Below are 120,510 nucleotides of genomic sequence, written 5' to 3' on the forward strand. Positions count from 1 at the left end.
AGTTTTCCTGATGTTTGCTATATTTGTTGTACCTTGCATTGGGTATTTCAGACAGCATTCTTCGCAGTAAATTTTCATTCTGATTTGGCCGGAGAATCTCGTTTTCTTTGGAAGATATGTTCTGATTGGTTCAGCTTTGTTTAGACTATGGATATCTCAAAGATGGCTCCTGGAGATGCTTCATTCACAGCACCTTTTAAGCTTGTAGCTGAACGCGACGATTATATTCATGCTCTTGTTGCATATTTTGATGTTTCATTTACAAAGTGTCATAAATTAATGGGCTTCTCTACAGGTTAATTCCTAAGCTCTCTTTATTTGAGGTTTTGGTTTTGTCTATTTTAAATTTTAAGGATACAAGTAAATTTTCTCTTTCTGTAATTTAAACTGTTAATTGGCAAAACAAATTATACATTGAGTGCTTCTTTGTTATAAAGGACTAGCTTCTCAAGATAAGTAAGGGGAGATTATAATTAGAAAGGACAAACAATGAAGTTGGTTGATTGGTGTAGTAGAATTTCATGTTCTGAACTAAACTGAATAAATTGACATTTCTTTTGAAATAAGCTGGATGTGTTTCCTCCAGGAACGGTTCCTGAAATTTGTATGGAAGACTAGCAGAGTTTTTATTGTTGGTCATCATCTTCACTGTATAATAGTTTGGAAATTCTGAGTTGGTTCCACACATGTTGAGAATTTGTTAAACCAGCACTATGGAGTATGGACTCACCTTTTGAACATTTATGCAGGGCCAAGGTCACGAGCTACGCATTGGAAACAAACTGTGCTATACTTGGAAGATATCTTGACCATTTGTGAGGGAGAGACAATTGTGGGAAGCATGACTGTTGCTCCAAATAAAAAAAATCCACGGGATGTTGATATAATGCTCAAGTATTCATTGAATGGCAGGCGATGCAATGCTTCAAGGGTTCAGTACTATAAGATGCGTTGAGTTTGGTTTATTGAGTCATGCTTTCCCAATGGTCTCCAAAGTTGTGAAATTTTGATTATATTTGGTGCTTCTATTTTTCAATTTAGGCTGCATTTTAAGTGCTGTAACTTGTTTTCTATTCTATATGAATTTTTTTTTCTCATAATTGCTTAATTGTGTTCTCGATGTAATGATAAAATTTGAAATTCTCTTTTGTTTACATTTTATAGCTTTATGATGGCGGATGAAGCTTTACTTCAAATAGATTGTCGTTCTTAGGAAGTATCTGAATGAATCTGCTACACTGCCAGTGTCCTATTTACGGATACGAACAGTTCAATCTATGACAGCCAAAATAGTAACGCTGAATGAAAATTCCATTATCATATTTTTTCAAGTTTTATTGTATTATATAATATCTTCCTTCAAAAGCAAGATACTTGCTATGTATGGCCATTTATAAAATTAGCTATTGTTAAATAGAAAAAATGGGTATAACTGAATTATTGAAATTTGCTCAACATTATGAATTCCAAATGCCACGTGATTATGTCTAATTTTATCCCTTATACTTGGCGTAACCAAATGGTTTTTAAATGTATGAATGTTCTTCACTGCTGTGCTCTACTGTGTTTATGTTAGTTTGACAGTTACCACGCAATCATATCATGGCCGTTTAGATAGGTCCTTATCAAATTATGCTTCAATCTAAAAATATTAAATGAAAATGTAAAAATATTCTTTGAAGTTACAGAAGCAATTGTTTTAAACAGTTAGGTGGATTATAGGGGTAACATCAGATTATGAGTTTGATTCCAATCAATCGGTCCCTTACACTTCGAGGAGTTTACTATATTCGTACTTGGTGCTTATGTATCAACGTTATAAGAAATATTAGTTATTGTCACTTCAATGTACATTCCAACTGTGATTTCATTTTATATAATTTTTTGTAAGCTATGAAGTTGATTATTATAGAAGAAAAAGGGTTTTCAGAAAAAAAATAAATTTATTTGAACAGCGGTGATGACAGAAAGGATTGAAATTCCGACGCAGAGAATACAATAAATTACCAAAACTACAAAATTGTCATTAAATCTCGAGAATAACCACTATCCACGGAAAAGGGAAGGGCGAACATTAATCAACAAATGGAGCATCATAAAATACACTATCGTTTAGCTAGTAGTATACACCCATCCTCATGCATCAAATGGCTCACGTCCAGGACTGAAAAGGGGATCATTCCAAGTGGTGATTGTGAAGCTCTCATTTGATTGCTTTCAAATATTCCAATTTGTTGTCTATCTTGGGTGTAGTACCTATAACCAAATATCGTGTTAATGTCAAACAGTTCTTCAACAACCGGAGCTACAGCACAGTATGTGGGGCTCTAAAGTTCTGTCTTCCCTGCTTTAGGACCCTTCTTTGAAGTGGTTGTCTTTCCCCTCCACCACTGTCGTATATGATTAGAAACCTTGTTTGCATGTTTCTTCAGTGTCATGCTTGTGTCCTCAATCCCTTTCTTTATCATCTGTTTCCAGTCCTTTTTTCCACTTTCTTCTGCTCTCAAAACTTTTCCCTACAAGATACATTTTACTCCATCAGTTTCAAACAATGTTTTCCCTCAAAGACAATTCAATCAATATGAATGAAAGGGACAGTTAATACCAATTTTGAGGGGAAGCTGGCCTCATCATCATCATCCTCCTCATCTTCATCATCAGCATCTTCATCGCCAAAATTCTTCATGTTCATTAAATCATCCCTTGAGTACATTTTCATGCCGGGTGCTCCTGGCATGCCCTGAAGCAGAATTTAATACAGTATGATCATAATGTTCAACCAACCACATAATCATGGCAGAAAAGTAAATATAATACGAGAGGGGGGAGGGGGGAAGGTAAAATACCTCCATAGATTTTAGTAGCTTTTCCATTTCAGCCTCCTTAGAAGACTTTGCAACAAATGGTTCACCAGGAGTCCTGTCCTGCAACACACAAATAGATCTCTTGATGAAGAAAGTAAAAGGATCTCCCAACAAGACTATAAAGTACATATTCAAACAATAATGCTAACTACATACGAAGATACCATCATTGCAGGAACAACGTTTTTGTTTCCAAACAGAAGAATCCAAGTAAGGGATAATTAATTGGTAATGTGCATATAATATGGATCATGAAGTGCAGGGTGAAGGTAAAATCACTTTATAATTTTATAAAATAAAAGTACATGGATAAAGTATCTTGCAGTCCCAGCACATTTGAGAATCCAGTTCGAAATATAAGAAATTAAAGCACCATTCTCAGCACATTTGTGCTTAAAAGTATTTCATGATTGCATTAATGCCTGTTGTGGGCTTATGGCAATTAAAAAAAATATGTTTCTAAAATAAAAATGTGGAAGAAATTTGTATACCACTTTGAAAAAATAAATTACAATCCTTTTTTTTTTTCGGTTACTTAAAATTGGCCAACAGGTAATGCCATCACGCATACTCAAGTTTTTTGTTTAGTTTTTCTTCCCGATTGACAAACTCAAGTTAAGAGAACCATGAACCATCCCATAAAAGATGGTCACAAAATGTACTCAATACTGCAGAAAAGCATGATATCATATACAGCAGACAGCAGCAGCCGCTATCACAAACTTAATACTACAGAGAAGAAGATTGAATATTTATGACAATCAATTTGGATGCATTAATCATAGTTCAAAGGAAAGCTGTATGCCAATCATAAAATATTACTCAGAAGCATCAATTGCAGATTATAGTTACCTTAGGGACAGGAGGTGGCTTGGTACTGCATGCTTTAGTAAGGTCTTTGCAGAGATAACTGAGCAATGAATCAACATCAGGCTTGGAACTATATAAATATTCAGCAACATCTGTATCAGAATATCCTATAACCTGCAAATTCCACATTCACAATTAGTAATCACAAATATCCAGGCATATAGGTTTATAGGACACCACCTTCAAATGCAGATATTTGAAATGTGCATATAAATATTCAGAAGAGAAAGTACAATTAAGACCACAAACGGTGCAACAACGTCAACAAAGTGATTGCAATTGATTCAGAATAGATATTAGTGAATTTTTTTGCTCTTTTTTCTACTCTCTCTCATAATTTTGAGATTTCAGAACCAAATGAGAAGTAGGTGTAATTTACTGGTGACCCTGAGTATGAGCAGAAAAAAGTGCCATACCTCCTGACAGGCTCGCTCAATTGTCTTGCATTCCGAATTGCATTGTCCTTCAGAGTCTTGTTCCACTAGCTGATATATATAAGAAAAGAAAGTCGAAAACATAACGTTCAGGTATTACCACAAATTCAATAAAATTAAAACCATTCACAATCCAAAAGAAAGCATACGATGCAACAAAGTTGAAAAGTTGGGTCCTCCTACCTCCAACCTATCTCCTTTTTCTACAATATCTATACGCAAAATCCAATCCGCTTCGACCTTTTTCAGATTACAAACATTCTCTGCTATCTCAATGATCTGGTACTCCGAGATCTAACACACAAAAATACACAAATTCACTACACCACAAAAAGCCTACCAGCTCAACTCTGAAAAGGACACAATGAAACAATTGACAAGAAAACAAACCACGATGACAAAAAAAGAATGAAAAAAAAAAAAACGAACCTTTTTGGGAGCGATCTCAGATTGCTTGTTCTGAACTTGTTGATACAACTCCTTAGCGAGCTTCTCACAAACTTGACACTTGATGTACGGAATATCCTCCTTTCTAGCCATCCCCACCGGTTTCTTGGAGCAGTGTGAGAGAGGCATCCATGCTGCAACCACCACTGACACAACTACAACCCAAAACACTACCTTCATCTTCCCAACAACACCACATACGCTGTTCCAAACCACCTAGGATAGGTTTTGAATGCCACAATGCCTTCAAAAGATGAAATTTAACTCCAAAATTTACGCAACAATTTGGTGGGTACGTGAGGAACACACTAATTACACCACACCAAAAAAGAAGCCACCTTCCTATTGTTATATATACTCTTAAAATAAAGCTAAATTATTGGTTTTGTTATACACATAAAAATCACATTTTTAGCGAATGTGATTGGTCCAGATAAGCAAAGAAATCGTTGGTCCCATATTTTCCACCAATAAGAAGCAATATAACACGTAGTACTTCTATAATTTAAGATTCAGATTTCAAAATTTTCCCCTGAAATTTTTTTTTTTTATCGTCCACGTAGGAGTCAATGCAAAACTAGACCTAGAAACCGGTCCGAACCGGTTCCAAATCATCTTAACTAGTAAAACCCCTCTCATAAACCCTAGAGAAAAAAATTAGGTTCTACTGGCTGTGGATTGAGCGTTGCTTTTGGTTGCCTCTGCTCTAATGGAAATCACAGGTTTAGTTCCTCTTGTGGGTGAAAACTATGCCCTCAAGCTGAAACATTCAATGCAAGACCTTTTAAATGAGATTCCCAAAGAATCCCCTGATTTTTCTCGTTTCATGAATGCGTTTTACGAATTGATGCAAGCCAAGGTTGATCCACCCTTTGAGGTGATATGGGTCTATGCTGCAATCGGCTTTCGTGGCCTCAACTCAGAAAAAGGTGATGCCTTGGATCGAATATTGGCCGCAAAAGGCTTGTTTCAGCTGTTATCTGCGTGTTCTGCTTCCGTTGGTGCTTCAAAGAGCATTGCTTTGTTGGTTCCTGTTGTTTATGTGGTGCACGAAGTGCTTGTGGAGCTGTTTGGAAGGGAATTGAGACTGAAGAGAGAGAAGAAAGCAATGAGGGAGGTGAACTCTTTGGTAGATACTGTTCTTGGGTATAGCAGTGTTTGCTGTAGTAAGATTTCTGAGGAGGAATCTGATTCCGTTGGTCTGAATTTGATTTTGCCTTTCACTGATTTGGCTTCTGTTTGGGTGGACAAAAATAGTGGGTTTGAATCTTTGTTACCTCTTGTGAGCCATGATGTTTGTGGCTGGCTTTTTAGTAGAGAATCTCATGTTGATTACTTGGCTGGTGCCGTCATCGTGGAAGCGTTTTTCTTGAAGCTTTGCTTGTGTTTCCATTTGGCAACGTCAAGGGATGTATTGGAAATGAATCTGAAGAGTTGGGCTGTTGGCTCAATGTCTGGCTTTCAGAATATATACTTTTTGGGTCAGTAATGTTTTGTTGTGTTTTGGGCTTAAATTTCAGTTTCCTGCGACTTCCCTTGTCTGTGTCAGTGTGATTTTAAGTGAGTGTTTGGATTCACGCCTTGAATCCACGTTACGATTTTACTTGAAGCCTCTGCATCGATCTACGTTTGCAGGATTTTCAACTTATTTCTAAACACACTAAATCTTCAAGTTTGCAGGGCAAAACCTTTTAGTAGCTCAAGCAATTGAGCCTAGCAATAAGTATTTTATCTATGCACTATAATTGTCCTCTCTGAAATGCATGAACTTCTATGCGTCAGTTTACTTGTATCTGTGATGATTTTTATTTTGTTTTTGACATTTTTACCAAAGGGCTTAGCTGGTTCATGGATGAATTCTAACAATTGATCATTTAATTTAACTTTTCTCTAATTGTGATTCTCAATTTTCTAGTTCCTAGTTTAATGTGGATTAATCTTTTGTGCAACCAGAGATCCTTATGAGGGCAGCATTAGAGACAACTTTGCCTCTGATCTTAATACTGGTTAGTTTTTCATTCTTATAGAGTATTTGCCATAAAGTTACATCGTCTCTTCCATATCTGCAACTAGTTACCTCGGCAGGCATTTTCCCCATTTCCCATTGCACAAAAGTCCAACACAATAATTTTATGGACGAGTGCTATCGCTTGTACAGTTAAGCACTTCGTAGAATGTTGGTATTCTAAGTACTCCTCTCTTCTATTGCTGTCCAAGCAGAAGCCTGAAGATGAAATTCTATTGAGGAAAGTTTTGTTTGATGCTGTACTATTGGTGGAGTACCCTTTCCTCTATCTAAATACCAAGCACATAAAAAGCCTTACCTTGACCAGATTGATTATTACTCAAGAAGCTGTAGAGTATTTTAGGTATGATGAATTAATTATTGTATTATGTATATAGTTCTCACATTGTCTCTACAGAGCGTGATTTCTTTTTTTGTCTTAATGTAGAGGACATGGTGATCAGAATAGAGCTGTCACTTATAGTAAGGCATTTTCTGCTTCTCGATTACCTTTGCAAATAACTAAATGGGTTACAAGCCAGAATGGTTTGGAGGAAAAAGATGGCAGAGCAAATGGATCCTCACCCAGAGCTCTTATAAGTAAGTACATTTGGTACTTATATTTAGGATTGCAAAAATTGTGTTTCAATGCATTACACCTCCTTACATATTTCATCAATTATGTTTAATCTACTCACTAGATTGGCTGCTAAGCCTTGAGAATCGAGGGATTAGAGTTTTTGAAGATGATATTTTAAAAAGCCATGCTAAATTAGGTCTTGATTTTTCCCAAGCCGAGCAACCGGCCGGTAACTTGGAGGGCAAGGTAGCAGATGATGATCTTTTTTATGTTGATAATGTTGGAGAAGAGGCAAATACAGGTGAGGATGATAAGCAAAACAAATTGATTAGTGATGCGTTTGTAGCTGCTGCCCAAACTATGAAGCTATCTGAAAATGGAAACCGAAAAAGAAAAGGAAAAAGCAGTGAAAAGAAAATTAAATTTGTCAAGTATGATCTCCATCTAAAGTCTGATCAAGTCAAAGCCAGTACTTCAGCCACAAATGATAGTTCAAGTGGTGAGAGTGAAGTTGAGGATCCTGTTTCAGATACAGATGCATAAGCTAGAACTAGAATAACAAAGTGTTATCTACGTCCAAGTCCACAATCATGCTGGATAACTAATGTTATTATGTAGTGCATATAGGAGGATCCTTTGAATGATGGGAGGCCTCAAGAGGTGGTGAGAAGTTGCATGCTGCCTCATCAGTTTTGTCTCTGTGTTTCCCTGGTTTGCTAATTTACTTCAGGCAGGCTTTTAACAAGCGTTTGGTGCGGTCACATTGCAATTGCTCCGGCACTTAAGCTGCTATGCCTTCTTTTTGTGGATTGTTACATTTGACTGTTAATGTGTAATATTCAGGTTGAAAATTCTTATCCACGGTCCACAAATTGGAAGTGAATGGGCCTTTTCCTGTTCTTCACTTCTTAGGCTCACGTTTCTTTATGCTTTTTGCCTTTTGAAAATTTAATATTGTAAATAATAACTCCAGATGGATCCGCATGCATGTTGAAGGCAGTTTCCTATTCTAAAAAAGAGGATCTTTAATGTGAATGGTCACCATTTTTTCTACTGCAGGCGTTAGGGAAGAAAAACTTCCAAAACCATGCAAATGTCGTGTGTTTTAACCATTAATCACTTTAGTGACCGACATATTATAATTCAATTTTGGTTCGTAATAAAATGATAATAATAAATATTATTATTATTATTATTTCTTATGTCATGTGTGTTTTAGCATTAAACAAACAGATTAATAGCCCAACCAACACAGGATGTGTTGAAATGTCTAGAACATATTCCAAGTTAGGGGAAGGCTGTTGAAAATCAAGGGGTCTGTGTTATTGATTGTTTGTCACCATAAATAAATATGCAGTCCATGTGGAATGTACAGACTACAGACACGGATCAGTGAGTGACTACAAATGAATGAACGAAAATGTCCCTATATTCTCACGAATTTCAACACCCTTTTCCCTTTATATCTACAACCTGCCACCACTTCACCCTCCCTAATCATTCCTCTCTTTAATAAACAATCAAAAAATTAGAAAAGTCAAAAAGAACAAGACTTCTTTACATCACATGTACGTGAATGTGTGCCCCTTGTCAAATTTGCATTGAAACACGTGTCTTTATAGGCTTTAGATTCAATCCCATGCTTTCTGGAGATAGTAGCTCAGGAGATATGCAAGATGGGCTAAGCGGGCTTCTTGGGCTGTCACTGAAATAACAAGGCCTATACAGCCCATACCCCACGAAAAAGTACTCCATTGGGATCAGCATCGCATGTGGCTGTTCCTCCGTTACCATTGATCCACAAGCCTGAACCTGCCAAATTAACCCACTCTCAAACCTGGTATTGTGACATTTATGAATGTTCTCTCTCAAATAATATACATATATATGATATCAAGCAAAACATACCGGCACAGCATATAGCATCTTTAGATTTACAAGTCTTGTAACATGAATTCAAACTCACCTAGTATATAATCATGTGTACAACACAAGGATTTACAATTTGTTTTCACAATCAAGTCTTTCATACATTCATTTACATGCTTCCACATACCTCAACCAAGGCACTATATCTCCTGTCAAGTTTTGAAGTCATGTGAAGAGCCTCCGAATGGAATGGAGAACTGTCCCCTACAAATATAAGCGTACGGCATTTTAATCTCTTCAATCCTTCCGTTATGTCAGGTCTCCTGCGAGTTGGCAAAACAAAGTTGGAGCACATGAATATGCTAACTTAGATGTGGTGAAGCAACTATGAAGCAAATCTTACTCATTGATAGCACGAAGAAACCGTAAGACGTTGATGCTCTTTCTCTCATCCAGCAGCTGGAGGAGCAACAATGCAAAAGAACCAGTGCAATGTGAGGTAAATGCAATGGAGGAATAGAAAAAGCAAGGAAATAACAATCACATTTCAGCTATAAGGGCAGTACAGGGGAAGAAACTAAATTATCTTAGAACTGACTTTTCTGCAAGCTTGAACTATCTCTGATTCTGGAAATTCCGCGTTACCACGAACTTCCTGTTAAAGTTGATCAGGAAAAGTCATAACATGTTGAATAAACGAGGATTTCCAAAAGGAATAAGATTCTCGCGTTACAATACCTTGCTGAAGTATCGCTGGAGCAAACACTCCTTTAGCAAGCCACACACACCATAGAAATATAACAAATTTGACATCACCTAAAATTAGAAGCAGTCTTAGGTAATGTTATCAAACAAGAGAGAACCTATGCATTCATAGTCTGCAGGCATTTGAAAGGAACCTTGTTAAAAAACCATTCGGTCCAAGAAGGAGCTTTGCATAAGGGAGATACAAGTATTAAACCAAGAACACGCTCCCTATATTTCATCTGCATCAAAATAGGGGAAAAAAATAGCAAATCAATAAAATTGACTACAAATTAAAACTTATTACACGTAAGTTTGTATACATATAAAACCATAAAACATTCTAAATAGGGAACATACAGCAAATAGTGAAAGGATATAAGCACCAGCCGTTACTCCCATACACATCACCGCACCAAGCCTGGACAAGGAAATAGTTGATGCAATAAGTAAAAATATCATATTACAATAGATTTTTCCCACAATATATGCACTTCCGTGTTACTCCCTTTGAATTTTAGGGTATTAATATGACAAGAACTGCAAAAATTCACATTCCACATTGGATGTGTTCTCAAATATATGGAACACTTAAAAAAATAACAAAAGGAAGCTAACATCAAAAAATTTCAAGCAGAGTAAATTATATTGTAATTACCTGAAATAGTTGAGAATCTCAAGTATTTGATCTGCTAAGTCTTCAGCAGAAGGGACTGGATCATCAGGACAAATTGCAGCAGCTCCCAACTACAAAAACTCTTGTGGAAGGTCCAGATAAACTATGTAAATAATAACATTCAGTTCTAAATGCAATAGAAATTACATTCAAATAGATCAATTTTACAAACCTCATGTCCAGGAGGACTTATATGATATATGCAAAAATTGTGAAGTAGCAAAGAAGCTGCCTCCGGACAGAAAAATAATCCTTGGAAACATGACATATCTGCCCCAATACATAGAAATAAAATAATACCTCAGATTTTCAGATAAAATTAAGAGGATAGAGTCAAACATACACATACACTATCATTAATGCATTCAGAAAGAACTAAGCAATACATTTCAGAACAGCAGGCAAAAATTAAGATTCTTGAAATTTTAATCAGAAGTAATTGTCCACAAGGAAAATGAATTGACTCCACTCACGATTTAGTGCTACATCTGGATATGTGATTAGAGCCGGTTTGTCATGATCTCCATAGACTATGACAGATACAGAGCCACAGCCAGTTCGAATATGATGTTCCTGGAATAAGATTCTGAAATAAGTGTAGGAAGAAACACAGCCAAAAAAAAGAAAAACAACACAGAATGTGGACCAAAGAATCAAAACAATTGAAGTAAACTTTTCGCGTGAAAAAAAGAGCATTCCGTGGAGAAAAGAATATCCTTTATTTTGTTTGTACTCCTTCTGAGTAATGGAAAACCGTGTCAAACTTCTCAAATTATTTAATTCCTAACATGGATGCACATGTGTCCTTACCCGTTTTTTGGATAACCCCAAGAAACAAGCAATAGCATATCAACATTAGTTTTATAAATGATAAATCATAATGAAATAAGTAATTCCAGATTCCAATCATTGTATGTTCAATAAACAAAACAAAGTGAAGCCAGTGAAACCAAAGACAGTGTCTTAAAATGTTTTTTAAAAAAGGACTTTACCTGATCTAACAAATAACTACTACGTATATAAATTATAAAGGAACAGCTAGAATTATTCCAAGTACAATAATAAGTTAAAGGACAAGAAAGGTATAGCTATGATTCTTATAGACTGTAATGCACTTAGAAAGAACCAAGTAGACGAAAAAGCCAAGGCACAAAGGATCCAATTCCTTCAAAGCGATGAACATCATCATCATCATCATCATATATATATATATATATATATATAAGGAAAAAAACAGGAAAAAAAAAAGAGAAAGAGAAAGAACACGGACCCCACCAAAAAAACCAAAAAGAAGAATAAAAGGAAAAGGGAAAGGAAAACAACAAAGTATAAGACTGAAAATAATAATAATAATAATAATAAAATTCTCTACATCATCTAAATCGCATCAAACACAGCAAATGCAAAGGTAAAAAAAAAAATACATTCCTTGCAAAAATCACTGTAAGTAACCAGCTGTAAGATTAGACAATACTCAATAGTATAGGAAACTTGATAAAAGCTTAAAATAAAAACAAAAAAAATAAATAACTAAAATTCTAAAGCAAAGATCAAAAGAAAATTCTAGAGGATCAAATATGGAAATAGCTCAATGTAAGAAGGATGGAAGGACAAAAAACTAGTAGGACATATAAGGAATGCGAAGATCTTCAGAATCCCAATGGATTGGAATGGTAAAACATAAACATTCAAAAGAGCACCATGAAATAAAAACAGAGAAGAAAAAGCCATGCCCATGATTTGATCAACTAAAAAAAAAAAAAATCTTCAGCAAGAGAAAATGGAGAGGGAAGAACCCATTTGTAGAAAGTTGAAAACTTGAAAGAGAAAACAGAAAATAAATGGATAAAAGGGAACCTTTCCGCCAAGAAAGATCCTCTCCATGTCAACTGAAATGGATTCAGCCATGGATGTAGGCTGTAGCTCTTCTCGGAGGCCTCTTCCACCACTTTTCTCTCTTCTTTTGCTATGTCATCAACGGGTGGTGTTGTGGACATATATAGAAAGAGAGAGAACAATGAAACAAAGCGGTTGTTTCTTTCTCTCTCCTGATTATGCCTCTCTGTGTTGGAACATAACATTTAACCTGCGGTTAACCACCACCGACGCTTGTCTCTGTGACTTGGGTCAAATTTTAACCGCTAGCCAACCATGTTTTACACTCTTGAGCATATATTTATCCTTTTCAAATTACAACAATAATATTATTATTTAGTTATTAATACCCTTTGGTTCATAGATTAGTTGGTAGTAAGCTATCTTATCTTAATTAATACTTTCAAATTTTAGTTGCGTTAAAATAGGATAGGTTGGTAGAATTTTATCCCTCTTAGTTGTCTGTTCAATTTGAATTTGACTATACTGAGTCAAATAAAAAATGATTTAGTTGCAGATGTTTTTAACTAAACATATGTATTTTAGTTTTTACAATTTATTGTTGAACTTAAAAGAATGAGAAAAACTTTATAAAAGCTGAACATATAAAATCACTGGGTAAAAAATAATTGTTGATCTAATCATGACATGTTTTATCTTTTGTCGGAGCATTTTTGGCTTTATTGGGGTAAATTCTTTATTAACTGCATCCCATTCCAATTAATGTCATGCATAATCATACACTAGAGCTTAATCTTGATTCTTTAGTCACTTTTCTCTGTTGGGTGTTGGTACTGGGAGACAATTCTTTTATACGCAATACAGATTATCATTTATGAAAATGCACCCTTTAAGTTCAGTGTTTGTAAGATAAAAATAATTATATTTTATTTCTCTAAAATTGATATTTAACATTTTTTATGGCAAAGTAATCTTAGATAAATTAACAACTATGCTAAATGTTTTTATAGATAGTCATTTTTTCTTAAAAATATATTTCACCTAACCAATTATAAAATAAGACTTGATATTGACCCATTAAATTAAAATAGTTTAAGAGAAAATGAGCCACGACGAATAAAATAAATATATTTATTACTGAGTTTATTGAAGCATGGCTCATCATTCATTTCCTTCCCAACGGCACCTCATTTTTAGATTGGTTTGACTAAAAATTAATTAAACTCTCTTTAGTAGTGGGATCACACTAGCATGTTTCACCTCTCATTTCGTGCCTCATTCAAACTTCAAAGGGTCTCACATGAATTGAGTATATGAATCTCTTTCTTCGTTTGATCTATTTTTAGCTAATGTAAAACTTGAAACTCAGTTTTTTTTAACATAATATCCGTAATGCCACTTTCATAGATGAAAAATAAAAGGCTGGGTTAGTTACTACCTTCAAATATTTGACATTCAAAATTGATATTATTCGTCATGCATGATTTGAAAAGGTTAAAAAACAAATGAGAGTTATATTAATGAGTCTAATCACAAATTATAAAAATAACACCACATATACATCTAAAATCTCCAAACATTTATATTATTTTCATCTAGCCCATTCTTTATGTAAAACTAGAAACCGACTTTTTTTTTTCAATATCACATTGGGCATAAATTTTACTCACATTAAATATTCATCAATGTCAAAAGGAAGAACCTTAAAAAATATACATAAAAAGGGCTTGCTGCTTGCCTTTCATTTGACTCTTATCATACACTTCTAATCATGTCTGTTTTATAATTTGATTGATCAGTAATTTTTTTTTCACAATTTTACCAAACGATAATTATTGAATGAAAGTAAAATTAAGTCAAGTAGTAATAATAAGAAAATATTAACATTAGTACCTATTGCCATCGAAATTACAACAGGTTGTAACCCAAAAAGAAAAGGTGCCAATATAGGTCTCATAATATTTACTTCAATCAATCAGTAACAGATCTTCCATTTAGTCTAAACTTAAAATGGATTTAAGATATGTTCAGTTAATGAATAATATATTATTAGTGTGAATATACAAGTTATCATTCACAAAATAAAATATTGTTATTATGTGTTAAACTACAAAAACAAATTATCTTTCTTTTCAATTATCAGTTGATGGTTTTTGTCAATCAATGTGACTAATCAGCCACAAAAGGACAATCCCTTGTTTAGATGAAGATTTGGCAATGACATACTAATTATAAGTGTTTTTTATTCCACCCTTCTGTGTCCACTCTCCACACAATTTCAATTTATTATTATCATCTATTTAAGATTGAAAGTGGCCTTAAACCCACGCTAACATTGCATTAGATAGATGCATGCCATCTTCTTAATTCATCCTGAAGCTTGAAATTTCATTTAAAGATTCACAAGTGTAATATTTCTAATGTTAGACATAAGAAATAGAATGGATGACAATGTTCATGAAATTTTATTTGTTTCAGTGAAGAAAAATTACTTTTTTTTCATATTTAATTAACTGAAACGTGCATTTAAAGAAGGAGGGAAAAAAATTTGTAAAAAATAACATAAAACTGTTCTTATCACACGTATAATTGGCAAAAAAAAAAAGGTTATATTTTGATGCTGTGCGAAGCATGACATGGTTTATAATTAAAATAGTTAAGTGTTCAGATGACATACTTTTCATTTTTCTTAAAATTCTTGAGGTGGACTCTTTAAGAATAATATCTAAAATTTCTTAAGAAGTCACTTTCTTGTTTGGATACTTGTCATGACACCTTCATAAGTGTCAGTGTTATTTTACACTTTGAAGTAACATGTGGCATATTATCCCCTTCTGAATATACGATGGCGATATTTATGTTATTTCCATAATGTTTAGATTTTTGTCCCATGCTTTGTTAACGTCGGAGAAGTTCCGTGTGTATTTGTCTCTTGAAATGCATTGTATGAACCCAAAGAAGAAAAGAGAGTACTCATAAACTCACACACATGATTGACATAAAAAACACAAATACTTTGTCCATTGTTAGCCTTTTTCTACCATGTATCAAATAAATGTATAATACGTGCAATTTTATCCAATTTAATTTTAGTGAATATTATTTCAGCCTTAAGTGTGTGTCAAAATAATTTTAATGACACTAAAATAGTTATTTATCAAATTTTCTATATGTAGATTGATAGTTCCACCAAATATTGGGATTATGAAAGTGGCATATGGAAACAACAATGCATGTTGGCTGTGCTCCCTCTTTCAGAATAGACCATTATGAGGTGAAAACTAAAAAGTTACTTAGCAGTTTGTGTGAAATGTGAAATGCAAAGATAGAATATGGATCGATGCACTAAACGCTTGGTAATGGTTCTATTGAGAAAAAACAAAAACAAAAGATAAGGATGAACAGCTTCTTCTTAACGTTTAGTAAAGGTCTCTTAATATTGAATATTTTATGATTTTTAATGTAATTTTTATGAAAACAAATATGTTATAATTAGTTTGTTTACTTTTGCTGTTGGGAAGCCTACACTAGATTTAATTTGAGTATGCTAATAGATAACTAAATTGTTTTTGATTAAAATTAAAGCTTGTTGATCTAAGTGATAAACAGCTCGATATTCATTAAATAAGATATTAGATTCAAGTACTTATTTATGAGTAATAAGTTTATCTACCATGTTTTTTCAATTAATTCTATTTCAAAAGTTGCAAAAAATGAATTTCACAAATATGAATTCAAATGTACAATAAATTTTTTTCATGCTCTGTCAAGAAATTTGATTTTTTGAAATGATTTTTTGATAATTTTAATTTTAATTAACTATCTTATTTAGTGACAAGTTTCTCTTGAAAAACCTTGTTTCATGTTTTACTGATCTATTTTTTTTCTGCTTATTTCTTTCCATTTTTTTTTTGTGTATGAGATTCAATAGCAAAAGAGTTTTCTTAGTTTACTGGTGATGTCTTACGGGTTTCAATTCTTCCATGGATAATGAACAGATTTCTTCAAGATAAATAATAGGAGAAAAAATGCAAAGAAAATCGAAAAATAGAATTCGTTTTTCACCTAAAACGTGAGACCAGCTGTTTCAGTGACATATATATTAGTTAGCATAAAAATAAAAAAGAATTGACAAATAGAACTTTTAGAAATCATAGGAACAATTTTATCTTTTCAAATACTAAAATGACAAATTTTTAATTTTCTAAGAATTAAAATAATTGTTTACTTGATATCAAAATGTATAATTATATACTTGAACGGGGCTTATTTATTTTTTTAATATTTTAAAAAACATTCTTAAAATAATGTTTTTTAAAAACATATTTCCTGTTTAGGATCTTTTTTGTCACGTCAAGTGCTATTTCGCATACTGTCTCAACGAAATATTTTTTTTTAAATGTTATTTCATCTTCAGCAGAGACGAAACTATCAAATTGTGTCATGTGTCATCATCTAGTGAATTTCACCTATTGCAGAGACAAGATTCACAAAATTGCGTTATGTGTCATGATTTGGATCAATTTATAAAATTGGTTAAAAAAAAAGAAAAAAATTATATTTTAATATTTAATTAAAATTTATTAAAAATAAAAAATTATAAAATATAAGAATAAAAAAATTATATAATTTTTAATTAACTTAATTAACAACTATAAATATATTAAAAATGTATATTAAAATTATACTATGTATAGTATATAAAGCTAAAAAGAATATCTGCTAATAAAATTATAAATTTAAAAGCAATTGTTTTAAAGTGTGAGCCACATTTATTTTTCTTTTTTAAACTAGTTTGTAAGTTAGGTATGATATTTAAAAATCTTAATAATTTATATAATAAATATATGTTTTTATTACTTTTTTATAGTTATTTTTCTTAAATTAAATATGTTTATAATTATATCAATGGAGCTGATTTATTATTTTAATATTTTTTAAAAAATAAATTCTTAAAATAGTCATTTTTAAAAATATTTTTTATTTGGATTTTTTTGCCACATTATTCATCCATTATCTCGACGAAACATATTTAATTAAAATGTATTAAAAATAAAAAATTATAATATTTAATTTAAGAATAAATTATTAAAATATAGATAATTTTTAATTAAATTAATTAATAATTACAAATATATTAAAAAAATATAGTGTTAGGAAATTGTTAACCTTAGTTTAAATATCTATAAAAAAATTATAAAAATTACATATTTATTATATAAATTATTAAAATTTTTAAATATCACACCTAACTTATAAAATTAGTTTGAAAAAAGAAAAAATAAGGTTCACACTTTAAAATAATTGCTTTTAAATTTATAATTTTATTAGCAGGTATTTTTTTTAGCGTCATACAATATACATAGTATAATTTAAATATAAATTTTTAATATATTTGTAGTTGTTAATTAAGTTAATTAAAAATTATATAATTTTTTTATTCTTAAATTTTATAATTTTCTATTTTTAATAAATTTTAATATAATATTAGAATATAATTTTTTTCTTTTTTTTAACCAGTTTTGTAAATTGATCCCGAGCATAACGCATGGCACAGTGAGTTTCGTCTCTGCAGTAGGTGAAACTCACCAGCTAATAACACGTGGCGCAGTCTAATAGTTTCTAAAGACGAAATAGCATTTAAAAAAATATATATTTCATCTAAATAGTATACAGCTTTTGACATGACAAAAAAATCCCAGACAAAGAATATGTTTTTAAAAAATATTATTTTAAAAATTTATTTTTTAAAAAACATTAAAAAAATAAATAAGCCCTTGATCAGAGACTGATATATATTGCCTTTATCAGAGGATACATGTGTTTTAGTAAAAAAAATAAATTATTATAGTTATATATAAAAAATAAAAAATTATATTCATTATTTACAATATTATTAAACAAGTGACTAAACAAATAAAAACAATAAATATGGACTTAATTTTAACTTTTTATCTCTGCAATAATCCTTAAAGCAAAATAGTACATTTTTATAAACATGCACTTGAATCAAGTGTTTATTTAATAATTTTTTTATGAGAATTTATATTAAAAATTTAATCATAAAATTTATTTTGATGAATTTATCTAAAATTTTATAGGAGCAATAAATCATTTTATTAGCTCTTTCAAATATCCCTTAACTGCGTTGTGTGCCTTTAATTTACTGTCAATAAGATTGAAACAGCAATGATAAATATGATCCCAAGTATAACAATTAACAAAATAGCTTTCACTAAAATTATGATATAGTTTAGATTAATATTTGATTCCTAATTAACAAAAGAAATGCTATATAATACAAAAAATTACAGTACAAAATCAACTGCACTGTAAGATGATTTCAAAATAAACGATATGGTGATCATTTCTATTTTGTACTTATTTTATACTTGATAATTTCGTGTTTATAAATAATTTTACTCAGAAAAATAGGTTATAAATTTATAAGTAATCATGGAGAAGTTAAACTGTGAAATTATTTTTTTTTTTTAAAAAGTTTAGATGTATAAGCAAAAGTAGAGATCTTGACTTCTTACTATAGCATGAATAAGGATGGCTACGAGAGTGCTGACCAATAATTTTTATTTAGACCTAATTTTAAAAATTATTTAACTCGTTTTCACATAGTTTTGTCATTAATAATATGATTTTGAACTTCATTAATCTATTTATATTTTTTAGATTTTATTTGAATTATTAATGTTTTGTTTTAGGTTCTTTAAAGATTTAAATATAGCGGAAACGGCACAAGGATAGACAAAGAAGCTGCAAAAAAATAATAAAATATCTACCAAGGTAGTAAAAAAATGAATATGAACTCTATTTCATAACATGCAATTGTGCTACCAATTAAGGCACATAGTTATAATTGTGAATAACAACATGATTCTAGGAATTTTTATGCCATGCCATACAATATCCACTTTTGCATGTCATGGAATTAATCCACTAAGAGAAATTAAATTTCAAACTATTAGTGTGAATAATACATGTTTAATTATATCTAAACTTTTGGACATGTTAATTAAAAAAAATAAAAATATACGCGTTTACCATACATAACAAATTACGAACTCAATCTTAATGTTTTTTATTTGCATTAGAGTTCATCAAAATATAATATTTAGAGAAAATAAATAGAAGGTTAATTGATTTTAATATAGAATTTTAACCAAATTAGAGTTCTTACTAACAAATTAATATATATATATATATATATATATATATATATATATATATATATATATATAACATGCATCCCAATTTGAAGGATATTTAAAGCAATTTAAAACATACTTAAAACTAAGGTCGAAATCAAAGAAGTGAAAATGTTTTTTCAATAAGACAATTATTATGTTTAAAAGAAACAATTGACTAATACTAATTATTTTAACTAGTTAAAAGTATTCAAAATGATATGTTTAATATTTACCAAGTAATATACTTTGCACGTAATAAAAAAATTATAACTAAAATAATATTGTTGGTGGTATTTTAATTACTTTTCCCCTTTTATATAATTGACACAAGAAGAAGGAAAGGCAGTAAAATTCGATAATTTAAAACAAAGGAATAAATGTTGGCCAGTGAAAAAGAAAGGAATAAATAAAAACTTTAAATTCTATACTTTCCTTTAAATAAATAAGTATTTTATTTATCCCAGTAACTCTTAAATTTGTTATTATAAAAATTTACTTTATTTTGAGATTTAGTTATTAATGATGAATTAATTTAAATTTTACGCTTTTATAGATAAAATATCTTGTACTTTGACATTTTATTTTGATTATTTTTTTATTTTGTACTTAGTAAACAAAAAATCACTAATAATATAAAGATTAAGCAAGAGAAAATTAAAAATGAGAAATATTGAAGATAATTTGTATTTATTTGAACTTAATAGTGGTGGAAATAGGGAGGTAGCTGAGAATGGTGGACTTGGTCTGAGTTGGAGGCTAATGGTTGGATGTCCAAAACATATAAGTAAATAAATAAATAAAAAAGTTAGCAAATTCTATGCTATTCTTTTTGTTATTTCAACTCTTGTTTCTTTCTTCTTTCTTTGAATAAGGCTAATGGCAAACGATGATGATGGCAAGGCCATGGCCATGACCCCCATCAACATGATCCATCTCATGCCCCTCTTCGCCAAGGAGCTTCTCGCCGGAGGCCTTGCCGGTGGCTTTGCCAAGACTGTCGTTGCTCCTCTCGAACGTGTCAAGATTCTCTTTCAGGTCCTTTTCACTTTCCCCAAACATTCTTTCTTTACTTCATTCACTTCCCTTCCCTCCCATTCCTTTTCCCTCAATTGGGCCTCAATTGTAATACTATTCACCCCTTTTCCTCTTTCTTGCTATGATCTTGCTAATGCACTCACTACACACATACGTATCCTAATAATTTAATTAGTATTTTCTTTTTCAATGTCAAATTTTTTTATTTTTTTTTGTAACCAACGAAGCTACCTTTTTTTTGCAGACCCGAGGAGCTGAGTTTCAAAGCACAGGGCTCTCTGGATCAGTTCTCAGAATTGCCAAAACTGAAGGCCTTTTGGGTTTCTACAGGTACATTCTCATTTCACCCAAACTCATGATCTTAGGTGCTGCTTCTGTATAGTATATAATGTCTGAATTAACCTTAATCATCCGAATGGATTTATTTATAGAGGAAATGGAGCAAGTGTTGCCAGGATTATTCCTTATGCAGCTATTCATTATATGGCCTATGAGGAATACCGAAGATGGATTATGCAAACTTTTCCTAATGTTTGGAAAGGACCTACTCTTGACCTTGTGGCAGGTTCACTCTCTGGAGGGACTGCTGTTCTTTTTACTTATCCACTTGACTTGATTAGGACTAAGTTAGCTTATCAGGTAAAGTGTCTTATCACAAGTTCTTTCTAAAGGGAATTCATTTGCACCAGCTGTTTCATTGTTTCGTGAACTACTGCAGATTGTTAGTCCAACCAAATTCAATGCTTCCGGGGTGGTTAATAATGAACAACTTTACAGAGGGATCCTTGATTGTCTTGCAAAGACTTACAAAGAGGGTGGAATTAGAGGTCTCTATCGGGGAGTGGGTATGCATTTTAATCTGCTTATATCTGATGTTTGTAATTTAGTATACTACTTTCACTATTGTGTTGATAATGTACAACTCTTGTATTACTCATGGCAACAGCTCCAACACTCGTCGGAATATTCCCATATGCGGGTTTGAAATTCTACTTCTATGAGGAAATGAAGCGCCATGTTCCTGAGGAGTACAATAAAAGCATCATGGCCAAACTCACGTGTGGATCAGTAGCAGGTTTATTGGGTCAGACCTTCACATATCCTCTTGAAGTTGTTAGGAGGCAAATGCAGGTAATTCATTTCATTTGATCATCCAGATAATGATAGGTAGATATCAAATCAAATAAAAAGGTACGAAGTTGACGACCATCTTGGCTAGGTTCAAAAATTCCTGCCATCAGATAATCCTGAATTGAAGGGGACTCTGAAATCCATTGTTTTGATTGCCCAAAAGCATGGCTGGAAGCAACTGTTTTCAGGGCTGAGCATCAATTACATAAAGGTGATAAAAGTAATAGCTAATTAAAGCAACCTAAACTCTAAAATCCTTCTGTAACACTAAGTGTTGAGTTTTGTAATTCAGGTTGTTCCATCTGTGGCTATTGGGTTTACAGTTTATGATACTATGAAATCATGGCTGAGAGTTCCATCTAGAGATGAAGCTGCTGTTGAAGTAGTAACCAACAAAAGAACCGGTCATCCTCACAGTAATGATATAAAATGATTCCCTTCATATTTTAGCCCTCCTAACTCCTCAAAGGCTTCAGACTGGCCTCTTGGTCTGGTTCACTTGTACTGTTATTCATATATTGTTTTAGCTGCACATTGCATTCTTTCAAGTTGTACAGTGAGATGGAGGTTATTCCATTTCAAATAGGATAAGATCATAAGGCATGTATTTTTGTACACCTTACCAAGGAATGATCCCTTTACTCGGATCTCATTCATTTCATAAAAAGGAGGACACGGTTGTTTGTGGTTTAGATAGGACAAACTATGTACTTGTAAATAAAAAGATTAATTGCACTTTCTGAATGTGCAAGTAGAGAGAATAATTTAGAAATGTTATCTGATATCTCTTCACTACATTTGGTTTATTCTAAGCAGCTGTCAGATTTCTATTACCTTCCAATTTTCGTGAGCAATTGTTGTTCTCAATTCAATATGTAATGACAAGATAACTACAGGATTACCTAGGAGAGAAAATCGGTTGTGTACTTCAGGATTCAACATCACAATATTTTTATGTTTGTGTGGGAAGAAGGAAAGGTGTATCTTGAGAGTGTTACTATTTAAATATATAGGGATGATATACAAAATTCTCCATATTCCATCTACAGGATGTACACGCTATCAAAATTCTAGGTTATTAAAAGCGCTTTCGTAAGAACGCCTCATAGCAATATTTCAGAAGCCACTGCAAAACATTACGCAGTATAACAAATGTTGTTAGAGAGACATTTACCATACTGTCAGCCACTTAACCCTTACTAGCATAACATGCACGACAGAGAGACACTACACAGGTCAACTTAGATATGGAACAAAAATTTCTTTGATCAACCCGACTATGGATTTGAACCTTAACATTTTGGCAGCAAATAAGAAACAATCTAATAGTATAGCATCTCAAGAGTATCTACATTTGAGTACTTTTACCGAACCAAAACTACCAATAATCTCCACAGGAGCATTTTCCATCTTTGAAATGATGGAATCGCTTGTTGTCCCTTACAATAAGCTCCCTTCCAACAATCTTTGACATAATTTTGATCGCATTGTGGCAGTCCCCACAGATACGTAGATTCTTGATGATTCTAAGTGTAGTCCTTGGGGGAGTACTGATAAGACCATAAGCAATAGCTAAACGTTCACTATGATACTGCAAGGCCTTCTCCTTTTCTTCCTCATCAATGTCATGGAGAACATATCTTGTATCTGGCACATAACCTGCTTCTCGCATCTGCCCACTCAAACCTTTCATATTTTCATGAGCCTCTTCCTTATAGGGGATAGTGTTCCGGTACTCGGTCACCCTATTCTTCTCCTCTAGCATGTTAATATCAGACTGCTTCTTTCTTGGAGGTGTGGGAAGTTTATCAGCAGTGGCTTTTAAAGGATCAAGACACAACAAAAACTCCTCTGCCCGATCTTCAAGATCAAAATCTCCATGAATTCGTGCAAAATTTCGAAGAGACTCCCAAACCTCAACTCCAAGCTCAATTGGTATATTCTCAATTAACTCCTCAGCTTCATTCAACTGACCAGCATTCCCTAGAATGTTAATAACCTCCAAGTAATGCACCATGCTAGGAACAATTCCACACTCCTTCATGGACTCAAAGTGCAAGAACCCTTCTTCCACAGCTTCTGCCCGTGCACATGCAGCCAAAACCAATGCAAAAGTTACCCCATCAGGTGCTATCCCTGCTTCCTTCATCTGCTGAAAAACCAATAAGCCATCATCCCCTAAACCATTCACTGTGTATCCATTAATCATCAAGTGCCATGAACTAATGTTTCTCTCAGGCATCTGATCAAACACTCGGCGTGCATCTTTCACACTGCCACATTTACTGTATATTCCAATCAATCTATTGCTTAATTCAATGTCCCCTCTAAAGGGTGATCTTCTGAGGAATTCATGAACCCTTTTCCCTGATTCAAGTGATCTTTTATCCTCACATAAATTCAATAGCACAAGATAAACGCGATTATCGGCAACAACACCTTCACCCATGAGTTCCAAAACTTGATCGAGTTTACCCTCTTCGCACAAGGCCACCAAATCCACATTCAAGGAACTTCCGGCAAAAGGGGCGTTTTGGTTTGGATGGTCAAGCTTCAATTTTGGTTCATTGAGATGGTTAACCTTACGCAAAGGAGGAGTTTTGTGAATGGAACGACCGTTGGGTGTGCCGTTTCGGCGTGGATGAAGCCTGCTGGCATCGGGAATCGCGAAGGTGCAGAAAGGTACGGAGGAAGAGGAAGAAGGGTTGGCGAGGGGAAGAGAGGGTTGAAATGAGATTCCAGATTTCAAATGGGGCGAGACTGCGCGTGAAATGGATCCCAGAGAAGCCATTGATGTGTGAAGTTTGAGCTCCATACTTTCTGTTACTGTTACTCTATCAGAGTGCCGCCCAAAATATCTGCTTTTCTCGCGGACACACCTTTTATTGTGTAAAATTCAAAATTACTTTTTTGGACAAAATTCAAAATATAACTATTGATAAGAATTACAATTAATGGTAACTTCTAAGATGGAGAAATTACCCAACTATGATGAAATATAACCATGATGTGGTGCTTTAAATTTTTTTTTTTTTCATTTTTTTGGGTTAAGTCACTCCCTTAGGGATATTATTGAAGTGAAAGTTAATCGAAAAATGTATTAGAGAAAGCACTATTATCCAGGGAAAAGAGTAATTGCATATTTTCACTTACATTCAACAGCACCTAGACGAGATTTGGTAGAATTTTAAGCTTGTTTCATTATACATTCACTGACCACAAACCAACGTTTACCGGAAGGAAGAATTATTAATTTTCATTCGACGTGCTTGGTGGACGTATGTTTCTCATAATCTCACAATGTGTGTGTGTAAGATTGACATGTGTAGATTGGTTTAACTGATAGGAAATGTTTAACAGTGTAAGTATTGTGGCCCAAATCAAATTGATGGGTTAAATCTCAGGTTGAATGTTTGTAATCTTTGGACCTGATATAAAAAGGAATTTTTATGATCTTCTATTCGTATAGGAAAGAAAATTTGAGAAAACATCGACATTTAATTTAACAGTATGGGTATCTGAGATGCTGCTGGTCGCATAATGGGGACATGTTCTTACCAAATTAACAATCTCAAGATTCGGCACTCATGATGATGACAAACAATCATTACTTGTACTGTACAGATAAAACATACATTGGTCATTGTACAACAATCGCAAATATGCATTCAGAAAAATAAATGATGTTTATCCTCCCAACTCCCTCATTCAATTGTCATCAATCCCTTAGTGCTGCCAACATTTTTTTATTACTTAAAATTTCTTGGTTGTCTTGTGCATAGAAAGCTGTTGAGTTATGGTGTTCAGATTTTGTAATGCCATGAGCCAGCCACCCTCATCCCCTTATGCCACTCGCACCTTACCACCTAAATCCATATCGTTAGCTGGTAACAAGATTCTGTGTAAGCTTGAACTAATACATTTTGTGGTTTAACCATGGCACTTGTTTTTAGCATTAACAGATTCTAAAACTATATTATACTGAAACCTGCATTACCGATTGCCAATTATTTCTGATTTACACCAATAGATGCACGAATTCGCTTCCCTTTGTGCTCAGGGCACCTTTTTCTTCCTTTGACTGGTTGTCTTCTACAAGTGGAACCATCATTCAATATGATTCCACATATATTGGCTTTTGTGATACTCTCATCAGCAGGACTCTCAATCTCTGTTTGTGAAGGATCTTCTAAATCATGGCTGACATTTTGGTATCTGTATCCATTGGCCTTTGTTTGATGATACACACTGGGTTCTAGTACCACAGTGCTCTCTGACTTAGGTGCCCTTGCTTTGGCAGTGGACACATTTGTTCTCATTCCTTTGTGCTGAGGACACCGCACTCTTTTATCAGCTGGAGGCCTTCTACAAATTGAACCATCACCCAATGCCACTCCACAAATTTTAGCACTCTCTTGATCCTGAATGATGCCAGTGATCTCCTGAACTATCCTAGGACGTGATCTGTTAAAGCTGAATACTCGAGATAGGAAATTATAGCTGCCATTGTCTGCTGCATCTAATTTGTCATCTGCCAGAGGTAGTTTGCTTGATTTGATTCGGATACCAACTTGCTTCTGAGTGAAACTGAAAGGTAAAAGTGCTCTGGCCATATCTGAAAATGTTCTAGTGCCTGAAGCAATTTTGAGGAGCTTTTGAAGAATATCATCAGGCCGCCGGATACCATTATTGCTTGTGTTCCATGCATAATCAAATGTACTGAGCAGCTGAGCTTCAGTTCGCAGGGCATCTTCCTTATTTTGCATCTGTTCAACAAAAAAGTATTGCTTGCTCAAGTAAATCATTCAAGTTCTAAACTTGCCTTTTTTCAGATCTTATTCTGTAAGATGAAAATGTGCATTTCCTCAGTCTTCTGTGCAAAAATTTCACAAAATGCAACACTTCATGTCGAGTGTATCATTTCTTGAACATCCCCTTCATAATTCTCATCACTCATCAGAGATACTAAGCATAGACATAACTAGAAATTCTCATAACACTATCACAAATTAAGCTATGATTCAGTATTAATGTAGATAATTTAATTTTTGACTGATCTCAATAATGTCATGGTCGACCCATGGCCAAATTGGCTTCCCTGAACTTCCATTAACAAATTGTATCAGATTACACAAAACACATTTCTTTAAGTCAAACTACTATCACACACACACACACACACACAACAAACAAGGACTTCTGTGAATTGGGCATGAGATGCTGAAGCCAATAGTGATCTTCATAAATGAAAAAATGGACATGAGATGTGAGATAGTACTTACAGGAGCCCATCTATAAACAATTGAGAAACCATGTGAAAAAATCTCCTGAAACAAGGGGCGACCCTTTTGGAGAGAAGAATCATCCAAATGAGCCCCACTTCTGCCATAACGCTGGAGCCTTGCTCTCACATTGTCAGCTTGTCCAAGGTAAACTACAACTATGGAGTGAGAATCAGGGCCAAGCTTGTAAATTTCACGCCCCAAACCGCTACCTGACACACCTATTCCAAGCTCATACACTCCTGGACCCGATTTTTGTGGAAGGTTATGAATCCTGTATCTTCCGCATCCTTCCTTTCCTTTGGAATAGTCTTTCCAATCACAAGGGCCAATCAGAATCTGAAACCACTTTGTAACATTAGCAACCTAACCCAACATTTCAAGTACAACATCAAACAACATATAGCTGTCTCCTCTAAATCTAATGTGTGTGAACTTTCAAAATTGCCCCTCAGAAATTCCTTAACAGGAACAAGAATTAACCCTAGCAATCATGACCATAGTACAATAATGAAGAAACATTGTATGATTTTGTAAATTAATAAAAAAAAAAACACATATTATATCATTAAGAATAATGAACATATTAACACAAGACACGAGTCATAACACACATTACAATATTAACAACACGTAAGTTATACTATAATGTATAGAGAAATAGGATAATCTAAACCTTCCAGCGGGAGAAGTTAGAATCGTGTTTTGTGCGGTTGCATTGCTCCCTCTTCAATCTGGTGATCTCCAAAGCTACCATTATTTACTGTGAAGCGCCGTCAATATTCTGTAGATAAGATGACCGTTGATAACGCTCCTTTCCTTCTTCGTTTTGAAGCTTCCAAGGATTTTAGTTTATACTAAATCCTTTCACCAAAATGGCCATTATTAACTTTCTACTTTAATATTTCTTCATCCTTTCCAACTTTCAAGAGTCTTTTGAACAATAATTATTACCCCGAATCTGATTTATCATCCATCTGTATAGCTATTGATTATGTTATTGTTGTTGTGACAATATTCATCATTTTAAAACAAAATTTAACTAATAATAAATTTTGTGCCGTTATTGTGTATAAACAGTATTATTAGAATTTGAATAAAATTTCATAGTGCAAATAAATATTATTTAATAAATTGAATTTTTAATTGGAATAAATTTAAGTTTATGCCATCATGAAATTTCTAATCCAATATTTTAAAAGTTTTGCCTTTTTTTCATAACATCATTCTTTGTTATATGTAGAAAGAAATTAATCAGCGTTAGTTGAAAGAAATACAGCTATACGTGTTTATTAGTAATAGTTAAATTGATAAGGAACGTTATATTTTATTATTCAAATCATAAACATACTCTTAATGAAAATCCTTTTTGACAAATATTTTTTTAAATTATTGAGTAATTATCAACTGCAATTGACTAACTAATAACAGGGAAAAGTTCACTTATAAATTGAGAACAAATCCCCCATTTTAATCATGCTAGTGTATATATTAGCAATTTTAACTTTTAAAAATTCACTTTAAATTTTAACTTTTCAAAAATGTTATTCACATAAAAAATTACTAAGGCTAATTTAAATAAAATTTTTCAAATTACGATGAATGAAGAAACATAAAGTGCAACATTAGATAGAGAGAGAGAAGGAGAAAACATGACCAAACTTGAAAAAGAGAGAAAAAATATTTAAAGTATTTTAACATTTTAAAAATGAAATCTAATTATGAATCTCTGAATAAGTTTTGTATAACTTAATAACAATTGAAACATTAATTTACAGTTCCTAAGATTACTTCTTTTTAGCTGTGCTTCAAATTAATTATTCTAATTTTTTGTGTGTGATTATTTTGCTTCAATGGACAAATTGTTGGCACAAAAGTAATAATAACAACAATTATTAAATTAGTGTAAATAGAATTTAGGCAACACGAAGAAGTGATGCTGAAAAACCAAGGATGTCGCGGTTCGTGAAACTTTGTACTCGCAGCCGCCGAATCCGAAGCTTACTCTGTCAGCAACGCCCTTTCTCTTGTACGTTCGTTGTTTATTCAAACAACTCGTTGCTTCTATCAATCATCGATATTAAAAATTTCTCCTTTTTTTTTTTTGAAAAATCATTTTTAATTTCTGCGTATATGTTTTGACTCTGACATGTATCTGAACTCATAGATGTTGCAGAGGGGGAGAGGGTGGACACAAAACCAAGCTTCATCCACCCTAGTGCCATTGTTCACCCAAATGCTGTCCTTGGCGAGGTACTTCTTCTTCTTCTTCTTTTGGTTGAACCAAAGTTTGGTCCTTTTGCTCTTAATTTTCACTAGGTTTATGAAATTATATTCCATTGGAATTGGGTATTTTGCTCAGTTTTTATGTGATGCCACACATAGGTGTCCATGTTGTACCCTATTATTTGTTAGCCTTTGTGTTGCCAACACAACAAGGGTGTTTGTTCTCCACACTTAATGTGTACTTAGAATGTGTATTGCACTTTATTTGTTATTATATTATACATTCATCAATCATATTTTTACTACTTAATGTTTTGTGGTGATGAGTCTTTTGCCTTTTTTTTCTAGGGTGTTTCGATTGGACCTTTTTGTTCTGTCAGCTCCTCTGCAAAGCTGGGGAATGGTTGTCAACTATATCCTGGAAGCCATGTTTTTGGAAGTTCAGAGTTAGGGGACAATTGCATGTTGATGACGTGAGTTCAGACTTTAAGATCACTGTTTTTTCCTAAGATTCTGCTCTGCTGAACAGTCTGTTTTGAACCGTTATATGATAGTGGTGCTGTTATTGGTGATGATTATCCTGGATGTACCATCATTGGAAGCAATAACATAATAGGATACCACGCTGTGATTGGTGTCAAATGTCAAGACACGAAATACAAAGTATGCTTCACATTAACTGGTGGATGTTTTTCTATTTTTTTGAATATCATGGTTTTGGTGTTTACATTGCTAATTCTGTTGTCGACTTACGCAATTGTTCCACAGACTCTGATTAATGTAATAGGAATCATGTTGTCATTGTTTATTGTCTTGGAGATATAATTTAAGTATTAACATTTTCTTTAGTTCAGGAAGAAAATTTATTGGGGTCAGGAAAGGAGGTAAAGTTGAATGAAAATTCTTCGGAAAAATCTATAAAAAATGTTCTGCTTTAGACATTCCTTCTTGTCAATCTTCTCAAAATCCTGACAAGATCTTCTTATTAATCATTCAAATTGACTGCATTTTGTATATGTATTTTAGAAATAGTGATGCCTAAATAATGTCTTCCCTTAATTTATTTATTTTTCCTAGAACTAAAGCCTTAAGTACTGCTTGTAAGCACTATTATCTATGTTTATTTGCTTGAATTGTTTTAAAATACCTTTCTGTTGCGCCTTGCAAATTTTATCTTTGTTCTTCTCTTTCTTGAGTTGCACATTTTATCCTTGACTGGTTTCAAACTTTAAATGTCTTACTTTAGATATTGCTTTTCACAAAGATGCATGCTAGCAAAGCAAATTAGACTAAAACAAATTTCTTCCAACTTTAATGAGCAGTCCTATATAAAGATTAGCATTGGTTTCTATCATGGAAACAATAATTCTAACAGCTTAAGCTTTTTTGAGAAAGTATAGGATTTATATTTTTAACTGGACCCTTCACATGAAAATTCTGAGTTTGAAGGATGAATAAATCAGACTATCAGGATTATAATTTGGTCATTAATATCATGTTAAGGAACTAACCATACTAAAAGCCTGAGCTATCAGGATAAAGCGCACGAATGAGTTGATTTATAACACTTAACATTGTATTTTTCTGGCTTTAGTCCTCTCGTTTTTCATTTTTCTTCCTTTGTGATGTTGTGTTTACTATTTTTTGATGGACTCCATTTCTGTGTGAATGCAATTTTGTGTTAATTTTTTACATATCTATTTATTCATAATATCTTGCTATTTGCAGTACATCTTTTAACTAGTTGCGTAGGGCATCATCCATATTAACTTATACATGAATAACTTTCAATTTATGCACTCATGTTATGTGTAGCAAACTCATAGTTCACATCTGGCTTATTTTGGAAAAAAAATATAAGCTCTTAATTGTGCTTATCATGCAGCCAGAGGATGAATGTTTCCTGGAAGTTGGGCACAACAATGATATTAGGGAACACACTTCCATCCACCGATCTTCAAAATCAACTGATAGGACGGTAAGATGGTTTCAGTAATTCTTACAGAAAAAGGAAAAACCAGAAATTTCCAGACACATAAAACCATGTATACCTTTTCATGCTCTCACCATGATCATATGATCAGGTTATTGGTGATGGCAATTTTATAATGGGATCTTGTCATATTGCCCATGATTGCAAGATTGGTAACAACAATATTTTTGCTAACAATACTCTTCTAGCTGGGCATGTTGAGGTGGAAGTAAGTTGTTCTAAAACTAAAGTCCCTCTTTTTATGATAAATTCTGTTTTGTTTAATTTTTTATGTTTTAAGCATGGAATTGGAAAATTAATTAAAAATTTTCATATGTAGGACTATGTTCACACTGCAGGTGCAACTGTTGTTCACCAATTCTGTCATCTTGGCTCTTTCTCTTTTCTTGGTGGCGGTTCTGTGGTAGGTTTTTCTTTTAATCTCATGGTCTTGAATCAATCTGCTTTTAACAAGGGAAATGATTGTTATGCAATCGTGTAAGGATATTGTACAAAATCCAGCCAGCCTAGCCAAAAACCACCCCCCTCTCTCTTACCCCTCACCAGATAATCACCTCCTACATGTCCATAACCCATTTCCGCATAAATAATTTGTCTAGTTAGTAAGTTCTTCAAGCCTTTCCCCATACTGCCCTGTTTTATTCCGTCTGGTGTAAACCTTTCTGATTCCTTGGTTTGGGGTGTTAATCAGCTAGCCAACAGCCCTGCGCTAACAAAACTGGGACTGAGTGAATCTATTATTGTAAATAACAGTACTTTTGTGAAAGTGGATTTGTTCTCAACTTTGATATTCGTTAATTAATATACCATTATTTTCATTGAGATGATTTCAACAATAGTTTGTTTAGAATGGAGTCTAGAGCGTAGGGGCTGCTGGCTGCTACCATCTTTGGAAGTACTTGAAATTTCCCTTAGTGAAGAACTTGTTAAAGCAAATACTTTCACCATGCCAAATGATTTACAATTACTCAGGTGTGCAACTACAATGTCATGTTCTTACATAAATTAAGGTTTCACAAGATGTCCCAAAGTACATGATGGTAGCTGGAGAAAGAGCCGAGCTTCGTGGTCTGAATTTAGTGGGCCTTACACGACGTGGATTCAGCATTTCAGAGGTTTATGCTCACAAAATGTTCAAATTTTGTTGTCTTCAATTATATGTCACCATAACTAAACAATATTCTTGGGTAATGCTTCAGATCAGGAGCCTGAGAACAGCTTACCGAAAAATATTCATGTGTGCTGATGCAAATGCTAGGTCTTTTGAAGAAAGGCTCGCCGAAGTGGTATTTTTTGTGCTTGTCTATTTCTTTAAGGAAGTTGGTGATTTATCTGGAGGCTTCCATCTTATGGTGAACTCATTCTGCAGGAGCAGCATAAAGAATTGATTCATGTTCCTGCCGTGCATGCTATGTTACAATCTATTCGCAACTCTTTCATTCAAGATCGTCGTGGAATATGCAAAGTTAGACAGTGGAATGTCTCTTGAAGCATTGAGGTTAGTATATAGATACTTTTGTGCTTGTAGTGCTCATTTACTTCCTATGACAGAAACTAGTTGGACAGGGACTCTTTTTAACATTTATTTGTAGTTAAGAAGCGGTAGTAAGGAAGTATTTAACTTTGGTAAATTAATTATAAAGAATTACAAATGTCAGGTAGTTTCTGCTCAACTGCGAATGCACGTTTATTACTGTATATTACGACAACTCGCCAGAAACCCTCGGAAGATTGTTTACAGTGAAGTTAGTTTACGGTGGAATAGTTCTGTTCATTTATTATAAACTGTGGAAGAATTTGTTGTATTAAGCGCTCATTATGAATTTTGTATGTGTACATAATGTATTAAGGAATGTCTACTCTCAACTCATTCCTGTGTGTTAAACAAATTTGGCGTAAATTATTATTTTTTTCTCCATCAAAGTCAATTATAAGGCCCGAAATGTATAAAAAATTTACAGTAGCTGGTCTCTCGGTAATACTGAATCCTTTCATAAACATATGTAAGCCGGAGGAGAAAAAGAGATGCAATTTCAAGGAGCTAAAAATATAAACAACGGATTGTACCCAAAAGCAGAACGCAAGGCTGAAATGTTATTCTGTACAACAAACAAAAAAAAATCATATATATTTATCTACTTCATCGGGCAGTGGGAAATGCTCTATGACTGCAGGCTGATGGATAAAATCTCACATGACCTTCCAGTAGCATTTTAAGTACATCAATACTGTGCTCTGATATTAACAGGTACCCCAACAATAGAAAGTATTCTACGATGGTACATACTGTGCTCCGTAATGAGCTATCGGTCAACCAGCTGAAAAATTGAAATGAGCAAACAAACTATTAAACGACGCAGCTTTCCAATATAACATAACGATACACATGAATGACACTTTTTTCAGTAGATGTCATAAAACTGAGGCAACTGGCAATTATAGCACATGCAATGGAAATCTTAAATGATAACAAAGAACATTCTAGGATGATTGGAAGGAAATCAGGGCATGAAAATCTCACGGAATCTGCTTATGCCCTTAATGTACATGAGCGGATGCCCAGTAATCAATAGACATTTACACGCTCATATTGGAATCCAATTGAATTTTGCAATGACAGTGATATTATGCTGTATAATACCTAACGCAGCTTTTTTACGCGTTTGGAGGGTCGTGCCGTCTCCTTTTTGGAATCCTCTGGAGGTTTTAAGTCGATAAATGGCTGAAACAAATGAGACATAGGTAAGTACAATAAATTAAATTGAAACGCTATAACCTATGCTCACTTCATATTTATATTATGGTACTTGACAAGCTTATAACTGAATAATGAGATTCGGAGAATGACATAAAGCCGTATCATCTCTATTAAGCGATCCAAATAAGACTTGGAAGGGAAAGTTGAATCCGAACCATTTGAAAGGTAAAATAAAGGCCTATTTGATACTTCTTCAGGAATGCAAATTCATGCGGGAATTCATACAAAAAATAGTACTGAAAGTAGCTGATATCTGCACAGTCATCCATGTATTACTTTTTAAGGGAGAAATCAAAGAATGAACTTGTCATTCATTAACTAAGAAGTAACAGTAAAGATTTTTGGGGGAAGTCAGGGTGGACCATCAAAATCTGCTCCTATTAGTGTCTCCAAGGTTCAGCCTGTTCTAATGAATTTTAATTTTTGGTTAATGCTAGCAACACTCTCATACTATTGGGTAAAGTTAATATTGGACTCACTACATATGGATTAAAATCAAATGGAACCCTACATCATTTAATTGGTCTCACATAAATTTAAGATTTCTCCCCAAGATATTTACATTTCCAAAATCAAGAACCTGAAAGCCCTTGTCCTCTTTTTGTCTCACAGAATCAAGGCTTCATAATTGTAAATTAAATCCCACTATATGTTTGGTCCATACTCATTACCGATGCCATACATTCATCATCTGTTATATATTTACATATTATTTATCACAATCTTAACAACTGATTTTCTAATCTGCAACACACTTTTTCTCCTAATGTACACTCCTCACCTTCAGTAAGTCAAATCCAATGTCCTCTACGTGTAGTCAGGTGAAATCTTTTTGCTAATGGGTTATATTTCAATGCTAAACAAAGTCACAACACAGTTTCCGTATGTTTCACAAATATGAAGTCATGTGACTAGTCTAGGAACATGTAATTGTGTACCAATTACATTATCCTATTTCTTATACCACTAAAATGTTAACAATTTATTACGCTCAGAAATTAATCAGAGAAATATGATAGTAGTAAAAATAGAAAGAAGATTGCGTTTGCATTTAACCTCTTCCCATTTTGTTTGAAGTTCCAAAAGCTCTTGACAGTACGTAAGGCATTCGGCATGGTATACAGCAGCTAAGTCTTTGATCAACGCTTTCCTCTTGATGATACCAACCACTTAAACAATAATTACAAAAACGATAATAGAATTAGCATCAATCAACAACAAATTATTATACGAAATCTCAGAAACATCAATCACAGGATATATCCGTGAAAACAATAATCAATGCTCACTTGGAGTTTCAAATCGAAGCCCTAAACTCACAATTTCTATGCGCGAGAATCTATAAATAGAAAAACAGAAATCAGAAAAAGAGATAACGATGAGAGAGAAAGCGAGATACTCCGACTGGGATCAAACGGCGACGCCGGACCAGAAGGTTCTGGAAGCTTCGGTTCTTCCGCCATAGCTGCTGCCGTTGCTATTGCCATCAACATGCTGCGGTGACACTTCATATAAAGTGGGCTGTCCCTTGGGCTAATAAATGGGCCTTTTACCAACTTGGCCTGTATACTATGAAACAGATTTGGGCTTCCAACTCCTTCCATTTTTTACTCTCTTACCAGTGTTTTCTCTTTTTTTAATAAAACCTAGGTCAGACCCAAAAAAAAAAACTAGTTGACAAAAAAATAATAAAACCTTTATTTTGGTCAATCACATACTATATATCTATTTTATTTTATTTTATAAATTAATCTGATTTCTTTTTTGGAGAAAAATTTAATTTATTGTTTATGATTACATGCACACACACACAAAAGATGAACTCAGTAACTCTTCCACACCCTATTAGCAGAGTTGGAGCCAAAAGATTTATTACGGAAGCGTCCGTACAGAGGGAAACACTTTTTTTTTCTTTTTCTTTTCAGCAAAAGAAAATTTCTCTATCCACAATTTTGCATGTAAGTTGTTGAAAGCGATTATTCATCATATACCCAAGTGTTACTCTCGCAGGATCACCATTTCCCATGTGTCGTCTTTCAATCTCTGTCACATGGTGTTGTCTGTTTTATCACTATTTGTAATTGTACTAAAATTGATTTTAAATCAATATACTAGGAATATGGATTTAAATTAATATTAATAATAAATTTTATACTTAAATATGTGCCATAGAAGAATACTTTGATTTCAAATGTTATCCAACCTGCAAATATTAAACATTATTTAGTATCAATAATTAATAATTGTACCCTTAAGCTATCATGATTGGATGTAATTCAAGGTGATTGAATTGAATGATAATGGCTCACTGATAATTAATAGGTGATATCAGAATTGAAACTATAGAGATGATTGGAAAAAAGTAATTAAATTTGGTAGTGTCTGACTAGCACAGGGATGGACTGTGGAATGCAACTCCTAGTTTCCTCTTCTGCGCAGTGATATTAATTATTAATTAATTTCTGTTGCTTTTGACTTGAGGATAGCGATATATAACTCAAGAATATACCTCTTAGCAAAATTAGAAGGCCAATGTGTTAATGAGGAACGAAGCATTAAAATAAAAAGTTGCAAAATTATTGCCATTTAATAAACACACGATTATCATGATCCTTCGCCTCCACCAAGTGGTGCCTTTCGATATTGAGTAAAGCTGTAAGGCTACAACAGTACTCATAATATATAATGTAGCTAGCTGTTGCAAATTTAGTGGCGTGGAATTATTTCTGGAGAAACAAAGTGCTTGTACATTGGACATTCAGTAAAAATTTCTTTCAGCTACTGGATTTTAGTGATGTAATCTAATCTTTTCAGCCTAAGTGGGCACATTATTATATTATATTGCCCCTAATACTTTCTCTGATATAATATGATTGATCATGATAAAAAGGTATATGGAAGATTAATTATTAATTATTAATGATGCGTCATTGTTTACATCTTTGATTGATCGCGACATGTGAACAAACCTAGCCCGTTCTTTAACTTTTTTTCCTACATCCTATGTGTGGAAGTGTTTCTTGTTTTTCCATGATACCCAAAGACTAATTATCAGTGTCTGCTGTGGCTTATGAGGGTATAGCTAAATTTGGTTAGGTAACATGATATGCTAACATAAGCTAATTAGTATTGTACTTTCTCAATAATTTTATATATTTTTGCACTCAGCAAGTGGCATGGATTGTAAAAAGTGCTTTTTGTTCTTCCAGAAAATCGTGAATTATATTGAAACTGATTAAATACTTCATTACGAATTATGGATGCAACCAATTCAAGTTATATGCTTATGACCATATATATACAAGTGACCTGTTATTTGCATAGATAAAGTGCAAGGACTCGAACTCTTCACATCAGTTAAATCGGTAGCTGAAGTTTTTTCTTCAACCATTTCACTCACTATTGATTCTAGTGCTGTGTGTTCCTGTAGTCGAAGTTTGAGTATACATAGAGCATCGATGCTTATTACATCTAGCATTTAGGTATGAAAATAGATAATAAAATAAGATTAGATTATACAAAACCTAAGTTCCACTTGAAGCGAATTTTTTTAACTTATTTTAACGAAGACTGAATGCATGTTTGGAAATTTAATAAAATTATGTATCAACCTAAAAGTTATAATTTGTAGTTGTAGCGTTGAAATAGATCCATAATTAAGTGGATTGATATAAAACTAAACATGCTATTGAATTTGCTTAACTAAACGTAGGTTGAATAGCTCTTTTTGTTCACTATTTAAATTTGATTTTTAAATACATTAATTTCTAAATAATTACAAACACCAATTAATAATATCTTAAAGATTATAAAATTTCTTAAAAGCAGTAGCAATCTTCATTTAAACCAAATATTGATGAATAGAGAATTTAATTATTGTAATTTGTTTAATGATAGGTTTGTTACAAGGTGTGTGCCATAGTACTTTAAAATTTTTGTACAGGTACTGTAATTAAAAAATTTAGACCAATAAAAAAAGACACGTATTAAGTTAAAAAAATTATTATATATAATTTATTTAAAGTTATATTATTTATATTATTTACTACATAGTATTATTATTATTATGTATATTTAATTTTTTATTTTATTTTATTATAAATTTTTAATTTTAAATAAAATATAATTTATATTAAATTTATTTAATAATATATTATTATATTTGTGATATTTAAATAAGTTAGGGAGTGGTTAAGTTTTTGAATAAAAATAAAATATAATCAAAATTAAATTAACTAATTTTTTTAAAAAACTAATATTATATTAATATATTTCTATATTCTTAATTCTATTATTAATAATATTTATTTATTATATTAATATATTATGTTATAATTATTTTTTATTTATAATAAATCAAAATTACTTAAATATAAATTATATACAATATATATAATAAAATTATGTAAAAAATAATATAAATAATATAACTTTAAATAAATTATATATAATAATTTTTTTTAACTTAACACGTATCTCTTTTTTATTGGTTTAAATTTTTTAAGATATGGTACCTATAATTTTTTTTAAAATACCACATATATAAGTTTAAATATCTTAAAAGTAATAAATTTTTAATTTAAAAATATTTATTACATTAAAATATAAAATTATAGCATATATATATACATACATATATTTTAAAATTATTATCATTAGTTTTTTAAAACTTAGCTTTGAAAAATGGGAGATCAACGTATTTCTTTAATAGTTTAGAGTCTACACGATCAAATTTCTCTAGAAACCATGATGATTATATATTAAGATACAGAATCCTTAAAGGTTGAGGAGAGGAGTATAACAATCGCGACCAGAAAACTAAACACTTGAAGTAGAAGGTTCTTTAACAACACTAATTATTGTGTTTAAATATGGAGATAATACTCCTCTAGGATATTGAAAGGACTGATGACTAAATTAATAAAATCGGGTAAGCAAAAATAAAATAGGACTATAGATCAGTAAACAAAGCATCATAGTAGTATCCCATCTATAGCAGTATCTTCTATAACGAGAAGATTCCTTCCCATGATAAAGCCAAATGATCAGTCTCAGAAGTTAGATGATCGAATGATGTGTTCACTGCTGCAGAATCAAGAGGAGAGTAAACAATCCTCAACTTGGCCTCCACTTCAATCAAAATTGTATTTAGACGCATGATCTTAATTGAAATTCTTAACAATAAGTTGGCCCATATATATAATAATAACATTGAAATCACTAGCTAGATAGGACAATAGCTAGGTGGGCAAGATAATTGTGTTTTGATACATAATTTAATTACGTTACCTTGTTGAACATGAATATCCTTATCCCTCCTATACTACTGAATCTCAGATTTTAATTATGGCAGGCGTACCTTTGCAAAATCATCTGCATGGTGCTTTAAAAACATGATGTGATATGTCTAATGCTTGCTACCATCTTTTTATTTTCCTATGTATATTTTTCCTTTTACGGTTTTACCACCTGGGTTCTTTAATTTCTTCTTCTATCCCTCTTTTCTTTACCAATAACAGGTTAATTAATTAAAAATACTATTTTTTAATTACCACCTGCTTTTACAAAATTTTGACTTTTTAACTGTTCAAGTCCTACTCTGAAGATAATTCGGCTGAATTGATTCGGAAGAAATAGCATTACACTGTTAATTAATTGCATGCAAATAAAAAGAATCCTTTTTATCTTGTCTTGTAAAAAGTGGCAATGATATAATTCACATTTCATTTTTCTCAAATTCCTTTATTGCATTATTTATAAAAAATTAATATTTAATTATTCTTTTTCAAAGTAAAAGTTTTTTAATCAGTAATTGTAAAATAGGTGTAAACAAAAGCTGTGAAAGAAAAAAAGAGTATGGAAATTTCAAATTTTTTTCTAAGGTAGGTGCGGTACCCTGTTAAATCAATAAATAGAACCCACGGGAAGAAGGTTTTAAACTTTACAGAAAGCAAGATTACATTTGTTTCTGACTTTGAACAGCAAATTGAAGGAATATCTATTGACTTATCACAAAAGGAATAGCTTCCACGGATTTGGTCGAAACTGATTCGCATTTGCAACGTTCAAATCTAAGTTGGGTGAGAGCATGAAATAAAATTCTCACGTCCTCTTCACGTTCCCTTTTCTTTTTTTTTATAACATAGACCTAATGTACGTTCAGTAATTTCCATCGCAACTAATTAATGTTGGTTGATCGACACAACTTTCAAAGTACTTCTTTTCTATGACATTTCTTTTTTTCTCCCTTTAAGTCATACACAGATGATAGACCTACCTCCCAAAGATTGGAATATATTGGAGCGAAATTCTTACCTAGCGTGTCTTTACACATTAACTTTTTTGATGTGTTGACAAGAGAGCTTGAAAATATAAATAAATATATATAAGGAGATATATTAAAGGAGATGATTTTTTTTTTGTTAGAGTTAGATAAATATAAGTGTTACATTTTACTTGAATGGTTAGAAAAACATAAAAGTTAAATGATTTATATATATGATCGTATAATTAAGATTCATTCATTTCACTTTGGTATAAAAATGAAATTTATTTTTTAAATTTAAGGATCATGTTTGTAAATTTTAGTGTACACTAAATTTACCATATTCTGTATACAAACACAAACATGTAAATTTCATATTTGTGTAAGAAATAATCAAATGACATGGGTATTAATGGTGCGATAAACTAAAAGCTCAGAAAGGTACATACCTGGGATAAGCATCTAACATAATTTTACTGGACAGATACGTGTACCGTGTGTAATCCAATTAAACATAAGTTCTCAAAAATAAGATAAGGCATCTATATCCTTATGATTTCTTTTGTTAATGAAAGAGGAAAAAAAAGGGTATTCAACAATAAACTATGTCCATCCAATTAATGTCTCTAGGTGTGCGTCCAATTTCACAAACCCCACAACTCACCCATCATCATATATACCACCAAACATATCTGTTATTCTGCTCTCTTTGTCTCTCTTTCTTTCTTTCTAGCTGCCTCTAAGAGACACACACAGTTTGGTGGTGTTGTGTTGGCTGAGAAGGGAAAAATGGGAAGGAAGTGCTCACATTGTGGAAACATCGGCCATAATTCAAGGACTTGTGCATCTTTCAGAGGGTCTTTTGTAGGAGTTCGCCTCTTTGGCGTTCAACTTGACATCTCCTCTTCTTCTCTTTCCTTGAAGAAAAGCTTTAGCATGGATTCCTTGCCCTCATCATCGTCCCCTTCTTCCTCCTTTTCTTCCTCAAGAATATCCATTGATGAACATTCTGACAAAGCCTCTATTGGGTATCTATCAGATTCAGATGGTCTCATAGTTCGAGCACAAGAGAGGAAGAAAGGTGTGTTTACAATGAAACTCATCCACATTTCTCTCTTTTACTTACCGATAGTTTGAATCCTTCTTGCCATAGCCCTCTATTATTGTTTTTATCTTTCTGTTTGAATGCATTTCATCATTCATTTTCTTCATAAAATTTTGTTCGTTTTGTGTGGATTTGTTTTCTGAAATTATTCATGGAAGTATGCGGCAACTTTGGTTAAATTTTGCTGGGAAAAATTTGATTCTTGTTAAAGTATTATATATTTTCTTTGTTCTCATCATCTATCTATACATCGTTTTATATTATTTACTCTTATAATACATACAACATTTTTGGTGCATCAATGTATACTAGGAGTACCATGGACAGAAGAAGAGCACCGAACTTTCCTTGTTGGTCTTGAGAAGCTGGGAAAAGGTGATTGGAGGGGTATCTCTAGAAACTATGTGACTACAAGAACCCCAACCCAAGTTGCTAGCCATGCTCAGAAGTACTTTATTCGACTGGCAAGCATGAATAAGAAGAAGAGACGTTCAAGTCTTTTTGACTTGGTATATAGATCCATCATGATGAACTCCTTAATTAACTGACTACTATTAATAAACTGAATAATATTTACTTAATTTTCTTATAATAACTTAAAGTTAATTTTCTCTTGCCATGTAATTTGATATAATGGCAGGTTGGTGGAGACAGCACAAATCCAATTAGCAGGAGCTCTAACTGCAAGTCAGGTGATTCAGTTCAAACAAAATCTAAATGTGAAGTTGAGAACGATGCTACCTTGTCATTGCTTCGGCAAGAGACCAAATCAGATGAGCAGAAAAGTACAGATAATTACTCTCAAGCTGAAGAACATGAAGCGGTACCCATGTGGGTTCATTCCCAGATTAAATCTTCAAATAATGCAGCAACGCCTGATTTGGAACTCACTCTTGCAGTTCCCAAGGAACAAAATAAATCATCTCCGGGTTCCTTCCTTCTTGGTCCAATTAGCGTTACTTAAACTAAGGGATTCACTACCCCTTTTATTTGTTAATGTCAAGTATCAACTCAGCAGAAGATCATCCTCTGATCAAAGAAACACATTTTTCTCTTTGGTGTTAATGGTAGCCATTAATCAAGCACTAATCTATGCAATAATCACATCCCTTAATGATATATCCCGGACGCCACATACAGCAGTTGATTATTTATATATATATAAATATATCAAATATCTGTTTGTATCACTGCAAACTTCAGTCTGTTCAACGGAATTTTTAATCATCTCTGCAATTTTTTATACTAATCGTTTCTTTGCTGATAAAAAAAAATTATATACTTTTTTGTTCGAAATTAGCATGTCCTCGACATCGATACCTACCTACTGAATATTTATATATATATATATATATATATACACTTAGTGTACTAAAAGCTTGTTCTCAATATATAATTAACAAGTTTACAACTTGAACAAGCTAGCTCTTTGGTAATTCCTTTTAGTGCTTTGCTATGTCAATAACTCGTTATATTGGAGACATATGATGGCAAAAAGACTACGTGATTGGATGAAGCTTAATTCGTTCATTTCCTGACTTTTGGTTCCAAAAAGTTTTTTAATTTTTATTTGTGTTTAATTTAAATCAAAGTTGGATTCTGTTGAGAAGATTTTGGACTTGATGGTACCACTAGGGTTGAAAAGGTGGCCATATGGTCTTTTAAATATAGAGAAATGCTAAGAATTGTTAAATATTATATGCACATGCTACAGTGTTACTCATATAAATATTAGCTTCTTTTTTTATTGTTTTTGTCCCACGAGTTTTATTCATTAAGGAATGGGAAGCATGCGTCGAACACGGACATGAAATTCGTTTCAGTAAGTTGAATCATTCTTATTTTAATGATAATCAATGTTGGAGTTGTTGTTAAGCAGTGTTTTTTCTCCAAACTAATAATAAAATCCATGTTATCGTCTAAAGCTGTATAAAGGATCATTGAAAACAATTGGTTGATCCATATATATATAATTCCTTTCGCACTTGGATTTTTTTAGTACTCAAACTCCCTCGTTCTCTCCTTCATAATATCATTCTTTATCCTTCACATAAAAAAGGTTGTTTATTAATGAAAGATATAATAAAATACATTTCAATATTAACAAAAATTAAACTATTAATTTCAAGATTGCTTGTGGGTCAACATATGCATAACATCCATATTGTATTATAATGATATTTGATATACTAATAATACATATTAATTATTCATAAGATTGATTTTAATTAAGTAACTAAAAATCATAATTTTTTTTATAAAAAAGAAAATATTTATCATATCAAGAATACAAATAAAATAATTTTTTAATCAAATTTATTACTTGTAAAATTTTAAAATCAACTCTAAAAATTTATACTAACAAAATTGATTAATTGTTTATACCGATAAATTTATTAGTTAACTTAATATATCATATCGTTAATATAGACTTATAATATCTATATGAATGATTTAATTTTTATTAAAAAAAATATCAATAGAAAGTAATTCAATGTCAAACCGTTAGTAGTCTTGCGTTTGGGGAGTCAAGAATTGGCCTACTATGTGCTTACCAATTATCACAATTATTATTCTTTTTTTGATCGTTGGAAAACCTCACAATAAAAATAAATAAATAAATCCTAGCCCGTTAATAGGTCTACTAGTTTAAAATTGATTTTCAGATTTTCAATGCTAAAACTACATTCTGATGTAATTTTTCTCAGGATAAATTTCTCTCGTTCATAAATCACCATTTGCAAAGTAAATCAAACAAACACAGTCGTTTCCAAAGGATTACAAGACTTTCTGTTTCCACTTTGAAGGAAATTGGTCGGCAAAGGAATATTAGTTTTGATGAAGTTACATTAAATTAAAGGTTGAAATATCTTTTATACTGCTTTATAATAAAGTTTTAGTACTTTAGCTGAAAAAAAATGACCTTTAAATTCATATGGTATCTTTTTTTTTTAATCTATGACTGATGACTATTGTTATTTTAACATATATTAAACATCTGACTAATTTAAATTGAACCGAATATCATTATGAATACAAAAGTAAAACCAAATCCTGCTATTTACTATATGCTTTCATGGTTACATATAATAATATATTGACAATATTTACAAAAAAAAACTTAATTTCAAAATATTTAATGTACATTAAATAAATTATGATTTTAAATCAATAAATACATGAATAATAATACATTAATTATATTTTTATTTAATATCTATTTAAATTTTATTTATGCTTAATTTATATTTAACAAATAGTGTACATTAATTTTTCAGTTCTTCATTAAGAATTAAACGAAGATGATTTATGTAGCTTTTATAATTATGTAACAAAATGGTTAATTTTTAATCTAACACCACGAACAAAAAAATAATAAAAATACAAGATCTTGTATAATTTTAAAGATTGAAAATTGAATAAAATATTAATTTTTTTAAAAATATCATATTTTTGAAGAGTTGAAAAAATATATATACATGAATAATAAATAATTAAGTAAACATTTATTGTTAATTAAATTTTCAACAAAACACGGTCTAATCATTATTTTTAAATAAACTCCTAATATTTAATATCCTAATGTCTTTTTTTATGTCCTAACTAAAAAAAAAGTATCTTGGAAATTTGAGCGATAATTATGTACCCAGAGACATTTCAAGAATTTTGGTTGGGCATTTTTGGATCGTTAATTTTATTCTACTGCTAAATTCAATCATTCTGAAGTGTTCTGACGGATTATAATGGAAAACTGTGTGATGAACAACGTATATATATATATATATATATATATATATAAACGTGTTTAAAAATAGAAACCAGAATGACAACAGTGTTCTGACGAATTATAATGGAAATCTGCATGAGCTTCATGCCTTGCGAAGAATTTCACTTTCTTCGGATTCAATATGACGGAGAAGATGCACAGAAAAACACTGAAACCTTCAGAAGAAATTAATTAAGCATATGCCCCCACAAAATCGACAGACATAACTATGTGTCGTGGCCTCAATAATAGATTATAGACTTTAGCTCCCTCTTACAGTCCTTCAAGTTAATTTGATGATCCTCATTGCCTACAATGAGCAAAATCTCTGCAAGTCATGATCCAGTGGCTCAAAATTTTTTAGAATTATTTTATTTATTTTTACATGCATTCTGTCTGTAATTGTAGCAAATTCTGTCACTAAGTTTGACCAGTTGCCAAATCTTAAATATATATACATCTTGTAATTCTGTCACTTGAAAAAAGAATGATACCGTGCATGTAATCATTTATATTATTTATGTGCATTTCTTACTCACATCTCTCTCACACGTAGATACATATAATGGTTTACGTTTATTTATTTTTCGTATTTTTATGTAAAATCATTTTTTTATGCATTCTTTATAAAATTGGAAATCGACTAAATAAGTAAAAAAATTGTACAAAAATAAGAATAAGAGTAAATGCATGTAAACTGTAGTTGGCAACTAGCGTAAATTAGATAAGAATCAAATTTTCTTGTACGGCCCCATACCAAATGATAAATGTACTCAATGGTAGAGGTTGGTGTAATTAAACTAAGAAAAATAATAGAAAAAATATATAAAATAATGAATGATATTGATTAATGCTATGAAAATTATGAGAAGAATTATCATTTATAAACATACAACATTTTATCAAGTATTAAAATGGTCTTTGTTACTATAGTTATTTTTTAATAAAAAGTAAATTGCTAGTATAGAGTTTGAAAGTTTATACTAACAAATTAAGTTTCATATTAACACTTAATATATTGATGGCATAAATTAATTAATATATTTACTAACAAAATTATTTATTGATATAATCTGTTGTGTGTGTGGGTGTGTTTTTTAATGTTGAGAGATTTAGTGCTCCAGCAAGTACATCGATAAACATAATTAAAAGGAGTTGATAAATTTTCAATGTTTCAAGTATACAAAATATAAAATTCAAACATTGTATCCTGATTAACAAGACAGAGTGGCATTTCCCATAAAGCAAACTTGTAAAGCACGTGGCTGTAAGTCAATTTAGTCAATTCCACATCTAGTGCTTTCGATTTTTAATTTTTTATAATTTTAATTGGTCTTTTTGTTATTGACTTAACAAAACTCGTGTATCATATGATTAATGTCATATTGAGTATACTACATAAAATTAACGTTACGGTGTGCTAACTTTTCATTTAATATTTTCAACCAGATGCTTTCTTAATTTCGAAGCTTAGGAAAGTCCACAAAACTAGGTAAAATATTTGTGTCATACATCTTTTCTTCCCATTCTACTTTAATCATACGGCAGGCAAGTTGAAACCCCACTTCCCCTTTAATATATTCGATCTGTGTCACGGAGATTCTTTCAATACTTCCTAGTTATTAGTATGCTTGATGCTTTAATTTTCAACTTTAGGGTTTTATACGCGCGTGACCATACATGCGACATGCGTAGCTGATGCTGTAGGCATTTTGACTATAAATATGAAGATAAGGATAGCATGAAAATGAAGCTTGGCCACAAGATTCTGATGATCGAGGATATGCCAAATCAAACCCATTAGGGTTCTTCTGTCAGGTAGTGCTTATCACTGCCTTCTATGTTAAGTTAAAATCCATTCATGGGCTGATGCGAAAATTGTGCACTTCATTTAATTTCCATTTTAAGCTATAAATTATATGCTTCTCTTTGTGTGTATGAGTGTTTTCTGTGAGTTTCTTAAATTGACAAATAGTAAATTTTAAGCCAATAATTTAGCAGATCCTATATCATATTTGGAGGTTGGAGCATTACTTCGCTAGAACTATGGTAAACCATTCATATATGAGTAGCAAGTTCACAATTTAATTTAATTTTAATATAATATGTTTTATTTGTCCTCTTAGAAAAGAAAAAGAAAAACGTAAATATTTTATTCTATACATGGCTCTTTCTACAGTTTTGTTTTATTTTTGGTGTGTGTAGATTAGTATGTGCCTTAATTGCGCACCAAGAAACATGAATATACCTATCATAACTGGACAAAGAAAGAAAACGAATTTGGTTTCGATCCGTCAAAGAACCTTCACGATTGTCTGAAAGAATTAACGAGGGAATATATTGGAGTGTGCATTCTGATTTTGAGAAAAACAACTTTGTAATCTCCCAACCATTTTCTTTCTGAAATTTTACGATTGCTTTTATTACTTTTGTCTTCATGCATAAGGCTGATATACATATACATATAGTTTTGTCGGATTGACTGAATATGATATGTCATATTTATGAGCGCTTTTTATATATGATGACCTCTCAACTAACAGTCCGTGTCTTCTTTACTACCTGTAACCATCTGTGAGGTGTCCAATTATTTGGATTTTTTACTCATGCAGCTTTATATATACACAATCTGTTAGTAGTGTTCACATGAAAATTATGGATGGTACGATTTTGTCTTGTTTTATGTCGTATAACTATGAGTATTATGTTATTTGGATAATACAGTCATGTACATAAATTTTACATGAAATTTAATACATAGCGGACACGTTAATCTGGTCCTATATCTTAGATACATACAATTTACGCGTCTTACATATTGCAAGCATCACCACCAACCCTCTTAACATCATCATTATCAAAGCTTCACACAATGTGTTGCTTCCTTTGGAATGGGTCCTATTTCATCATTTGGTTAATCACTGTATTTGTAGGTCTTGTTTTTCTAAATTACGTTTGATTGCTTCAACTTTAATCTGTTACCGAAAGATACCAGTGGATTATTCCATGGCATGAAAAATGTGCGCCTTCCTTTCTTCTCTAGAACAATGTACGTACTAATCACTGGACCAATCATTTTTTTGGTCGCCATCATCATTGAATTTTGTCCATTAAGTTAGCATCAGCTAATTTTGCAAATTCTGAAAAGTGGTAAGTAAAACGCATAAATATGAAACTATTCCAGTCTTCTTCTTCTTCTTTTTTGTCGCATTCATCATTTAAATTTGCCCATTAAATTAGCATCAGTTAATTCTGCAATCTCTCAAAAGCAAGTAGAAAACATAAATATATGAAACTGGACCAATCATTTTTGTCGCATCTTAATACTGTTCATCACTGAAATTACCATCTGCTAATTTTGCTATATATTCTTCAAAAATAAGTAAAACGCATAAATATGAAACTACAAAATAACGAAAGATTAAGTTTTTAATTTATCAATTTTGTCCATTCTTAGACACGAATATATTTTAATTCCTCCCATTGACTATTATTTATATAAAAACACAATAAGACATTTTTTCTGTAAGGGCTTACCAGAAGAGAGAGATTCTCGGGGGTGAAATAACTCTAGGGTTGGGACAAATTATTCTTAATGAAGGATGAACTAGTTGCCACCAGCTTAAGCATTGTCATTACTTTACAAATTTGTTATAACTTTCTTTTAGCAATATTTTTAATTGAGGTTTGTAGGTTTTAGGTGAAACATTGAAAGAAACCATTTCTCTAATTAATGAATAGACTAATCAAGCTGAGAACGAACTAGTAATGCAATGATGGCCCTAAATAAATCAAAGTAACACACTTCTGGTATCAACTTTAGCATAGACACAAATCAAGCGAAGATAGAAGAACATATTTAAGAGAGTAAATCACACAAGGACCACTACTACAATTTTCTCTGGTGGAAAAATAAATTCTGTCACATTCTTCGCAGACGCGCCTTTACCCGGTTCGTCCTTCTGTCGATGTCATTTTGAATGTGGTGTTCAAACACCCTTCTACTAGGCTTTCCTCCTTCATTATCATTATTATGTCACTCATGACATATCAATGTTTGCAATCATATTGTTTTGGATCAATTAATTAAACTTGTATATTAATATAATTGATTTCCACGCCAAGGTGCACCATATTACTTCATTGACCCCATCAGCAACAGCCATCAAGGAAAATTGTCTCCTGCACGTGTAGCTACCCATCCCTAGATCTAAACTAAAAATTAATTAAGAGGTTCATAATTGATCATTAAATTAACTTTGTTGCAGTTTACTATTTGGGTTCATCTTGGAAGAATATGAGAGACAAAAGCAAACAAAAGTGAGTGCAAAAGAGCTCATTAATGAGGGGATTTAGGTTTTGTGGGGACTGATGGGTGGTAGAAGCACACGATGGGTGGCATCCTTGGGTTCAGGAAAATTCTGGTAATTATACTGTTCAAAAGGAAAAGGGGACCATTCAAGAAGGTATTTTCAATATTCTCCTTATGCTTGATGTTGATTTTTGAATAAAACAAAAATAAGAAGTAACAGGTTGAACATTAATTGGATTTGGCAGAGATCAACGTCACCATTCATTCTATATATATGTAGATCATATCATATGAGGATCCACATGCTGCTTTTCTCCATTAATCAGTAATTTTATTATAAAGAAAAACCAGGCAAATTTTCGGTGAGATAAAACTGCATAAGATGAAAAAGAAGAGGATCCAAATGGAACTATATTAGTATGTAAACGATCATGTTCACTCAGGTATGCATTTGCATGCCAGTTAAGGGTTTGCTTAGGACTCAAACAATAAAATGACATTGAAAGTACTATATAAAACCTGTTTTTTCTTTTGCCATCCACATGAATGCAAAAAGGCAAGTCAGCTTCTAGCTCTACCTCTATGCAATTCTTTAAATATATTAAGACTAAAAAATAAATATTTTAATATATCATGCAAGGCTCCACGCCCAATTATTCATACGAAGGACGATGACGTTTAAGTAAATATATAATAGACAAGAACATATGCAGATTAATTTTAATGGTTGAGTGGTCGGAAAGTATGAAAGAAAAAGAGAAAATGATATAAAAATGCTTTCCAAAATTTACTTGATAAAATACAAGTAAATTTTGGAAATCATTTTCAAGTAGAAAGAGTGTCATCTTCAAACATTATGTTTCAAATATTAACATAATAAATTTAAGCTTTTTATTAAAAAATGCATTTTAAAAAATTATTTATCAAATTAGGCTTTCTCTAAAATTATTTATCTGATTGAGACCGTTTTGTAAGTACTGTATTTGTATGAATGATATTATATTTTTATTTTTTAATTAAGTGCCATATTTAGAGTGATAATTATTTTGACATTAATATGTGCATTCATAAGTATTAGTAAGAAAGGAAGAGAATTAATTATATATTTTTTGAAAACATAGTGTTGCATATATGAAAGCAATATTTATCACAAGTATCACATCAAGAGAGACAATATTTGTTTAAAACAGACAAGAGTAAATTTCTTTGAGATTTTATGCATCTTCATTTATTAATATTTTGAGACAATTTATCTGATAATATTTATTTTTAGAATTATTTTTTTATAAATTAAAATAACAATTTTATATGTTATGATTTCATTTTCTACACATGTTTTATCCTCTATCGCTTCAATACGACTGATATTTATTTATCATATCTCCTATGCAATTACGATATATCATGCGACAGAAGAAAAAAAAAGTTCCAAATAAAATATAGTTTTCAAGAAAACTTAATTTTAAAATTTATTTATTAAATAAAATCCATAAATCTATGAATATTTGATTTACTTTAAAACAAGAAATTCAATTATAAATACAAAACTCAATTAAGTCCAATAAAAAATTATCACAGAAGAATGTCAACGCAAGTGTGCAAAATAAGAGAATTTATTATGCATAAGAAATATTAGGGCATGATTACCCTTACTCAAATAATTAAGATTCATCTCACTTTAAAATTTTCAATTCCAATTTTTTTTTAAACAAACTCATAGAAGTAAGAAGATTTGCAAATAATGATTTAAACAAAAGGAACTTAAATTTAAAACAAAATTTCACAATTATATAAAATTTAAATTAAGAATTTTCTTTTCCTAATAACATAATTTAATACGTGAAAGAAAAAAAAAAGATTAGTTATATTTTATCTTTTACTTCATAATTTTTATTGTCACCAATTATTAATGCGCTTTGCAATTATTTGTATCCCATCGCCTAATAAAAAATGATTTTGTATAGTAGTAATCATTAACATTTGGGTAATTATTATATTTTCTTAATTTCTAATATCTTATTAACAAAATTAATGTTAAAATTAACATACCGGATCGAGTAAATAAAATTAATTTTTGACATAAAATATTAAATTTAACACAATTTATGCTTTTTTAACATTAATCTACTTTTATATTATAAATGTTAGAACTCACTCTTGAATGAATGAATTTTGATATATATTTTCTTTTTTAATATATAATTTTCTCTGTGCCTAGTATAGTAGTATGTATCTTATATCTTTCTGTACGTCTTTTTTATTTCTCTTAAATACGACCATTTAAATTTAGTTAACCCTAATTTAAAATAATAATAATTTGATATGTTTATTTTTAGTTCTCTGGTGAAGTAGCTGGGTGATTTGATTGTAATAGCCCATAACTTTGATTTCCAAACCCAGAAGACAATGACTAGCTGACCCATGATTTTCAGGACATGGTATCAAAGGGCCAACCAACACCACTTTTATTTTTGTACCATATATTCTTCTTCTTATTGTTATCCCAAAAACGACCCAGCAAATTAATTCTTATTTAATTTATTTTTTAAAAAACATTAACTTATGTGTTAAATTTATTAATAAAATATATTAAAATTTACAAGAATTATAAACTATCTATAATCTATAATTCCGCTTTAAAAAATTTAAAAGAAAAAATATTGGCTTTCACACTTCGGACGAATGCATTCCATTTGGATTCAATGAGTGCGTTTTTACTTTTTGTTGTGGCTGTTTTAAGTCTAGAAAATTTATCTTATCTAAATAATTTATTTCCTTAATTGCAGTTTTAATTTATCAATGAGTAAGTTAAAGATTATAATGTCTTTAGTTAAAATAATTATTCATGTTATTATTTGAATTATAATAGAAAAATAATAATATTAAAAAAAGGTAATAACTTTTAGATGATGAATGTAATTTTGGAGTTGATGATTAAAAGTTAAACGTTTAGTTTTATTGAATCTTTTTTATGTTATCTCTAACACTTGATTATTTTAAATACAAAATTAATTATTACAGTTTTTTTGTAACTTTACTAAAAAATTAAAAAAATAAATTATCTTAATTTTTTTAAAACTTATTAACTCGTGACTATAAAACTTACTACAATCGATTGTATTTATTAATTGACTATATTTATTTTGTTGAATCATTTTCTATTTAATCCGAATTTTTGTTTTTCTTAAGTGGTCAATGATTTGGGCCAATTAATATTTGTCAACAATTAATTCTTGTAAGATGATATTTTAGATCGACAAGTCCTTTATGTTTCTATATTACTTATTAGCAATTGTATTTATTATACAATAATTGATATGATACATCATATTATTAATTAACGTAAATTCATAATGTTTATAATAATAATTTATGTTTGGATAAATAATTGTAAATTTTTTAAAAATATGAAATAAATAATTAAAAAATGTTTAAAGTGAGAAGAGTTATGAATAATTAATATAAAAAGTTTAGTACAGTAGAAATGTTTTAAAATTATCTTTAAATAAGTCATTGGAATTTTTTTTATTTAACATAAAAATTATTTAATTAAAATTTTACAATATTTTAAAACACTTTTTCTTATTTTCCTTTGAAGTAATAAAATATGAGTAAATAAATAGTTGACCCTATTGATCAGTGATCAGGTTAGCGGTTAAGTTCATGACTTCACTACAGTTACGTGAAATGGAAAATTCGTCCGATAAGAAAAATCAACGAAAGGAAATGCGAATCTGGGTGCTTCTCTTTCACGTCTTGCATGCATGTTGCTTCAAAAATATCTGATTTATTTTCAAGAATACAAACTGTACACGTTAAGAAAAGGTAGAGAAATCAACCCAAATACACAAGTAATTAGAATGAACCACAAGTAACTGGATTATTCTATTTGTTTTGTCAATGAAAATCATGGATTTCTGCACTTATAATTTAACAAAGTCAATAACATGCTTTTTATAGATGTTGAGAAGAAAGATTTATGACTCATCTGGAATTTGTATTGAGTTTAACTTGTTTCAAATTCTATCTGTTGAAATTAATTGTGAATTAGAGTTTTATATGGAATAAGATATGAGTAAATTAAAGGTTTATAAAGAGATGAACTTATGTCCACGTTGTCTTAAAGTTTTTAAGTTGCATTGTGGTGTTTTATTGATTCCCTACCTAATTTATTTCATTTTAATTATTCTCAAATTCGAAAATCAAACAGTGCTATTTGAATATACTTTTCTAATTCAGTAACATTCATTTGATAGTAACTGTTTGAAATTGTGTTGTGAGAATTAGCTGTTCAACTATCATTCCTAATCCGAAGAAACATTATGTTGCATTCTTGTAGCTAATGGAGCATGAAAACCCGGTTTCAAGGACATTCACATACTATGTGCGGTTGGTAGAAACTAATGAATATGATCAATGATTGATGCTACAATAATGTGTCTTCTCCGGTTACAGTTATGTTGACTACAAGTAGTCAATATAATAAAGCTTACGGGCATGTGTGAAGGATTGATTCATCATGTCACAACAGCATCCAGCCAAAACCGCCCACTGGTTCATTACCTCGATCTGTATACCTTTCTGCATTTTGAATGAATGCAGCTTTTTCCTGTGCCTCTGCCCCTGGTTTTTATGTCCTACATGATTAACTCGAACGAATGTTCCATTCACATTGGCTTTTCTTCTAATGGAAAATATAAAGCTACTAGAAAATATTAGAGTTAGACATTTTAATCTTTGAGAATTTAAATAGCTCGAATATTGTATTTTATTGTTCTTTGTTAACAATAAATCACTTTGAAGACTAAATTGATGAACAGTAAATTTTGAGAATTAAAATATCTAACCCTAACAACAATCTCGTTTGACCAAAATCGGACTAGTCCAAAAGTGGTAGAGAAGTGAAAGAGGCAAGACTTGGTTTACAAGGGAAAATCTGATTGCCCATCGAAAACAAATTATAAGAAAATGTATATGATCACATGATCACAGTGGAATGAACTTGGACTTGCCAGTCTCAAGGCAGTAGGCACTCTTAACAAAAAGTCCACCCATTTTAATAGACTTCAAACTATTAAATTACCCTTAGTTTGAGCGTTAAGACAGTTTAAGATCTTTTGTAGCCCTATATATACTCATCATGTCATATATCTTCACCAAACAAATACTAAGCACAGAGATGGCAATCCCTACCATAGATTTCAGCACTCTCAATGGAGACAAAAGGGGTGAAACCATGGCACTTCTGCATGAAGCCTGTCAGAAGTGGGGGTTTTTCCTGGTAATTAAGAGAATTAGATTTGTGTTATTAATTTTCTCCCTTACATAAATTCTTTTTTGACTTTTTTATCTAACAAATTACTTGTGCAGATTGAGAACCATGAAATTGACAGGAACTTGATGGAAAAGGTTAAGAAGCTAATTAATACATATTATGAGGAAAACTTGAAGGAAAGTTTCTATCAGTCTGAGATAGCAAAAAGCTTGGAGAAAAAACAGAACAGCTCTGATATAGATTGGGAAAGTGCCTTCTTCATTTGGCATCGTCCCACTTCCAACATTAAGCAAATCCCAAACCTCTCTGAGGAGCTTTGGTTAGTCAATTCAACACACACAAACACTTAATAATTCTGAGTCTTAACATGCACATGCACATGCACATGCACGTAATCTGATACCAATTACACATGTAAATGCAGCCAAACAATGGATCAGTACATTGAACAACTCATTAAGATGGCAGAGAAGTTGTCAGAGCTTATGAGTGAAAATCTTGGTTTGGAGAAAAATTACATCAAGGAGGCATTTTCTGGAGCAAATGGACCAGCTATGGGAACAAAAGTGGCAAAGTACCCTCAATGTCCACATCCAGAACTTGTTAGAGGACTTAGAGAGCACACAGATGCTGGTGGTATCATCCTTTTGCTCCAAGATGACCAAGTGCCAGGTCTAGAATTCTTCAAAGATGGCAAGTGGGTTGAGATTCCACCCTCCAAAAACAATGCCATTTTTGTGAACACAGGTGATCAAGTTGAAGTTTTGAGCAATGGCTTATATAAAAGTGTTGTGCACAGAGTCATCCCTGATAAGAATGGAAGCAGACTCTCCATTGCCAGCTTCTATAACCCAGTTGGTGAAGCTATCATTTCACCAGCTCCTAAACTCTTATACCCAAACAATTATCGTTATGGAGACTATTTGAAGCTTTATGGCAACACCAAGTTCGGGGAAAAGGCTCCCAGATTCGAATCCATCAAGAATATGGCCAATGGCCACTAAAAATTATATCTTTATGAGTATACAAAATACCCTTCATTTCTAGTCAAATTTACAAGTCATGTTCCACACATAATAACAAAGAAAACATATGTTTTTTCTTTAATTGCAGAAGGGGAAATTTTATATACCATGCTTTTTCGATGTCCATATTTTTTCTCTGCTCAGTTTCTATTTTCTGTTTTTATTTATTTCGTGCACTGTTTTTCATGAACATGGATACATGTATTACACTAATTATCAATCAAAATTTGCCTCCTAATCTGATGCAGAAACTAGGAGTAATGAAGATAAGACAAATATTTATAAGTGTTTCCTTTTCCAAGATTCAATTATTCATTAAGAAACAGAAGTTCCGTGAAAGCTGAGTGATTTCAGACACAGATTGAAGTGATTTAGTCACTGCTCACGAGCACTACTATGATACATAACGAAAATAATTAATCTCATGAATTGATATTTCAACAGTGGAGAAAATTGTGACATGATAAAATGTTTTCAAAATTTAAAAAATTAGAAAACTTCCTGGTAAAACAATGAACTGAACAACTTAATCAATAAATTGAATCTGGTTTAAAGATTGAAATTGCGTGTATAAGGAAGCTTATGGTGCTACATCGAAATTTAAACTGTCAGTAGCTAGTGAATGTATGAACTTTATTTTCATATTTTAAGCACTTAATTTGAGGAACCCTGTCGGTTGAGATAAAATCCCAAGAATCCTAACAGTACAGTGCATAATCTGAACTTTGCACAACTTAAAAATGGATAAAATCCCAAGAATCCACACATTATTTTGTATATGTATAGATTTTATTGTTTGATTAAATTTTGATTTATCTTATTTCTTTACATGTTTATATTCTGATTATCTTTACAGAGAATAAATAAGAATATATCATCCTTTATTTGTTTGATCTACGAAAACTTAATAATAAATATATGCTTATTTACTTTAGAGTTAATTTCTCTTAAATTTTCTCAAGACTTTCTAAAAACGTGAGATTAAAGGCAACAGCACTTTATAATTTGTTAATGTGATATATAATTTTAAAATGATTTATCTCCATAAATAATCAGTAGGAGAAATGAGAAATTAAAAAAGGTGAACTTTTGAGCTGTGACGATATAAAGGCAACAGAGCTTTGTGCATCTTTATTCTTTCTCCAATTCCGTGTTAATCCGTATCCTTTTTATCCTCCTTTTATACTTTGGTTATTTTTAACATTTCAAATTCTTTTGCCAAAGAACACTGAAAAATTGTTCTCAATAAACAAATGGTTCTTCACCACATTTATCCATGGATCAGTTTAGCCACCCAATAAAACTTCAGCCAGCAAAGATACGTCTTTGCTTTAACAAATTTATAATCTATTTTTACTGCATTGCTCCAGTAATTAAAAAGGATGCACACTAAAGTGTGGTGCACCTAACGTGGCCTAATTTAATTAATTCCTATTCTGATCTACATCTCCATAAGAATGCATCATAAAGTGTGAGGTGTGGATACTCCACCAAAAGACACACATAAGGTGGGTTTAGAATTTCTTTTTCTCTTGACGAACTCGAGAACACTAGTTAATTCGAATGAAAAAATTATATATAATAATAATTTGAAAATATACAGAAATTCATGTGCATTTGAACGCCAAATAAAGTCCCCACCACCATAGCATCACCGTATATATGTTTGTGTTCCTCTACTTGACTCACTTTACTTGTGAGTTTCCAATAACACTTTATGCAAAGCATCAAATTCCAATGGGAGTAAGCAACAACATAACTTCAGTGCTGAACTTCATAGCCCTGTTGGCCTCAATACCAATAATAGGTGCTGGCGTATGGTTAGCCTCAAAGGCAGACAATGAGTGCATACACAACTTCCGTTGGCACGTTCTGATCCTTGGCATTCTCATCCTCATCGTTTCTCTTGCTGGTTTTGTGGGTGCTTACTGGAACAAACAGGGTCTCTTGGCCTTTTACCTTTGCTGCATGGCAATCCTCATCGCTCTTCTCCTTTTCCTCCTCCTCTTTGCATTCATAGTTACCCGACCCGATGGAAGCTATGATGTTCAAGGAAGAGGGTACAAAGAGTCTAGCCTTGATGGCTTCTCCCCCTGGCTCAGACACCATGTCACCACTTCTGGGAGTTGGCAGAAGATAAGGACTTGTTTGGCTGATTCTCATGTCTGCATTAAACTCACCCAGGATTACATCACTGCTCATCAATTCTTCAACTCTCCTATCTCTCCTTTACAGGTATCTCTCTCTCTCTCTCGATTACTTGGCCCACCACCCATGACATGGTTCACTATTTGCTGTTTAGATTAGAGGTTAATAAGCATCCCATCCCTGTACTGTGACATACCTCAAGATAGACTAGCATGGGTAAACTAGAATTAGAAGGAAAAAAATAGTATAAAAAATAATAAGACAAGTTTAAAATAATTTGTTTTTCTAATTTTTTATTTTTTTTTTTAAATTCTCTCATTTAACTTGATGAAACAAGTTTTATTTATTTTTTATATTTTTTTTTCTTAAAAACTTGTAGGGAGGTTTACTCAAACTAAGTTATTTTATAGCATGTTTTTATTCTCCTTGGAAAATAAAACTCTTGTTAATCAACTACCCTTATGTGACAGTCAGGATGTTGTAAACCTCCAACTGCTTGTGGGTACAATTATGTGAACCCTACACTGTGGATAAATCCAGTGAATCCAATGGCAGACCCCGATTGCTACTTGTGGAACAATGACCAGAACCAGCTCTGCTACGATTGCAATGCATGCAAAGCAGGTCTACTGGGGAACCTAAGAGAAGAATGGAGGAAAGCCAATATCATTTTGATTGTGGCTGTTGTTGTCCTCATTTGGGTTTATCTCATTGCCTGTAGTGCCTTCAAAAATGCTCAAACACAAGACCTATTCCGCCGTTACAAAAGGGGTTGGGTTTGATCATGTTTCCTCCCCACATATTCAAGGTTTTTCTTTTAAGCTTCTCTTTCTTAGTAAATATACAATTTTGTCTCTACAAAGTAACAATCTATGTTGATTAAATGCTTCAAAGTTTGTGTAGTTTCCAAACTTTATGATAAAATAGTCTTCTTAGTTCATGGACAAGTTCAGAAATTAAATTATCCATGGCTTCGTGTATGTATTTTAAATAAACGTTGGTACTAAGATGCTGGTATCACAATCTCGACATGCATGCGCGTAGGCAATGCACTTTAGTTGTATTTTAATTGCCTGATGGAGAAATACAAAAAGCAACCGACACCACCGACCGTAAAGAAACGAGTGCTTCTAAATTTTAATGCTTCAAGATCTTCCATTAACCGAAAGAGAGATCTTCCCAAACTAGCCATTTTTATGCATATGATTGTAGCATAGACGAAACATAGAACTTGGAATTCAGTTTGTGTCCAATGCTGGGGGCAACAAGTACTAACAGTTTCAAAATTTATGCTGTGTCCAATACATTATCTATTACTTCATATAATGATGTGATATTGAGTACATAGCCATGAAGGGCTTCGTGCACAACAAACATTGCTACAAAAAAATGTAATATGAACAAATTCTCCCATTAGAGTCACTGCTGATACGTAAATACAATGCTACATGTTCTCTTTCCAATATCTCTCAAGCTGTAGAGAGCTTCCTAGAGTACACTATGTACATAGGATCAGACCGTCCAGGATTAGGAGATATATCAACAGCCTACAGAAAAAGATGTAAACGGCATTGAGTTTTGAATTGAATAGCACTGCCATATTATATGAAACGTTGCAGAGACTTATCATGTCATAATTATTTCATGACTGGTAAAATTTAAAATTTTCGCTTTATAAATATTGGGAGCAAGCAGTTAAAGAAATTACCCTTCAGCATTACATGAAAGTGAAATCATACTATAATATATTAATAAACTGATCTTTGACGAGATTTTTAGTTAGGGGGGAAAAAGTGTCTTAGAAAGATGCGAAACATGGATGGATTACAAATGGCTAGTTTTGTTGCGGCCATGGTTATGGCTCAGATAAATCATAGGAAGTGTGAGTACGAATATACCACATTGGAGGAGGAAAAAGTTTGATTAAAGAAAAAAGAGTTTAAAGAGAAGCCTGTCCACATAAAATGTGTCAGCTTAAATGGGAAAAATAATTATGACCGTGCTGAGGGAGTTTCTATTGTTACTCTTACATGTCTATTGTCACTTCTATTTAAGAAATTTTTATGAAAAATACTTCTATTATTAATATAGTTATAAGAGAGAGAAAATAGTATTTTAAACAAAAATATTTAAATAAGAGTTCACAATACATGTAAGCATGGAAAGAAAATATCAATTATGGAATTACCTGAGGAGGTTCAAATCCTCCAGCATAATGGAAATAAGACCCAACAATCATGACGTGATCAGCATCCCCTGTTGATGTCCATATAGAAATGGCTTTTGTCCAGAAGCATCGGTTTGAAAAGCTAAAACATCATCGATATGGATCAGAGATACAAGATCAATAAAATATAGAACATCATCAAACAGAGAACGGGTATTGCAGTAGAGATGAGGCATTTGATTGTGTGCAATATGAAAAAGACAAGCATTTGTATACATTCTGATAATGTGGAAATTCACCGTATTAGAGCCTTAAAAAATTTGTTGACTCATAATCGGCATCTAAAAAATAACTAAAAAAGCCACCTTAATTAAGATAATTAAATATCCAAGAAAGCGGTTATATATAGGAAAATGCTTTGTGGCAAATTTTCTTTCAATTACTTTAACAAAACTGGTAATATGGAGTAATTTCAAAATAATAGATAATTGACAAGATTATCACCTCATTATGGCCAGTCCACCTGGCTTGAGTATTCTGCACATCTCCTTGAAAACATCAAGAGGCTTTGTTAGGTAATCAACACTGACCTGCAGGGCATATTCAGTTTTCAAGCTTCAAATGGCTGGCATATATACTAAACCTGGAATCTTACATTATCAAAACTCAGTCCTATTTCTAATTTAAGCAACAATTGTGATGTCCAGCACATTTCGGTGATTTGGTGCCGTTTTCTTTGACTTCCTAAACAAATAAATAATATTTTAATAAATGAATAGTAACTTCATTTGGCTATAAATAGCCGTGAGGAATGAAATCAGAATATGCATCGCAAGAGTGTTTATCAAGCATTGATAGAATTCTAGTGAGAGAAAAATAGAGTGTTGAGTAAATCTTAAGAGTGTGAGAAAAATACATTGGGGTGGGTATCATCTCTATTTTTTCTTGGTATTATAAAATTTGTAATATTTGAATAGGAAGTGGGTCTCACTGGGTACACTATATTTTACATCTCTTGTGTGATAGAGTGTTGAAAGGATATTGTAAATATCCCGAGATATAGTGGAATATTTTTCGGAGTTTGTCCCGTGGTTTTTCTTCCACATTGGAAGTTTTCCACGTTAAATATTGGTGTTCTTTATCTGCTTATTTTATTCAGTTAGAATAATTCTTAGTATGCTCTGTGGTTACAGTTTAGTCTGATCTTCCACATCAGAAAAGAATTATTTCTGTTATCCTTCCGTGGCTGATTGTTGGATTGCTGGAGAAGTGTGTATTTGTATTAGTGTTGTAACTGGAAAGGTTCTGGCTAAGGAAAGACTTGGTATTGAAGTGATCCGTTGTGATCCACCTCTCTTTCCTGGGAAGTATTCCAGTGCACACTTTACAAGTTATACCGCTGCGCTGTTAGATCTATTTATTAGGTCTGAATTATTGCTCGCCAGTTTACGTCAGAATTTTAATTTACACATCCAAATTATTCCGCATTTGAGCCCAACAACAATTGCTGTTTAAATCCCACAATTGTGTTTTCCACAGCTAAGAGTGATTTAAATCAGCTATGTGAAGAAAGAGTCAAATTATTTAAGAAGAAAAGTCCATTTTTATCAATAGTATCACCTAAAACTAGTGAATAGTTCAAAGAAACTAAAAAAAAATGAGCCATCATACATGTATGAGCAAGTACCATGCACCACTTGCAATACTTTCAAGCACCAAAGTTAGGATACGTGGAAAAGTATTTTTACCACATTAGTGATGATATCAAAAGAGTTATCCTCAAATGGGAGTTTGGGGTTCACATTTAAGTCTTGCACAACATACTCCGTGAGAACCTACAAAATCAGCAACTTCTATTAGTAGGGCCACATTTCCCTAGCAGAATAAAATTGTTGAGAATCTTAAGATATAACCAAGTCACTATTTTTAATTGAATTCAGGCTATAGGATCCTGAATTGAGAAGAAAAACAAATCTAAAAAATTCACCTTAAGAATACTAAATTCAGTTTAATTCCCAAAGTTAAAGCCCAATGGGCATCAGATAGCACAGAAAGAGTTTGGGGTTTACATTCAATACTTGCACAACACAACGCAATACTTACTGGGTTCCTCTTCAGTTCTTCTTCATTCATGCCTAATCCCACCACTCGGTCTTGCTTGTATCCTGATGGAAAATGGCTGACCTAATGCAAAGTGAAGATTTATGACAATATGCAGAAGCAATGCAACACCAGATAGAGAGAGTTAAGGTACTAAAACTCTTACCCAACTGCTACACATATCCAAGATGCTTACTCCAGGAGTGTTGCTAGGTGGGAAAACCTTGGAGTAATACTTAGTCAGAGCAGCAATTGCAGGATCATCAATGTGTGTCACAAATCGAGGTGTTTCATAGAACAAGGAATCTGATGACCTAAGGAGGAAAAGTTTCCGACTTTATACACAAAGACTAATAATAGGAAGAGGGTAAGAAATATTTGATTCTACAGTTACAAAACAGAACATGATTCATACATAACTCGCTAAAAAATCTGAATTTATGATATGGGATTCCTATTAAAATATGGAACACAGTGCAGAAATGAAAATGATCACTTAGGCATAGAAATTTACTCATCAAAGCGCTGGAAATCCTCATCCTTGAAGGGGAACTGCTCTGGCCATTCCACGTTCTTCAGTATCTGTAAGATGGGAATCAGAAAAACCAAAACAACTGAAATTGCAGCATTCAACAATTTTGCAACAACAACAACAACACCAAAACTAATCACCTCATCCACGGAGGGACCACCCGTTATCCTGGCAGAGGCAATGAAGGAGTTGTTGCCACTCATAGTCATAAACTGGGACAAGAACGAAGCTCCAAGGCCCAATACCATGCGGCGAGGACCCTTAATTCTCCATTTCCACTTCGCTCTTGCTCCAGAGGAACCAACAACACGTGTTGGACAACACCAACAAACTCCACCAGACACTGCTACCCTCGTATTCAACAACCTTAGTCCAAGGTAATTGGTCATCTTCCAAATGCAACTACCAGGTCAATCTCACCTTTCACCGTTCGATTATCCTCATTCCTCATCTCATTCAAGTGATGCACGTCCGTGTTACGTGTCTGCCTCCTAGCCTACTGCATAAAATAACTTTAAATTAAAAAAAATTTGAAAATCCTGCGGAGAAAATTAATTTTGGATTATACAATTACGACAATGTCTCATCATAATTCATCACATCCAAGACAATATTCCTGCAATTTTAATTCTTTTATCAACAATGAAGGGGTATGTGACCAATTTCAAATTGAAGAGCTAGTATATATTAATGTCTGAAGCGGTGCAATCGGAATGTAAATGTTTTTCTTTTTTTGGCATATCAGTCGAATGCAAATGATGATTATGGTGCTAATATAATATCCTTTTTCTTTTTTAATTTAAATTTACTATTATTAGTTGTTTATAGTCAGTTTTAAGTTATAGATATTGAAGCTAATATTTTTTTAAATTTTAAAATATGAAATATAATTAAATTAATTTTTAATTCCAAATTTTACGTTTATTTTTTTTTACAATGTGTGAAACAAATTAATTTGAAGTATTTTTTAAGTGTTTTAAAAATAATTTTTACACTATTTCTCCCCTCAAGTGACAAAACCAGAAGAAGGGAAACCTCTAGCCCAAAGTTGGAACTAAGAGCTAATTTGCCCAATAGGATCTCACACTGGACCACTAGTTGTGACATCTGAATGGCGATGCATGATTAATTAATATACCAATCAAAAACTATCTATCCTAACTCGGTTAGAGTAGACTTCTAGGTCCATCCTCAGAAGCTTGCATGCAATTACTACAATTTTGACTTGAACCAGCATGGCCCAGTTCATGAACTTGGACATAAAATACAAAACATTGAAAGAACAAGATTCTCTCTTGTGTATGATACAGAGAACAACGTCACAGCCAACAGCAACCAGGAAAATAAAACAGCAGCACCGCAGAAGAATTTATGGTATCTTCTAGAAATTAATGGAGAACATGAAACTTTATACAAATTTCGAATGAATTTACTGGTGACAAATTGTTGCATCATAGCTAACTATGCCAACAGGTTTTACCCAAAAAAATTTAAACACTCACAGGTTGTGGATATTTAATATTTTATGAAATCAGTAACATTTATCAATTGTGTGAGTATTATTGCTTATAAAACTTGAGAACAATTTAATAAACCGTATATAGATTTATCATAGAGTTGCTAAGAAACAACTCACTGAGCAGACATTCAATACAAGGAAGTTGATTTTTATACCTAAACGTCACTCCCTCTTATTAAAAACAAATTAGATATCAAACACAATTTTTCATTTTTATTTACTTTATAAAACAGAGAATTTGAGACCTTCAACAACTCTTGGTACGTTTCATTTTCAATGTATTAGTTTTGTCTGATCTTTTGTTTCTAATGAATAGAGTTGTCCTTTCATAGGATATCAATCCAAAACAAGCTCAAAAGTGAAATCAACTTCCAACTTTATTATACCACAAACGAAAACCAAAACAAGTTCCACCCATTTTCAACTAAAAGATAAATAGAAAAACAAGAGGGTTAAGAGAACTACCATCATATATAACTAAACTAAATGTGCTGTCTTTGTGGGTGATTAGGTAGGGGTGGCCTACCATGGACGTAACAATTCATTTTGGGAATCGTGGACCATGAAGTTGTAAATTTAATGACAATATATGTCACAAGCGACATGAAACCCGATATATAATATTGCTTGCAAGCTTGCAGCAACTATATGTGTACAAGCATAAATAAATATAAAAAAATAGAGATGTGAGTTTGAATCCAACGTATATGATTGCAAGTACATAGAATACAATATGATTTGTAAAGCCAAAAATTGAACCAAGTTCTCATTTTTGGCCTTGGATCATGTAACAGATAATGACGAACAAGCACAAAATAATGTGCTACAGCATAAACAATTTAAAACTTCATAGTATAAAGCTATTTTAATCATGATCTGTTTCTTTGCTTAATTATAACTAAGAGTGATCTAATTCAATTAAATATAAATAAATATCAGTTGTTTTTACATTACATATAGTACATCATATCATGTTAACTCAATATTAACTTTGAGATATTTAATTTTTATCATTTTATTTTTCTTCTCCAATTCTTAAATTCCTATAATTTTAACATAGTAAACATAAATTTGATGGGATGTGTACTTTGTACATTAGCCTAATGATAATAGTTCATCTAGACACAAATTGTTTTTATTTTTCTTCAATGAAACAACCCATTATTTTCTTGGAAAATGGGAGGAAATTTAATCATATGAGATGTTAAATTAAAAAAAGCAGTTGTTTGCATTAAGAACATTGTAAATATGGGTTGACGAGACCTTTTCCTTCTTTAATTCCATTCGTCTTCTACAATGTAATACGCAACCTAAGATAACCACCAAACAAAGAACTAAATATGTAATTTTCGCATTAAACAAAGTTGATAACGGCAAGCTATGTCTCTTTAATTCTTCGTATTTGGTTAAAAAAATTGACAATTGCTTTATGGACATGTTAGGGAAACTTTGCTCATATATTCCTTCTTTTCTTTTTTAACTTAATTTTCCTTTTTCTTAGGTCTGCACACAGGTCCGTTGAGTTTGATGGGATGTTCAAATTAAGCAACTAATTAATTGATTTTTGTACTTATATAAATGATATTTAGATGAGTGGCATTCAAACTGATATTTGAGGAACATAATAAGGCATTAAGCATTATGTATCTCGTACTCTCACCATAATTCCATGAGGAAGATGACTAAGACTTTTGCAAGGGTTTGATGTGGGGAAATGTCATTGGTACCCTTCCATTAGCCATTTTATATCAATTCAGAAACACATCTTTGTGATATTTTTCAATTATTGAGGTTAGGATGTGTCCCACGAAGTTTAGTTTATGCCTTCGCTCGACATATCTTTTTGTCTTGTGTAAGAAAAATACAACAATAGAATGTGACATTTTTAAATTCATAATCATAAACAATGAGAAGTAGATCTTGCTACGCCAAACACACCCAAGCTCACTCAATATACTCTTCTTTTCTATATATATATATAGTTAACAATGGTTAATTACCAGTGACTTTCGCTTTTAAAGTCCATTATTAGTATTATAAATTAATAGCTTGACTATTTATTTTATATACACATATACAATTTCACTTACAATTTAGGAAAATACAAGTGTGAACTTAATTAAAAATAAGGTATATGAAAAGAAAAAGAGAAGATTATTATTATATTAAATTAATTGTAGAAGAGGAATTATTGGTGGGAAAAAGGAAGTTGGTGGGTGTGTGTATAAATAAGAGTCACGAGGTCGAAACTCATTCCCCTTGCCTTCGCCGTTCTTACTCATTCCATCATTGTGGGAAAGACAATGGATCAGGCCAAGCCCAGATTCCTAATCGAAGCAACGGAAGCAGAGTCCATGGGCCAATCATCGGGCCTGTCACTGACCCAACTCCTCCCATCGCTGGTGTCGTGGGCGCAGTCGCTGGCCCGGGTCCCCATCTCAAAGTTCCCGGTAGCAGCCGTCGGACTTGGGGCGTCGGGTCGGATCTTTGTCGGTGTTAACGTCGAGTTCCCGGGTCTCCCTTTCCACCACACAATCCACGCCGAACAGTTCCTCGTCGCCAACCTCGCCATCAATGCCGAGACTCGCCTCGAGTCCTTCGCCGTCTCCGCCGCCCCTTGCGGCCATTGCCGGCAATTCCTCCAAGAAATCCGTGACGCCCCCGACATCCAAATCCTCATCACAGACACCGAAGCTCCTCAACTCACCCCTCTCTCTCACTTCCTCTCTCACCGTTTTGGCCCTCACGACCTTCTCCCCAAAGGCGTTCCTCTTCTCCTCGAACCTCACAACAACGCTCTTTCCCTTCCCTCTCATCTCACTCTCAACTACTCTAACCCTAAGTTACAGCTCGCCGCCTTAGACGCCGCCAATCTCTCCCACGCGCCTTACAGTGGGTCCCCCTCCGGCGTCGCTCTTCTTGATTCTCAGGGTAACCTCTACAAAGGCTCTTACATTGAATCCGCTGCTTATAACCCCAGCTTGGGTCCACTCCAGGCGGCCATCGTGGCCTTCGTCGCTGCCGGCGCCGGCGAGTACGAGGACATCGTGGCGGCGGCGTTGGTGGAGAAGGAGGGAGCGGTTATAACGCAGGAGCACACGGCATGCTTGCTTCTTCAATCCATCTCCCCTCACTGCCACTTCAAGACCTTCCTTGCCATTTGTTCTTCTTCTCATCTTTCAACTTGAATGAGTCAATTAATTCATATTTTATATTTGATTTGGAAAGCACCCTCATCTCATGTAACCATTTATTTCCTCCCCAACTTATGTTATGGTCACCCACATGCTGTATAATAAAATTAATCTCCTTATTATTATGCCTCCCTTTTTCGAATGGAATTTTAATTTGCTAAAACCATATACTAATTCTTCAAAGTTGGAACTAGCAATTGCAAGCAACCTTGAACCTTATACGCCAAACCTTTGACTGAATGGGGCATGTCCTCTCTTGCCACATTAATTTCCTAGGATCAAGGAATAGGAGCAATCCTCTCGACATATTTGCAGAACATATAAAGAAAGCATATTCGTGTGCTTAAAGGTTGCTCCTAATCAAATCAACTGATTCCTATAATTTAGATTTTCTTAAAAAAGGTTTTGATGCGATACAGTTCTATACACGACGACGTGAGTCTTTCAACTAAACTATTATTCCCATACATGTGTATGTATATATTATGGGTATGGCCCCTTTTTATTTTCATAGCATTGCATTGCACTGTTCAACATACGTCTACGTGTAACGTAAAAAAGAAAGGGTGGGGTGCCATTCTTTGGAAGCCTTTTTAACGTTACTTTTGGGAAATAGTTGATATCAGTGTCATGAGGACAACAAAAGGGGCTTTTATCCTCCGTATTGGCATCAAAATATGCAGCACTGCCACTTTTTGGACCACCTCTCTTCTGCACTCCAATTGGTACCTTCGCTTGTGGAGTATGACGTGGTCGAACTTCCACCTTAAGGCACCTTAATTAAGTTCAGATATGTGTTGCTTAAGCAGATATGTGTTGCCACGTCATCTAATATCAACTTTCTTTCTGCAATTTCTCGTGTTTATTATCAAAATCCACCACCATAGCGGAATAATTTGGAACAAGTTTTTTCTTTTGATGAGACATCATTTGGAACTAGCCAGTTTTCATATCATTAATTCCCATCAAACATGTCTTTTTCTCAATAACCATTCAAAGTGACAAGGGACTAGAGGCTACGATAAACATTTGAAAAGCAAAGTGACAAGGTTGAGTTTATCTGCCAAGTAGATTTAGTTATCCATGGGGGCACTTTCGTTAAAACACCTCCACCTTAAAAAGAACAATAAAAACAAATTTTGATCTAGATTTTAGGTTGTCATCATAGTATCATTTTTCTTATTCTAGTCGTCCAAGCAACTGGCGTTATGAAGAGCGTTGCTGGCTCATTCGACAAGATTATGTGCTTTGTATTCAATTTGAAATGGTGGGGTAGCTAGAAAGGACTTAATTATCATTTGAAACCACTTGTGCTAGTTGCAATTGGCAGATGATGCCTAACTAGCTCGAGTCTTGACAATGTATGTGCAAGCTTGCATTTCCTAAACCATCTAAATTGCCACTCTCACACTCTCTCATGTGTGGTTGTGTGCAAATTGCAATGCAAACTGGCAAGGAAGTGTTTCAACTTTCAATTAGGACGCAACTGTTATTTTTGAGCTATAGAGTATAGACAGCTAATTATCAACTTTAGAAAATTGAAAAATCCCTCGGTTCACCATCAAGACAATGAATGAATTCATGTTTTACCCGCAATAGAGGCAAATAATTTTCTCAATATTATCCACTCTCAATTCATAGAGACTACATTATGGGATTAAGATAAGCTAGCTTCAGAGAAATGACAAAAGAGTCAATCCAATTTGGATGAACAATATATTGGATAATTATGATTCAACAATCAATATATTCTAAATTGTGACAGTAGCATTTCCAGTTTAGGCAATTTGCTTCTAAGGCAAAGTAAAAGAAGAGGAACCAGCTTGTCTAAGGGGGACTTTGACAACCTCTCCAACAACTCTTAGAATCCCTACATCTTCATCCATAGTAAACAGATCCTCTGTTTCTCTCGTTATAGCATGCACCAACACAACCGCTAAAGCCACACACATACCTACTGTCACATTGTGAGTTACATTGGTCAGAACAAGCAAACCAACGGTGATCAACAACAAAGAGATAACCACCAATCGCTCATCGATCTCAAACCTTAAAATTACCAAAGGAGTGTTTCGTAGGAAATATAAGTACAACCATGCAATCATCATAACAACTAATATGATAAGTGAAATGGGGTGTCCTAATAAGCTTAGGAAAAGCACAAGCAATATGATAATGACGTAGTTTGAACGAAAATGTTTAGCATTTGTGTTGATTCTTTGGATTGAACCATAGAAGGAAGATGGAAGTTTGAGATGAGAAAGTTGGATCATTTCCTTCCATGGTCTTGTTGTGCCTAAACCCGCTTGGATCTGATCTTTGGCCTGTGAAACAAAAATCGATTTTGAATTTGTTGAAACCTCTGCATCTTCTGATATTGTTCCATATGTAGTCATTTTCCTCTGTTTATTGAGAGGAAGGTGGAGAAGGAATGAGAGTGAATGCAATTTAGTTATTAGTTCACCTTCGATACGAGATGTCAGTTGAGCATTGTTAAGAGTATGAGAATGTTTGACCGAGTATAAGATCATACATAGAATAATATGAGAATGTTTGTTGTATTCTAAATTTAATTCAACAGCTACCACACGTTATATTTATTTATGAATCTTGCTATTTGGTACGAATGATAAGTCATCAATTTTGACGAATTCAAATCTGTCTAATGAAGATTTTGTATTATACTACAATACATGGGTGGGTAATTGGCATTTAATTAATTAATTTATTTATGAAACCTCATGTTATATTATAATTGGACTGAGAGAGTACTCATTAACAACACAAGAACTTCTCATTTTCTAGAGCTCAACAATGGGCAAAGGACAAAGGAAATGATTGCTGTTTTAACCAATCAATCAGACTGTAACATAACAAACCCATATGTTGTGGATCTCTTCGCTTTTCTAGGACATGCTCTCGCGATACATGATACACTCGGAACAATGATCTTCCAAGACCAAAAAAAAGAACAATGTCTTTTTTTCCTTTTTCGCAAATGGAATTTCACTAAACAGAAACTAAGTTTACTTGGTCAGGATATCAAGGGTGCTAGAGTTGAAAATAACAATTCTCGTAAAGATTTATCACGTATTGAATAATAATTTACATATTCAAATTAACTTATTTAAAAAATGTTTTTCTAATAGAATTTAAAGAAAGTGGTATTTTTCTAGAATTAATTTTCCTAAACATGAAAGTAGCCATAATTTTTGGAAGTTAAAGAAATCATATTATCATAAATTTTTAAAATATATGATTATTCAACCCCTCATTTGACCACAAATTATATCATTGTATTTAGTAAAAAATATTTGTGGTATAGAACAAATAACATATATATACTAAGCAAGAGAGAATGAGAAAATTTATATTAATGCCGATATAGATATCCATTGAAAAGGAAGCTGTTCTTTCATCTTCCCTCCAGATATTCTGAGGATAGGGTGATGAAAGAATAGAGTCGTATTCATGCGAAACTTAATATATGGTAACATATCCATCTTTCAAAATAAAATTTAAAGCTATAATATGTGTATATTACAAAATGAATAATAAATATATTCCCATGTTTAAAATGCATCATGAGCTAGAGTCTAGTATAACATAAATATTTAAATTAATTTGAAATATCCTTTTCTTTAACATTCGTTGGCTTTGTCAGATTTAGCAAAAGAATTGAACCAAAACAAGTCGTATTCAGCCCACAGACGCAGCAAATTTGCAATCAAATTCAATTCAAAACCTAACATTTCATTTCACTAAAGTTTTCAAGTACTTGATTACAATCAGCTGACGAATGGTCAAGAATGAAACAGAACAAACAATTCTGCTTGATATCCTTGTAAAACGGGAAAAAATTAATTATAATAATAATGATAATAATTAAAGGGTAAATATACAGAGTACATATATCCTTCAAATCATGGGTTTCTCTGGACCACAGCCTACTTTGGGGTTTCCCTTTGTGAGACAGCTTATAATACAGATGTATGAATAGAAGTACTGCGCTTAAACAGATTCTGCTGGTCTGTCCTTAGGAACAGAGGAAGGTTCAACAAGCAAATCACCAATGCCCTTAGGTGGACCAATGCTGCATCGAGCTGTGTTATGTGTCTCAATGGCATCCTTTATTTTTTGAAACTGCAATTTCCAAATGAACCATTAGCTGATTAACAAATTAATACATTTGGCTCCCAGCATTCTATATAATTATGTTCTATCCACTATTATAAGCTTATATACCCATCATCATATATTTGTTTTTAGGCATCCCACTTGCCCCGCAAGTTTGTAATCAAGTCTTGTGCTTAATGAGGAAAACTGGTCAGTTAACATGTGTTTCTGTGTACTTGATTATGCCTTTTTCTGAATTCAACCGGCCAACCAAGAACTCAAACAGGTATTATTATGACCATCTTCTTGCAACCAGCTACGCTGTACAATTCATAGGGTCTTTAAGCGAATGATGCAATATGCCAAAAGAGAAAATGCCTAGGAATCAGCAATATTTAAAGGCATTATTCATTGATTTTATGGACTCTTGTCCTTTCCTCCAAGTTATGAAGTATGCAATAATGTTTGGCAAGTCAAGAGTATAAGGGTGTGTTCAGTTTGTGAAAATATTTTTTATTTTCAGTTCACATTTTCATGAATAATTATGAAAAAACCACCTTATTTTTCCATTGTTTCTTGTTTTCAAATATTTATGCAAGGAATAGTGAAATCTTTGAAAAATGGGACTTAAAACAAGTTAATGTTTTGTAATTATTAACGAAAAAAAGAAATAACATGACAATATTTTCTCAAACCAAGCAGGATTGCAGTTCAAAAATGCCTGGGTTCAGAATCGGCACCAATCAGCAACCACTGTTCATTCACTTGCAACAAAGCCAGAAATGCTATGCATACACAGAAGTAAAAAGTAAGAATCACCTTGGCTAGTGAACATGAAAATGATTCAAGCTGCCCCTCGGCCCCACGATAAAAGTGGAAGAATGGAAGTACTTTAACATTCAGACTTTTGCACATTGGCTTATTCTCATCAAAATTTACTTTTAGGAAAAGAATTTCAGGGTGATCTTCAGCTGTTCTGCAAAGCTGCCAAATCCATTTAAGAAAGATATCAAGAGTCAGGGCAGCTGGAATAAAATTTCGGCAGCATGCAAAAAAAAAAATAATAATAATAAAATAAATTTAAAATATTGCCCTAACTTAAATATGTTCTTGCTGCAAATTTTTTTTCTTTTATTCAGCTATAAATAAACCAATGCCTCCCTGCCAAATCCTGATAAGATTTATTTAATCAAGCTCTCTCTCTCCACCGTCCAGTGTCATGTGCAGTAAGCACCAAAGTGGATCCCTGAATCACCAACCAGAATTGGACAACCAGGATCCTTATATAGTAGTGTTTAATTACAAATGAGAATTGGAAAATGAAAATGGGACAGGCCCGAGACTTCCTAAGCAAATCAACCAAGGTCCATGAAAATATTTATCAGTAATTATGAGATGCAATTCAAAGGTTTCAGTTTGCCAGGTACAGAAAAAACAATATGTACTAATGTAGACTTGCTGATTAGTACCACTCCTACAACCAAACCAAGATATAAATTGTTAATCACATTTGACATACAACCCAGCCATTTACATAACTGTTATTAATCCTTTTTTGGTCAAAACATTTTTTACAAAAGGAATTTGTTCTAAGTATGCAGCAACTAGAAATATCTGATTCAAATTGAGAAATATGCTTTGAAGGTACAGTTGCAGACAGTATCTCAAACATGGCCACTTCAAAATCAGCATGAACCCCAGATCCAAATCAAATTCATGTTCGAGTAACAGGACTGGCATGGTATAGAATGGAATGCTAAGCATCCAGATCGGTGCATTCATAACAATTGAGACCAAAGTCACTTCCCACTAACTAAGACCCCGGCCAAAACTCAATATACTCTTTAGATGACCATGAATAATAGATCAGTGATGATTTTACCACTTGTTTAATTTTGAATGTGTAATCAACACAGTACAATTGAGAGCATGTACTTTTGCAACAAATAAAAAATCCCCTAGAAAGCAAAAGAAAAAGAGGATGAAATTCTGGAAGCAAGAGGACCTTGGGGTATAATGCTCGGCAAGAAGCACACCAAGTTCCATAAAATTCCACAATAACTAGTCTATCACCAGCTTGACTTAAAGCGCTCAGAAATTCCTGTGTGGAGTGAATGTCAATCATATTTGGTGCATTCTTTTCCCACCATTTTGGCTGACCAGTTTCAGCAACAGTTGCACATACCTGAAGCAAAGTGAGTTAAAGTCAACAAAAGGTGAGAGAAAAAACACATACTTTAGTAACCCATAGAATTTATTAACAAAAAATATAATAAAAACACAGTGCAGTCATTTGTTTACTATATAGCCAAGAGTTCCATCTTAATTCATTTCGCACATAAGCTCTTGATCACTAAAAATCCAAAGGAAAAAAAACAAACAATTTGCATTGATTCATAAGAATAAATGAAATATTCCAACAATTTATAGGCCATCTCAGATGGTCTAGTGAGAACATTTGAAAAGCATAGAGTGAGCATAACACAACTTGCAATGGAAACACAAAATAGCATTATCACTCTCCATCATGCTTTAAGCATGTCAAAACACAGAAAAGGTTCGGGGTAGTTAATAACACTTCATTGCTTGTGCCAGCTCAATAAAGTAGCAACAAATGCAGTTCATTTCATCTAACAATATAATTCATTGGTATTCACTATAAACTAAGAACATCACATCAGAGTGAGAGCATACATAAAAAGCATACGACAGTCCAAGGAAAGCCTTCTTTCTCAAACTGTTACTTTTCGGTACAAAAATTGAACACTACATAGCAGTGACATATTTTCCATTTTTGTGCGGATGCCTAGTTCAAAGTCGCAAATATCAAAATTCGCACACATGATTCGTATTCTTCTAACCTAGCAACAGATATCAGGGTTCTAATTGCCCCAGCTACTCCTCACATCCTATTCAAAAGGAAGACCTACAGAAAACATTTCCCATTCTCCAGTGGTAATGAAACAATGTCATTATAGTCATGCATTTTATGATCATGAATTTTAGCATCCAGCCCAAGCATATTTCAAAGAGGAGTCATATGCCAAAGTAATGGTAGTGGTATACACTTTTTAGTACAACACAAGTACTACAAATATTTAAGATGAGCAACAGAGAAAACCAAAATCTTTAAGCTTAGCCAGCCCTAGAAACTAGCAACCAAAACAATATCAATAGTATATCATAGTGGTGTGAAAATATGTTTGAAACTAAGCTGTTTGGAGTAAGCAACCTATGATTAAGTGTAATAGTAAATAACCAATTACTCTTTGAAAGATATAAAATCAGTTATATTAATCCTTGAAAGATGAAAAATACCGAGTAAATACTTGAAATGTGCACTCTACCAGTCAAATTAGTCCGTAAGTTGAAGGAGCTTAGGACTAATACGGACTAATTTGACCGATGAAACACATATTTCAGAGACGTAAGTGGTAATTTCCATCAAGTACTAAAGTGAGCAACACAAATCTTGCAGGGACTAAATAGATGGTTTATAACAATAGTAAAAAGGTTTTGTCCTACTCCTAACGTCACTTATTATGGGATAGGAAGGACAACATCCGGGAATTAACACCCAACCCAAGATTCAAATGTCAAATGGGAGCGTAATTTGAACAATTCAAAAACAAGGGGTAAGATGAAGTTACTTAATTTTTCAAGTTTCCTCTTTCCTAATTGCGAATGCATAGAATAGTGAAAAGGGGAGGGTTAAAAAAGTGACCTTGAAAGAAAGGAAGTGCCTTCTGGGGGTGAAAGCAAGAGTAGCAGGTGGCGCTGGAGAAGAAGCATAGGCGAGAGGAGAGAATAGCCTCTTAGAACTGTTGCCGGAGGGTGCGGGAGAGAGAGATATGAAGAGAGCGGAAGAGGAGAATCGAAGGGGCTGAAATTGTAATCGAATAACATCAACATGTGCCATTTACACAAGAAGGAAAGAGTGCTAGCGCTTCAAAAATGGTTGAATTGGACACATGAGATGATGAGAATGAGGACGGACACAAGAACAAGTGAATGGATTGTGTTGTGTGTTTAGAAAGGTGAAGAAAGGAGAAGCAAAGCAGATAAATAGTGCAGTCCCACGCCTTAATTGATATTTTCCTTAACCACCCCCAAACCAAATGCTTCTCCTTTTGTTATGCGTGTGTAATCTTTTCATGCCCCTCTTATCATTCATCATTACTTTTGGAAACTCTTCAGTGGAGAGTTTTTTTGCCCCCTCTTATCATTCATCATTATATTTTCCTTCCTACAACTTTAAATATTACTAAATTTAATTCTTAAAACTATACAAATATAAATTATCATCTTAAATTACTAAATATTGATCATTTTAATCTTTATTACTATAATTTTAAGATAAATATAATTATTTTAAGAACTAAATTCATTTATTTTTGTAATTTCTTACATTAATTAATTATATTATTCTTTCTCTTTTTTGTCACATTGAGAGATGTAATTGTAGATTATATTGTTTAAATATGGAAAGAAGATAGATAGAAGGCAAATCCAAAGTCTAATACCATGATCATACCTTAAGTTTTAGCAGTATCAGTCACAGAAGTGTTACGGAAGTTTACATAAAACTCACTAAATTTGCTTGTAGAAGTTTAAAGTAAAGTAAAGAAAACTTCCATCGAAATTACTGGAAGGAAATTTTCTTTGTTGTTTTTCAACATTTTTTGGCACAAGACTTCAATAGATAATTATAATTATAAAGATACATCTTATTATTATAAAACAATATTAGATTGAAATCAAAATATTAGTTGGAAGTTGGAACCAAATTATAATGAATATTTTTGTTAATTCCTAAGAGGAGAAAAATACTTGCACACAAATTATAAAATTAATGATAATTTCTCCCTTTAAAAACAAAGGACTTTCACAAATTCTTTTTTTTTTTTCTTGATTTTCTTGCACGACCATCATTAAGTAACGAAACAAATAACCTTTCATTCCCCAAGTCACGTTTTTGTTTTTATTTTTATTTTTATTTTTATTTTTTTGGGTCGATACCAAGTCACGTTTGATGACTACGATATGACAAAATGAACTTGTGGCCACGGTTTAAAAAGCTCGTCACATCAAACAATTTTGGTATTATTGGCTGCTAATTTCTGGTCAGATCACAAGTTCTCACCGTAGACCTCCCCAAGTTGAAAGGGTCATGAAATGGTAGATTATATTAAAACTTGAAAGGAAGCGTTTGGTTGAAGTTTTCTTTTAAAAAGAAAAAAATACAATTTCATTAATATTACTCTAGGGTGTACTATTTTGCCATGGAAATGTAGGACTCCCACGTCAAAGGAATGAAAGTGAGAGTATACAGAGCAAATACTATTTCAGGAAACCAAATTTACATTAAAGTATTTAACAAGGAAATCCAGCTTTCCATGTAAGCAGTTCCAAGAATGAAAAGGCATAAAATTGAACCAAACCCCCTCACCCTCCAAATCGAATTTTTGATTCAGCCATTTAGGTATCATTCACTTCCTACCTAATACCCAACACACACGTGTAATGACATAATTCCAAATTGAACTAGAACTATATGAATGATATCCCAGAAGAGGAACAATTAAGTAAAATGCCGAAGTTAACAAGGGAATCTATATATAGAAGAATCACATACAGAAAAGAGATGCTCCATCTACATCCCTATAGGTTCTCTCACCCAACAACAATGTTCCAGTAGTAAATGGTATTTGGGAAACAACAAGCCATTTGAAAAGTTAAAAGCACATTATTTGTCATTGCTTAAAAAAAGGGCAGGATCGTGTTGCAAACTCTGCCTGCAAAAGAGTGAAACGTAGGAGATGAAGGTGTTATACAACTCAACACCGGCCAAAGGCAAAATGTTGCATGTGTATCTCAGTCAACAAATAGAATAAACTTAACAAGAAACCACTCGTAGAACTAATATTAATATATGCTATTTGCATCTAGTATACTGATTTTTAACACACATAGAATTATGCTATTTGTTCGAGGCCTGCAGCTATTTAGGGTCTGCCCCACATCAGAATGTGAAAACATTAAACTTTCGAGAACAGCGTTTATTGAATTATAAACTGCATAGCGAACATAGCAGTAACCGAGTAACGTGTGGATCAAATTATGAAATAAAGAGGATCCATCAACAGATATAAAAATCAAAGTAATTCAAAGTGAAATTAGTTTAATCCTAAAAGAATCCAAGAATAAGATACACCTATTCTTTCTGCATCATCTCATCACCATGTTCATATTTCAAAGCATATTTCTTAGAAAACACACTCTCATCTCAAGCAACTCAGTTCTATTATGCACTAGGTAGAAGAACAGACTCCGGAAACGAGGCAGACCCATTATTGGACGAACCCTTAATCTTGAGGATGGAAGTAACCAAATTATAAATCTGAACATTCTCAAAGGAGGGTATCTTCCTCCCTCTCGCAAACTGAGGACCATGTCCAATGAAAATAGTCCTCATGGAAAAAAATGCACTGTCATAACCATGTGCCCCCCCACATTCCTTGTTACCAGTTCTACTCTGCTCAACCTTAAATCCTTCATCCACCAAACCAATTATGGGTGGAATCCGATTACTGGCCGCATAATGAAGGCGTTCTGGCAGATCTTCCTTGAGGTACACCCTCAACTTACCCCCATTCTCAACTTTCCCGGAATCCAACCCTTCATTGATCTTGGCAACAACATATGCAGGATCATAAGAAGGAGGTGGACGAATAGCAAGCAATGGAGTATAAGAGTGAATCCAATCAGGTTGAATCTTCAACCAAGGAGCCAAATCATCCAAAAAGATAAGCTTTTGATCACAAGTACCAACCATCCCATGATCACCCACCATAATAATAGTGACATCCTCAAAAACCCCTCTTTGTTCCAAACCCTTAATCAACCTCCCAATGATCCCATCAATTCTAGCAACAGCACGAGTAACCTCGGAATCATCAGGCCCAACCTGATGACCCTGATGATCAGGGTCCTCAAAATAAAGGGTCATAAACGAAGGGATTTCATCGCTAGGCAAATCAAAATACTCCAAAATAGCATCTACCCTATCCTCAAAGGGAACAGAACCATTATAGTGCATACAATAGCCCGAAGGGCAAGTCCAGGAACCTTTGTGTACCTCAGAACCAGGCCAGAAGTAGGTGGCTGCTTTGAGGCCGTTGTCGACGACGGTTTCCCAAAGGGGGTGGCCGAGCCACCACTTGGGGTCGTGGGTGGCCATGGTGAACTTTTCGCCGGTGAAGGGGTCGAAGAAGAAGTTGTTGATGATGCCATGGTGAGGAGGGTAGAGACCAGTGACGATGGAGTAGTGATTGGGGAAGGTGAGGGTGGGGAAGACAGGAATCAAACCGGTTTCGGCTTCTGTGCCGTTTTGGATCAAACGACGGATGTTGGGGGCGGGGTTCTTGAACTGGTACCCGAAACGAAAGCCGTCTGAGGAAATGAGGAGAATGACGTCGTGTTGGAGCTTTGTGAGAGGTCGTGCGGCGTGTGATGTTGGTGTTGTTGAGGTGTAAAAGAAGAGGAAGGAGAAGAGGAAGGCGACGAGGAAGGCCCCGGAAGCAGAGAGAGACATCAGGAGAAGGAGGGGTTTGTGGGGCGTTGAATGGCGAGGGAGAGTGAGAGTGAGGAGAGGGGTTGACGTTGATGCCTCTTCTTCATCTTTTTCTTCTTTTCTCTGCTTTTGTTTTGTTGCCATTTTTCCTTCACTCTATCTCTTACCGTCGCTTCTTCTTTTTCTTCTCAGATCCGATTCCTTTCACACAAGACAACCACCTCTTTGTTATTTCCCACTAATTAGTCCAAGGCAAAAGACAACATTTTAGATTTCATCCATACTTAAATTTCAATAATATATTTTTACTACAAAATTATATAATAAGTTTTTATATTTTTATCATATTATTTACTTTGTTATTTTTTATTTAAATAGTGAATTTTGTCTCTTCTTTTAAAGTGGGAGTAAAGATAAAATGAGTAAATGTTCATAGCTTTTCTCAAGCAACTCTGATCCTTTCTTCCCACCTCTTCCTCTTCTGTCTCCCATTCATCTCCTTTTTCCTCTTCCTTTGCAACAATTTGCCAAGTACTTCCATAACTTGCTTCAAATTCCTTCTATCACACAAACTATGCAAAATTGCATCATAAGTAATGACATTCTTAGTCCTGCTCATGCAAAACTCACGAATTAAAAGCAATGCAGGCAATGCCTTTATTAGTTATATACTTAAGAAACTTAAAATCTCCCTCCAATCCCATTTCTAATCAACATTAGTGATGATTAATCTCAAACTCTTCAAAATTTAAGAAAGCATTGGCCCCATTTGGTGAGGATTCTACCCATTTAAATATAATTTTGGGAATCTTTCAAAATACTGCAAATTACCATTAAAATTGGCAGAAGTTTCATGTTTCGAAATTTCAAAGATATAATGCCTTTAGATTTCTAAAGCTAATACCTTTAGATTTTTAGACCTAATGCTTTTACATTTCTAAAGCTACTAACCCTAGTATCATTAAACAGAACAAACAAATGAGATTTATAGGACATACATATCAGCACCAACTTAAAAGCAGACTCTGTTATAACTTTCTTTGCCGAAGTGTTCATAGGATGAAGATGAAAGGAAAAAAAGAAGTTGAATAATAATAGGTAGTAAAAAAAATTTAACGGAGTTAATTTCTTTATCAGCAAATAACTTATTCAAAATATTTTTAAAAATTAGATGATCAAAATGAATAAAAAAATTCAAAACTTATCTTAAAATAGACAAAAAAAATACTATTTTTTGTATTAATTATATTTATAAAATTCGTCAATTTAAATTAAAGGTAGATAAAGTCTCTTTTCCACACTTTACACATTTTGTGACTTTATTATCTTTCTAAAATATTCATTGCCCCACTAGTTTATATAAATTTTTAAAAATGTTTTTATTAATTAAATTTAACATAAAAAATTAAATAATTTTTAATGAATATTGACAAGTGATAATTGATATTTTTAAGATAGTATTTAGAATATGAATTTTGACAATTGTATTTAGAATATACATTTTCTTTGCATTCTTTTTTAATACTTTTTATTTTATCTTTTATATTAGAAAATCTTACTATCTTCTAACTCTTTAACTGTTAACTTTTAAAAACTAGTTTGGTCATTAAATCTTATTAAAATTTTAAAAACTATTAATTTTATTTTTTATAATATAAAGTTATCAAAATAATAATATAAAATAATTTATATTCTTATTTTATTTAATATGAAAAATTTTAATTGAGAATAAAATTAAAAATTTATGGTATATTACAAATATGTAATGACAAATATTTTAAATTTTAGATTAAAGATTAACAATATTTTATTTATCATTTTATATTCATGAACTAATTTAACAATTAATTATAAAAATTCAAATTTAATCCGTTATTTTTCAACTGTCAACTGATTTATTCACTATTTTTATCAAATACATCTTAAAATTCCAATGTTTGTGATTGATCGAACCATAATTTAGCAAAAGAAAAAAAATTATTTTAAAAGTTTTTTACTTATATTTCTCATTTTCATTAGTTGTTTCAAATCTAAAAAAAAACTAAGAATAAATTGCTTAAGAAATTATAGTTACAAAATAAATTTGATATTTAAAAAATTATGAAGTTACTAAATAACTTAAAATGAAAAATGAAAATAATTGAAATTAATTTTGAGGAGACAGGGAAAGCCCCGCGAGTGAGGGTTTACTAATATAACGGGGCGGAGGAGTGGCTGTGTTTTTTACTGTAACGAGAAATGAACGGTTCAATGCGGCGAGTGTTGGGTGCATTCCACTCGCACTCAACCCTCATTCTTCGTCTTCGATCTTACTCCACTCGCACTCCCACTCTCACGCGCACTCGCAAATCCAAACCTCTTCCTCCGACATTGCGCCCCTCCGATATTCCCTTTCAGCCCAAACTGGCCAACGCCGTGAACCTCATCGGTGAGGTTCACGCGCCCATTCAGTTCGAAACTTCTTCCGACGGCAACACCTGGGCCGCCACTGTTATCACGCGCCAAGACCTCTCGTATTGCCTCTTAATCTCTGGTTTTCATTGTTGAATGTAAGTGTAATTCTGAATGAATTGAACTTGTGTTTGTTTGTGTGATAGAATTGCAGTTATATTTGAGGGTGATTTGGCTCACACTGCTGCTTCCCATCTCAAACAAAATGATTGCATCCATGTTTCTGGACAACTCAGCACTGATCCACCACACTTGCAAAATCCTCAACATCAAACTCATTTTCAGGTTATGGTACAAACCCTCAATTTTGTCCGAGGATACCCTCCACCCCAAGATCAATCTTCGTTTACAAGAAAGTATTTTCATGCCAAGGAAACCGAGGAGCTTCTTCTTGACAAATCTTGGAAGGATCTCCTTCAAAACCCCACTCAATGGTGGGATGTCCGTTCCTCAAAGGTTAGGGATTTTTCTCCTTTGTTCGTTTTGCACCATGCCTCTAGTAGTTGGCATTGCCAATGATCATGCTTTCTTCCTTAATGTAGGAGAATTCAAAGGGTGCAGCTTTTGAAAGTAAGCTGAATGGTGAATTGCTTTTTATCAACAGCTCAACACCCAAATGGCTGCAGGAGAAATTAGAGTCCATGGCAATTGATTTGAAACCTGAGCGACAACAATCGATGATAAGTAAGTATACATGCCTTTAATTGGTTGATTGGGTTGATTGAACATTCCAAAAATTTTGAATTTGGTTTATTTTACAGCTGGTGCAAAGAAAGATCCAGACGCGTCACCGAGTTCTTGGACAGACCTGCTAAACGATTCAAAGCAATGGTGTGATTACCGTCAAAGCAAACTCAATGGATTGGTAGGGAATGATGACTTGTCACCTTGGGTATCTTTTTCGTTTTGATTTATTTATTTGAGGGGATCCTTATATATCTCTATCTACTTAGTAGGTAAATCCGAAGCACCCTGATTTCAAGCACAAGGATAGCAGTGCTGCCCTCTGGCTTAACCAGGTTCCCTCATGGGTTTTGCCTAAACTGAAAGAATTGGAATTTGACGTTCCGGTTGTTAAATCCAAAAATGTAAAGGGCAGTAGAGGTATGCATAAATAACTAACTTGTTCTTAAAGACCATCCTGTGCATCATAATCATAATTGTGTTGCATGATAGAATTGGTACATCTAATTGATTCGATACAATTAATATTTTGGATTTTTGTACCTTGGAGATTCTTTCCATTTTTAGGTTTCCTCTATGTTTTGTGATTGTTTGGTTTTGTAACTTAGGCTTCCTTATGTCCAGTTTCCATTTGACCTTTCGTCTCATTTCTGTTTCATCGCCATATTATGTTTTGATGTACTCATGTCTCAACTTGGTTTAGATGATCAGTCCTGGAATGATTTGATCCAAAATCCAGCTAAATGGTGGGATAATAGATTAGATAAGGTAAACTCATTTTCTTATTTGTCCTTGCATTTTTAAATCTTTACAAGTTTATATCACTTTATTAGATTGTGTATTGAGTTAATAGTTCATTATGATCATCAGAGGAATGCAAAAGCTCCTGATTTCAAGCACAAAGATACCGGTGAAGTGCTTTGGCTTAATGGTTCACCGAGTTGGGTGTTACCAAAATTGCCACCCCCGAAGCCTAAACAAAGTGTAGAAACTGGCAAGAGAAGGACACTGGTTTCCTGAGCATCGGACAGAGAAGAATAAAATGAAATCATTTACCAAGTTGGACTTATCACTTTGCTAATTCTCTCTCCATTGCACCTTCATGTATGAATTTATGCCTTCCTAAAGTTCTGTTTTCTGATATCTTTGTAAAACTTAGTATCTCAAACGGTCGGATACACAGTCGTTGACTTGTAGTCTCTACCAGGCAGATATTAGCTACTCCTGATGTGCCAATGCGATTATCGTCTGAGTTTTTGCTCATCCACTTACGAGGGAAAGCATTATCGCTTAAAAATTACGGAGGTTTTCATGTTCCCAAATTTATGGCTTTGTTCGCATGGCTCATCATCCTCCGAACTAGAGCCCCCCCATCTTGTCGTTGGTGATGAGTTTGGCCTTCTATAAGAAACGTCTAGTCTTGTATGCTATTGAAAAATAAAGAAAATGGGGCACAGAGAAATGAATCAAGATCCGTTAAATTTATAGCTTTTAATCAATTCTTATGCCACTCGGTCATTCGGTGATTGTCTCCCAAATCAATGTCTACTGGTCTATTTAATTTGATAAAAGAAATGCAAAACTCCCATGGATAAAATTTAAACGAGCAATTAATTCATCTTCGATTACTCTGTTGGACACAAGCACCAAACCAACATTGTAGAATAAAAGTTATGCTTGAACACTTCACTCTTCCAGATGGAGTTGGATTCTTAACCATGTGGCTTAACCAATATTACTTTTACTTCATGGCAGTTTACACAGATGAACGTAATTTGTCACATGATAACTGCAAAGGGAATCTCATAAAAGGAAAAATTAATCACATGGAAGACGAAAGAAACAAAAAAAAAATGTTTTGTATATTTGTTGGATGTGGAGGATCAAAGGAATGACCGAATGCGCTTTGAAAAGAAACCAATGAGTAAGGAGGAATGTTGTACGAAAACACCCTTTTCAACATTGTTCTGAAGACTCTATTATGCTTGTTTTGAAATTGTTTTTTTTTTTAATAATCAACCAAGTGTGAGACTTGAACCAGTAATAAACAGTTTGTTAGAAAGGTATACAAAATAGTGCACTGTTAGCATTGCTTATGAATAAATAACGCATTGGAGTTTGACTAATTTGGTAAGAGAATCACTAAAAACAATAGGAAGAATCAGAAAATATCTCCTTTCTTGAGACTTACCTTCACAGACAGACAACATTACTCTCTAAGGCTTGTGGAGAACTCTTCCAGCTAATAAAGCAGCTTCCATCACAGCATGTATAACTTCAACGACATCACCCACATCGCACGTGTTTCCCTTGAATGTAGTTGCCCCTGAGTTCCTAAATTTAGTCATACAGTTTAGGAATGTTTGGCTGCACTCTTGGCTTAGGTAGTCATCTGCATAACATCACAATTAATCCGTAGTTAACATCATTTCCAGGGCAGCCCCTACTCAGCTCACCTTAGATCCACATCCACCCACATAATTCTATAACCTCAATCAACAAGCAAAATTGGCTTTCATTGTTCAAAGAATTATCAAATCTACAGGATTTAGGTATTTGATAAATAGTGGTTCAATATAATTTTTTGAGGGTGCCGGTGTACAAAGTTCAATAAAAGTTAATATCACTAACATGTCCTCATACATATTCTTTGAGTGAAGAAGCAATGGAGTGAGGGTTGTAATCAAGCCAATTAAGTTGGCTAAGGAGGTTCCATTATAAATTTACACTGTTCAGAATTAGTCATAAAAAAAATAAAGTAATTAGATGAAGGGTCATGATTAGCTTCTATTTATGTCCATAAATTTAATGACCTATACAAGACACGCTAATATACAGGTAAAAAATAATTAAGTAAAGAATCCCTATCAGCCAACTACCATCTTTATTTCATTTTAATTGAAGACTTTAAACTAAAAAGATTTCCTCGATTAAATTGCTTTTAACCCTAATTAGTAATGACACCTCCAATGCATAATTGCTTCTCTTCCAACGTAGTCTTTGTTCTAACTCTGTTCGAGTTTCTTATCTTAAAAGTAGAAGCTCCTCTAATGAACTTTTATAGAAATTCTATTTTTAGAGTTGTGTTTGATCTTTCTTGTCCTTTTAAGGGAAAGAGAAGCTCCAAAAATAGCTAGGCGAAACACTACCTAAATCCCTCTTCTTCTCAATTCGCACCATCACCAACATAACACTAGGGGCATTGACTGATACAATTTCCTGCTACATCAATGTAAATATTTAATTACCAATTTACCATCAGAGCTAATTTAGTGAAAATTTCAGTGATGTATTTTAAGAGAATACTAAAAAATAAACACAAACACGGTGCAAAAATGAACCAAATTGAAGATCTAGTTTCGGAAGGGACTTGATAAGCCCAATTGTCAGATCCCATAGAATCTAATAATGGAACTACTCAATCAAATCTGCAATTCAGGTGGATATTTAAAATTAAGAAGGCACTTATAGAACTCACTGTTTTTGGCTTGCACACATTGATCATGCTTCATACAACAAGCATCAAGACCATCACAAGGCTTTTCACCAGGACATCCACTATACAGAAGTCCACAGTACTTGCCATATCTCAGTAACGGAGGCACTGAATTAAACCCTTAATCCAATCAGCTTAATTTTTCATAGGAAGAAATAAAAAACAGTATAATGAGATTAGACATGTTCATGTACCTGAGCAGAAACTTGACTCACACTGTCTGCTACACTCTTTGCTCTGCATATGAATTAATGAATAAAAAATTGTACATGTTACTTAAAACATAATTCATGTGCTTGCAATGGGACAGTATAAACAAGAAGTGTACCACAGAGACAGCCACTCCGGTGGTTTCAGCTCCTATGTTGAGGGCAGAGACAGGAATGGTGAACAAGTTGAAGGCAAAGGTAAAATAACAAAAGAAAAGAGCACACTTGAGTGACTGGGTTGAAACCATTTTTTGGCAACACAAGAACAAAAAAAGATATGAGATTTATTAAAGTTTGTGAAGCTTGGTTTTGCTTAAAGGTTCTGATTTATAGGATGAACAGAGACAACTAGTGAGAGGTGTCAGTGTTAGATTTCAGAAAAACTCAGAAAAAAATGGTGGAGGGTTGGTGGTTTGTTTTGTAGTGTCTCGTGACTGTATTATTGTCATTATTTTAAATTATTATTTTTCTAGCTCTTTTTATGGCCTGCTCTTGTCGTAATTACCAGCATTACAAATTCTTAATGCATTGTAATTGAACATTTTTCGCAACCAATGTACATAAAGTCTTGTGTTGCTTTAATAATCTGTTAGTATTATATTATAATATGATAATGTTGAAAAAATAACAAGACATCAAATTTAATTCTCAAATTAATAATGAAGTAAACAAGCCCTTTTCTGATGGAGGTTGTGTGAATTCTGTCTCATCTATGAACTAATTGGTTGGTACCTATCGTCCATTCAAGACCAAATGACTATTAGTGATGATGAAATTGTATATTAAGTATTTACAAGTATTTTAATATTTTGAATAACTTATTCTTGCATCTTCTAAATTCTATTTTATGTTATCTAAGAAAAAAAATCTATCTGATTTTATGGAATTCTCCAATCTAAGTACGAACCTCGCTTAAAGAAAAATTAATATTAATTCAGACCAGAAATTAAGTCTCTATTTATTTTAGTAATAGAAAAATATTTTTTGTACTGTCAAATAAGAAACACTTGTTCTAGTATAAATTTATGAATGAGATTAATTTGAACACTCATCTTAATTAATTATAATTAATAGTTAAAAACTAAAATCTATCAAAACTAGTTTCAATAAACTATATCATTTCATGTGAACATACGTTTAACATGATTTGAACGGCCTACCCAAACACATGCTAGAAGCCTGTTTATATGTGGTAAGAATCGAAATTTCATCAAAACAAAATTTTTACTTTGTTTTGTCACTTTACCTTTCTAAAACTGTGCATCTTATATTAAGTGATTTTCTAAAAAAGAAAATTGGTTATTTCACAGATAATTTTTACATTTTAATTAGTGAGTGATTTGATTAATTAACTTGTTTATAAAATAAATTATTATGAATATATTGATAACAAATTTTAAAAGAATTAGAAATTAAGCAAATCTAAACATGCGATCAATGAGGAGATGGGCATTAAGACTAGTTTTGCCATGAAACCTGTAAGATTAAGTAATTCTTTTTTCTGTATCGGATGTTGACAGTTTATCTGATTTGTCGTGAATGCTCACCATTTGTCATATCCTAAAAATTTTCCAAAGATGCATGCAAAGGACAAGTCACCTTAAAATATCTACGGATATATAAATTAACATGATTAGAAGTAACATGGCCACTGTAAAGCTTTCCAAGTTAATCCATTGTCTTTCAGCTTTGTTTGTTAATTGCTGGTGGTTCCCTCTTCAATTATCGATGCATGTGTCCCAAATGCAATGGCCTCATTCAACTTAATTAATGACATTTATACATAAATTGGTTAATTTAATTTAGTTATTTTTATAAATAAATACTTGAAAAATAAAAATTTACACTTAATGAAGGAGAGGATGAAATTGAATTGTTTGTATATATGTTGGGTAGAGTTTTGGATCAGAGGAGGTTCCATGCCTTCCCTCCATCCATATTGATATTGAATTTCTTGAGTCTTCCAAAAAACATGACAAATATGAGAATGATCTTTCCCTCATTGCTCCATTTGCCCACAAATCCAATCCACTTGTCTTGGCAGTTTGCTTGTGTATGCAATTGTCGTTCACAACTGTATCCTGTAGTAAATCCTACGTTTCCATATGCACTGTGTATATAATCATATGCATCCAAAATAATGCACACTTAGTTACACACATAAAGAAACTATTCATTTTAAAATGAATGAATGCTATTTTCATACATTCGTTAATTGTTTGGGCTAGCTAGATTCATGATAAGGTTAATATTTAAGATTGGAATTAATAGAAATTAATGTAACCTGGTAACTTCAACGACAATATTGAGGACGCTGAAATTGAGTGGATCCTCCTTCAATTTTTCCCTCTCAGTTATGCAGACGAGTATGATAAATATCACTAAATAGGAGAGTTGAGAGAACATCAAATTCTCCACAATTTTCCCTCTTCTTTTTTTCATCCTCTCATAACTTTCTGAATCCTGCCCCTCATCTTTCATTGGAAGGAAAGACGTGTACGGAGGAAGGTACCTACACAGATACCAGTGGATCCGATTAATTAATTAACAAAAATATATATTTAGGATAAATTAAGTGAAGGGGTTAGAGAAAATATAATTAATAATGTGATGAAAAAACAAATATAAAAAAGTAAATACCAATTATTTTATCCAATAACAACGGAAAGAATGAAAATTAGCAATAGCATGCCAAACAGTCAAATAAATATTCCTCGTGGCTTAGTCACAAAACATTTGAACAAGAGTGATATCTGACCTTTGCTATAATTCCATTATTGTTTGAGCCATATTATTCTACCGACATTTTGACCCATCTTTCATTTTGGGAATAATTGCAATATTAAATAACAATGATTGGGTTATAAAATACAATGGGTGGGGGGAATAAATCGTTTTTCTTTTAATTAAGAAAAACTTGGTTAGAAGTCAAATTATGCGAAATCAATATGTAATTGACAAATGGAAAGATTAGGAGTGTGACAACGGTTCATGGGACTAAAATGATTAACCAATGTTTTATTCCTACAAAGTGAGATAGATGTTATTATTATATATATAATCATTGCCAACGTACATGGAACAATAATGCAGTTTTCAAATGGTACGGTGGTGCATGCAGGAGGAAAATGTTCGATAGACACTTTGGTTGGATAATAACACTGATATATATATTAAAAGTATTTACAAATCATAATTACACGGGGCAAAGTTCATGTAATACATACACGGGGTATTATTTTTTAATTAAAATTAAAGTTTTAATTATCTCAATAATCTGCATAGTACATTAAAGATTAACATATTAGTATTGAAACTCGATACATATTGTAAAAGTGAAGCTCAAATTCTAATTAAAAAGGTAGTATTAACAATATTTATAATAATAGTATTGAAATTTTGTCCAATTTGAATTTAAAACGTTAAAAAAAAAAAATATTTAGCCGCTATAATTAATAAGTTTGGCTTATAAGTAATATTAATTATGGGGAGAGAGAAACTAACATCATCACCACAAATAATAGCAAGATGGCCTGGGATATGATTGACAAGTCCACAACGGTTTCTCCTGTGTGTCTTGAATTAACGCTTTGGAACAAAACGCCAATGAATTTCTGATATGCATTCAACCCCTTCAGAGGTTCTGCACTCCAATCCATTGCGCAAAATAGTATAACTTGTAGCAGAATAAACCCAAAAACAGTGAGTACTAGAAAAACTGAGTAGCGTCCTGGAAGCAAGTGTTTGTACCCAACCTCTTGTGTATTCTTCAGAAGGTACTTACACTCTTTTTTCTTGTGAAATTTCCCCAAAACCCATATTGAAAACCGCAAGCAAGGAGGGAACAACGTGTTCCCAAGAAGGACTTGAGGAATAAGCATAAGAAGAAGACCTGAATTCTTCCTAAACACAACCATGTTTTCGTTTGTTGGAACAAAGCCACAGCCAGAAAAAGTTGAAACTGCCGTGAAAACGGAGAATGTGAACATGTTGAGTCCCTTGTTGTTTAGTACCTCTTTAGCACTTTGAATAGCAACCAGGTAAAGGGTCACCGCAACCACCCCTGTCATGTGGACAAGTACAAGGTAAGCTAGAACCACAAAGCCCAAATATTTCATTGATAAATACCTCAAATTTTCACTTGTAGCACCCAAAGATTGATTGTGGACAGTGGAGGATTTATTAGAATTATCATTTGTGACCATGCCCAGTTCAATCTGATCAACAAGATTTGGAGAACTAAGACTTGCATGAGAAGAAGCGATTTGATCTAATGCGGTTTTGAACCTGAACCTAGAGAAATGGAGTCCTACCATAGAGGTAAAGATCTCACCACCTATGAACATCAAGATGGTCATAATGATTAACTGGGTGTCGGAAAAAACCTCCATTTCAAGCGTGGCCATGCTTGAAACAGTTGTTGCTGACACAGAGGTGAAGAACAAATCTATGTTTTTGGGAATAAAAGATGGTCCTGTTCTGGGCTTAAGAGCCTTGAGAACCCCAAAACCCAACGTAGAAAGGGACACAAAATAGACAATTTGAACCCATAGCGGGTTGGCTCTGCGGAGAAGCAAGCGAAAAAAACATGTTTGTAAGAAAACAATTGATTTGCTAAGACAAGAGATTTTCTGAGTTGAAACGCTACAAAAATGTCGCAGCTTTTTGCCAAAAGAAGCGAACATATTCATAATATGCGTCTTTAATTTCCGAGTCAATATTGATGCACTGAACTCTGTTGCACAGAGGCTATTTAAAGAGAAGTTTCCATGCCAACGTTCCAATTCCTTTCTCTGTTTATGTTTTAAATTGTTTTGCCTTTTTTTTTTTTAAATCACATTAATATTGTAGATCGCCTGCCTACCTTATAAAAATCATTATTACTCGCAATTATTTGTATCCTGGCCACTTATTCAATAACATAACACATGACAAAAATTATTTTCTGTCACGTCTTGATGAATGATTAAGATTATACATATATTTAGAATATTAACGTAATTAATTAATTATTATAATTTTTAAGGATAAGATTTATTGACACTAAATATAAGAAAAATTACACTAAATTCTAAATGTATAAATCAAATAATTTCACGGTTAAAAATTTATTTTTTTCTATTTTTTTATTATATTTTTTAAATAAATTTTTAACCGTTAAATTATTTAATTTATACCGTTGAGATTTAGGATAAATTTTTTAGTGTTAATGAATCTTATCCTTATTTAATATTATTTTCTTACATTTTATTTTTTTTTTTTATCTATTTAACACTTGTTTAATGGTTGTCAAATGATCATTTTTTTTATAATTTTTTTAGAACACTCTTCGAAGAAATTATTATTTTCACTGTAATTTTTTTATAATAAATTTTACAATAATTAATTTCTCTTTAGCTATTTCTCTCGTTATGCTTTTTTTAACAAATATGACACATTTTTTAATTGTCAATAAATTTTATCCTTATTTTATATTCATTTTCTTACATTTTATTTTTTCCTATCTATTTAACACCTGTTTAATGGTTGTTAAATGATCATTTTTTTTTATTTTTTTAGAACACCCTTCGAAGAGATTATTATTCTTACTATAATTTTTTACAATAAATTTTACAATAATTAATTTCTCTTTAGCTATTTTTCTCTTCATCACATCATTTATTTTAGCACTTTTTTTTTTCTTCTCTTTCTATTTAGACTAAATTGTGTTTTTGTTTTTTAACATATATGTTATACATTTTTTTAATTTCTGAAATATTTTTTATGGTTCTTAACATAACAGCTTTTATACAGCTTTATAAGGTTTTTTTTTTCACATTTCCCTCATAAATACTAAACCTTTCTAATTTGTCAACAATTAATATGATGATGGACTTTAACTTTTAAATTGGAGTAAATGTAGGATATTGTAATTAATTTTTTAAAACCTAATGTATTAACTAATTTAACAACTTTTTTAGTTGAAAAAGTCTTACAAATAAGACTAAGAGTGAAAGAAGTATTTCATGTAAAATTTCTAATTCAAGGGTCACTCCTTCTTTTATGCTAAAAGAAAAAGAGAAATATTAGTAAAAGATTAGAGATTATGGGATTTCATCAAGTTCAAAAGGTTCAAGATTAAGCTTTACTCATGATTCATTGATGCTGTTAGCTAAAGTTGCACGTAATGTGATTCAAATACAAAACTTCCTATCAAATAGATCAACCACATACAAATGAATGAAATGAAATATTGTACCATTGTATCAACCATTCGGATTTCAACGACACATTTGTTTAAACATACTCTTTACTTAATATACTATTTATAGCTGATTTATTAAAAAAGAAGCTAACTATATACTCTTTTTATATCTTCTGTTAATAATTATTTTATTATTAAAAGAGCTCATAAATTTTATTAAGTAAAATTATGAATTTAGTTATTTAACCAAACCCACATATCTTCCTTAATAAAAAGTATATATTATTTTACTATGCAGCCATGTACAGAGAGAGCTATTACATGCATTAATATGGTTCATAGTTATTTAGCTGAAGGATGGAATGAATTTATTTATATTTAGTTATTAAGGAATTATTATAAGAGAAATGCTAACAACACAGTTTTTACTATATATTTTTAATATTTTTTTAGTTATTTATTAAAATATATTAAAATTATAAATCTTATTCTTTTTAATTTCTAATTTAATATACTTTTTCTTACACTTTTGTATTTCAATCATCACCACTTTAATATTCTAAAAAATATTGATTTGAATAATTTCACATTTTTTCAAGACTGAATTTATCACTGAAACTCTTAAGGTTTTTCACCAACTTTAATTATTTGTAAGAATTAATACGGTGTCACTTTAACTCTTTAAGAAAGACCAATTTATTTACAATTTCTTTTAGATGATACTATAATGATTTAAAGAATTAATTTAGTGACTTAAATTTCAATTTGAAAAATCTATTTAATTGTAAGATAAATTTAACATTTTTTTTATTTCTTTTATCATCTTTCAACTTTGTTATTATTAAATGACTTGTACAGTATACAATTTAATTACTTTACTTTCTTTACCAACTAATTCGAATCGAGTTAAGGTTTTCAAATACTATTAAAAAATAGTTTAATTTGTTTGGCGCGCAGTTAAGGGAAGTTCAAAACAAAGATTATTACTATTAGTATATGAAGGCTCAATCTAATAAAATTAGTTAAAAGCTTATAATTTATAAGTAATACACTACTAAAAAGTCTGTTTATACAGACGGATTTATAGACGAATTTTTAGAGCATTACAGACAATTTTTTCTATTACAGACGGATTTACAGACAGATATAAACTGTCTGTAATATCCTCGTTGGTAAATAATTACAGACGAAAAATCCGTCTATAAGTTACAGACGAAAAAATCCGTCTGTAAGTTACAGACAGTAGAATCCGTCTGTACGTTACAGACGGTAGAATCCGTCTATAAGTTATAGACGGTAAAATCCGTCTGTAAATCACAGACGGGAAAATCCGTCTGTAATTCACAGACGAAAAAATTTATCTATAAATTACAGATGGAAAAATCCGTCTGTAATCTGTCGGATATATTTTACTATAATTGATATTTTTTTATTTGTATAGATAGTTATTTCCTGCTGTTCTTGATTATCACAATTTATAAACAAAATAGAAACTATAGATTCGGCATCTAAACATTCCAAAATGATTTATAAAATATAAAATTTAAATGTTGTTACAAAGGAAGAAAAAAAAGTATCTAAATAAATACATTTAAAAATAAAATACAAGTTTTCATCAGGAATAATCTATATGGTCAGAATCCGAAGGAGCATCATCATCAGTAGAAGAGGAGTCAGTAGAGGAATGATGCATGGAGGTGAAAACCGGTGGTGCTGGAGCTGGTGGAGGAGGAGGAAGAGGTGTGGAGCTGCTTGCTCTCATGAGCTCAAAATAAGCATGCATCTGCTGCATTTGCATATTGCTAAAGATAACTCTGAATGCACACACCCATCCCATAAAGGCTTGTTTGCTGCTTCTAAAACATTATAAAACTTTGCAGCCTCTCCATTTCTTGATAACGACTATTGCTTTCTTCCCAACTTACATTACTTACATGACCACCTGATTGTAATATATTTGAATTACCTACTTGATTTTCTAAATTAACTTCTTCCCCATGCTCAATCCATATCCAATAATCATGTTTAAATCCAAACTTATACAAATCATATCTAATTGAATCAATATCCAAAAACTTTCTACACTTGCACTTAGAACATGGACACCTAACGACCTGATTGGTGATGAATTGCTGCGAATTATAACAGACGCGTATAAATTCCTCTACACCCTCAAAGAATTCAGGTTTTATTCCCCCCGACTTGAGTGCAACCTATCATACATCCACTGACGATTTCTGAGAAACATCTTCCTCAAGAACTATATAAACCTAATACAAATATACAATGTGGTATCAACCTTCTAAAATACATTACAGAAAATTTTAATATAAATTTTGGCAGAATCTCCCCTAATACATGTTAATTTCCTTACATTTGTTTACTATTTTTTTACAAAAATGAAAATTTCACCTAAAATCAACTAATAAATTATATAACAATAAATTATTCGATACATCAAACACAAACACATCACAATCCTAAACCGTTCTAGAGCACATCCCCTTGTAACTCCGCAACATGCATATTCTACAAACTCCACAAACACAAATAATCCCACAGCACACAATAATCAGGTTCGGAGAAGGACCTCTACGCCCTTCCCCCTAGTCATACAATCTCCAATCCTACAACTCTATCTTAGAAATTTTAAGTCTCTAAAAAACATAAAAAATTAAAAAACTAAACCGATTAAAAGTTAGAGTATCGTACCAGGAATACAATGATGAAAAAAAACTTTCAAATGGTTGCTCTAATAACTCGCAATGGCCAAAACACTGAGCTCTTAGAGAGAGAGAGGGTTCTGATAATGGGGGAGGGGAAGAGGAGACGCGATTTTAATGGGTTTCAGTCATTACAGACGGAAAAATCTGTCTGTAATGGGTTTAATGAAACGGTGCGTTTCAGGAGGCACATTACAGACGGATTTTTCCATCTGTAAATGCGTCAATCCCATTTACAGACGAAAAAATTCGTCTGTAATGTGCCACCTGAAAGGTCGGCTAAAACCGCCATATTTACAGACGGAAAAATATGTCTGTAATTTCCCGCTATAATATTTCGTCCTGTTTTCAAATTACAGACGGAAAAATCCATCTGTAATTGCTGTCTATAACGTTTGGCGCCAAAAGGCATGCTAAATACAGACGAATTTTACAGACGGGGTAAAATCCGTCTGTATTAAGCGCTTTTCTAGTAGTGATATTTGATAAGTTAGTAAAAAGAATTATAACATATATATATATTATTAAATTAGAATTATTTAATAAAATTAACTGTATAATTTGTTAAAACATGTTAAATAACTAAAAAATATTAAAATTATTTTTGTAAATATAGACTATTTAAAAAATTAAAGATAAAAAATATTCAAAACTAATCTTCTAAATCTTGTTTAGAATAATTTTTTATAAGTTAAATGTTAAAATTTTTAATTGTTTTTCATAAAACAACTCTAACAATTTATTAGTAAAAAAATTTATACTGTGAAATAAATTATAAATTTATATTAACAATCGTTGAAAATTAAAAAAGAAAAACAGAAAAATACACATGATATCACATATATCTATATTATCTGAGATTATCTTAAAACCTTATGATAACCAATTGCCGACATAAGATCATTCTTAACCAGAACTTCATCGCTACTTATCTAAATGAATACATTCAAGATGAAGTGGGAATACTAATCATAGTGATGCTTGCCACAGGTAATACACAACATCTGTTCAGATAGTGAAGTGGTGGGACACCCAAGAGAGTAGTCAAACTGACAAAAATTCACTATCGTAATTACATGCTAAACATAGAGTGACCCGATGACAAGAAAAAAAGATGGACTAATTAATGGTAAAAGTTCTAGAACTATCTTATCCATATCATACACATACACAAACTTAGTAGAGAGAAATATTAATTCTTGTTGTTAACGTTATATATGCTAGGAGAGGTGCCACGCTTTGCCACCTTTCATGTTGAAGTTCTTGAGCCTCCCAAAGAACATGACCAAGATAAGGATGAACTTGCCTTCAGAACTCCACCTACCGGAAAATCCAACCCATGAATCCTTGCACATAGCTTCGGGTTTCAATTGCCTTGCGCAGCTGTATCCCGTTGAGAACCCTACGTTCCCATACGCACTGCATAATTTGTCAGAATGCTTTCGTAGTTAATATAGTTTGCATATAATTAAGTAACATAATTGAAGCAATATATATTAATTAACATTATATATATATATATATGCTTTATTTTTCTCAGGGCCCTTTTTCAGCGTAAAAGTTATACTGTTTCGATTCTTATGCAAGAATTAATATTAATTCCTTTATATCTCTGCATATTTAGAAGACCTTATGTGTGTAAGTATGTTTTTGCACGTATCAACCTTTCTGTAAAGAATATAACAGAAAAATGTAAAAGAATAGTTTTTAATAATTAATTAAGAGTATTCGTCGACAAAGATAATCCAGAGAAAGAGAGTAATTCCTTGCCTGATAACTTCTAGGGTGATGTTCAACACATTAAAGTTGAGGGGATCCTCTTTTAAGCTTTTGCTCTCAGTGATGCAAATCAGAATAATGAAAATAACCAAGTAAGAGAGTTGAGAGAATACAAGACACTCCACTAGACTTTTTTGGTCTCTCTTGACATCATTTTTGTGGTCCCTTACAGGTAAAAATGTAGTGTATGGTGGGAGGTACCTGTTAGAGAAATAAAATTAAAATATGATGATACAAAAAAAGGTCTCCACAAATTTATCATGACTAATTGATTGTGTCTATAACAGATGCCATGTTCATCCCTAGACAGTTGATTTGATTCCTGAAAAACAAATTATTATCAAGCAAGTGTTGGATTTCATAAAGTTGTATCATGATGGATAACATTTTTTAAATTTTCCCCCCAAAAAATAAGAAATTCAAGATATTTTATGATATTCCTATCATTGCTTCCATTCACAAATTTTAATCCTATTATATATGAAATCAGTGTGGGGGCAGTCAATCATATCTCAGAATTCCTTTTCTGATCGAATTGTCAAATCTATTCATATATTCCAGTTCCACATAAGTGGGAAGGCAGAATATATGCAAAGACTCATATTCCAATTTTCGTTTCATGCAAGAGAACTAACTGCTTGTTTGTGTGTTTGCAAGAGAGATGTTACCGTGATTTATCAAAGTAAGGGTACGTTTGGATTATTGGAAAATACGAAAAGTCAATTTTATTCTAAACTATAGCGTGGAGCCCGTGCATATACCAGATTGGAATTGGAGAAATAAAGGAAGCCTAAATATTTGGGACGGCATATTTACAAGGCTATATATAATGCCCACCATCATGAAATATGGGACAGTACCAAAGGAGTGATAGCTAGAAGAGCTTGGTGACGTCTACTGATATGCAAATGTATTTGTTGCAAAAAAATGATATAAAATATCCCTCTTTTTTTTCCAAAAAAATAAAGTGTCAAGTGAAAGCATAAAAATGAATATATAAATGAATAGAGTTGAAATAACTGATGAAAAATAAAAATGAATAGAGAATAAAATCAAAAGAATAAGATAAAAAGTAAATGTAAACAAAAATGAATGTGAAAAAAATTAATTAAAAATCATATATGAGATTATCTAAATTTTGTTTGAGGGCCCTGCCAGTGATCAGCATATGTACGTATTGCGGAAAGTTACAGCTAGGATCACTTAACTTTGTTGCATTTCGATCAAGCAAGTTATTGATGTCAACTCAGAATTCATACTTGTAGAATTGTTAGCCACCTTTGTTTTGCACTATAAGAATGTTTTATTGATATTAAATTAAAATAAACTTAAACAAATTAAAAGTATATTATAAAATCATTTTAAAGTTTTATAAACTAAAAAAAATTATTATATAATTAATAAAAAATAAAAGATTGATGTTTTCAATTAAAACATATAAAAATTTTGAAATTTTAAAAAATATGTATAACGAAAGAAAAGCTACAAGAAATAATTAAAAGTAACCTTTTAAAACACTAAATTATAACTAAAACAAATACTCATCGCCACTAAAATGCAATATGTTATTCCAAATTAATTCTTTTTGCTAGCTAGTTGAATAATTTTCTTGAAAAGAAATTGTAAAATTATACTACAATCTCGAGATTCAAATCATATCTTCTTTTTGCTTGTTTAATAAATTTTTTTAAAAAAATAACTCTTTTCAGAGATAATACTTTGATTCTGTTTTTGGTAAAAATACTTTTTTATAGGAAATAGGAATATATAATTCCTTGGTAAAAAAATAGTGATTTAAAAGCATTTTTCATATGGACATTGCAAAAAATTGTAGTAATTACTAAGTAACTGAGTTATTGGAAATGAATATTTTTCATGATTAATTGACTTGAATTATTACTATAATGGCATTGATGGCCTTAGTTGCTTGCAAGAGAGAGAGGGGAAGGGGGAATGATGCAGACATATATAAAACATAGTAACTTACATCATGACAACGAAGAGCACCAATATGGCTGAAGAGATGGCGGAGAGATCAAAAACCGATTCACCAGCATGTCTTGCATTTGATACTTGAAACAAAGACGCAACCAGTTTCTCATAGAGACTTAGACCCTCCATATTCTTGGTGTTCCACTCCATGCAGCACAACATCACTAATTGTATCAGATTAAAACCCAACACAGTAGCAACTAGGAGGCAACAATGAAGACCAGACAACAAGTGATCATAGCCCATGTCCTTAAAATTGTCCAACAAGTACGAGAATTCCTCTCTTTTGGTAACCTTTTTCAGAACCATTATCACAAGCCTCAAACACGGTGCATAAAGGGTGTTACCAAGAAATATGTGTGGCAGAATAAGGAGTAGAATCCCCGAATTCTTCTTGAAAACTATCATGTTCTCATTGGTGGGCACAAAGCCACAACTAGCAAAAGTAGACACTACGGTAAACAAACTAAATGTTAGTATTTTAATGCCTTTGCTTCTCAGCACTTCTCTCGCACTCGCTATGAAAATTAGGTACAAAGAGACCAAACTAGTACCAACAAATTGGACCACCATCAGGTAACCTAAAACTACATGTATTAGATACCTAAGAGAGTTATACTTAAGCCTGTCTATATCACTATGCAGGTGGTTTTCTGATTCTAACTGAGGAATAGAAACTAAACCAAGCTCAATTTGATTGGTGGCATTATTTGTGGACTCCTTTGTCGATGAAAAGGTACTAGTGCAAACTTCGTTTTTGTCATGATGAATATTTTGGGTAAATGTATACCTAGTTAACACAAGGCCTAGCATGGAAGTAAAGACTTCCCCACCAACTAACATGAGAATGGTGAGGAGAATCAGTTGGGAGTTGGAGAAAACCTCCATTTCTACGGCTACCATGCTTGAAACAGTGGAAGCAGAAACAGAGGTGTAAAACAGGTCGAAGTCATTGGGCCTAACAGGGGTTCTTGGCTTTGAGAGCTTAAGACCCAGGTAACCAAAAAGGGAAAGAATCACAAAATAACAAAGTTGAATAAGGAAGGGGTGGAATTGGAAGGCTACAAAACGAGTCAAGGGTCCAAGGAAGTTGAAGATGTGTGGTAAAAAACTACAAAGTTGAGGTTGGTTTTTAGTGTAGTAGGGAAAGTTCTTCATCATTGTGCTGAATTGAACAATTAGAAGAACGGTATGGGCTTGGATTTACGTCCAAAAGAAGCCATTTATAAAACAATAGATTTCCTGTGCATGTGGGCTCTCTGCCTCACTGTAACCCTGTAATAGGTTATGGCAAGGAATGGGCACAAACATGTATGAATATTCGTTAACAAATATTTTAACAAAATTGTGAGTGTCTTATATGTATGGTGGAGCTTGTAGGCGAGTGTGGAAATAAACTAACAATATACATTAAAAAATTAATTGACATAATATGTATTATTGTATATATTATCTTAAAAGAAACAATTTATATTATCTAATTTTAATGTTAAAGAAAACATTTTCTAAAATTATGATATTATTTTATCAATATTTATTGTCTTATCATCCCACCCGTGATGTTCAGATGTTATAGCCAATAAATGGATAAAAAATGACCATGTACATGTCTCGTACCCTTGTGGGTATCCATAATTGGGGAACAAATGAATTTACAATTATCCATAGGTAATATAGCATTACCTTACCTGTTGAGATTGACTTAAAGGAGAATTATATTGTTAGTGACTTAGTGATGGATCGGTGAATGAGAGCAAAGTGGTGGATATATTCGTGAGTGTGATATATTGATAGAAGAAGCAACTTTGAGAAACGTTCCCCACTAACTTATTGCATCTTCCACTTTCATGAGTCTATGCTCTATCATTTCCTGCGCCACTAATTTACTTCATTTCCAATATAAAACGGTTTCCAACAATCATTTCTAAATTATTATCAACTTGTTAAATACATTTTTTAATTCCACCCATTTATTCTGACTCGAATTAAGTAAGAAATTGTTAAATATATTTGATTCAGACTCCAAAAATTAAAGCATTTGATTCAAATTCTTTTATCAATTGTCTTGTCAACAGTTGTGTATTATAACATTAAATCATACAAACAAAAACATGAGAAATTTGTTTTTACAATGTTGTAAGACCTTTTTTAACCGCTGAAAACATGATAATATATATATATAGCCAAATGGAGGATCACCACCAAACGTTGTTATTAGAGGTGTTAATGGAACTTGAGGAAATAAATCATGTGTTGACGAAAGACAAAACAGAGCTCCCTGCTAGCTGAGGTTTCTACTTCCAACGCTAATGCCCAAACAACGTTAGTACCCTGCTTCCGCTAACAATCGTATGCCACCACATGCACATCAACAAAGAACAACAGAAGACGAAGAGTTTCAATAATCCTACTATATATGCACTTAGTTTTAAAATTTATACCAAGATAAAATTTAGACACACAAATTATTTGACTTTCAAATAAATTTTATTAAATTAAGATAAATTTCAATTTTTATTTATTAATTCTCGTTAGATTCACAAGTTATTTTTCATATTTAGGAATCTTGCAATAGTAAATATTTTATGTCTATGATTTTACAATAATAAAGTTGTATTTTTTTTTAGCATATTACCTTTGGAAAGATAAACCCCTTAAAAACTTTAACAATTGTGAATTTCAAATTGAGCTACTTAATCGTGCATCCAATAATTATGTTAATAAATCAATATCTAATTAAATTTATTATTTAAATCATATAATCATGTTTAAATTCAAATTTTAATTTTCAATAATCTGATTTATACTCTAATATCAAATGTTAATAAAAATTATCTAAACGAAATTATATAAAATTATAACATTATAATAAAGTTTTAGCCTTATTTATTAAAAACATAACTTTTAGAATAAAAATTATGGTACTCGAGTTTTGAATTATTTTTTTTAACAAGTAATAGACCACACTTTCTTCTATAAATTACTTTTCAAATCATAACTCTTGACAAAGAAATTGGGATTACACAATTACTGAACGACAAGAGACTAGGTAAGTACTAATCCTTATTTTTTCTTAACATAAGTTCTTGAGTTAAAATTTACGCTTTAATTCACATTAATCAATTGCAGATATTTAAGTTTAAACAGATAGATCATTTAAATTAATTATTAAATTTATTTATACACTTTTCTAAATTATAAATTAGCTCATTTTTTATTAAAAAATAAAATAACAATTTATTTTAATTCATAAAAAAATATTACATAATTACAAGGCTAATATCAAGCCCAAATGACATTATATGGCACCTTTATTTTTAATTAGATAGACCAAAAAGATATTTTAGTAAATCTATTTATTTTTATCAAAAATAAATTAAAAATATAATTTTTCTCTCTCATCTCTCCTCTTTGCTATTTTTGTTTTTATATGTATTCAGGTGTTGTTCGTAATCATTCCATGTACGTTACTTGTCACTGTGCACATATGGTCTATCGGAGATGGAAGCAGCGTGAAGCTATTAAGAAGAGAAAAAATTGAAAGCCAATCAAAAGTGATTTTAAGTGAAAAATTGTTGTGAAAAAGCCACTTTTATGGCTTAGAAATATTCAAAGGAATAATTGAAAAGCAAGTAGCGCAACAAATCTTCGTTGCTATAGTTATCATTAAAATGTGAAAAAAGGCGAATAATTTTTTTATAATTTTGATACTATAAGAAAAGGTTATGTTAGAAATATTCGAAGGAATAATTGAAAAAGAAATAATGTAACAAATTTTCATTGCTATAGTTATCATTAAAATGTGAAAAAAGAATAATAAATTTTCTACAATTTTGATACTATAATAAAAGGTTATAGTTAGAAATATTCAAAGGAATAATTGAAAAAAAGCAGCGAAATAAATCTTTGTTGTTATAGTTATCATTAAAATGTGAAAAAAGGAGAATAAAATTTTTGGGAAGGCCCACTTGATTTGAAAAAAAGGGATTGGAATGCACAAGGAAAAGGAACGACGGGTCAAACCCAAACTTACAGCAACATTACACATTTCATACACTTTTGAATCTTTGTCATGTTCATATACATGTATAAATTAAATTTAAAAAGTTGCACTTTCTTTATCTTTATATATAATTTATGAGTTTAATTTTTTATATTCAAAATAATGAACCTGATATAAAAAAATGAAACGAAGATAATTTCATGAAGTTTGAGACGAGAGCTAATATATAAGAATCATACAATTAGGTACTATGTATAGCTATTTAATTTGAGGTTTAAGTTTATTGTTGCAATTTTTTATTGGTCAATGAATTATTTAAATTTTGTACTTTTCAAGCTGTGAACTTGATCACAATTTCTTTACAAATATTAAATAGATGATAAAGTACATATGTCTCTATTAATTTCATTATGTTAGGAGCATTGTGGGATCACGATGTAGTGTTTTTCGTCCCTTTTATAAGGATTGTGACAAAACTATAATAAAGTCACAAATTAAAATGTCTAAAAATTATATCAACTGTTTTAATAATAAAGTAAAGGTGCACATGAATCATACATAAGAATAATTTTTAGAATTTTCCCTCTTTTTTGTTATTAATAATTATTTTCGAGGTAATTTTCACTGCTTAAAAACAAATAAAAATAGCGAAAAGTATTCACCAACGATGATATATTTCACGTTCTCCGTAAGCATTAGCAGATATTGATATATATAAAAAATATTAGTATTAACTTTCGGAGTTGATTCTAAAGTGAAAATGAAAACATATTGCTAAGTATTTTATTTTTTATATTTTTAATATAATAAATATTTTTAAAAATTTGGTGTTAATACACTTTATTAAGAAAGATTTTGAATATTCATCAGCAGTCCAAAACACAGGAGAAAGGTTTTCATGCAGTCAAACACTGGTTTTCTCGTTTCCAACCAACGGACGTACAGCTTGCATGTTCTGGATACATGCGTTCTTCATCTTCATTTTAACATGCAATCAAACTTTACGAAGGCTTCAAATGTTACCTGATTCATGCATTCATGCAATTTCAACTAAAACAATGGCACCGCCCAACCGGAGAGAAAACGAAAACATAGAGGATGTTTACGAAAGAGAAATGGGGGAGAATACACAAACACCCCCCAACGATGAAGGAGAGAACAGAGCTCCTCAGCTTACCTTCCCACTTCCAATACAGATTCCCGTCGAAACTCAATATCCTCCGGTTGACTTCAGAAACATTGTGCGACCAACAGAAGTGCCCTCTGAACCGGATTTGAGGGGTTTCTTCGATGAAGGAGATGACGAAGAGTCAGAGCATCAAGACGATATACAGAAAGAAGAGGAAGAGGATGATGGTGATGATGATGATGCAGGTGACGACGGAGAAGAGGATGATGAAGAGAAGAAAGAGGAGTGAAGAGCATATATTCCGATGTTATTTTTGTACTTGAAATGAATGTTAGTTTCAATGGTAAATGAATTAATGGTTTCACTCCATTTATGGTATTTTGTTAGTAATCTCTGGATAAATTAATGCAGCTTATTCTATACCCTTTGAACTTCTCTTACCTAATCTTATCGTCATCTCTCACCATACCATCTGAAAATGGTGGTAAAGTAAATTTGTCTTATAGCAGTAGAATTTTACTTGATTCTTGAACAAGGGGAAAAGAAAATTGCGCTAGCTCTGTTTTAGATTGTTTTCTTGGGCGTTGTTTGCTGCCTATTTTTATACACATTACTGTATTCCACAGTTTATTTTTTTGATGGGGAGCATGTACGAAGAATTTAACCTTGGTGGTTTCAGATTCAAAGCAGGAGGTTTATTTGAATTTTAGATTCTTGGATTCAGGGGAGATTTTAAGGAGTTATTACAGATTTAATTGAATATTTGAAAAATGAGTTAAAATTTTGTAGCTAAATTAATGAGGTAAGTTCTTGTGTGATTACTGTTTATTGAATAAAAGGTTTGTTAAATTGTTATGCAATTATACAAACAAGTTGGAATATTAATTCGATTCATTAGAGTTATTTGCTTGGCATAGCCAACAACTTGGAGCTAATGGATTATTGTGTAGAATTTGACGTAAAAAAGAGCGTGTATGAAAAAGTGGTCTCTTTACTTATGCGCTCTAGGCAAGACAAAGACAAGTTTTAATATGATTGGAGCAATATTTGATTGTAACAATTTCAGAGCGCAGGTCTTAGTGAATTAGCACATAAATATGAATATAAAATAAGAAAAGAATATGGTTTGATAATTTCGTACATTTTGAGAATAACAGTAACAATATTAGGATTGTTGGAGGGTTGTTGGGTGGATGATTTGGAAAAGATAGCAATCCATAACAGCAAGAATAACTGACCGAATTTGAATCGCTCAAGGGAATCTTACCAACAAGATCTCAACTGCTCTGGTGAATACACAGAGAGAGTGAGACACTTCCACTCCTGCACACACCAAATTCACTAAATTAAAACATAAGATATTAATTTTGTATTGAGTTTATACACTATGAATTAAAAGTATTATTAAAATAAGCAGGTATTTATCAACAACATTATATATAAACTAATTTTCTTACTTTACAAGTCCCCTCATCTTAAAAAACAACAATATATATATATATAAATTTAGAAAAATCAGATGCATTTTCCTTGTGCCTAAGAATGAAAGAAGCATCAAATTATGATTTTGTTTTTAATATATTTTACGGATAAATTAAATGCGAATATATTAATAAGCAGTTCTCAAGCCACGTAAAAGGTGCGTCTCCCTTCCCCACCCCACCCCACCGCACGTAAAAGGTGCCTCTCTCCCTCTCCTTCCCCTCCCCACGTAAAAGTAAAAGGTAACTTTCTTCGCTAACTGCACTTACTGATCCTCCAATTTCAATCATCTCACTTTCATGTTCATATATTTTTACGTTTATGGTTGCTTTATCGCTTTTTTATGCTGCGATTGCCTGTTGTTTTTCACCATGTTAGTGTTCGATCATCGTCGTTATTGTTATTATAAAGCTTTTCTGTCTGCGTTGATCAACTTCCTAGTCTTCAGCCCCGCTGTTAGGCTTTTTCTGTGGTGAATAAACCTATAGAGGGAAACGTGGTTGAATCTTAATATGATTATTTGAATGCCTTTCTGTTTGAATCTCAATATGATTCTTTGAATATCTCTCATCTAATGCTTACGTCCACTGAAATAGAACAACTGAAACATTTTGTCTTTCCCTTGCTTTCTTCGTTGGATTGTTATGTTTTTTTTTTTTCACCTAGCATCAACGGTTAGTTATGTTTTTGAAAGTTTATGTTTATGTGTATGGATATGGCTGTGACTTTTGTTTTTGTGCCGTCAGATGGCTGATGGCGATGAGGCCGATAAGAACATTGGGATGTGGAAAATCAAGACATTGATCAAATCTCTTGAGGCTGCCAGAGGAAATGGGACCAGCATGATTTCCCTTATAATGCCCCCACGTGATCAAATATCTCGTGTTAACAAGATGCTCGGGGATGAGTTTGGAACTGCATCAAACATCAAAAGCAGGGTGAATCGACAGTCCGTGCTTGGTGCAATCACTTCTGCTCAGCAGCGGCTCAAGCTTTACAACAAGGTTCCTCCCAACGGGCTTGTTTTGTACACTGGCACAATCGTCACTGCAGATGGGAAGGAAAAGAAGGTGACTTTTGATTTTGAGCCTTACAGACCTATCAATGCGTCTCTTTATCTCTGTGACAATAAGTTCCACACTGAAGCATTGAATGAGCTCCTGGAGTCTGATGACAAGTTTGGATTCATTATCATGGATGGCAATGGTACTCTTTTTGGGACCTTGAGTGGTAATACAAGAGAGGTTCTTCATAAATTTACTGTTGATCTCCCAAAGAAACACGGGAGAGGAGGCCAATCAGCTCTACGGTTTGCCCGTCTTCGTATGGAGAAACGTCATAACTATGTGAGAAAGACCGCAGAGCTTGCTACCCAGTTTTATATCAATCCTTCTACCAGCCAACCCAATGTTGCTGGCTTAATACTCGCTGGTTCTGCTGATTTCAAAACTCAGCTTAGTCAGTCAGACATGTTTGATCCTCGGCTTCAGGCAAAAGTGCTTAATGTTGTTGATGTTTCCTATGGAGGGGAAGACGGCTTTAATCAGGCTATCAAACTCTGTGCCGAAATTCTGTCCAATGTGAAGCTTATCCAGGAGCAACGATTGATTGGAAAATACTTTGAGGAGATCAGCCAGGATACCGGAAAGTATGCTTTTGGGGTTGATGATACACTAAAAGCTCTGGAGATGGGGGCTGTTGAGACGCTTATTGTATGGGAAAATCTTGATATGAATAGGTATGTGTTGAAAAATAGTGTTACTGGTGAGATTGTTATTAAGCATCTTAAAAAGGAACAGGAGGCCAACCAAGACAACTTTCGGGATCCTGCAACCTCTGCTGCTTATGAGGTTCAAGAAAAGATGTCTCTGCTGGAGTGGTTTGCAAACGAATACAAACGGTTTGGCTGCACTCTTGAGTTCATCACCGACAGATCACAAGAAGGTTCACAGTTTTGCAAAGGTTTTGACGGGATAGGCGGGATCCTGCGCTACCAGCTTGACATGCGATCATTTGATGAATTCTCTGATGATGAAGAGGTAAATGATGATTCTGAATAGCAATCAACAAAATACTTCCTGCTGCTGGTGCAGGAAAGAGGGATCGAAATGCCTGCTCCAGCACAGGAGGTGGTTGCACTTGCTGCTGCTGCTCCTCATCTGTCTGTCGTGTTGCATTATGGAAGGTTTGCTTGTGAACCAAGGTTCAATTTTACTACCCTTTTCTCTGTATTTGTTTGTTTTTGTTAGAAATTACCGAATACTAACTACAGTAAGCTTGAAATTGTAGTTTAAAATTAAAGCGAGTTTATTTTAGCTTCATGTTCAAATGTTTTTTCAGATGCTTTGCTACGAGGTATCCTCTTGTTCTTCTATTTTTCACTCCTTGGCGCCACCAATTTCTGCAATTTTTCTGGGAACAACATCTGGTGAGATTTTGGCATATCCTCTTATATTTAAGACTTTATTTTTAATTCTTCTTACTTCATTTGCTTTTAAGTATTCCCCTAAACAGTGCTGCTTTTTGTCTTTTAGCTCCCCCGCTGTTTACTTGCAACCAGAAAGGCAACAACAAAAAATGCTTCCCGAACAAACGCCAACCTTGCGTCAATGAAGGTCAGTCCTCATCAATGAGAGCTTATATATGTATCTCAATTGTGATGTTGAAGTTTGAGATGAATAACGGATGGCAAATAAGCCGTCTACAGATCCTGCAATCAGCAGTGCTAGATTGATTTTTGCTTTGTCCTCATCATGTCAAATGTTGCTTAACTGTTGAACTCTGATCTTCCTGAATGGTTTCATGCTTGCTCTACTTGTCTCTTACTAAATTACTTTGGGCTCAATCTGGTTCTCAAAATTTTTCTTTTCACTTTTATTTTTGAGCTTTGTTACTTTTAGTGTGTATAATTGCATATGAATGGTTTTCTTTGCACTTGACCATATGATTTTCTTACGGTTACAGCATATGCAAGATGAAGATGCCGGTTGACCGCATAGGATGTTCATGTGAGAGTATGCAAGGTGATTTGTAATAATTGGGGTTTATGAAAGTTAGAACTTACGATGAAGCTACGAACGTGCTATTTTGTTAACTTGCAAAGGCTTGTTTGTTTTAAGTATCGTACACCTATCAAACTACCTTATGTTCAGCTGTCTTCGTTGAGATACCTCAAGGTCAATAATATTTTTCTTTAAAACAAATATTTTTTAAAATTTCAATTGTAAACGAAATGTAGTTTTCTTTTTTATTTACATAAAATTAACCTCATTATCACATTTTTTATTTTTGTTTTTAAAAGTAGTTCAGACAATTTTTTTTATGTTTTTAACAGTTAGTTCGTCACTGAATATAGTTAAAATTAAGTAATTTTGTTTAATTTTTCTTTACTTTACTTACTTTAATTTTTCATTATTTTTTCTTTTCAAATAACATTAAACATGTTTTCAACTTATATCATAAATAATAATATATAATAACATATAATATCATATAATAATTTTATATTATGATTTTTAGTTCCAACTTTTTATATTTTAATATTATTTTATTTTTAAAATATCTTTTTATAACATTAATTTTAATTTTTGTAATATGACTGTAGGCTAAAATTATATATGCAATATTATGATCATTAACTGAAATAATCATAAAGATAATAACTATAAATATGGTTGTGGTAACACTTTTGGAGGGCATTTCTCACTCAATTAGCATATTTGTATACATTTAACTATTCATGAATCTTTCGTTGGGAGTATACCAAAACAATGTAGAACAGAATGAATAAAATCAAATTCCATGGTACAGAGTGTGAGCTCCTCGAAAATTGAAAGCGCGGGCTAGGCTTTGACGTTGATGTCGTAGAAACAGAAGACTGATTCACGATGATTCCTATAATCTGCGAAATTCCTTTCAGCCAATATAAAATAACTGGGATGACTATAGCTATAAGGTTATATAGTTTTTCCTTCTTGCTCTCGTCGTTGTAAATCCTGTTTACATTGATAAGCAATGCAATAGCAATTAATAAGATCTTGTACTTGGCCATTGAAACTTCTCTTCGTCTTGGCTAAGCATCGACAGCTACTACCTATCCACTAGTACATTAGTATTTGGTTTCCAATGCTATTGATGAATAAATTTGAAAATAGGAAAATTTAGACATGATAATGAATCTGTTTATATAAAAATTTGTATATCATTCAGATTTGATTTTGTTTTAATGTTACATTATACATTTTGATCGTAAATACTAATTGCATCGCTTATTATACACTTGATATAATTAATTAATTAATTAAATCACTATGTATCTATTGAGTAATTATTACTTTTATAACACAAATAAAAACTAGATTTTAGTTGTCTCAACACAAATCGTGAGGTTAATAATATTTTATTAATTTTAATTAATTGGTTTAATTCTATCAATTAAAATTAAATATATGTAAATAATATATAAAATAATAAATGGTTAACACCATCACACCTAAACTATACACTCGTTTGGATTAGATTCCTATGGGCTGAGCGATATTTTAAATCCATGATTGGTTCCTCGCATGACTAACAAAACAGATCACACATACAAAATAATTTATAATAAATTATTTAATAAATTTTTATCACTTTTGGTTGCGTATTTATTTAATAAATTTTTATTTTATAAAAAAATTTATAATAATTTTAACCATATATACAATTTATTGATATAAGTTTTAAAAAATTATGAGGTATAAATTATTTTGTAAATTTTTCATAAGCTCTTCCAAATATACCATAATAAAAATTTACTTGATATTCCTTGTTTGTTAACATTAATTTAATTTTTTGGATTCATATAATTGTATGATATGCGAGTGTCATATTGTTATACGGAATAAAAAAAAATTGTGTAGGATAGGAGAAAAGACAGATATTAACATCGTTTTTCTCTTTAATTCATTATTCATAAGTATAATGAGATATTTTTAAATAATTATTAAAATATTTTATTAACAAACAATTTGTATATTTTTATTTATTTCAGTAATTTATTTCATTATCGTTCATTAATTAAATTCCTAGTATATATTTAGACTATATGTTAAATATATAATATGCATGTATATATTTTGATACAATTGATAGGTTGCCGAATATTTTTATCATAGTAATTACGAATCGATTTATAATAAAAATAAAAATGTCGATAAAAAAAGAAGAAGATTACATGTACTTTGGTTTGATCTATTTATTTAAAAGGAATTAGTCTTGTTAATTAAGATATACGTTTAGTGTAGAAGAATATATTTAATGTAAATTTCAAAATTTGAAAATGGTTACATAAAAATATTGCGTTTAAAACACTAAATTTAAAAGGCAACAAATCTGAATAATATATGATTACAAATAATTAGTATTTGAATTGATTTTGAAAGGTAGTAATTTGAATAAAATATGTTATGCAAATGATTGCGACTTGAATTAATTTTAATAGACTACTAGTTTGTATAAGATATGATAGCAAATAATCGAGAAATCACTAAATAGTTGTACATATTTGTTAAAACAGTTAAAAAAATTTAAATGGAAACACAAGTAAAAGCTTATATTGATGAATGGAATGGTTTGATTGATCCTTTGCCATTCCCATTGCTATTGCTTGCATAATGCAGAAGAAATCACAACAGTGTTAAAATCATTTGAAAGTCAATCTACATTAATGCTCTTCAGTATTCCTATGATTTCTGGAGACAAGTTTTCCAAATCATATTAATAAGATACAAAATAATAAGATCAAATTAAGTAATTTTAATTTTCAATTATGTTTCTCAAAAACTAAATTATCAAAATCTTGATACTGTTACCATTATTAACAAATAAAATCAGATATCCTGGCTGATTAATTAAGTTGAATCAGACCATTTACAGTGCTTAGGTTATTTATTCAATATATTTTTAGGTGACTTGTCCCTTGAATGCATCTTTGGAAATAACAAATGCTGAGGATACACCAAAAAATCAGATAAACAGTCCACATCATTACTTAATCTTATAGGTTTCATGTAGTCCCCAAAAATTATTTGATAGACATTATGAAAAATTTATTATTTCATGGCAAAACTAGTCATAAAAAAAATGGCCTCTCTGTAAACGCGTGTTTAGATTTGCTTTTTATATAGAGAAGAATCTAGTTTTTTCTTCATTTCTCAGTTACTCTTTAACTAGTTTGTGCAGCACATGAAGAAAACGAAATACAACCTATCCTATCAGTATAAAAGTGTTTCTTTTAACGGTTAATAGCTATTGTTAGTTTTTATTTTTTAAATGAATTAATCGCTTTAAGTTGAAAACATGTTTAATGTTATTTGAAAAGAAAAAATAATGAAAAATTAAAGTAAGTAAAGTAAAGAAAAATTAAACAAAATTACTTAATTTTAACTATATTCAGTGACGAACTAACTGTTAAAAACATAAAAAAAATTGTCTGAACTACTTTTAAAAACAAAAATAAAAAATGTGATAATGAGGTTAATTTTATGTAAATAAAAAAGAAAACTACATTTCGTTTACAATTGAAATTTTAAAAAATATTTGTTTTAAAGAAAAATATTATTGACCTTGAGGTATCTCAACGAAGACAGCTGAACATAAGGTAGTTTGATAGGTGTACGATACTTAAAACAAACAAGCCTTTGCAAGTTAACAAAATAGCACGTTCGTAGCTTCATCGTAAGTTCTAACTTTCATAAACCCCAATTATTACAAATCACCTTGCATACTCTCACATGAACATCCTATGCGGTCAACCGGCATCTTCATCTTGCATATGCTGTAACCGTAAGAAAATCATATGGTCAAGTGCAAAGAAAACCATTCATATGCAATTATACACACTAAAAGTAACAAAGCTCAAAAATAAAAGTGAAAAGAAAAATTTTGAGAACCAGATTGAGCCCAAAGTAATTTAGTAAGAGACAAGTAGAGCAAGCATGAAACCATTCAGGAAGATCAGAGTTCAACAGTTAAGCAACATTTGACATGATGAGGACAAAGCAAAAATCAATCTAGCACTGCTGATTGCAGGATCTGTAGACGGCTTATTTGCCATCCGTTATTCATCTCAAACTTCAACATCACAATTGAGATACATATATAAGCTCTCATTGATGAGGACTGACCTTCATTGACGCAAGGTTGGCGTTTGTTCGGGAAGCATTTTTTGTTGTTGCCTTTCTGGTTGCAAGTAAACAGCGGGGGAGCTAAAAGACAAAAAGCAGCACTGTTTAGGGGAATACTTAAAAGCAAATGAAGTAAGAAGAATTAAAAATAAAGTCTTAAATATAAGAGGATATGCCAAAATCTCACCAGATGTTGTTCCCAGAAAAATTGCAGAAATTGGTGGCGCCAAGGAGTGAAAAATAGAAGAACAAGAGGATACCTCGTAGCAAAGCATCTGAAAAAACATTTGAACATGAAGCTAAAATAAACTCGCTTTAATTTTAAACTACAATTTCAAGCTTACTGTAGTTAGTATTCGGTAATTTCTAACAAAAACAAACAAATACAGAGAAAAGGGTAGTAAAATTGAACCTTGGTTCACAAGCAAACCTTCCATAATGCAACACGACAGACAGATGAGGAGCAGCAGCAGCAAGTGCAACCACCTCCTGTGCTGGAGCAGGCATTTCGATCCCTCTTTCCTGCACCAGCAGCAGGAAGTATTTTGTTGATTGCTATTCAGAATCATCATTTACCTCTTCATCATCAGAGAATTCATCAAATGATCGCATGTCAAGCTGGTAGCGCAGGATCCCGCCTATCCCGTCAAAACCTTTGCAAAACTGTGAACCTTCTTGTGATCTGTCGGTGATGAACTCAAGAGTGCAGCCAAACCGTTTGTATTCGTTTGCAAACCACTCCAGCAGAGACATCTTTTCTTGAACCTCATAAGCAGCAGAGGTTGCAGGATCCCGAAAGTTGTCTTGGTTGGCCTCCTGTTCCTTTTTAAGATGCTTAATAACAATCTCACCAGTAACACTATTTTTCAACACATACCTATTCATATCAAGATTTTCCCATACAATAAGCGTCTCAACAGCCCCCATCTCCAGAGCTTTTAGTGTATCATCAACCCCAAAAGCATACTTTCCGGTATCCTGGCTGATCTCCTCAAAGTATTTTCCAATCAATCGTTGCTCCTGGATAAGCTTCACATTGGACAGAATTTCGGCACAGAGTTTGATAGCCTGATTAAAGCCGTCTTCCCCTCCATAGGAAACATCAACAACATTAAGCACTTTTGCCTGAAGCCGAGGATCAAACATGTCTGACTGACTAAGCTGAGTTTTGAAATCAGCAGAACCAGCGAGTATTAAGCCAGCAACATTGGGTTGGCTGGTAGAAGGATTGATATAAAACTGGGTAGCAAGCTCTGCGGTCTTTCTCACATAGTTATGACGTTTCTCCATACGAAGACGGGCAAACCGTAGAGCTGATTGGCCTCCTCTCCCGTGTTTCTTTGGGAGATCAACAGTAAATTTATGAAGAACCTCTCTTGTATTACCACTCAAGGTCCCAAAAAGAGTACCATTGCCATCCATGATAATGAATCCAAACTTGTCATCAGACTCCAGGAGCTCATTCAATGCTTCAGTGTGGAACTTATTGTCACAGAGATAAAGAGACGCATTGATAGGTCTGTAAGGCTCAAAATCAAAAGTCACCTTCTTTTCCTTCCCATCTGCAGTGACGATTGTGCCAGTGTACAAAACAAGCCCGTTGGGAGGAACCTTGTTGTAAAGCTTGAGCCGCTGCTGAGCAGAAGTGATTGCACCAAGCACGGACTGTCGATTCACCCTGCTTTTGATGTTTGATGCAGTTCCAAACTCATCCCCGAGCATCTTGTTAACACGAGATATTTGATCACGTGGGGGCATTATAAGGGAAATCATGCTGGTCCCATTTCCTCTGGCAGCCTCAAGAGATTTGATCAATGTCTTGATTTTCCACATCCCAATGTTCTTATCGGCCTCATCGCCATCAGCCATCTGACGGCACAAAAACAAAAGTCACAGCCATATCCATACACATAAACATAAACTTTCAAAAACATAACTAACCGTTGATGCTAGGTGAAAAAAAAAAAACATAACAATCCAACGAAGAAAGCAAGGGAAAGACAAAATGTTTCAGTTGTTCTATTTCAGTGGACGTAAGCATTAGATGAGAGATATTCAAAGAATCATATTGAGATTCAAACAGAAAGGCATTCAAATAATCATATTAAGATTCAACCACGTTTCCCTCTATAGGTTTATTCACCACAGAAAAAGCCTAACAGCGGGGCTGAAGACTAGGAAGTTGATCAACGCAGACAGAAAAGCTTTATAATAACAATAACGACGATGATCGAACACTAACATGGTGAAAAACAACAGGCAATCGCAGCATAAAAAAGCGATAAAGCAACCATAAACGTAAAAATATATGAACATGAAAGTGAGATGATTGAAATTGGAGGATCAGTAAGTGCAGTTAGCGAAGAAAGTTACCTTTTACTTTTACGTGGGGAGGGGAAGGAGAGGGAGAGAGGCACCTTTTACGTGCGGTGGGGTGGGGTGGGGAAGGGAGACGCACCTTTTACGTGGCTTGAGAACTGCTTATTAATATATTCGCATTTAATTTATCCGTAAAATATATTAAAAACAAAATCATAATTTGATGCTTCTTTCATTCTTAGGCACAAGGAAAATGCATCTGATTTTTCTAAATTTATATATATATATATTGTTGTTTTTTAAGATGAGGGGACTTGTAAAGTAAGAAAATTAGTTTATATATAATGTTGTTGATAAATACCTGCTTATTTTAATAATACTTTTAATTCATAGTGTATAAACTCAATACAAAATTAATATCTTATGTTTTAATTTAGTGAATTTGGTGTGTGCAGGAGTGGAAGTGTCTCACTCTCTCTGTGTATTCACCAGAGCAGTTGAGATCTTGTTGGTAAGATTCCCTTGAGCGATTCAAATTCGGTCAGTTATTCTTGCTGTTATGGATTGCTATCTTTTCCAAATCATCCACCCAACAACCCTCCAACAATCCTAATATTGTTACTGTTATTCTCAAAATGTACGAAATTATCAAACCATATTCTTTTCTTATTTTATATTCATATTTATGTGCTAATTCACTAAGACCTGCGCTCTGAAATTGTTACAATCAAATATTGCTCCAATCATATTAAAACTTGTCTTTGTCTTGCCTAGAGCGCATAAGTAAAGAGACCACTTTTTCATACACGCTCTTTTTTACGTCAAATTCTACACAATAATCCATTAGCTCCAAGTTGTTGGCTATGCCAAGCAAATAACTCTAATGAATCGAATTAATATTCCAACTTGTTTGTATAATTGCATAACAATTTAACAAACCTTTTATTCAATAAACAGTAATCACACAAGAACTTACCTCATTAATTTAGCTACAAAATTTTAACTCATTTTTCAAATATTCAATTAAATCTGTAATAACTCCTTAAAATCTCCCCTGAATCCAAGTCCTTTTATGTAGGTAACAAAATATGGAAACCCTTTACCACACTGAAACAAACTAACCAGCCACTTATACACAATGTCTAGTGTCTACATTCATCACGTTATTTGATGTTTTATTCGATTCATGGTTAGTTTGAGGTCTTTTCCTGTTCAGGATTTTTTTCTAACATTTTCTCAAGGCCAAGCGGTTTTCGGACAAATATTATTGATCTTGAGATACGGTAACAAGTTAACAAGGTAACGCAAATCTCAATGAAGACAGCTGAACACAAGGTAGTTTGATAGGTCTACAGCACTTAAAACAAGCAAGCCTTTGCAAGTTAATAAAAAAGCACGTTTGTAGGTTCATCTTAAGGTCTAACTTTCATAAACCCCAATTATTACAAAGCACCTTGCATACTCTCACATGAACTTCCTATACGGTCGACCGGCATCTTCATCTTGCATATGCTGTAACCGTAAGAAAATCATATGGTCAAGTTCAAAGAAAACCATTCATATGCAATTATGCACACTAAAAGAAACAAAATTCAAAAATATAAGTAAAAAGAAAAGTTTTGAGAACCATAGTGAGCCCAAAGTAATTTAGTAATAGACAAGTAGAGCAAGCATGAAACCATTCAGGAAGATCAGAGTTCAACAGTTAAGCAACATTTGACATGATGAGGACAAAACAAAAATCAATCTAGCACTACTGATTGCAGGATTTGTAAACGGCTTTTTTGGCATCCATTATTCATCTCAAACTTCAACATCACAATTGAGATATTGCAACCGATAATTCAAGTAAACACAGAATTACTATCCGCCTCTTTAAACATGCATTCTCACCTTGTTGAGATTGAAATGCACGTTTACTTATTCAAAAACTGAAAATTCAACTTTAATTGAAATCTTATTATCACAGAAAGAAGGAAGAAAATTAATCCAAGGCATGGACAATTCTCATCCAAGCACTGAATCAAAGCACAGATATGAGCTAGTAGAATAGCTACAACATCATCATCATCAACAACAACAACAATAACCAAGATTTATCTCACTAGGTGAGTTGAGGTCGGCCATGAAAATTCTCGTAATTGAGCATCCTGGCACAAATTCTAGTTCAATATATGAAAATCAAACTCATCCTATTCCCAAAGCTATAATAACTAATAAAAGCCCTGCTCCAGAGCAAGTGAGTAAATCAATTATAATTTGCAAATTGCTAGAGAACAGAAATAACTTCAGCCAAGCAAATTAATTCTGGAAATTCTCGTAAGCTTAGCAGACCTTAGCCATACCCAATAATGGAACATCATATTTCATCTTTTCATCACAGCCACACGAAACAAAAAAAAAATGAAGAAATTAGTTCGATCGGAATGCACGATTTACAACGGTTTGCTTTGAAATCGTTTGTTAACAGAATTGTAAAATGAATATTATAAATGAAAATTTGGTGTGTGCAATGTCGAAAAAGGGGGAAACTGCTAATACAGCGATTTGCCTTAGCCCTAGAATTGAAATAGGGGTTTTTATAGCTGGGCTATGAAGGAATAGGAAGAAGCGGATTATGGAAAAGGAAATAAAATGAACTCACGAATTCTCTGACGATGCCCTTGTAGACGAGGACAGGAATGGCGATACCGAAGATACCAACAAGTGCGAGGTTGCGGCGAGTCCATCGGAAATTGAACTCGAGATTCTCTCTGGCAGTGCCCCAATCCTCGATGAACTTGTTCTTGTTCGCTTCCATTCCTCCACCCATCTTCGATTCGATCCAATGTCTCGCTTATGCTTCACCTCTCTCTCTCTCTCTCTCTCACACACACACACTCTCTCTCTCTCTCTCTCTCTCCCTCCTCTCACTTTCCACTTAGCTCTGTAAACAAGCCTAAGCCCACTTCCCTTTCACTCATCCAACTTGGGCTTCCTTCAAACCCAACCCATAAGCATAACCCTTTCTCTTTTACTTTCCTTTTCAATTTTTGTTCCTCCCAATCTTTTTATAGACACTTTTCCATCGTCATTATTGGGGTTTTTTACAATAATAAATGAAAAATAAAATAAAATTACATAAATATCCTATTATAAAAAAAATTACATAAATGTCCTGATATCAATTTTAAATAAGATAATTCAAATAAATTTTCTTTTAAAATAAAACTTGAATGAAAGTCAATTAAAACCGTTTTTGCTGGTACATAAAAGTTGATTTAAATCGACTTTGGTTCAAGCTCACTGCACCGATGCTCTCTCTTACAAAAGTCGATTCAAACTGTATTTGTACATGCATAGAAATCGATTCAAATTGACTTTCGTTCAAGTCCACTGTGCTCTTACAGAAGTCGATTCAAACCATATTTGTAGGTATATAGAAGTCAATTCAAATCAACTTTAGTTCAAGTTTCGCCACAATACAAAAGTCGATTGAAATTGATTTTGGTTTTATGAAAAAGTCGATTTGAATTGACTTTAAAGGAAGGCTGGGTTTCAATTTTAATCGACTTCTACATGGCTATTTATCCCCTGCCATGGCTGTCTTGGGAGCAGGAGGAGTAATAGTAATATATTAAGAGAAAAAAGTCCATTGTTGCTGCAAGAGAGATGAATAACGATTTAAATCGACTTAATTTTGTTGATCATATTGCAAGTAAATTGTCGACACAGGTAAATATTTAAAAATATCATTATATTTATTTGAAATATTTTTAATTTTATTTTTCATTAATCTTTTTTAATGTTTGATTAAAAAATGTTAAATATAAAAAATTATTGTATATTTAATTATTTGTCTGTTATATATTTATTTTCTACCGTGATATATATAGCACATAATTTTTGTTACGTATTTAATTTGTCAATTATTTTACTATAAGTGTATTTGATATTAGAATTTTTACTATTTGTTGTCATAAATTAAATAATTATAGTTTTAAGCAAGTAAAAATTTAGATTATAACTTAGTAAATTTGAATAAATATAAATTTAGTGTGTTCAATATATTTAGAGAATTTTAACTATTAATTCGTACTATAATAATTTGTTTATTCATTTTAATAGACTTGATATATTAAGATAATCTTAATTAAATTAAATTATTTGTTAAATTTATTTTGTGAGTTATTTAATTTAAGTATAATTTTGTTGTAATTTATGTATATTAGATATCATATTGTATATGAATTAAATATTGCTTACTATTTTGGTATTTTCTTTTAGTTTTAGTAAATAATACTTGATATATAATTTTTTTTTATCTTATAGGATGTTCGAATTTTAAAAAGTAGACGCTATAATATGATGGTTGCTCCAGATCTGAGGATAGAACCATATCTTAAGCAGAGTGATTTTTGGCATGTTGCTCAGATGGTGCCGATATTTGATTATGATAGGGCACTCATTAGTACACTTGTGGAGCGTTGGAGGACTGAGTCACATACATTCCATCTTCCATACGGAGAATGTACGATTACTTTGGAAGATGTTGTATTTCAATTAGGCTTGCGTGTTGATGGGCTCCCTGTGAGTGGGTGCATTGGAGCATGGGAGAAATTTTATGATCGAGATATATGGATATTGTGTGGAGATTTACTTGGAGTAGTTCCACATGAGGCAAACATAAAAGGATTTTCCGTAAATCTATACTGGTTCACAGATATATTTGGAGCATTACCCCATAATGCTGATGAGGAGACTATTATCTGTTATACCAGAGCATACATAATGATTCTATTGGGCAGAGTACTGTTCCCGAATAAATTTGGTTTTAGGGTTCATATGAAGTGGCTCCCTCTTCTCATTGATTTTATTGGAATTACAAACTATAGTTGGGGGTCTGCTATTCTAGGATCCCTTTATCGTGAACTTTGTCGTACAGTGAAATATAATGTCACTGAGATTGCGGGTTGTCTACCTCTTCTACAGTCTTGGGCATGGTACAGAATACCTTAATTGGCCCCTCGACACCATCATCCACTCACTTTTCCACTAGCATTGAGGTATGTTCATTTAATTTATAATAGTATATTTATAATGTTAAATATGCAAGTTTGAAATTAAATTATGTTTATTTTAGGTGAAAAAGTTATAGGTCATCAACGAGATCACACACAGATAAGTTGTTGCAATATAGGAGGATTATTTATTTAATTGGCATTAATGGGGTAAGTAAAAATATGACATATGGTACTAAGTCTTCTATTCAATTATAAAGATTATTAGTCTAATATTTATTATTGATTATTTCAGTTTAGGTGGATGCCCTACAATAACAATGATGTGAGGAATGTTACACCTTGTTTTGTTTATGATGAGGCTGATGTATAGACATCTGTGACTGCTCTTATCCAGTTTGTTATGATTGAGTGGCATCCTGCTGATTGCGTGGTTCGACAATTTGGTGGAGCACAACACATACCAATCGTCCCCATAAACATTGATCGGTTGCACGCTAAGGATGGAAGGGGTGATCTAGATATTTGGTGGCTTAAGTATCATGTGACATGGCATGCTGCGTGGGAGGCACGTAGGGAGCGACAGTTCATTATCCGCTAGCTGATGATGATCGTCCCTCTATTGAGTATTTCCAATAGTATTTGTCAGTAGCAAATAAATTTTTGTCGCTGGATGGAGCTCCACAAGATCCAGAGCTTAGGGATTTGCCTGATGGTGTAACACTTCATGCCCCCCAAGCACCAGAGATAGTACATCCTGCTGACGTCCTAGATAGACGATCCTTCAGGCGTCGTTCGCGTGCTGGTACACGTACTAGCAGACGCCAATATCCATATGAGACAC

General features: G+C 32.5%; 23 protein-coding genes and 1 long non-coding RNA gene across 34 annotated transcripts in view; 11 read left to right on the plus strand and 13 right to left on the minus strand.

Annotated features, from left to right (window-relative positions):
* The window catches only part of LOC113867604 (protein arginine N-methyltransferase 1.1), a 3,046-nt gene extending 1,904 nt beyond the window's left edge, over nucleotides 1-1,142 (plus strand). The window contains exons 8-9 of the mRNA XM_027503003.1: nucleotides 145-295; nucleotides 750-1,142. Of these exons, the coding sequence (XP_027358804.1) occupies nucleotides 145-295; nucleotides 750-955 (357 nt within the window). The 3' untranslated portion in view covers nucleotides 956-1,142. The remainder of the gene's footprint in view (nucleotides 1-144; nucleotides 296-749) is intronic.
* An 835-nt stretch (nucleotides 1,143-1,977) lies between these two features.
* On the minus strand, nucleotides 1,978-4,938 carry LOC113867787 (nucleophosmin). Its single transcript, XM_027503263.1, has 7 exons — nucleotides 4,598-4,938; nucleotides 4,352-4,462; nucleotides 4,151-4,219; nucleotides 3,717-3,848; nucleotides 2,847-2,924; nucleotides 2,606-2,740; nucleotides 1,978-2,516 (listed from the first exon to the last, which is right to left on the minus strand). Exons 1-7 carry the CDS (start codon nucleotides 4,793-4,795, stop codon nucleotides 2,328-2,330), a joined length of 912 nt encoding a protein of 303 aa, XP_027359064.1. The 5' UTR covers nucleotides 4,796-4,938; the 3' UTR covers nucleotides 1,978-2,327.
* Nucleotides 4,939-5,288: 350 nt separating this feature from the next.
* LOC113867019 lies at nucleotides 5,289-8,208 on the plus strand. Its single transcript, XM_027501930.1, has 5 exons — nucleotides 5,289-6,096; nucleotides 6,569-6,621; nucleotides 6,836-6,984; nucleotides 7,069-7,220; nucleotides 7,322-8,208. The coding sequence occupies exons 1-5, from the start codon at nucleotides 5,325-5,327 to the stop codon at nucleotides 7,741-7,743; spliced, it is 1,548 nt and encodes a 515-aa protein (XP_027357731.1). The 5' UTR covers nucleotides 5,289-5,324; the 3' UTR covers nucleotides 7,744-8,208.
* LOC113867021 (protein NDL1-like) lies at nucleotides 8,056-12,543 on the minus strand. Its single transcript, XM_027501931.1, has 11 exons — nucleotides 12,347-12,543; nucleotides 10,963-11,062; nucleotides 10,662-10,759; nucleotides 10,472-10,560; nucleotides 10,174-10,234; nucleotides 9,969-10,055; nucleotides 9,808-9,885; nucleotides 9,668-9,724; nucleotides 9,473-9,528; nucleotides 9,257-9,392; nucleotides 8,056-9,012 (listed from the first exon to the last, which is right to left on the minus strand). Exons 1-11 carry the CDS (start codon nucleotides 12,395-12,397, stop codon nucleotides 8,791-8,793), a joined length of 1,035 nt encoding a protein of 344 aa, XP_027357732.1. The 5' UTR covers nucleotides 12,398-12,543; the 3' UTR covers nucleotides 8,056-8,790.
* Nucleotides 12,544-20,346: 7,803 nt separating this feature from the next.
* On the plus strand, nucleotides 20,347-22,501 carry LOC113867076 (mitochondrial carrier protein CoAc2). 2 transcript variants are annotated; one of them, XM_027502044.1, is made up of 7 exons: nucleotides 20,347-20,562; nucleotides 20,807-20,892; nucleotides 20,994-21,201; nucleotides 21,281-21,407; nucleotides 21,509-21,693; nucleotides 21,782-21,904; nucleotides 21,986-22,501. In XM_027502044.1, exons 1-7 carry the CDS (start codon nucleotides 20,404-20,406, stop codon nucleotides 22,124-22,126), a joined length of 1,029 nt encoding a protein of 342 aa, XP_027357845.1. In that variant the 5' UTR covers nucleotides 20,347-20,403; the 3' UTR covers nucleotides 22,127-22,501. The 2 variants fall into 2 exon arrangements, with proteins under 2 accessions (XP_027357845.1, XP_027357846.1); XM_027502045.1 differs by having other exon boundaries at nucleotides 20,376-20,562; nucleotides 20,994-21,206; nucleotides 21,289-21,407; nucleotides 21,986-22,158.
* On the minus strand, nucleotides 20,556-24,508 carry LOC113867075 (pentatricopeptide repeat-containing protein At2g15690, mitochondrial-like). Its single transcript, XM_027502043.1, has 2 exons — nucleotides 24,478-24,508; nucleotides 20,556-24,396 (listed from the first exon to the last, which is right to left on the minus strand). The coding sequence occupies exons 1-2, from the start codon at nucleotides 24,506-24,508 to the stop codon at nucleotides 23,072-23,074; spliced, it is 1,356 nt and encodes a 451-aa protein (XP_027357844.1). The 3' UTR covers nucleotides 20,556-23,071.
* A 926-nt stretch (nucleotides 24,509-25,434) lies between these two features.
* LOC113866814 (protein EFFECTOR OF TRANSCRIPTION 2-like) lies at nucleotides 25,435-27,732 on the minus strand. The gene is made up of 4 exons (XM_027501613.1): nucleotides 27,652-27,732; nucleotides 26,976-27,314; nucleotides 25,956-26,459; nucleotides 25,435-25,922 (listed from the first exon to the last, which is right to left on the minus strand). The coding sequence occupies exons 1-4, from the start codon at nucleotides 27,730-27,732 to the stop codon at nucleotides 25,701-25,703; spliced, it is 1,146 nt and encodes a 381-aa protein (XP_027357414.1). The 3' UTR covers nucleotides 25,435-25,700.
* A 1,170-nt stretch (nucleotides 27,733-28,902) lies between these two features.
* On the plus strand, nucleotides 28,903-33,111 carry LOC113866980 (probable acyl-[acyl-carrier-protein]--UDP-N-acetylglucosamine O-acyltransferase, mitochondrial). 4 transcript variants are annotated; one of them, XM_027501849.1, is made up of 11 exons: nucleotides 28,903-29,004; nucleotides 29,143-29,228; nucleotides 29,550-29,674; nucleotides 29,756-29,864; nucleotides 31,087-31,179; nucleotides 31,286-31,402; nucleotides 31,514-31,597; nucleotides 32,205-32,309; nucleotides 32,394-32,480; nucleotides 32,564-32,692; nucleotides 32,853-33,111. In XM_027501849.1, the coding sequence occupies exons 1-10, from the start codon at nucleotides 28,929-28,931 to the stop codon at nucleotides 32,681-32,683; spliced, it is 1,002 nt and encodes a 333-aa protein (XP_027357650.1). In that variant the 5' UTR covers nucleotides 28,903-28,928; the 3' UTR covers nucleotides 32,684-32,692; nucleotides 32,853-33,111. The 4 variants fall into 4 exon arrangements, with proteins under 4 accessions (XP_027357650.1, XP_027357651.1, XP_027357653.1 ...); XM_027501850.1 differs by having other exon boundaries at nucleotides 32,846-32,875; XM_027501852.1 differs by having other exon boundaries at nucleotides 32,570-32,692; nucleotides 32,846-32,875.
* Nucleotides 33,112-33,194: 83 nt separating this feature from the next.
* Nucleotides 33,195-50,622, plus strand: LOC113866983. Its single transcript, XR_003505119.1, has 3 exons — nucleotides 33,195-33,424; nucleotides 43,835-43,840; nucleotides 50,612-50,622. It is a non-coding gene; the product is annotated as an uncharacterized LOC113866983 (long non-coding RNA).
* LOC113866982 lies at nucleotides 33,469-35,469 on the minus strand. The gene is made up of 4 exons (XM_027501855.1): nucleotides 35,352-35,469; nucleotides 35,009-35,121; nucleotides 33,836-33,916; nucleotides 33,469-33,512 (listed from the first exon to the last, which is right to left on the minus strand). Exons 1-3 carry the CDS (start codon nucleotides 35,461-35,463, stop codon nucleotides 33,836-33,838), a joined length of 306 nt encoding a protein of 101 aa, XP_027357656.1. The 5' UTR covers nucleotides 35,464-35,469; the 3' UTR covers nucleotides 33,469-33,512.
* On the plus strand, nucleotides 40,926-42,583 carry LOC113866981 (transcription factor MYBS3-like). Its single transcript, XM_027501853.1, has 3 exons — nucleotides 40,926-41,298; nucleotides 41,635-41,831; nucleotides 41,963-42,583. The coding sequence occupies exons 1-3, from the start codon at nucleotides 41,007-41,009 to the stop codon at nucleotides 42,284-42,286; spliced, it is 813 nt and encodes a 270-aa protein (XP_027357654.1). The 5' UTR covers nucleotides 40,926-41,006; the 3' UTR covers nucleotides 42,287-42,583.
* Nucleotides 50,623-54,579: 3,957 nt separating the features above from the next.
* On the plus strand, nucleotides 54,580-55,679 carry LOC113867978 (1-aminocyclopropane-1-carboxylate oxidase 1). The gene is made up of 3 exons (XM_027503508.1): nucleotides 54,580-54,681; nucleotides 54,771-54,994; nucleotides 55,100-55,679. The coding sequence occupies exons 1-3, from the start codon at nucleotides 54,580-54,582 to the stop codon at nucleotides 55,677-55,679; spliced, it is 906 nt and encodes a 301-aa protein (XP_027359309.1).
* Nucleotides 55,680-57,437: 1,758 nt separating this feature from the next.
* Nucleotides 57,438-58,630, plus strand: LOC113868114 (tetraspanin-2-like). Its single transcript, XM_027503679.1, has 2 exons — nucleotides 57,438-57,935; nucleotides 58,319-58,630. The coding sequence occupies exons 1-2, from the start codon at nucleotides 57,438-57,440 to the stop codon at nucleotides 58,628-58,630; spliced, it is 810 nt and encodes a 269-aa protein (XP_027359480.1).
* Nucleotides 58,631-58,993: 363 nt separating this feature from the next.
* LOC113867224 lies at nucleotides 58,994-63,394 on the minus strand. 3 transcript variants are annotated; one of them, XM_027502383.1, is made up of 9 exons: nucleotides 63,216-63,394; nucleotides 62,788-63,146; nucleotides 62,630-62,697; nucleotides 62,282-62,429; nucleotides 62,119-62,199; nucleotides 61,764-61,850; nucleotides 60,520-60,605; nucleotides 60,037-60,157; nucleotides 58,994-59,395 (listed from the first exon to the last, which is right to left on the minus strand). In XM_027502383.1, exons 2-9 carry the CDS (start codon nucleotides 63,034-63,036, stop codon nucleotides 59,318-59,320), a joined length of 918 nt encoding a protein of 305 aa, XP_027358184.1. In that variant the 5' UTR covers nucleotides 63,037-63,146; nucleotides 63,216-63,394; the 3' UTR covers nucleotides 58,994-59,317. The 3 variants fall into 3 exon arrangements, with proteins under 3 accessions (XP_027358184.1, XP_027358183.1, XP_027358182.1); XM_027502382.1 differs by having other exon boundaries at nucleotides 62,788-63,303; XM_027502381.1 differs by having other exon boundaries at nucleotides 59,099-59,395; nucleotides 62,630-63,303.
* A 2,921-nt stretch (nucleotides 63,395-66,315) lies between these two features.
* On the plus strand, nucleotides 66,316-67,511 carry LOC113867719 (cytidine deaminase 1-like). The gene has a single exon (XM_027503156.1). It carries the CDS (start codon nucleotides 66,470-66,472, stop codon nucleotides 67,352-67,354), a length of 885 nt encoding a protein of 294 aa, XP_027358957.1. The 5' UTR covers nucleotides 66,316-66,469; the 3' UTR covers nucleotides 67,355-67,511.
* Nucleotides 67,512-69,153: 1,642 nt separating this feature from the next.
* LOC113868169 (PRA1 family protein F2-like) lies at nucleotides 69,154-69,756 on the minus strand. The gene has a single exon (XM_027503755.1). The coding sequence runs from the start codon at nucleotides 69,754-69,756 to the stop codon at nucleotides 69,154-69,156; it is 603 nt and encodes a 200-aa protein (XP_027359556.1).
* A 1,308-nt stretch (nucleotides 69,757-71,064) lies between these two features.
* On the minus strand, nucleotides 71,065-75,706 carry LOC113867318 (thioredoxin-like 2, chloroplastic). 2 transcript variants are annotated; one of them, XM_027502569.1, is made up of 4 exons: nucleotides 75,201-75,706; nucleotides 73,482-73,661; nucleotides 72,296-72,460; nucleotides 71,065-71,503 (listed from the first exon to the last, which is right to left on the minus strand). In XM_027502569.1, exons 1-4 carry the CDS (start codon nucleotides 75,393-75,395, stop codon nucleotides 71,372-71,374), a joined length of 672 nt encoding a protein of 223 aa, XP_027358370.1. In that variant the 5' UTR covers nucleotides 75,396-75,706; the 3' UTR covers nucleotides 71,065-71,371. The 2 variants fall into 2 exon arrangements, with proteins under 2 accessions (XP_027358370.1, XP_027358371.1); XM_027502570.1 differs by having other exon boundaries at nucleotides 71,096-71,797; nucleotides 75,201-75,638.
* Nucleotides 75,707-76,403: 697 nt separating this feature from the next.
* LOC113867325 (ectonucleotide pyrophosphatase/phosphodiesterase family member 3) lies at nucleotides 76,404-79,238 on the minus strand. Its single transcript, XM_027502580.1, has one exon. It carries the CDS (start codon nucleotides 79,191-79,193, stop codon nucleotides 77,781-77,783), a length of 1,413 nt encoding a protein of 470 aa, XP_027358381.1. The 5' UTR covers nucleotides 79,194-79,238; the 3' UTR covers nucleotides 76,404-77,780.
* A 2,034-nt stretch (nucleotides 79,239-81,272) lies between these two features.
* LOC113867781 (protein OSB2, chloroplastic-like) lies at nucleotides 81,273-83,651 on the plus strand. The gene is made up of 7 exons (XM_027503249.1): nucleotides 81,273-81,562; nucleotides 81,647-81,956; nucleotides 82,043-82,184; nucleotides 82,262-82,365; nucleotides 82,457-82,604; nucleotides 82,888-82,952; nucleotides 83,055-83,651. The coding sequence occupies exons 1-7, from the start codon at nucleotides 81,288-81,290 to the stop codon at nucleotides 83,202-83,204; spliced, it is 1,194 nt and encodes a 397-aa protein (XP_027359050.1). The 5' UTR covers nucleotides 81,273-81,287; the 3' UTR covers nucleotides 83,205-83,651.
* Nucleotides 83,652-84,267: 616 nt separating this feature from the next.
* LOC113867855 (phospholipase A2-alpha-like) lies at nucleotides 84,268-86,324 on the minus strand. The gene is made up of 4 exons (XM_027503353.1): nucleotides 86,009-86,324; nucleotides 85,875-85,917; nucleotides 85,663-85,788; nucleotides 84,268-84,576 (listed from the first exon to the last, which is right to left on the minus strand). Exons 1-4 carry the CDS (start codon nucleotides 86,135-86,137, stop codon nucleotides 84,401-84,403), a joined length of 474 nt encoding a protein of 157 aa, XP_027359154.1. The 5' UTR covers nucleotides 86,138-86,324; the 3' UTR covers nucleotides 84,268-84,400.
* A 1,470-nt stretch (nucleotides 86,325-87,794) lies between these two features.
* LOC113866815 (probable cation transporter HKT6) lies at nucleotides 87,795-90,580 on the minus strand. The gene is made up of 3 exons (XM_027501614.1): nucleotides 89,394-90,580; nucleotides 88,174-88,401; nucleotides 87,795-87,999 (listed from the first exon to the last, which is right to left on the minus strand). Exons 1-3 carry the CDS (start codon nucleotides 90,578-90,580, stop codon nucleotides 87,795-87,797), a joined length of 1,620 nt encoding a protein of 539 aa, XP_027357415.1.
* Nucleotides 90,581-96,016: 5,436 nt separating this feature from the next.
* On the minus strand, nucleotides 96,017-99,725 carry LOC113868064 (sodium transporter HKT1-like). Its single transcript, XM_027503625.1, has 3 exons — nucleotides 98,563-99,725; nucleotides 96,567-96,776; nucleotides 96,017-96,215 (listed from the first exon to the last, which is right to left on the minus strand). The coding sequence occupies exons 1-3, from the start codon at nucleotides 99,723-99,725 to the stop codon at nucleotides 96,017-96,019; spliced, it is 1,572 nt and encodes a 523-aa protein (XP_027359426.1).
* Nucleotides 99,726-105,927: 6,202 nt separating this feature from the next.
* On the plus strand, nucleotides 105,928-107,241 carry LOC113867842 (eukaryotic peptide chain release factor subunit 1-3-like). Its single transcript, XM_027503339.1, has one exon. It carries the CDS (start codon nucleotides 105,928-105,930, stop codon nucleotides 107,239-107,241), a length of 1,314 nt encoding a protein of 437 aa, XP_027359140.1.
* A 4,446-nt stretch (nucleotides 107,242-111,687) lies between these two features.
* On the minus strand, nucleotides 111,688-117,686 carry LOC113867334 (eukaryotic peptide chain release factor subunit 1-3-like). Of its 4 annotated transcripts, XM_027502595.1 has the most exons (7): nucleotides 117,311-117,566; nucleotides 117,012-117,036; nucleotides 116,120-116,178; nucleotides 112,760-114,216; nucleotides 112,535-112,622; nucleotides 112,348-112,428; nucleotides 111,768-111,998 (listed from the first exon to the last, which is right to left on the minus strand). In XM_027502595.1, exon 4 carries the CDS (start codon nucleotides 114,214-114,216, stop codon nucleotides 112,903-112,905), a length of 1,314 nt encoding a protein of 437 aa, XP_027358396.1. In that variant the 5' UTR covers nucleotides 116,120-116,178; nucleotides 117,012-117,036; nucleotides 117,311-117,566; the 3' UTR covers nucleotides 111,768-111,998; nucleotides 112,348-112,428; nucleotides 112,535-112,622; nucleotides 112,760-112,902. The 4 variants fall into 4 exon arrangements, with proteins under 4 accessions (XP_027358394.1, XP_027358395.1, XP_027358396.1 ...); XM_027502593.1 differs by lacking the exons at nucleotides 116,120-116,178; nucleotides 117,012-117,036 and having other exon boundaries at nucleotides 111,688-111,998; nucleotides 117,311-117,604; XM_027502594.1 differs by lacking the exons at nucleotides 116,120-116,178; nucleotides 117,012-117,036 and having other exon boundaries at nucleotides 111,755-111,998; nucleotides 112,535-114,216; nucleotides 117,311-117,686.
* Nucleotides 117,687-120,510: the final 2,824 nt, after the last annotated feature.

The sequence above is a fragment of the Abrus precatorius genome, unplaced genomic scaffold (genome assembly GCF_003935025.1).
Source record: "Abrus precatorius isolate BTA unplaced genomic scaffold, Abrus_2018 Scaffold5, whole genome shotgun sequence".
Lineage (NCBI taxonomy): Eukaryota > Viridiplantae > Streptophyta > Magnoliopsida > Fabales > Fabaceae > Abrus > Abrus precatorius.

Coding starts and splice junctions, on each gene's coding strand:
- LOC113867787 (XM_027503263.1), bottom strand. CDS start 4,795: ATGAAGGTAGTGTTTTGGGTTGTAGTTGTGTCAGTGGTGGTTGCAGCA. Junction 2,741..2,846: donor AGCTACTAAAATCTATGGAG/GTATTTTACCTT, acceptor ATTCTGCTTCAG/GGCATGCCAGGAGCACCCGG. Junction 2,517..2,605: donor CCAGCTTCCCCTCAAAATTG/GTATTAACTGTC, acceptor TGTATCTTGTAG/GGAAAAGTTTTGAGAGCAGA.
- LOC113867019 (XM_027501930.1), top strand. CDS start 5,325: ATGGAAATCACAGGTTTAGTTCCTCTTGTGGGTGAAAACTATGCCCTC. Junction 6,622..6,835: donor TGCCTCTGATCTTAATACTG/GTTAGTTTTTCA, acceptor CTGTCCAAGCAG/AAGCCTGAAGATGAAATTCT. Junction 7,221..7,321: donor CTCACCCAGAGCTCTTATAA/GTAAGTACATTT, acceptor TCTACTCACTAG/ATTGGCTGCTAAGCCTTGAG.
- LOC113867021 (XM_027501931.1), bottom strand. CDS start 12,397: ATGGCTGAATCCATTTCAGTTGACATGGAGAGGATCTTTCTTGGCGGA. Junction 10,056..10,173: donor ATATCCTTTCACTATTTGCT/GTATGTTCCCTA, acceptor ATTTTGATGCAG/ATGAAATATAGGGAGCGTGT. Junction 9,529..9,667: donor TAGTTCAAGCTTGCAGAAAA/GTCAGTTCTAAG, acceptor TTGCTCCTCCAG/CTGCTGGATGAGAGAAAGAG.
- LOC113867076 (XM_027502044.1), top strand. CDS start 20,404: ATGGCAAACGATGATGATGGCAAGGCCATGGCCATGACCCCCATCAAC. Junction 20,563..20,806: donor GTGTCAAGATTCTCTTTCAG/GTCCTTTTCACT, acceptor TTTTTTTTGCAG/ACCCGAGGAGCTGAGTTTCA. Junction 21,905..21,985: donor TGAGCATCAATTACATAAAG/GTGATAAAAGTA, acceptor TTTGTAATTCAG/GTTGTTCCATCTGTGGCTAT.
- LOC113867075 (XM_027502043.1), bottom strand. CDS start 24,508: ATGGAGCTCAAACTTCACACATCAATGGCTT. Junction 24,397..24,477: donor ACTTCACACATCAATGGCTT/CTCTGGGATCCA, acceptor CCCTCGCCAACC/CTTCTTCCTCTTCCTCCGTA.
- LOC113866814 (XM_027501613.1), bottom strand. CDS start 27,732: ATGGTAGCTTTGGAGATCACCAGATTGAAGAGGGAGCAATGCAACCGC. Junction 27,315..27,651: donor CTAACTTCTCCCGCTGGAAG/GTTTAGATTATC, acceptor AAGTGGTTTCAG/ATTCTGATTGGCCCTTGTGA. Junction 25,923..25,955: donor CTAAGTCAGAGAGCACTGTG/GTACTAGAACCC, acceptor CATCAAACAAAG/GCCAATGGATACAGATACCA.
- LOC113866980 (XM_027501849.1), top strand. CDS start 28,929: ATGTCGCGGTTCGTGAAACTTTGTACTCGCAGCCGCCGAATCCGAAGC. Junction 29,005..29,142: donor TCAGCAACGCCCTTTCTCTT/GTACGTTCGTTG, acceptor CTGAACTCATAG/ATGTTGCAGAGGGGGAGAGG. Junction 31,180..31,285: donor CAAAATCAACTGATAGGACG/GTAAGATGGTTT, acceptor TCATATGATCAG/GTTATTGGTGATGGCAATTT.
- LOC113866982 (XM_027501855.1), bottom strand. CDS start 35,463: ATGAAGTGTCACCGCAGCATGTTGATGGCAATAGCAACGGCAGCAGCT. Junction 35,122..35,351: donor GCCGTTTGATCCCAGTCGGA/GTATCTCGCTTT, acceptor TTATTGTTTAAG/TGGTTGGTATCATCAAGAGG. Junction 33,917..35,008: donor TTCAAACAAAATGGGAAGAG/GTTAAATGCAAA, acceptor CATTTGTTTCAG/CCATTTATCGACTTAAAACC.
- LOC113866981 (XM_027501853.1), top strand. CDS start 41,007: ATGGGAAGGAAGTGCTCACATTGTGGAAACATCGGCCATAATTCAAGG. Junction 41,299..41,634: donor AGCACAAGAGAGGAAGAAAG/GTGTGTTTACAA, acceptor AATGTATACTAG/GAGTACCATGGACAGAAGAA. Junction 41,832..41,962: donor GTTCAAGTCTTTTTGACTTG/GTATATAGATCC, acceptor ATATAATGGCAG/GTTGGTGGAGACAGCACAAA.
- LOC113867978 (XM_027503508.1), top strand. CDS start 54,580: ATGGCAATCCCTACCATAGATTTCAGCACTCTCAATGGAGACAAAAGG. Junction 54,682..54,770: donor AGAAGTGGGGGTTTTTCCTG/GTAATTAAGAGA, acceptor TTACTTGTGCAG/ATTGAGAACCATGAAATTGA. Junction 54,995..55,099: donor AACCTCTCTGAGGAGCTTTG/GTTAGTCAATTC, acceptor ATGTAAATGCAG/CCAAACAATGGATCAGTACA.
- LOC113868114 (XM_027503679.1), top strand. CDS start 57,438: ATGGGAGTAAGCAACAACATAACTTCAGTGCTGAACTTCATAGCCCTG. Junction 57,936..58,318: donor CTCCTATCTCTCCTTTACAG/GTATCTCTCTCT, acceptor CTTATGTGACAG/TCAGGATGTTGTAAACCTCC.
- LOC113867224 (XM_027502381.1), bottom strand. CDS start 63,036: ATGACCAATTACCTTGGACTAAGGTTGTTGAATACGAGGGTAGCAGTG. Junction 62,430..62,629: donor GATTTCCAGCGCTTTGATGA/GTAAATTTCTAT, acceptor TTTCCTCCTTAG/GTCATCAGATTCCTTGTTCT. Junction 60,606..61,763: donor TTGATATCATCACTAATGTG/GTAAAAATACTT, acceptor TATGCCCTGCAG/GTCAGTGTTGATTACCTAAC.
- LOC113867719 (XM_027503156.1), top strand. CDS start 66,470: ATGGATCAGGCCAAGCCCAGATTCCTAATCGAAGCAACGGAAGCAGAG.
- LOC113868169 (XM_027503755.1), bottom strand. CDS start 69,756: ATGACTACATATGGAACAATATCAGAAGATGCAGAGGTTTCAACAAAT.
- LOC113867318 (XM_027502569.1), bottom strand. CDS start 75,395: ATGGCACATGTTGATGTTATTCGATTACAATTTCAGCCCCTTCGATTC. Junction 72,461..73,481: donor GCCGAGCATTATACCCCAAG/GTCCTCTTGCTT, acceptor TGGATTTGGCAG/CTTTGCAGAACAGCTGAAGA. Junction 71,504..72,295: donor TTTCATGTTCACTAGCCAAG/GTGATTCTTACT, acceptor TGGAAATTGCAG/TTTCAAAAAATAAAGGATGC.
- LOC113867325 (XM_027502580.1), bottom strand. CDS start 79,193: ATGGCAACAAAACAAAAGCAGAGAAAAGAAGAAAAAGATGAAGAAGAG.
- LOC113867781 (XM_027503249.1), top strand. CDS start 81,288: ATGAACGGTTCAATGCGGCGAGTGTTGGGTGCATTCCACTCGCACTCA. Junction 81,563..81,646: donor ATCACGCGCCAAGACCTCTC/GTATTGCCTCTT, acceptor TTTGTGTGATAG/AATTGCAGTTATATTTGAGG. Junction 82,605..82,887: donor AAATGTAAAGGGCAGTAGAG/GTATGCATAAAT, acceptor AACTTGGTTTAG/ATGATCAGTCCTGGAATGAT.
- LOC113867855 (XM_027503353.1), bottom strand. CDS start 86,137: ATGGTTTCAACCCAGTCACTCAAGTGTGCTCTTTTCTTTTGTTATTTT. Junction 85,789..85,874: donor TGAGTCAAGTTTCTGCTCAG/GTACATGAACAT, acceptor GGTTTAATTCAG/TGCCTCCGTTACTGAGATAT. Junction 84,577..85,662: donor ATGTGTGCAAGCCAAAAACA/GTGAGTTCTATA, acceptor GATGTTATGCAG/ATGACTACCTAAGCCAAGAG.
- LOC113866815 (XM_027501614.1), bottom strand. CDS start 90,580: ATGAATATGTTCGCTTCTTTTGGCAAAAAGCTGCGACATTTTTGTAGC. Junction 88,402..89,393: donor CTATTATTTGTGGTGATGAT/GTTAGTTTCTCT, acceptor GTATCTGTGTAG/GTACCTTCCTCCGTACACGT. Junction 88,000..88,173: donor ATTGTCGTTGAAGTTACCAG/GTTACATTAATT, acceptor TTATATACACAG/TGCATATGGAAACGTAGGAT.
- LOC113868064 (XM_027503625.1), bottom strand. CDS start 99,725: ATGAAGAACTTTCCCTACTACACTAAAAACCAACCTCAACTTTGTAGT. Junction 96,777..98,562: donor GTGCTCTTCGTTGTCATGAT/GTAAGTTACTAT, acceptor TTTCTCTAACAG/GTACCTCCCACCATACACTA. Junction 96,216..96,566: donor ATCACCCTAGAAGTTATCAG/GCAAGGAATTAC, acceptor CAAATTATGCAG/TGCGTATGGGAACGTAGGGT.
- LOC113867842 (XM_027503339.1), top strand. CDS start 105,928: ATGGCTGATGGCGATGAGGCCGATAAGAACATTGGGATGTGGAAAATC.
- LOC113867334 (XM_027502593.1), bottom strand. CDS start 117,478: ATGGGTGGAGGAATGGAAGCGAACAAGAACAAGTTCATCGAGGATTGG. Junction 114,217..117,310: donor AGGGCATCGTCAGAGAATTC/GTGAGTTCATTT, acceptor TTGTGCCGTCAG/ATGGCTGATGGCGATGAGGC.